This window comes from Anopheles marshallii, chromosome 2 (genome assembly GCF_943734725.1).
Source record: "Anopheles marshallii chromosome 2, idAnoMarsDA_429_01, whole genome shotgun sequence".
Classification (NCBI taxonomy): domain Eukaryota; kingdom Metazoa; phylum Arthropoda; class Insecta; order Diptera; family Culicidae; genus Anopheles; species Anopheles marshallii.
In genome coordinates this window covers 47,928,501-48,072,679 of record NC_071326.1, presented here as the reverse complement: position 1 = coordinate 48,072,679, position 144,179 = coordinate 47,928,501, and the positions used below count along the sequence as shown (strand labels likewise).

General features: G+C 43.4%; 9 protein-coding genes across 9 annotated transcripts; 2 read left to right on the top strand and 7 right to left on the bottom strand.

Moving 5' to 3' along the window:
* Positions 1–10,188: 10,188 nt before the first annotated feature.
* On the bottom strand, positions 10,189–14,717 carry LOC128719797 (sodium/hydrogen exchanger 9B2). Its single transcript, XM_053813434.1, has 7 exons — positions 14,690–14,717; positions 13,935–14,268; positions 12,855–13,328; positions 11,161–11,336; positions 10,965–11,071; positions 10,568–10,873; positions 10,189–10,488 (listed from the first exon to the last, which is right to left on the bottom strand). The coding sequence occupies exons 1-7, from the start codon at positions 14,715–14,717 to the stop codon at positions 10,189–10,191; spliced, it is 1,725 nt and encodes a 574-aa protein (XP_053669409.1).
* Positions 14,718–28,339: 13,622 nt separating this feature from the next.
* On the top strand, positions 28,340–30,212 carry LOC128718064 (uncharacterized). Its single transcript, XM_053811737.1, has 3 exons — positions 28,340–28,771; positions 28,861–29,110; positions 29,446–30,212. The coding sequence occupies exons 1-3, from the start codon at positions 28,340–28,342 to the stop codon at positions 30,210–30,212; spliced, it is 1,449 nt and encodes a 482-aa protein (XP_053667712.1).
* A 938-nt stretch (positions 30,213–31,150) lies between these two features.
* Positions 31,151–33,671, bottom strand: LOC128708313 (uncharacterized). The gene is made up of 6 exons (XM_053803287.1): positions 33,459–33,671; positions 32,879–32,947; positions 32,108–32,793; positions 31,801–32,039; positions 31,557–31,725; positions 31,151–31,433 (listed from the first exon to the last, which is right to left on the bottom strand). Exons 1-6 carry the CDS (start codon positions 33,669–33,671, stop codon positions 31,151–31,153), a joined length of 1,659 nt encoding a protein of 552 aa, XP_053659262.1.
* Positions 33,672–40,443: 6,772 nt separating this feature from the next.
* LOC128718063 (platelet binding protein GspB-like) lies at positions 40,444–60,081 on the bottom strand. The gene is made up of 7 exons (XM_053811736.1): positions 60,069–60,081; positions 53,396–53,556; positions 53,033–53,266; positions 52,553–52,927; positions 44,601–52,390; positions 44,203–44,440; positions 40,444–44,130 (listed from the first exon to the last, which is right to left on the bottom strand). The coding sequence occupies exons 1-7, from the start codon at positions 60,079–60,081 to the stop codon at positions 40,444–40,446; spliced, it is 12,498 nt and encodes a 4,165-aa protein (XP_053667711.1).
* A 19,655-nt stretch (positions 60,082–79,736) lies between these two features.
* Positions 79,737–80,408, top strand: LOC128719308 (isochorismatase domain-containing protein 1). The gene is made up of 2 exons (XM_053812932.1): positions 79,737–79,868; positions 79,935–80,408. The coding sequence occupies exons 1-2, from the start codon at positions 79,737–79,739 to the stop codon at positions 80,406–80,408; spliced, it is 606 nt and encodes a 201-aa protein (XP_053668907.1).
* Positions 80,409–80,961: 553 nt separating this feature from the next.
* LOC128718061 (autophagy-related protein 16-like) lies at positions 80,962–98,312 on the bottom strand. The gene is made up of 6 exons (XM_053811735.1): positions 98,194–98,312; positions 98,016–98,124; positions 81,945–82,101; positions 81,604–81,865; positions 81,380–81,523; positions 80,962–81,064 (listed from the first exon to the last, which is right to left on the bottom strand). The coding sequence occupies exons 1-6, from the start codon at positions 98,310–98,312 to the stop codon at positions 80,962–80,964; spliced, it is 894 nt and encodes a 297-aa protein (XP_053667710.1).
* Positions 98,313–109,103: 10,791 nt separating this feature from the next.
* On the bottom strand, positions 109,104–110,594 carry LOC128719563 (alpha-amylase 1-like). Its single transcript, XM_053813188.1, has one exon. It carries the CDS (start codon positions 110,592–110,594, stop codon positions 109,104–109,106), a length of 1,491 nt encoding a protein of 496 aa, XP_053669163.1.
* Positions 110,595–111,942: 1,348 nt separating this feature from the next.
* Positions 111,943–113,436, bottom strand: LOC128718060 (alpha-amylase 1-like). Its single transcript, XM_053811734.1, has one exon. It carries the CDS (start codon positions 113,434–113,436, stop codon positions 111,943–111,945), a length of 1,494 nt encoding a protein of 497 aa, XP_053667709.1.
* Positions 113,437–116,528: 3,092 nt separating this feature from the next.
* LOC128718059 (alpha-amylase B-like) lies at positions 116,529–118,031 on the bottom strand. The gene has a single exon (XM_053811733.1). The coding sequence runs from the start codon at positions 118,029–118,031 to the stop codon at positions 116,529–116,531; it is 1,503 nt and encodes a 500-aa protein (XP_053667708.1).
* Between the last annotated feature and the right edge of the window lie 26,148 nt (positions 118,032–144,179).

Below are 144,179 nucleotides of genomic sequence, written 5' to 3'. Positions count from 1 at the left end.
ACAAGCGCTTCGCGGTCTTGGCCTGCTGCAAGAGTCCTCTAAACTTCTCACGGTCGAGCGCCTTCGTCAGCCAATCCATTATCCCGGCCTTTCTGGACGCATCAATGCCATCGCTCCATCTCAATTTAGGCCTACCACGCCTCCTCTGTCCATGTGGACGATCTAAAAGGACTTTATGGTCTGAGTCGTCAGGTGTCATTTTCATGACGTGATAACCGATATACGTAGGCCATCAGAATCTTTCAGATTCAAACAGTCGAAGTAATACTTCGATAATTATTGCTGATCGTGTAACTTTGAGTATAAATTAACTATAAAATATGGCAATTTTCAAACCCATTGATTAATTACCATTATTCCACCCACGTCAGAGGGTAAAATGATTGTGGAAGATGGTGAAAGTGCACCGTGCATTGTGGCATACACAATCCATTGTATTACAAAACAAAACGACAAAAGTTTCACAACAAATCATCTTCGAAGCGAATCGTTCGAGGATCCCAGGTGTGGCTTTGCTTGCAACATTTCCGGATTAACATATCCCACTTTTCCCTCCTCAGTGTCGATAAAAAAAGGGACAAACCATCAGGTTTTTCCCCTATCGCTCAGAAAGCATCCTTCGGCGCAACCCTCTGGCCCGCTTTCACTTTTATTTCGGGAATCTTGGAAACCCCAGAAAACTCAGCAACCAAACGAACCAGCTACCAAGAAAAGAAATAAAATTCTGAAGAAATAATTTTGCTGAAATGTTACAAATAGCTTTTACCATTTATTCTCCTCCTAGTCCTCTTTGATTCTGGCTCATCCCATGAGAGCTTCGGTTGTCGGTTATGATAACGCGTGTACCGACGGGCGACTATGTATGTCACACCTTTGCGGACGCTTCCTTCCTTTCTGCTGATATCGGAAGGTGATCTCGGAAGCAGTGCGTTCAACTAGATACGATCCCTTGGATGACACTTCCGATCGATCCATCGGTGGGTTCCATCCTTCTTCGGATTTTTTTTTATCCTTCGCTTCGTGTGGAGGAATGGGATTGAAAGTCGCCCGACCATGGTTTGGGTCGGGCTGCTGCGATTCAGAACGACTTCGCAGTGGTAACTGCTTCGAACCGTTTGCACCAAACACATACAACAGAATTGTGTGTTCCAGGTGAAAGATTTATTGAATTTCTTTCTAGTATACTTTTTTCTCATCGCCTTGAAACCGTTAGATTGTGACGACTGTGACGCTTCTGCCCGTGGGTTCGTATGTGTGAGTGTGTGCGTTTTTTTTTATTCTCCCACGACTTCCATTCGTTGTGCAGTGTAATGTTGGTGGATTCCCGCTAGTCTAACCAGCTAGCTGAATACAAGTGCGATGAAAAATGTCCTCCCTATCCGTTCTCGAAGGAATCCTTTCCCGCTTCCGAAAGCTTCCGACTGGTACCGGCACAGTAATTTGAAACGTCGGAGCATCCAATCTGTTAGTGGCCTCCGCGCGACAATAGCTTTGTGAGTCACACGTTGTTCCGTAAGGGCAGCTTACCCTACCCTATGTATCATTGTCAGTCGCGACCGGATGTGAAGGTATCTGGGCGAATGGAATCCGTACAGGAAGCTTCCACTACTCAATGGTGTGATATAATTTTCTGGAATGTAATCGAAACGAGTGAAATAACATTTCACCTTCGCCGTCGAGGGTATCTGCTTCCTGTCGCACCGAAGCGATTGCATTCAAACAAAATTGCACTAAAGGGAATAGGAACTGGCCGAGGTAATAGTATATCACGTTACTTAAAAGGTAATTGTGTAAATTCTATAAAGTCTCAAAAATACACCTCAAATATTGCATGAACGTCTAAACTAAACAGTAAATTATTTATTTGAACGACTGACGATTGTTTCTATAGTAATTGCAAGAGTTACACACTTTTTGACCACTACAAACACCTCACATATCCTGTAGTGTTGCATTTGCTAACGTGTCAAAACCATCAACGCGGCAAAGCGTCCTCCGACATTGTCAATCGGCGACACATAAAAAGAGGCAACGCAACAACGCTGTCCTGCATTAGCCATGCAGATCCCTAACGCCAATCGTCACTCAATGGCGTGCGAAAGTGGTTTACACACCGCGGGAAAAAGGTTGCCACAGATTTATTGAATCCGGATGATAAAAACATCCCGGCACGCTACAGCTCAATGCATATTCTCTTTCTGTGCGACTAAATTATGTTTGCACGCGACATCCTTCCAGCAGCGTTGAGCCTCGTGCCTCATTGCCTTGCTTGCCAGGCGCGTGATTCACGGTTCTCCATTAGCGGGGTTCTTATCGGTACGACAATAAATTCCCATCGCTAAATTATACACCCAAAGCATCATCAACTAATCCCCAGGTGGGCGGCACCAAACAGGAATACCGCATCCGGCCCCGGCAGGCCAAACTGACTCTGGTTTCCGCTGTCTTGCCGGATGCTGCACAGGAACAAATTTGCCTTCTTTGCCTCGCCGAACTAAACGGAACTGCCTGCTTAAACCGTTGAAAAGGGTTTGATTGATCGAGCGTTATCTTTGATTTATCGCCCTGAGCACCGAGCCAAATCCCATCTGCCCATGGATGAGAGCTTATACGTTTCGGTTTCATTTCGATAAGGAAGCATTGCTACCACTTACCAGAGAAAAGTCATTTTTAATCGCATAAGAAATGGGCCGGTAAACTCGAGAACGTTTGGAGATTTAAAACAAAACTACCCAAACAGACATGTCCTGTTCCAGCTTTCATACACATTACAGTGCGATACTATTGTGGAGCAAACATTTGCCAAAGCGTCATAAAAAAGCACTCCGGATTCCGTGCCTAACTGTGACAAAAAATGACCATTTTACTGGGCCTTCCTCGACGTATCCCGTACCGCCATAATCACCATTATCATACGCAATATTACTCATTGGAATGACAAAAGTTTCCTAAGTGAAAAACATTGCCCCAGACATATTTCAACTAGCCCGCACCATAATGCTGCCTGCACCGGAAGATTTCGCCGAAACACCCGTAAGAAGAAGATGTCCGCGAACCCAAAAGGCAACATTCATCGCGAACACGGCCGCACCGCCGCGGGAATGTGGAGCGAATTTATTTTCATTACTGACGCCGAACGCAACTACTGCCAAATTTCAGCCCCCGAAAACAGCTGCTGAGAAGGTGAAAAGATTTCCACCAGCCGTGTATGCCCCCACTGGCACACCAGGGACCCGCTCGTATCGTTCGTGTTTCGTTTTGCGTAGGCGTTTTCTATACCCGAGGGTGTTCCATTCTGCCCACTCTGCCCTTCATGGTTGGTCAGTCGAGTGACGGTACAGTGATAGATATTCCCATTCCCGAGGGTGCCATAGCGGCCAAAACTTTTTTTTGTGCTGCGCCCTGCTCCAATGCGTGTGTGGGTGAGGGGTGCTGGGGGTGAGAGGGGGAGGAGAGAGAGGGAGTGAGGGGGAAAGTTAGTCGTCGAAACCCCCTGGAAGAAGTTACGCCTACGGGGTCGTCGGGCGACAGAGGCTAATGGCAAAACATTCGTTATTATCAATAAAAGTAACGCTCGCACGTGCTGCAGAACCATGTTCGAAATGGACACACGCGACGATTCATAGCCTCCAATTAAATCATACTTTTAGCATGGAATCGAAACTTTACCGCTATCCCTGGAAATTTTACCGCGTCTCCACCCGACGGACTTCAATCCGGAAAATGCACGAAACACATTTGGTCCAAACTTTGGGTGATGGGATTGGATCGGGATTTCACGGATTACATGTCCAATTTGCTGGCGGCCCATGATACCTGCTGACGAACGTCGTAATGCCATTATCGATGTCATGCCCTGCGGAAAATCACTTTCGCTCATCTTAAGACCAGCTCTGCACAGCTATCCCCTCCTCCCGTTCACTTTACGTAGACTAGGTGTCATGCGATAAACTTTCCCTCTAGTGAAAATCTCCTTCCGTTTCCACATTACATCTTCTCCCGGTGGAAATGGTGGGTGCTACAGGAAAACTTTGCTGATAGAGTCGGCAGAGCGCCACTATTTGTTGGCAAACAGGGGCCGGTTGGGTCGGCGTACCCGTACCGTGTATGTTATCGCCCGGAGATGTTCGAATCACGGACTTCCGGGAGTGCTGATGCCGCAAATGCAATTACCTGCACCTACTGTATGTGAGGTTAAGTGAAGATTTCTCGATATACCTTGACCATCGAAGACCTGCGGACTTCAGATACTAACAAATGAATTGATGTTCAACTTTATGAATTCAAACAATATGTTTCATATTGTTATCTTTTCGACAATTATTTCTCATACAAGAAGATGATGAATATTGCAAAATATGTGTACATATTTCACTAAATCATATCCCATAACCCCAACTATGAAACAAATTCCAATACAGTGCGCTGAAGTTTGAGGTAAAAATGAAAACATGATATTGAATCATTCTCCCGGAATATCAGTACGGGATATTACGGTGCCCCCTATAGGCCTATTAAATTGTTGGCTTGAAATGTTATTTCTATTCCCGAAAAAATCGGAAGCTAATTTGAGCAGTCTTGTTAAAACATAGAACATCATCTCAATTACTAAACAATTAAATGTGCCCCAACTAAACACCTCGCAATGAGCTAATAGACTACGCACAAGTTTATTTTATTATTACTGCAATGATTTGTTCTTGCCTGAAACCTTCCATGCGTAAACCGCTATTTTAACTGCAATCCACTCCAAGTAACCAGTTTGCGTCTTTGAGGGGGAGGCCCCTAGTGAGCTAGTGAGTGATGGAGTTATTTATATTTGAGCTCATAGCTCAAATCTCTCCCATTTTCCCTGCCGTCGAATGTCGAACCGTCTTACTCTAACAACGGACTAAAGTTTACCGGACTCCCCTACACAAACCAATAATGGTGCGACCGTTTGCTTACGTGGTCGAGACGGAAGGAGAGCGAATGTGCCGGAATCTTTAGGAACTGGTGCAAAACTTTTCCCATCATCATTATTCCCCTATCTGCCGTTTGCTGGTTAGCTGGCGCAAACTCTCAACGATACTCACCGTCTCAAGCTTTGAGCCGAGCCATGGTCCCTTGGTCCTAAAATGTTCAGTTTTATTTTGATGAGATGAACCGGTTCCTGTCACTATAACTGGCCGGATGTCTGTCTCCAGTGACGAGTCCTGATTTCGAACTAAGCAACAATCAATTCTTTGGAGCAATATTTCCTTCCGAACCCTCTGCCTGCCATTTCTGGCGTTCTCTCACTTGCCCGTGTACCCGTAGCTGGCCATGTCGTGTGGAACCGGGTCGCCATTAGATAAACTATTGAGTATTTTTAAATATCCTGAGTGAAAGCGAAGCATCTACAGGAAAGAGTGTGGCACTGGCGTTATCTTCCTCGCTAAGTTGTTGAAGCAAATGAGGCAAACAGAGATATAATTTTAATGTGTGCACAAATTCTATTCCATAGTTTATATCTGCTTTCTACATCTATCTCTCTCTTACTTCTTGGCGTAACGACCTACTAAATCATGCCTGCCATTTATGGTTTACTAGACCTATTTTAAACACGTAGCCGGATAGTCAGTCCTTACTACGGGGGTTTGGTCCGGTCGGTTCGTCTGAAGACCGGCGCCATGTCACCATGCATAATTTACGTTTAATTTTCTTCAGACTGCAACTTCTTTAAATCCCTTCTTTAAGGAACTTCTAGGCTTTCTCTTATTCTCAATTAGGGCTCGAGAACAAGTGGATCTTGTTGTATTAAGGTGAATATTTTCTATGCGTTTTGCAACACTTCTATACCCCTATAATTACTTATTAGTTTAATATCATGCTGTTATCTCAGCAGTCTTTTCTTTTTTGATCTTTAAATTATTTACTACTTGGCTCTTAGGTGAAACTCTTACAGTCTATGACCGGTTGGCAACCAGCACGCTAGCGCGTATTTCAACATCAATTTTATTGTCGGTGCTGACTTTTGACCCAAGAGAGGTGAAATTTTGGACGACTTCGAAAGAGCGTTCACCTATTGGTACGTCACTCCTGCGTAAGTTAGGATGTGTTAGCAGGGCCACCGGTGGTGCCACCATCAACTTGGGTTTTGCCTCGTTAATCTCCAACCCGAGGTGTTCTGCCGCTTGCTCAATCTTTTTGTAAGCATCTGGCTCTCCTACGTAGAGCCGTAAACCAATGACCAATGACGCCTATGTCTTCAGGATCTGGAGTGACTTCTAGAAGATGATCCCCGAAGTTTCCATCTCCGAGTCGCGGATGACCCTCTTTAGCTAGGCTAGGTAGTTAGGTTGAAGAGTAGACAAACTAGCTCATCTTTTTGGCACAGACCCTTGGTGGTAGCAAAGGGCCCTAAGAGTTTTCCATCCACCATGACCTAACATGTGACGTTGACTATTGTCATTCGTTTTAGTTTAGCAACTATGATAGGCTTAGAAATTTAATTAATCGTAATAAGACATGCAATAGAGACTACTAGACAAATAAAAGATTTTAAATCAATTTATTTGAATGTGAATTCTAATTTAGCAATCTTAATCAACGATCAGATCTATTTTTCTATTTTTTCTATTCTATTTTTTATATAGATCTATTTTTTAAGGCACCTAATTTTAAGCACTTATAAATTATATCCAATACAGCACTAAATGATCACAATTCAATTTTTGATTACATAATTCTGGCAATTTCAAATCGGGGTGGGGAAAGTTGGCGATGATTCTTCAATTTTCAATTTGTGCGCATAGTTTTCGATTGAAGATAACCTTAGCTACGTTTACAGATAGACGTTTACGGTTGGACTCACCTTCACACGGAACCACAGTACCATTGTCCAGTTAGGGTTGAAGTTCGGTTTGAGCGGATTCCGTGATCAAAATCACGTCCCTTTGGTGGATACCCCACACGTTTGTCCAAGGCATAGTCCAACATTGTATCAGGGTCGGACTGCGGTTGGTCCGTTCACACGTCCCAGTGCAGGTGGTTTCCGGTGTGTTCAAAATGACCGTTTCTGTTCTATGCACGTGCGTTCCCAGAAACAGTCCAAATTCTTCTTCTCTCCCTCTCTCAGATCCGCTGCACCATCTGAAACCCTGTTTCGTATCGTACTCAACATTCAACATTCCCTTAGCTTATGCCGCGCGTCTTGTCCCTCAGGCACCCATCTACCCGTTAGTGCCCCTTTTGGGAAGGATATGAGATGCGAAGGTACAACACGACACGGGCGTGTTTCTTTTGCCACTTTAAGAACCTGCTGACATCGTTATGCATATTCACCAACGGCGAATACCACCAGTGACCGTAGAAATCCTAAATGATGACCATCGTCCCCACCGTGGTGGCCACCACACGAAACCCACAAACTGAATCCCGTATGTCGGATCAGTTCTAACCCGTACGGAGAAGTCCCATATGCTGCAAGACACAACATTACCATCCGCCGGTGTCGTCTGACCACCACAAGCGATGCGCCCGCCCTCGGTGCCAGGTTATGAGTCCCGATCATTGGCCGAGGAAACACGGGGCTGCGCTGCGAGAATGGGAAAACTTGTTCTCGCATATCCGCAAATTGGATTTGGTTCAAAAGTTTATGTGTCTGGGATTTGTTTCTCTCATTGTACACTCGGTGGTCGGGTTGCAGGCACCATTTGCGTGCCTTCACTGAGTTATGTCCAGCATGGCGTAGAACGGCAAAGACGGTGATGGACCTGGTGAGAATGCCTGGAACGGACCGAGTGCTGGTGGTGGGAAACTGACACAAACGCTCGGAGAATTTCTTTTTATCTATGGTTTTTTTTTCACCCTTTTCACTCCCTCAGGTGCTGGGGTTTCGGTTTCGGTGGTACCAAATAAACTGTTGTTATTTATCATCCCTTGACCGTGTCTAGAGTACTTTAAGCAGTACCATTCTCTTTTCGGATCGCTTTTAACCATCTGCTTGGGACGATTTGTATGCTTATCTCCTTACCCGATAAAATGAAACTAAGCGGTTCGCACTCTGTAACATTAGGTGCATGCTTATCAGATCATATATAGCAATAAACTTTATCTCGTCTACTCTATTGGCACGTGTGCTTTACCACAATCAAATGCATGCTTTAAACCATGTCGCTCACCATAGTTTAACACACAGCTTTTTTTGTTGCTAGCACACCCAATAATACGCCTTTTGCTTTGTAACAATGAATAAAAGATTCACTGTTTAAAAACACACACTACTTCTAATATGCGTATTCAAAAACATGCATTAAACATTTAACATTATGGATCTCATTATGATGTAGGCTTAGTGATCCAATTCAATCTACCCACTTACAACTATTCCATTAAATATGTTGCAACAGAACACTGTATGCGCAAGAGGAGTTAAAAAAACCGAAAATGTTTTTCTGCAATATTCATTGAAGTAGAGTTTCATTGAGCTTGAAATAGTGCGCTTTACAATAAAATGCTTTTGCTTTGTATACTAATATGGATGATGAAAACAAATTAATATTCATCCCCATTGCACAGAATCGTTGAGTGGATGCATGCATGCAGCTGAGTTCCTACAATCACGATCCAAAGCAAACAATTCATTTACATTCGATCACGAAGCACAAACATCAACATTACAATATAATAATTATTTATGCAACTAGATTCAATCAGATCGATACACATCATGCTACCAATAGGAACTTTAAAAAATCTCTCTAAAAACCAGCTTTCGTGAATTAAAGGTCATCAGCTAAATAAATGCTGATAAAACTCTACTACTGGTAAACTGGTCCTGTCATGTGGAACTGACACCTAAAGACAACCTACACTACCTAATGACCTCTAAACTTTAATGTTACTTAGAAGGAACATACATAGCCAACCTTTTTTGCTGTAGTCAAAATCCACATGCCATTACATCCATGATCCATCGAACAGAAGATACTTTTAAGGTATTGTATTTCTTTTACTCCAACCCTATTTCTATTTACTGGAAAAAGCTTTTTATGTTGTCAACAGAGCTTAAGGCATGACTTTGAAACATGTGTACAATCACTGGCGTTTTTAATAAGTTTTCAAAAAAACACCATTACCAGTTTGGCGAATTGTGCATTTTCTAAACTTTTTTAAACATCACAAGCAACAATCAAGCAAGAAAATATGGAACCAAACACGGAACGGTTTAACGATTTGCCATGTTTCGAAAAGTTTGCAATGCTCAAAGAACACTTTTTTCTTGGCTCTGCTAGTTTTCAGCGTGGAGTTAAGAGCATAGCATAAAATGAATCCCGTCCAAACGGTTCAACAATTTTATAACCGTTGGCGAAAAACCGACGAAATGTGAGTGTCTGCGTCGTGAGTTTGTTGGCGCAATCTTAAAGCAGGCCGATTGAACAAGTTGTCCCCGGGGTTAGATGGAAACCCATGCGACCACCGAAAAAAGTCTCTCCCCACAAAAAAAAAACCAAACCGAACGCGAGAAGATGATGGAAGCAGGGGAAACTTTGCTTCAAAACTTTTCCAAAGGTCCATAACGGCGTGGCGCAAACGCAAGCCGATTGTGGTAAGTTAAGCTCTGATTTGCCTGCGGAAACCCAACGGCTATCATCCGCATGAGTGCAACCGTCGCCAGTGACGGTGTGACGGTTGGAAAACTTACCACAGCTAAGCGGTTCCGCTCATTCAAAAACTTACCTACTCGGCTCCCAACTCACAGTCGCAGGAATTTTCACATTGATTTATAGTTTTATAGTTTGCAGCAAGAAAAATTCAAATCATTTTCGCTGCGGTAAGAAATTATACATTCCACTTGGCTGTGAGCGTTTTATTGCTTTCCTATAGATCTTGGCAAGAAGGATACACACTGCAGACCGAACTATACCAACCGTATTATCCGTATTATGTCAACAATACCATTTTTATTTAAATATTATTTTAAATCGTTTTATTGGTTCGTGGGTTTCAGTGACAGAATTGATATATAACGTGAGGATTCGATTTATATAAGTTACATCCATTAAGAAGAAAATGTGACGTACAACTAAACATGTTGCCCAGTTCTAACGATCCGTATCTGATACGATTGTAAGTCTCCTTTACATTAATTAAAGTACCAAGTTTCAAGTAAGTATACACACATTAAGTACTTTCTCCGTGCTTCCTTGTTGCTTATTTTCAAGATCAACTGTATTGATCCGTCCGCTCATCCGTTGATCGTTTCAACCAGCGCGGAGCCAATTTGATCATCAGCAACGCACCAAGCGGGGCAGTCAGAATAATTGCTAACACCGTTACGATCAGTACGGTTTGTGCCCGCGCGTACTCATCCGTTGCATTTAGACTACGAGCAAGATCCATAGCGGCCGGTCCCAACGCAGCTTGCACGGTAGCCTTGGGAAGACCAGACAGCGTGACGTACGCCTTTTCCTTCCAATTTAGCTCGCTGCCCATCGTAGAAAGATAGGAAAAAACCAATCGCAGCTGTAACGTAACATAAAAATGTCAGTAATGATCGAATGCAGATTCAGTGAAAGCATAATATCGCCGCAATTATAGTTACCAACACCGCCGCCAGCAGCGTAATCACTCCGTACAGGACCGTTTCGCCCTCTAGTACCGAAAAATTCACCTCTTTCCCGATCAACGAAAAGGACACCGGCTTCAGAAATTTCCACAGTAGATCCAAATACATGCTCACCTCGTTGCACTCAGTCGGGGGCCGTTTGCGCCAACCCGTACCTGCAACAAACGCCGTCACGATGCAACCGAGCGCACCTGCCGAAGGGTAACCCACCTTTTTGCTTCCCACCACCGACAACGTGCCAGCCAGGGCAGCCATTGTGAACCGCAACCCGTTAGTATATTTCTGCGGAAGCGAAATGGAGCGGATGTGCGAGTGAGTGTAATTAAAATTTTAACATCAAGCGATGTGTCATGACAGACCGCTGACTGCTTACCGCGTGATAAGAGGGCACGTACAGCAGCGCAAGACCGCACAGACTCCCGTAGACGAGCCCAATTACGATGCCGATCGGTCCCTGCAGGATCTGACTGGTGAGATCACCTGGGAAGAAGTGTGCGAACAAGGCGCACCCACACCTACGGTTAGTGAACGGGGACCTCCGATTCAACTGCAAACGGGTAACCGCTTACCGGTGGAAAATATCACACCCAGAATGACGCCGAACAGGAAAATTGCCAGAACATCATTACAGCTTGTCATGGCGATGATTAATGTGTGAATTCCTTTATTCAGGCCGAGTCGTTCTTCCTTCAGTCGGAGCAGCACGGTAACGACGACGTTCGGCGAGATGGCTGTTTCGACCAAGCTGCAACGTGCATAGGATGGTAGGGAAAATTTTAAATTTCAGCACAGTTTTATCACTACGCGCTCCCTTTTTTATGTTTTCTCCGTCTGTTGTCGTCCCATCCACGCTGGGAGGTTATCATCTTGCGCTCTAGAATGCACTTCCCTACCGGATGAATCGTTTTTCACTCAATTCTCGAGAGGATTTGCAACCATAGCATGCAACAGCCGTACCGCTGGGAAGGTCACACACAAAATTGCACTAACCTCTGGATGGGTGGGGTTCACTAGTGTAAACCCATTAAAAAACACGATGATGATTCGGTGGCCTAAGATGGTTGGCCCTAGCACCAAAGGAAACCACTCTATCAAAGGACTCGAATAGAAGGGATTTATTCCGCCACTCAAATCGTCGTACCAACCAAAAAAAAAAACACGCCACAAAGTGGGAAGAAAAAGTGACGAAAAGACAATGCTTCGAGGGTGGCAAGAAGAAAGAAGAAAATTCTGCAATACTGCATCGGGATGCTGCAAATGACGGCTTCCATTCAGGCCGCTGGGGTTTATTCTTCCTTTCTGCTCTTTCATCGAGTGGAATGAAATTGATTTTCATCAACCACGCGGACGCACCTACTAACACACACACACGGACACCCATCCGTGCACAGATTTATGCCCGGGAATTGGGCTTGGCGTTGATCCAACGCTTGAGGGACGAGCAGGGGAAACGATAACGCAGGGGAAGCAATTGCAGCAATCCATTTAGGGCCCGCTCGCAATGGCGTAATAATGAACCGTAACCATGGGTTGGTTTTTTTTTCGTTCGTTCATTTTCCCGTTAAAGATTTTCTATTTTGCCCGCCCCTCGTCCTTTTATCCCCTAAACCGCTGTATCCGAACCGATCCATTTCGTCCGTTTACCCTTCAAAAACGCGTTATGTTCTTGAGTGATTTTTTGTTGTTGTGTGTTGTAATGCATTACTTTCACCTCGGCCTTCCTGGACCTGGGATGCGGGGGGAATGAAAATGTTTCACGAATCCTTTAGCACACCGAGAACCATTTCCATGGGTTAGAAAATTCTTTTCTTGCCATCGCTACCCTGTGCAGTGGGCGCTCAGTTTGTTCCTGCACCATTTTCTTCTTCTCCGCTGGACGGGTGTGAGCCTCATGGTAGCGGACCTTCAATGATGCCGGGTCGCTTCCGGCGGAATGGATGAAATGGAACACTAAAGCTTGGCGTGACGTAATCTGAGCGTGGGACCAAGCGCCCCCAGCGGAACCAGGATAAGAGGTACCGTACACTTTCGAAGAAGGACCATTGTGGGAAGTTCTTTTATGTGGCTTTTAGTGCATTGCAACTTCCATTAGCCGGTGGCATTGTACATCCGCACCTAACTCCGCCACATTGCGTTGCCCATTCGTCCTCCGGGATAGGTGGCACGTTTAAAACCAAATTAAAGGATTTAATTCCCACCTCCCGGTCGCTGACACGTTTGTAACAACAAGCAAAACAACAACACCGGCCGGCTAACAACTTACCCGAGCAAAACACCCCAAAACCACGGTAAATCGAGGAGGTAATGTGAAAGCACCGCGACGGCCACAACCTCTGCCACGGTCGGCACCAGTGTAAGCTGCATGATGAAGCGAAACAGACTCCGTAAGGCGGTGTAGTCCAGCCCCAAACCGGCCAGCAGCATTATGTTGACGAGCGCCATCTCGCGCAGAAACACCTCGACCCGCTCGTACCCGGTAAAGTCGGCCCAGCCCACGTTGGCGTACAGTACGCCCCAAAACAGCATACCGAGCATGTCCGGTAGTCCGGTTAGCGAAACGAGAATGCCGCAGGCCTCCGCACCGACGAACAGAAACACGAGTCGCATCAGGCCGCCGGCAGGATGGGACAGTTCGGTCGGCAGGATGGCGTACGCTACGGCCCACAGAAGCCCAAATACGATCAACAATGCCAACGGTTGCGACGTGATGGGCCAGTTACGCTCCAACGCTGGGTACCTGAGGAAAGATGGATGGAAGAAAACCGACGGTAAGTGTGCAATACAACACGCTCGATTTCATCTAAACAATTTCATTTGCTGGCGGGAACACGCGTTTCCAACTTTAGCCAAGCATTAACCAAAAATTGCGCTCCGTCGAAATGTCTTACACTGTGCTGTTATTACATTCACTATTCTTTGCATTTCGTATACTAAGCAAGGGCTACTAAATAAAATTCATAATTTTGTCTTGGTGCATAAAACTACTACGCAGTTTATCGTTTGTTAATTCCATTAAATCAGCAACCAGCCTGCACCAGCCTGCAACAGCCCATGCCCACCAAATGCCGAGTTTTGTAGGTCGCAAATAATAAGCGATATTCAATACCATCAAATGTTCTAATAGATATGTTAAACACTCCTGCCCCTACTTTAGTACTATTTACAGTACACATTAGATATTTAGAACATGTTTAGTCCACCTAATTGGCACGGTTACCTGTCCGTTTGCGTCACATCTAAATCAAACCCTATCATATGTTCGCAGTTCTTTCTCCGGGCTCTCTTGCCAATATCGCTACAAATAGACACGATCGTTTATCACAACAAAATTATCATGATATACTTGCGAACTATCGTTGGAATCGTTGTCGCTTCATGGTCATTCGGACTGACAGGGCGCGTGTACAGCTGCGGCATTCCATTCCCTCCACCATCTCCGGATACTGCTCTCACCGGATGCCATTCGCTTTCGCTAGCGCTGGTTAGAGGTAGTGCACCGTCGTTGCTCGCTGTGTTCAAGATCTGTTGTTTACTTAATGCCATGGCCAAGTCAATCGAAGGAATCACTACCGATGATGCACTATTATTCAGACCTACGGCTGCCGCCACCGATCCACCGTCCTTGCGCGGTGCGCGCGTATCTTCCACGGTGCCTTCCTCCACGGATGTAATGTAAACTGAATGTGTATGGAGAACAAAGATGCAATGAGCGATTAGAGCGGTAGCCATTCGTCACGTTCGCGTTCGGATGCACGTTCACAGTTTGACCCAAAACGGTGCTTCAATTAAAACTACACATTACATTTTCCCTCCATTGTGTCAAAGATACACCGCGGATTGCTGCCACACACTGCACGCGCCTGTCTGGCACTGGTATTACCGTGGACAGAGCGAACCCATAGGGCGAATGCTTGTCGGGCTACTGATCATCATTGCCAGACGCTCGTGTGCGCGCGTCGTGACCGTCTCCCAAACCACACGGTTGGCGTTATCAATTATGACTGATTAATTGTGAGACGACAGACAGCTCTATCGCCATCGCAGCCGGGGTTTGTTTTGTAGCATCTTGCTCAAACTAGTCTCCAAAGCCGTACTTACTTCTCGGTGGAGTCAATGGATGCGGCATCGAATAATCTTCAAGTTGACGCTCCACAATCTTGTGCTCCCGTTGACAACCGATCTAGAGGCACAATCGCATGAAGACAAACTGTGTTTGGGAGTCACTACGCACACGCACACCGAGTTTGCTCGCATAATCCTCTGAAACCGAGCCGAGGACGGCCATGCAGAAAGAAGCGGTCACATATCGGGTGACTTCCTTTTATACGAACTGGTCTCATCGGGGTGTTATGGGACCATTTAATTACTTTTATCTTTTTATCTACTGTTTACTACACGATGCATTGCGCCGACAGTAGTATCCAAAACCTCACATTCTCTGGATGGTACCGATTCGTAAAAATGTCCTATAGATGCTCTGGTTTGGCTAGCAGCATAGATATCGTCTCGTTTACAACCTTCGGCTTTGTTGTCTGCAAACATTTGGATTATCTTAAAGCAATGGAACGAAACAGACAATATTTAAGTACAGCCGTGTACGGAACCAATTGCTATACGATGAATGTAAATGATACTTCTTGTTAGTCTCTTCCAGTGAATTAGGCAATGTTTGATTGAAAAATGGTGAAAAGTCTGAGAATTGTATCATTCCTTTGCAGCACCCAATCTAATCGGATCAGGCAGATGAATGTATGTAGTGTTACTGGAGAAAGTAATACAGCACCGATCAATAAGCGTAGAATGCGAATGCACTACATCATTCTCCCGCCAGACATGGTACCCAATTACACAAATGCAGTGGGTAATTTGCTTGCAACTTGCAGTAAAACTGAACGCCTTCGGAAAACCTACTACCCATCGATGGTTTGCATACTTATTTACCGGAGCATAAGGGAAGAGCTATGTCGAGAACAGTGAAAAGAACCGAAGCCCAACGGCAGCTGATGAATGAACCTGCCCAATCTTTGGGACGAATTATTGCTAGCGCTGTCCGCATGCGTTGGATCCATTCTAATCGTCTTATAGAATTTGGTGATGTTACACATAACAAAACAACCTGTCCGAACTTAAAAGCTACACATCCCGGAGATGCTTTTCAGTGGAGCGCAGCAGGGTGCGAGACGTGTGCCAGGACAGTTTTGAAGTGCTTTCACTCCTCACCCACACGATGGTGGTCAACCGAACCAAAAGGTGTGTGGTCAGCGTAGAGATAGGTGAACTAACCGAGGACAAGTTTTACCTGGGCCCACAACGCCAGCTTTAATGCATGTATGCAGGACGAATGCATACACGTATGAATCGAAGCAAAATGAATGGAAACGGCTGGGAAAATAATGACGGAATGAAAGAGACACAGGTTCACGTGTTCCACCTTGCAAACACCTACCGAGCTGCAGTATTCTATGGCCAGAGCCTACATATATGCAAACGTGATACCGGAACCAACCTCAGGGAAACCCGGAAATTTGCGCTCCTTCCGGTAGCCCTCGTACGGATGTATGTGTTTGTATGCCTGTCGATCCTCAATGATGATGATGATGATGCCGATGATAATGGTGGCATGGTGGAAGGAAAATGGGAAGGTCTGCTCCGTGCAGTCGTTAGAAGTATAGGGTGCGGTTGGACAAACTGGAGATAGTTTTACCATAGAGTTTGTGTTTTTGGAATATTTTGGGTACTTTTATTCCTTCTGCTAAGTTCCTGCCATTGCCGTCCGGAGCTGCTGTCTGGTTGTTTCTGCTGCATCAATTTCCAGCTTTTGCATTTCCGTTTTCGTACACATACATGTCCCCTCGCTCCAATCTGGCCACCGCCACCTGCGCGCCGCCTGTTCCGGTTGCCCGTCCTTTCGATTTGAATGATGCATAAAATTGCTGTGCAGGAACTTCCTCCACAGTTCTGCTCCGAACCGGACGTGTGTACAATTTCAACACAAAATATGAGGAGCTTTGATCCGGTTCTTATTAAGTTTGTATGAATGGAAATACTTATGTTCGACCAAACCGTTCCGATGCTTTTCACCGGTGCGGAAATCAGTCCGCAGGCATGAATCGATAGAGATTGCACACCACCGTACATACAAAAACACAAACACACGCACACAACGGCTTCAGGTTTGGTTTTTGGGAGGGATTTTGGAAAACTTTTCGTCCACCGGGTTTCTTCCCCCTTCCGCACCTGCGTCACCAACATCACAAATCCGGCCCGGAATAGAGGGGTTCCGCACGCAAACGTTTTCAAAACTTGCCGCTGCACAGTACAAGCAACAACTGTGCAACTGGCACGGTCCACACACCATTCTATCTTTGCTCTTCTCGCTACATGACGTACTGAGATACTTCTAGCCGCTAGCAAACGTTGGGGGTATTGAAGAACGTGGATAGTTTGGTTTTATCATATTTATGACGGGAAATTCATACAGTCAATTTGATTCTCGAGAAGAATTCCAAGTGTGTTTCATGCGATTACGACGATTATCTTCACCGGACATCCCCGGGTATGCCGCCAAACACCCGAATACATCCGAATGTTCCGAGAGAGATGGCCATCGAATTTGTCGGATTGATTGGATTTCAATTATAGTTCCGGTTATGCCGAGCAAGAACATCCCACTTTCCACGGTACATGTTCATTCGTATCCGTCTCCCTTCTTAAGAAACTACGGATGACTTCTTGTTTTGATAATATTATCGAATGGCTCACGGAACCTCTCTTTTAGCCAGCGGGTGTTACACATGCACCGTAAGTCCATCAATTTCCGTCCAATGGAAGTGAGCGCAAAACTTTCACAATTTGCACCGAAACTTTTGCCCACAGCGCCACACACGTGGGTACTCTGGCTTCTCTAGAGGAATGCTGGTTCGCTGGGGATCGACTCATCGACAAAATTGATATCGAGCATCAGAGGTTTTGAAATTACACCGATATTGATTTTATATGGTTAACACTCGGTTTACAGGACCCGTTTGTGGAATTCGTAGGGAAAAACGTAACATTTTCCTTAGCGTTTTTAGGTCGTAAGTTTATCATTGCATGTAGAGGGTTTTTTACAAACAATTTTTAATTTATTTTGTTGTAGAAAATTTTAACTTTACTTATGGTATACCTAACTCTACGGAAACCGTCAACTTGTCCCATGAAATGGGTCGTGGTTACATAAGCAATAATTGAAATTTACCTTGTGCATTAAATTACTTCTACACTCTATGGCAATGAAAAAATCTCAAATATAACCCACGATGCTCCTTGAGAATCTTGATAAGCGACGGAAATGGTACAAACAAATAGAAATGGGATTCAATGATGCAAACGCACAAGGAAACAACATCAACCAACACGGAGTAATATATCGCAGAAGAGGCAACGAATTTTATTACTGCACCTTTGCACCGAGCTGGATTTTGACCACCCGAAACGAACTTTGTCAGCTTCGTCGAACGGTGAGGTGAACGCTTCCCGTCATGAGTAAAGCAGGCAACCGTAACACCGGCGAGCGAAAGCTAATGAATTGAACATGTGGCACCATGTACCACAGGCACCTACTACCAAGCCGGCCGCAGAATGTACAGCGTAGAACGGTGCGGAGGTCAACCATTAGGCGAAAAGTTTTGAAATGTAGGCAACTGCACTACCCATGTAAACTTCCACCCGAGAACTGTCCTCCCAACAGCTCTGTTCTTCGACCCGAAACTCCACCAACACCTCTGGTCTTCAAACCCTTTTCCCCTCACCCAGACACTCCACACTTACGCTAGCGCAGCAAAGATTGGACTTTCAACAGTTCGTACCGTTTTGAGATCGGCATGAGCCAAAAAAATCAAACACACACACACACATAGGAATTCTGCGTGTGTCTGTGCAACCCCTTCGAGCTAGAACCGTACCGAAGGAGGTAACAGAACATTCCATAAAATTAATTTTAATTATCACAACGAGTGTCGTCGTTTTGGCGAAACATTTTTATGCTTTTCCGACACCGGCCATGGTTGTGCCCACACAGCCATTTCACCTTTACTCTTTTCGGCGGTACGTTTTGCCTTTCCGCTCTGCCACCATTTTTTACAGCAAATTTTCCTACTACAATCCCGTGCCTAGGGACACGATCACCGACAGTGCAGCGCCGCGGACGTGGGCCACAATCAGTTTGCCGGTATTAGAATGGTACACCCACTGTGCTGGTGATACCGATAGTGGCCAACGCAAGTTAGCGACACATCGTTTCTCGGTTTCTTCCGGTTGCACGGGATGGCCCAGGCAACCAACGGCAACGGCAACCGGGGCTGGTAAGAAACCGTCGAATGGAAGACGGTGTCACATTAAAAGTGATAAATTTACACGGAAAACTTCATGTGCCCCGGCATACCATATCGGTCCGTGGTCTGCCATCCCCCGAAACAGGAAAGGCATGCACTGAAAATGGATGTGTAAAGCGCGAGCGACGAAGTTTTCCCTTTAAATTTGCCAAATTTTCTCCATTACCTTCATTTCGGGGCTGTGTAGTTTCTCACTGCTTCGTGCAAGGCACCGGAGGAAGCTATAAATTTCCTGGCTTGCACGTGCATGCCATGGCGACGGTGTCGCTCTCCGGCTGGCAATTCGGTTGCAGCGGTATTAATTACCGGCTAGTGAAAGGCCATCGGGCAATTCTTGCGCTGCCACTTGACCTACCGTCTTATCGATCAGCCAGTCAAGACGATCGACTGACAATTCTGTACATTTCGTCCCCTTTTTACCAGGCACCAGTGATTGAGCTCAGTAAAAGGTGCTAATGATTGCCATCCCGTGCTTTCTACATTTTTTTTTCTTTATCACGATCCTTCAATCATAACAATTTATAACGTTAATTTTGTCTCAGGGATCGTAACGCACCGCACGAAACATGGTACCAGTGATGCTGCTACGGGCAAATAAATTGGATTACGAAAGGGACGGTGCGGTTACTACTGTAATGGAGCCAATATGTACTCCCGATCGAATCTCGCTCTGTCCCTTCGTTAGACCATCCGTAACGCAAAACGTGACACGCTTCGCACGCAAGCATAGAAATCGTTTAGAGTTGTCGTTTCACTGCGTCGATTTTAGGCATGATTTCATCTCCGTTTTTCCACCTAGTGTGTGCGAATGACCTAGAGAGAGAGCGAGAGAGCAACAGTGAGTTACCGGAAAAAGGTACTAAAAATCAACACTACATACATCATAAATGGGTTAATAGACCCTTTACGCCCGGGATAGCGTAAAACAACCCTCTATCAATCGATCAATGGACGAGACCGTAGCTGACCGAACTGTATGAAAATGAAAAAAAAAAAAAGAAACGAATAGCACTACAACCCGTCCGGCTCGTGAAGTTTAACGTCGAAATCGTAAAATGGAACGGAAATTATGTTTTACCCGGTTTTTCCCCTAGCATGCGAAAGGGTGTATAGAAAATAAATAATGCACTTGAAGCGTACGTCCGGTTAGGAAACGACACACAAACAAACAAACGAAGTAAAAAAAAAAGGATGATCACGTACTTCTAATGCGTCACTATGATGTCCATGGCTGAAAATCCGCGTGGCTGAGCCACAACAACAAGAGCATGGTGAAAGAAATTCACTGCCGTCGGCTACCTATTTTATGAGTGCTTTTCTTCGTACGGTCAATATTCATTTTTCAATTCCGTATCGCGCAGCGCAAATTGTGCGCTTTTTTCTCGAGCCATCGCACGTCTAATGGGCACCTCGGTTTAATTAAAAACCTGCCACGCTGCTCCACGGCCATTGCTGTTTCGTAGGCGGCCCCGCTACCGCTGACGAATACGGATCGTTTCCGTCGAACTAAACCCATTTCAAGTGGTCATTTTTCTGCCTTCGCGAACAAAATTATGACAAACCACAGATTAAAATAGATCGACGGTGACAGTGCGACCCCAAAACCGGGCCCGCCATCATCCAAAAGTACTGTGTGCCGGTCATTTCACGCCACGGAGATAAACGATGAGATATCATTTACGGGTATCATCCATCACTGGCACAGTCGGAACTGGAATCATTTTCCTTTTCGGTTCTGCTCGGTGGCCAAATCGTACAGTGCCAACACAGGCGACACCAATAAACTTTCCTTAAAATTCCCCGGAGATGATCCGTTTTGAGCGAAACATTTCCCTCGAGCACCACATCTTTCCTGTAAGGGGAGAGAGGGAGAGGGCAGGGGGAGGGTTTGCGCAATCGGTGAACACATTCATCAGTTTTGGTACCACCCATCCGTTCCGTTCCGTCCCGTCTTTCGTGTGCTGGTACTCCAAACCATTGCGGGGCATGCGATAGCGCCTTGTTGTGAGGGCCCAACAAGATTCGACCTGCCAGATAAAAATAGCCAACATTAACTTTTTATCCACCTACCGAAAAGAAGCTCGGGACACTGTTCTCAGTACCACAAACTTTGACTGACAATCGTAAGAAAGTCCGCAGGAGAAATTTGAAGCGCGGACGAAAGGTTCACCCGGAAGAACCAACCAAAAAGGAGACCTTCTCACTAATGCTCCGTCGTGTGTCCGTTCGGTCCGACCCAACATGCACTGATAACTTTGAATTCATCTGACATCTTAATGTCCCCGGTGGCCTTTCCACCGGTGACAACGGGTCGCTACCGGCCAACCCGATACTCTACCGGCCAGAATGGGTGACAGAATTCACGTTTCACTTCACGTACTGCCTACACCAATCCCGCACCACTTGCAATGAAACCGTTTCCCTATATCCGGTGCCGGTTTCTTTAATTACCGCAGAAGATGACAATCATTATTAATTAAGTGAGGGAATAAAAGTAAAATATAATCCAACGAACGTGTCCCGGCCGCCGCACGCACATGCAGGCAGACATGTTGGGACGGGCTGAAAGACGGTACCATTTTGCCACATCGCTTTCACTTTTACTTGCTGGCCGCAAGTGAAAAAAGTTTGCGTTGTGCAACCATAACCTTAACACTGAGTCACATTTTCTTGAAGCAGCGTAGGTACAAACGAGCAACGTGGAAAAAAAGGGTCAAACCACATTAGCTTGGCGGTGGAAAGTTGACCAACTTGATAATCCGTCCGACCGATCGAGTGTACCTCAAACCTAGCAAAGGATACATTTAATGGTCGAACACTGAGAGAGGCGATTAGAAGTTACGATTTATGCACTCCGGAATGGCGAATCAAGCAAAGGTACAAAAAAATGCATGCACCAAATAATACAATTGGCCATTAAGTTTTACATGCTCAGTAGCGAGGAACATTATTTACTAATGATGAAATAACATTTTTTAATCCTTCCTGATCTTTTCAGTCGATACACTGAATATACCTGCTTTTGGATGCTATTATAACTTTTTGCGCTAGGCACAATTCGTTTAAAGTTATCCCTTTTCCCATTATTTCTTCCGACCGTTGCTGCTGTAGCTGGATAAAAATGCCAGCAAAAACCATTCTTAAACATTCATCCGTGATCTAAATTGTGGACTTTTGGTTAACCCTCTTACAAATCGTAATTCTTGCTTGTTGAAAACCCTCTATATCTGGTGGACTATATTTTCCGGTATATAGGAGACGAGTTTTTGCCCAAAGCTGGGCCATCAAGCCTCTTAATGGTCACAGTACAGAAGTCATCACTAAATTCGTCAAGTAGCATAGCATCTCCAAGCATAGCACAATTCCATTTTTGAACTCTGATGGTGTTAAAGAACTGGGGTATTTATGAACAGAGTAATGCGCAATTTCATGTTTTCTACTATTAATAAAAATATTTATAACTGAAAAACGTTTTTCCAAAAATTTCAAGGCGTGTCTTATACACGGAAAAATACGGTATATAATGTCATAAAACTATAGTACGTTTAAAACAATAACTAAAAGCGAAGAAGAGTCTAACAACAGTAAGGTTCGCTTCAATGGTGGTCACTGCCAGGTCTTTGCGTGACATGCATCTCCCTTGACATCGGCCATAAATCGGATGTCACAGTGTCTGTGGCAACCCACGGTAACATTAGTGTCAGCTTCACGCGTCAGCTTCCCGGGGATCCGGGATTTCCTTTCAGGTGCTTTTCTGCCTAAATTTGCTTTCGCGGTGAAAAGTGCCCCGTGCCGCGTATGTGTGTTTTTGCTCTAAGAATCCCAATCTCCCAATGGTAAAATGAGGACACCTTTAGCGAGTGTCTTAAATTTCGCCATTTTTCACCTGCCACCAAATCCTGCCGAAAAAAGACAATATGCGCTACGGACCGAACTAAGATGGTAACGCTAAACCCAAATTTATGGCTCCCGGTCTCAGGGTGTCACACGCGCGAAATGCTAAGTTCGTGTCAGATGCTTACAAAAGCATAATAGTAAGATTTTCGAAAAGGTTTCCGCATCCCCTTGCATGGCACGGTGCTCGTCTATCGATAAGTATTGCGGAGGTGGTATGCACCAGCTGCAACTTTTGCTGCATGGTTGCGTACTTTGACAGTGATACACCATCGCTCCCCGCTCCGATTGTACAACGCGCTTCCACAAGTGCAAATCTTCTACCGCCTAATAAACGAAGGAAAGTAAAATCCTTCTGTTTACTGTTGTGCTTCTGGTGTATGGTACAGCGAGCGCATGTCAGTGCCAACACGGCGCCGATAGCAGCTGGCATTCGCAAAAATGCATTCATACTCCAACCGTAAATTTATCACTTCCACTGATGCTCCGACCACTTGCAATAATTTCTCGGTTTTATGAGTTAGTTGGACACCAGGCTACCAGAAACCGTTCCTTATCCGGACCCGTCAAGCATATTTAAGACACCGAAAGGAGGTTATGCTTGGTGCTTTGCTTTGATCAGTCTTGTTATCTTCTCTGTCACCCTTCCGAGTCCGTCCGTTGTTCCGTAATGCATTCCGTTTGATGAATCTTTTATTCGCGTGAGATTCATTCGACCGGTTATCAGCTTTCGGTTGGGGGTTACAATTATGTGATTATCGTGATTATCTTAGCCTGGTAAAACGCTAGGTATGTTGCCGCTTAAACCCACTTCGTGCGTCCACCAGTATAACCAACAACGCAATGATACGAACTGTTTAATCGTTATCTTGTTGGGTCAATAATAACTACTTAATAAACCCGTTAGGCGGTTGGATGAAAGGCAGAAGATTATTGTCTTTTTTCACCCGCCGGTGGGAATGTGGACTGAGCGGATAGCACACGCTATTCAAACATTCACACATGTGTGCTGCTACTTATTTTTAATAGAAAAGGGGAACGGTAAACATTATTTGCTAAATAAATGTTTTTTTAGTGACAACACTGCGGTACTGTAAACTGGTTGTTCGTAAAACTATGCTTAAAACTGCATCCAGTTCCAGTATCCAGGAGGAGTTGAACAGTAGTTTTATCTAATTTAGAACAGGGTCAATGCCGCCGATGATCTGCTTTACTTCCTATTATTGGTTAGTGTTGATTCACTTGTGGATAAATCCGTGATAGTTCGCTTCATGAACAACGATCTCGCTTCGATCGATCCTCATAAACTCCAAGGAAATCATATACAAGATCGGTAGAGGATCAGACAAATCTAAAATTAAAACCAAAGACTTGAAAAATACTACAAACAAATACATAGAAAACGACACATAAACGGAATATTGTGAGCAGTTTTGCACAAAATCATTATCTTGAGAAAGAGTCCAAACATGGTATCAGTTTACGGCAAAACATTTCAACTGATTCAGATGTTTTACATACCTTAACCTCCACACGATCTGAAGTTACGCTTCTTTGGTTGTTGCATCTAAATACCTTTTGAATAATCTTTTAACTAAACTAAACTAAAAGCAATTAATATCGGAATTTAGGCACAATTTAAGCTGCAACACCGTCGGCTGCAATCAATTGATATGTTTTTATTGCTAATCGAATTAAGCAAAGTCAACAAACACCGGCTGTCAAAGACGTTTCCTGCACCGATCACTAGAGGGCGCTGTGTAATTTAATCTTCACAATGGGTCTTCCTCATGCATTCTGGTGGTAGTTTTATTATGGGTCACTAAATTAATGTTTCCGTTTCTTTTACAATAACATTTTCTTGGCTGCATAAATGCCACATAATCGAACTATAAATCTGTGTTTTTGTGCCTTGAATTACCAACAGTTGAATAATGCAATCTTGCAGGATGGAGCTCTGGAATGGAGACGGGAATTCTAACTGCCAATAATTGACCTCGCCGTTAGTGTTATTTAGTGCCAGTATTGCACATCGACTTTCTTTTTTAAATCACGTAGGTAATAATATGTTATCAGATTATACGATAGGACAATAAATCTATTTGTTCAGTTGCTCCACGGTGTACGGTAAATTGCTACATTGATAGGCAGGAAAATAGAGATACTGTTCAAGTTCCGCTGTATAAAAGTTGGTAAACATTCTTGAGTTGTACAATTGACTAGCATTGCGATCTTTTTTTAGTGCTCAATAAAGTAAAGCTGAAACACATTTCCTCACACATCAAATGGAAATTATTTAGTAACAATGTAACGAATAGAGGTCAGCAAATTAAGTGCAGTTTAGCTAATTGAAGGCAAGCGGAACTATCTATCGCTAAAAACAACGGAAGCTAAATCAACCTAATTAGTCCGAAATTATACATAGTACACCTTAGATCGCAGAGTTAGTAGTTCGAACGGTGATGATTCAAAAAGCAGCGATAAAGAAGCTTTTTTTTAAATCCCCAATAAAATACCCGAAACCCTACAGGTTCGTTCAACATTCAACACTTTGTCCAACTTGGTGCCGTAATATCTATGTACAGCGCTTTTTCCCGCTTCAACAACTCGACCAGCTGCAAGAATATTGGAAACACCTCTAAACACCCGCGATCACCTCCAAAGCATCTCTTCAAGAGTCGAACAACCGATCGCGGTACGTTACCGATTGTTACACTGGATTCCCCTTCTTAAATTGTCATCTGGGATGTCAGAGAAAGGAAGTGGGAATATCGAAAATGTTACTAAACCCGATTACGTATTAGGGTAAACCGGTTTTGGGGCGCCGGCTCGATTCCACCCACTTTCGATGCATTACGACCGGTTGAGTCCATTTTTCGCCGTTGTTGTTGTGGGGAGTTCCGCATCGCGACGTGTCTCCATCGTCGGATTTATCATCGCAAGTGGCAACAAGCGCGGTGGAGAGTGTGCCAAGCCACGCATCTCAATTGGTGCTAGTGGCGCACGCCAGCTGTTAGTTGGTGCGCGATCGTGAAGCACTACGGACGGTGTCGATCAGTCGGTCAGTTGGTTGGTGGAGTTGTGTTAGTTGCAGTGTACGGCCGGTGTGCGTGAGAAGCGTTCATTAGCGAGTTGGTGCCGTTAGTGCCGGCCGAACGTATACAGGTGTGTTCCGTGTGCTTTTTGATAAATGGTTAAGATCGCCCGTTAGTGGAGCAGCGCGCCATCGTGTTGGATCGTGATGTAGTGCACTCGCGAGGAGAATGGGCCAGTGTGTTGCATCATTGGCATCGGTCGTGCATCCACTTTCTCTCCATGCCCTATGACATAAAACCGACCGCTAGAGATTTCTCGCTTCGTTGACCACGTGGGAATCCGTTCCTGTACGGCGTGCGGCAAAATCAATCCCGTTGCTTTCACCCACCCACCCTCTCGCGCTGCGAGCGAAGATGAATTAATGAATCCCAGCGAAATGCAGCGTGCAGGTCGGATGATTCGGGCAGATCTAGCCGCCGAACCACGCGGCCCAAAGGCTAACGGAGAAGGAGAGTCACCGATACAGTTGGTTGCCACATAGCAGCGGACAAATGATACAATATGGCTGTGGCATCGGCGTAATGAGCACTTGTAACGCTACTAATGGGCGGTTAGATAATTATTTTTCGCCCAGTTGTTTATGTGTGTGTGTGTGTGTTTTTTGTTTCTGTGCAATCGCGATGCTCTCCGAAAGCATCATAACTCTTGTTACTGACTGACGCGTCGATCCGTGAATATGTGTCGATGGTTGTATGTGGTCTATGTTTCTATACCTGGTTGGTACGTTGCGGTCGGTGTTGTACGATTGTGCACAACTAACAAACGCTGGCCACCTTCTAATTGCAATGGATCGTCGTCCTTTTTTGCGCGAAAAAATTGGATATTCACTATGCCGTACACCTTTCGGCTGTGTATAGTTTGTGTTTAATTACTGGCGTCAAATGTCTGGAAATGCAGGATCATTGCATCTCGCGCTCATTAAAAGGTCCTATAATAACGCTGGAAGCGTTGCTTCGTTTTCGAGGGTGGCCAGTTGCTGCACTGTCTATTGCACCATGTGTGCACTGGCCCAGTGTCCTCTGGTTCAAGTTCAGCAGAAAGTGTCATTCATTTTGCTTTCTTCGCTAACCACCGCTAAGGTTTTGTGCGGTACGAGTGGTGTTATTGTATTGTAGCTGTTTTGAAGTGATTTGGTTTCTTTTTTTTTCATCACACACTCAAACCGGAGACCCTTCGTGGTCATACATGTTTCTTTCTTCTGTTTTTATTATGCTTTCGACTTTGTTTACACCTGCTCCGGTGCTAAAATGACCTTGGTAACAGCAGTGAGACAGTGAGGTGATGTAGCAATCAGGCAGGGTCTAAAAGAATCTTTAATTGTTTAAAATGTAAACTTAACACAAAAATTTTATACTTTTTTTGTAGAAAGTACTGGCAATTTCCTTAGTAGAGTTGTATACAATTATTTTAAATTGAAACCAAATATAAATTCTTCAAAAATAATAAGTGTATGTGTGGATGTCATGATTGTAAAAGAATATTAAATTATTCAGGTTCTTCTTATTCTTCTTCTCCTTTCGTATACTCAATGGAGACAGCTTGCAATTGTTTACTTACATCCTAACGATTTTTATTTATAATAAAACAATATTATACCGTTCAATAGTGTGTAGTGCCACTATTAAGGTGAATCACAACAGCTCTATGATAAACAAGAGACATCCATGTATGTAGAATTTGCAGATGCAATTAAACTTCCGCAATATATTTATTTCACAGCAATTGAATGATTGATTGATCCCTTTTGATTCTTCCACCAAAATGATAAGAGACAAGGTGTTAAAGTTACGCATCGATAAGAGTTTTCACCACCGCATCGACTTGGCGCCGAGATGATGCAATTAAGTCTGAATTGGACTAGAAAATGTGTCCCCATTTCTGCTACCATTTCAGGCGGGTGCGAGTGAGGACGGGAAAGATATTCTACACGCGACCCACCCTTAGGGACAACATTCTAGCTTGGGTTCTTTTCTTCTGCTAGCTTTATGCATAAATCATGCATCGTACCGTTCACCGAGCCACAACGGATTTTCCTGCATTTTATTTACGCTCATTACACGCAAACTTTCATTCACTTTTCCCATCGTTAACTTCCCTCGCTTATTGTTCGGTCGGCTTTTTTTTTCACTCCCACCCGCTTTAGACGCTTTGAGCTCGGTTCCGTTCGTGCCGACAGCAGCCGCACACAACGGCACTACAGCACACTTTTGTGGCCATCAGCATTACCAGAGGCCGGGCGAGAAAGGAGAAAGCGAACCTAGCGCATCTAGCTCTTTTTCGGTGTGGGATCGGAAAAAGAGATCTTAAAACCTTTTGGGACGCACTAATTGGACGGATATAGGTCGATGTCGGAGTTACCTTCCCTGGCCGAACAATCAGATCCAACATGTCCACCGTCAAATCTTCCACCCAGCGACTGTTGAACGAGAAGACGGAAGAGGGTTTGCAGCTGCCATCGCGAATAGTCAAACCGCCGCCCTTGCCGTCGATTCCTGAGGTTCAGCAGTTGGCTGGACTGCGTGATAATCGTGACCAACTCCGCCATTGCTTCGTACCAGCCGATAAGAACGGTTGTCTCGGGTTGCATCTTAGCCGCACGCCCTGGGATCCGTATCCGTGGGTGAGCGGTGTCGTCGAAGGGTCCTGTGCGGATACGGCCGGCGTACGGATCGGGGACTGTGTGCTTGAAGCGAACGGAGAGGATCTGCTCGGTCTGAAAGTGATCGATATCGCCAAACGAGTCCGTGGTCGAAAAATTTCCCACTCGAATCCCGCCGGCGTTGGATTGTTGCTGTGGAATTCGGGCTTTGAGAAAAATGTAGGTACAAGGGTTGCAAGAAACACCCTTAGTGATTGCATCCGCACGTGTAGCAACTCATCTCATGTAGGTTTCTTTCCCTTTGACAGAACCTTAACCCACAGTCATTGTCACGGTTTGCCAATTGTCTGCAAGGCATTACCGGGCTACTCGAGTGTCCTATCTGTTTGGAGATCATAAGACCACCTTCGTGGCAATGTAACCATGGGCATCTGATCTGCTCCGGATGTCGCTCCAGAACCACGAAGTGTCCGATATGCCGGGAAGTGCTGGGTCGTGGTCGATGCATCGTAGCAGACAAACTGTTCCATTATCTGGTGCAAACTTTGGGACGTGAAGGTGAGCTAACGTAAATCAATACTTCAGGATCTGCTTCAGGATAGCTCAATTAAATTAAATCAAGAAGCAATATATCTCAAATTAACTAAGCTTAACATATTACGTACAAAGCAAAGATCAGTTATTCAACCACATCCATACTTCTTATAGCGGTTAAGGCTCATATCACAAGACCTAAAGTCATTATATACAGTTCCACCATCAAGATTTGATGATGGATTCGACTTGTCAAAGTTTCTAGAGCTATTGCTTTGTTTTTTATACTAAACTTGTACATTACACTAATCACTTATTAAATCTTTTTTCCAAAAATACACATCCACGCCTACCAGGAGCAGATCAGCATCAGTACACTGCGTTGGATCCGAAATCACAGGATGCAACACACAACCAGCAGCATCCTAATGGTCAAGCAAACATCTCTGGACGGCTTCCGCTGGTGCGCCGAGAGCACCAACATCGTCCATCGCAGCACCGACCACAGCCAGCGCATCCGTTCACGCACAAGCACGCATTCAAATTGAAAGCAAACATCGGCCCTAATGGCACGCCGGCATCCGTACTACCATCCCAGGTGACGACACCAGCGTCCAACGTACCGGTCACGTACCACTGCCCTTCCGGTCAGCCTTGTGCGCGGATGAAAAATCAACATGACATCCTGATTCACCTACAAAAAGCACACCAAACCAGCGTCGTGCAGTACTACGTCACGGCGGACGACACGGTGGACGTCACGCTGTGCGATGGCAGCAATTCGTTGACCTGCGTGGTCTTACTGCCGACCCAATCGTTCAAGGGCAATCACATGTTCTTCGTGACAAAGTTTCGCAGCCTGGAGGAACCGAACGATACGCTATGCTGGATGTGGCACTTGGGCGAAGCACACGAGAGTGGCCAGTTGCAGGTGCAGCTGTTTCCCATCGCAACAGATGATCGGCCACCAGTAACGGGCGGATCCTGGCAGGGACACCCGGTCCCGCTCGAGTGGAGTTGTCAGGAGATTCTCCGAAGCAGGCAGTACATCCGAATAAATCAAAACATTCGTCGAATGCGCGTTTGCGTCCGTGTGTGCGAGGCCAGCGCTACCATCAATGCATAAAGCGATGGGAGCACCCAAAACGCTAGAGACCACTTCACCGCTGAAAAGACTGACCATATCTGACTGACGGTGTAGCAAAAGAAGGACAATACCGCATCGACAGTGCAATACAATCCGGTTACAAGTACAAACGTAGTATCCTGATCAGGTCGTACAAGATGGTGTCTTTGTGAACGTTACATGACAACGGAAGGGGAAACTGTTAAACTAAACGATATGAAAGTGTTTCGAGGTGTGAACTTTATAATAAAGATAACTCTCTGATCTTAGTGAGAACGCTCTGTGTTAAAACGATAAGTTTTCCATTTACAATGTATGAAGATTGGAATGGAGTCTATTTTTAAGCATTTAAAAAAACTGTCAGCAGCAATTCGTTAACAATTATTCGTTTGTATTTAAATATTATTCTCCTATTCTGTCATTCAATTTTACCTTCAATCAAACAGCCAGTCGAGATTTTGTTTCAAACCTGGTGTTTTACCAGCTCTCCCATTTAACCGACCGTTTGATAACTTTCCACGACTTCAACATTCAAACCGATTTACATCGATTTGAGTGAAATATTTCATCATGGTGAAATGTTTCACATTTAACTTTATCGTCGCCAACTCCGTTACGTGTACTGTTTGATTTGGTTCGCTTCACGAATTTGATAAAATGATCGGTTGTTTTTTTTTTTATAATTTATATTATAAAGTTTTATTCTTTTTTAATTTTAATGTTTAATTGTAATAAATAAGAATTAATCAATAGGAATAACGGGTTGAAAACAAAAAAAAACTGAACGAAGGACACACGATTAATTTGCATCAATTATAAATACTCCAAGTACAATATAACGAGCTGCAATCATTTACATTTATTGCTGGTTTATCATACTTCAAACAAGCTATATTCGTGGAAGGAAATAAGATGTTCCATCGAAGAAACACATGGCCTCAAAGATCTGCAATCCGTTTGATGGACGCTTTGAGCAAGATCTCCGTATCAGGGCTAAAGGTAGCCCGAATGCAAACGCCCGTATAGAAGACGCCCGACTTCGTATTTACCAGATCGTTCCACGATTTATCTGCCATCGAGTACACCTCGGAACGGGAGATGAGCTCCTTGCCAAGGATATGGTCGAACCCTTCCTTACGGATAATAACCTCCAGCGCATAGTTTTTGCTTTGTTCCGAACTGCCCTCCAGCAAAGCGGACAGAAAGATGTCACCAACGGTGCTGTGGAGTGGTAAGCGAGAGTAATTTATAATAAATGTACAACCTCGAAGCGACCTTCAAACGGCCCATCAACTCGGGCGCGAGATGCCTCCGAAGATTGGGAAAACCGTATGCACACCGTACCTTGTGTCGGAGATTAGCTTTAACCAAAATTTATGTCCATCCAGCAACAACAGCAGACAAGCATTATCGACGGGTGTTCTCGGTGGGAGAGATATTTCGGCCGAGGCCGTACCGAACGATATGACTGGCGTCCGATGATGCACGGTCACATGTTCTTGTAGTTCTGGCGCTGAAAAAAAAAACACACACACACATTTAAGCTCGGCGAATCGGAAAGGAACTTTGATCCAAACGGATGACTTACCGGCAATTAAGTCACTACAGTATTCGCCACAAGGGCAATGATATGACATCTGTGCCGGACGCACCGGAACGGTCAGATGGATACCATTCTCCGGAATGCTGCTCAAACTTTCCACCGAAACATTGCACGACATCGACGAGGTCGGTCGACGGATGGTAAGACTGTTGTACGAACCGGACAGCTCCGGTGCCAAACGGTTCGCCGACGGACAACGTAACACCGACACAGAGTTATCGCGCCTGCAACGAGTAGGAGCACTGTTTAGCGGAGAAGCTTGGGCGAAGACCCCGGGAAAGCGTTCACTTACTTGAATATTTCGCTCGATGACAGCGACAACGACTTGGCCTTCGAACCTTGCAGATCGCCCACCACATCCGGTGGCTGGCTGTTTTGGCTGTGGTGCTTGCTGAGGTTATCTACCGAGCTGGCCTTGCCCATGATGCGTGCGAGGAACTTGTGCGTGTGCGAGTGTATTGGCCGTCCCGTGGCCACCAGATGGCTGTCACTACCGTACGGGCTTTTCTTTCTGTCGCACGATGTGGCCCGCTTCGGTTGACGGGTACACCGTGCACCGAACAGCCGTTCGCGCAGCTTGCCATCCGTGCCTTCGCGCAGATTAAACGCCTCCGTGATGGATTGGTAGACCTGCTCCGCCAGCAAGGAACGACCGATCGTGTAACGTTCGCGACAGATGGCACAGCGTTCCGCACGCACTCGGCACCGAGAGCACACCAGATGTCCGTTCTGGCACTGAAACACGGGCGGTGGGATTGTGTCGAAGCAGACGGGACACTCGAGTGCGGCCACGATCGTCTGCATGCTCGCCGTGAGACGTTCGAGATTGATCGGCATCGGGCCGCAGCACAACGATTCCGGATTGCAGGCCGGTTCCATCCCGGTGCTCCACAGCAGCAGTGTCACAATGTCCGCCTTGGAGCGGACCATACCGGCCACCTCGGCGATGCGCATTCCAAGGACATCTTCGTTGTTAACCTACGGTGTAGAAGGTTAACGCTTCCGTTTATTAATCCCGCAACAAAGCCACCGTCACACTTCCCGTCCAGATCGAACCCTTTACCTCCAAAACGCAGTCGCCAACCTTCAACCCGGTCACCTCGGCCGGTGAGTCTGCATCCACACCGCTCACCTAATGGTGATACAGAAAAACCAGAGAGATCGAGAGAGAGAGAGAGAGAGAGAGAGAGAGAGAGAGAGAGATGATCATAACGTAAACAATCATCACTGTAAAATGTGTATGGTGAGCAGTTCCTATTGCTGCGGATCCAAAGAAGATCGCCTTGAAACAATGCGGCTGCCTGGTTGGCGGAATAACCAGACAGATCCGCAGACTGTGGCGGATAGTCTCGTGCCAACCAACCAGCATCGCGTTCGAGAGAAGGTGAAGGTCGTCGGAGGCTTGAATGAATGATCATCAAGCGCGTCGCGCAATCACCAGGGTCACCTTCACAAGCGCACGGAAGAGACCGAAGAGACATTCTGGGAGTGTGTGTGTGTGTGTAGACATCAGATATGAATAAATGGATGCAATTAATTGTGATCTTCGTCACCATTGCAATCACGCAGACTTTCACTCCGCACGTCTCCAGTCATCTTTATCCCAGGCCCCCCTTTTTGGTTCTTGCTGGACCAAAACCTACCCAAGGATACGGATCCCATTTGCTGCGGGTTAGATGAAATCCGCAGGACCCGTCCGTCTGTTTCGGTATGTGCAATATCCGGACGGATGGGTCGTAATGATCTTCGGTCGACGTAGCAATTGGTTCCGCTTCGCCCACCGCCGTAATGGTGGTGGTCTCCGTTGTCGTCGGTTTGGGGTTTAAAGCTGGTGGAGCGACTTGTGTTTCCACCATGTTCACTGGAGTAAAAACGGCACTGAACGCACGTAACTATCGACTCGTTATAAAACACACCCGAAATTCACTAATTTCTCACGTTAGCCAAACATTGCACCGGGCGCGATCACCACCGACTATTGCACACCGAACGGATGGCTGTTTCGAAGGAGACTGTGCGCTCAGGTTACGCTGTAGCTCTACACCCGAACGTCACGCGAACGGTTCGTGTCCCCTACTCCGTAGTTCCCAGCGTGGAACAATGTACGACTGCCGTTGCTGTTGTTTGTTGTTGACGGACGGTCGGAAACCACGCTCAATACGAACCGGTTTTGGGTACGATCTGCGTTTGTCACCTTCGCCAACCTCCGGCAGATCTTGACGGCAAACACCAACGTAATGGCACCGTACCGGTGGAAGCTGCAACCACCACCATGACCCTGAATCCATCGACTAATAACACACCTTGGTCGTGGCGCACTTCCGCTTAAGCAATTCGCCGAAACCACGCGTGTTGTGAGCTCGTCTCCCTCTACTTCGCACCAGCACCGTTGTGGGTCAGTGTGCGATCGCCGAAACCTTCGAATTTCGGAGCCGGTTTTCAAACCGTCCACGTATCGGAGCATCGTGACACATGCACACCGTAGTCCGTTTCACAAGTTGCACATACCTTGCAGCAATTAGTGCACTGGTGAGCTGAATCAAATTCCATCCGTTCTGCCGTTCTTCGCGTAGCAACGTGCAGCACTATCGTTTCTCCCTACCGGCTTAGCTGGCACTTGAAATATTTACTACGGAAGTGCATGGAGCATGCCGACGTATGGTTGAGCGTGCGCTCGAACGTTACATAAAAACGGCAGGTTGTCTTGTTACTTTACCGGCGGGAGTTATACATCGGGTGGGGTTTTTGGAAAACGAAGCTTAAAGTGACGGTGAGTTCGGTGTCTAAGCAGCTACGTTAGCAAGCGTACACGGTTAATACAAGATTTTAAAAAAAACTACGCGAAATAGCCAGAATTTGCCTTGCTTACATGGGAATTTCGTCCGAGATTTGGAGAAGTACCGTCTAGAACTGGAGCAAATTACCATGCATTCGTCGAGAGTGGACGTCGTGTAGGACTAAGGGATAGGATTCAAATTCAGGGTACTGCGAGTCCCCAAAGTTTTGTCCAGGAAGTCCAAGTTAATCCGTTCCGAAGCCACGTTTGGACCAATTTGCCGTCAGAGCTTGTGTCAATGTCGTCTCGATGGAACACGTAGTGATCATCTCCGTAAAGACTTTGGAGACTGGAATCAATATTCTTCTGCAGGATTTCAGGAGATTTGCAGAAGATGAGGTTTTCCAAAGGCCATCAAGAGGTGATACGGCCCCACAAAACCTTCACAGACGATACATTTTGGAGATGTTAAAATTGGATCCTGATCCTGAACTATTTTTCGTCCACGTTAAACTGAATGACTTTCCAACGAGACAACTCGGAATAAATAGCTCCTAGTTGATCTCAACATGAGTGTAGCATCAATTTCTCCTACCGGATGAACCTACTTAGAGTGCAGAGTTGGCATACTACAGAAATCCTTTAACGCATTCCTTCCTTTAAGATAATGGTGACGACTTTCTGGCCGAAGCCCATGAGCCGAAGACCTCATGGAAGTTGATCATTATAGTGGCGGTAGTGACCAAAATCAGTAGTTTTTGTTTTGCAATTTTTTCCAAATTCGTATATATGGTTTTCATCGTACATAGAGTTTTTGATTAAGAACCAGGGCCAGGGCCATATTACTAATAGCTGTTGGTAGCTTACACTGTGGTACAATTCACATTAGTTTGGAGTAGTGATGATTCAGAATGAATGAATGATTGAAATATTTCTAGACAGCATGTTAATTCAAATTTCCAAATAACGACTCTTTGTATTTGTAATTCTTTTGCAATATTTTCTTATGCAATAATTAAATCATTGAAAGCAATTTTGATTTATCTCTTCACGGCGACCATTAACTCATGATGTTTCATGAACTCGCAAATCAGTTAATTCATGTTAAATGAGTTAAAGTTAAGGAGAAGCCGTTAACAGCTAATGAGTTAAATTACTGTTGACATATGTAATTCGCTGTTAATGAGCTGCTAGCCTAGAAAATTGAAATATAAAGGGTTTTGGAAAATAGTAAAATAATCTATAGTAAGTGATCTGTGGAGAAATGAAAAATAATATATTTGTATTGGTCTTCCCCCTCCTCTCAACTTTAAATTGCTGAATTATTTATGAGCGAGTTAAAAGGTTAAAGCTTTATTGTAACTACTTCAAATGTACTTCCCATCTCTAATTTGCAGACATTTCCTTATCCGAATTGTGAAAGGCACCGTATTGCGGGTGTGTTCCGGAGACAAAAAAAAATGATCGACTTTATTCGAAACGGTTGGCGAAAAACACTCCAAAAAAGTTGTATCTATCTCTTCAAGTGTGCGGTTTATCATCAAAAAGCAAGTGCTTCGCTTAGTTACTTATTTTTTCCGTTTCCGAATTGTCGAATTGGATAAGTTTGTTGAATTGTGCTTACGCTATTAAAAACCAGATGACGCTGCAAACTGTACAATTCTTCGAAAGGTGCTAGCGACATCTACACATAATTAGTAGAGCTAACTGAGAGCCACCAACGGGTGGTGCTAATAAAATTTTGGATATTTTTCTTCGCTTTTGCGTCACCTTTATGAAATTTACCTGTAAGCTTAGTGGTTGCTAGTGCCGTTTATTGAGTGATAACGAAACAAATCGTACCAATTTGTTTCTCACTCTCAAGAGACGAAATGGCTGTTTTTCGGTAAATGTTTCGATCACTATCTGACACAGGAAAATAGATTGCAAAATACAGTCGTTACCCGTGGTACACGAATAATGCGTTCTAGAGAAATCCGCGTATCTCGAGTTTCCGCTAAAACATCGTTTTAATGTCGTATTAAGGGATCGAATACTTATTCTCACGTTACGAAGCACATTTAAAATTGATATTTATACGTTTATTTCATGGAGGACAATAAAATGTTATGAAAATTAAGTGTTATAATGATGAGATGTCACGTATTTTTGAAATTTGCAATGTAAAAATTGAATTCTGCATGTAAAACTCCATGAAGTATCAAATTTTTAAAATCCGCGCAAGTCAAGTACCGCGTAACTCCACCGCGACTGTACTTCCAGCACTTTACATTTTACGTTGTTCTCTCAGCATCAGAAATGATAAAATCGCCAGTTTTGAAGGTGCTACCGGGGAATTTCAACGATTGGAAAGAAACGAAATTCAGACTCTATTCACAAAAAGGACGGAATAAACAACACATTAAATTGTTCAATTTAACTGACTGACTTATAGCTTTCGAGCTAAGCTAAAAATGAAACCGAAAATATTTTCTTTCGTAGGACAGTAGTAATAATCCTTCCTAGAGGGTATATAAAAAAATAATAAAACAAACAACACAATACCCGTTACTGTATTCAATAAAAATCATCTGCTTTTTATTGTATTTTGATAGATTATTTTTTCATCAATTTCTTTTTAAACATGTCCTGTGTCTTGTGTCGTTTATCTGCCTGTTGGCGCTTTATCTCGTTATGCGCTGATGGTGTGCCTCTCTGTACAATGCATCTACAGCGCCAATGCATACTGATATTACTGTGTTTACTGATTTGTTAATTCACTTAACCTTTTCGCTTTATGCTTATATGGAGAGATCTGTTTACGTGCAACCACCTCCCCCAATGGGTGGGCCAATCTCTCCGCAATAATCGTTTTGTTTGATCTTATCCCATTTTACACCGTAATCCAATCGAAGTTACACTATGAGCAATGTGGGGAGTCAACGAAACGAATTCTCCTATGAGCAAACGGGAAGGGATAGGGATAGATAATTGCTGGGCCGTTATTGACCTCTTATTACAACAGTCCGATTGGTAGCGATAGAGAGAAAGAGGGATAGGGAGAAGGGCCTTAACAAAATGTCTACATTGTCGTAATTTTATTATTTCCATTTTTTATACAAATCATTAGTACCTTATCTCGTAGTATTGAAAAAACGTATTATGGTACGGTAAGTGGTTCTTTTACCTTTTTTGAAAACGTAGAATACACCACCATTTTATGTCGGACAATAAAGAAAGGTTCATTTCTACAGTACAAATAAAACAATTATAGAAAACGAACCGTATTTGTAGCAGTTGCCAAAATGCCGACAATTCCGATGTCTACTAAATATGGTTCATAACGCTCAACTAACCTCAAGCGACGACATGTGGCGTGCAACACATCGCAGGAAACCTTCGCCCACTGTACATCACTGGACACACCCAACAAAACCTACCTTGGCATTTGGGTTGTACGCTCACTGTTGCTACTGTAGTGTTCGAAATTGATCCTCGTTGCTTTATTATTATTGATATTCACGTTCATGTTCTGCCACGTGTTGCTCCTGAGCAGCCGCTTTTCACTCGTTTGCTTTGTCTTTCGTTACGCCTTGTTTATAAATATTAATTTAAGTTAAGCTTCAAACTAACATACGAGGAGCAAACAATACCTAAACAAAAGAGGCGAAAAACCGAATTACCTACTTAGAAATTAATGCTTGGCTGTGTGTGTGTGTATGTTTGTGTCCGTTGAATCTTCGCTCGGCACGCTTTCCTTCAACATTCGAATACACAACACCACGTTACCTTTACTAGTTTTACGTTTTCATTCGTTTGTTTTTACAATTGTTAGCCTTACCACATTTCACTACCAAGCTAAATCCTTCCTACACTTCAAACAAATCGCGCAACTTATTCAAAATAATACGCCGGTTCGTTTCTTCTCTTCAAATACAAACTCTCTGAAACATTCCTGGTTTTGCGTACGCTCATCATACGTGGGTAATAAGAACTTCGCGATGCGTAACATAAGTTAATGTTAACGTCACAAGTTTGAGCACAACTTCTAACAAAGGGCGCACATATCCCAATCGGCACGAATAACATTTATGGTTCGTAATGGGCGTTTCTTTTTCCGCAATAGCTGAACGCTGCCAAGTGCAATCTGTGTCAGTGTTATTGTTGTCTATTTCTTTTGGCTTACAATTCTTCGGAAGCATTGCCCCCGGTAACCTAGCTTTGTCCGTAAGCACCCAGTAATCAAGACTTTTCGAGAATGAAAAGCACCCATTTAAAGGATATTCTCTCTATATACATAGATATATAGTTTTACAACTAGCTTTCCTTTTTCTCCTCATCCCACGGGTACTTTCTATCGTCTGTCGCTTTTTATCTCATGTTTATGGTTTGTAAATTCTTTCCTACTCCGGAACTTTCTGATTTGCAAGCATGGATCGAGAGAGGCGCTGGTCCGTTATATTATTGATTTTGATTATTGTGTCCAGTGTGTGTGGCCACTACCGTTTGTAGTATTAAAAAGAAATCTATCTTAAAAACAAACCAATAGCAATAGCAATTTCCGTGTCTCCAAGGTTTGTTAAAAATTGTGACATATTTCATCTCGTTTAAAAAGTAGTTCCCCCAAATATGTCTAGAGATAAAAACATTCCAGTTTCTCAGTTCAAGCCCGACAGTTAACGGTGTCACATTGCTTTGGGATAGTGTTTATGGTTATATGGTTGGCCAGTATAAACATACATTGTTTTCCGTGGCCTTTCAAAAATTAAAACTCGGCTGCCAATTCAAAGTTTGGGTCTCACTCACAGAACGCTCCTGGTTTTGTTCTTGTTTTACCATCTTCGCAATTCATTCAATCAATATCCAATAATGTTCAAGCTACTTAAACATCGCACTACAAGAATAAGGTGTTCTATATCCGGCATTCTGTGCTCCTGTCGCTCGATCTGGCGGGAACTTATGTACATATGTGTTTTTTTTAATGTATGCTAAGAAGTACTAGTTTATATGATCAATAATTTCACCTTAGCTAAATTACATTTTAAGTCAATATTATCGATAACGCCACTCAAGTGACTTTTCGTACTAACGCTGCTTTGCTCGCTTTAATGATCAACTGATGAACGCAGTTGTATGCAAATAACCAACCGTTCGTGTACAGTATATCATTTCTACTTCCCCCACCAGCTTCTGCATACGCACAGGTTTCCGATCGATTTTCTATTTGTTTGTCACATCTGCTTCTGATCGGTTGTATGGTGAAAGTGCAAGCCATGTTTTAAGCCTTTTTACTTCCCATTTTTCTAATTGCTAGTGTACCGTTTTGGTTGCTCCTTGGCAGTTGTTATCCGGTTCATCGCAACACTCTTTTTCATTTTGAGATCTTACTGGTCGGTTTAGGCCGGAGCTTGATTCCCTCAGAAGAAATCAGGTACGGGTTCAAAAAATACGGGATACAAGTGAACATTCTCAGTAAAAAAAAGAAATATTCTTAATAATCGAACTAAAAAAATATTACACAATTCTTCCACGAAGCAAATTAAAATTCTTTACAATATAATCGCGTACTGTACACATAGGTTCTATAGATTTGTTGATTAAATTTCGACGGAACACTACGAAACAAAACAAATGTAGATTGCTGTTTATAGTTCTGTAAACCACGATTGCCATTCTACAAGTGTTGTGTTTTCGCTTCAAAAAACATGTTTTGTTTTGGAATAGCAACAAATAGAAGAGAAAATAGGAGGCGTCAAATTTACAAAATTAATTATTTGTTATGCAAAATCTAATATCCGGTACACGTCACAACTGACAAATGGGAATATCAACTGTCACACTTCCTCAACCATTTAGCTTGCGATGGAAAGTTGTCAAGATTTTATGATCGTCTTCAACGGATCTCCATCGGTTGCGGTCACACCAAAGTGGTGGTTCGTCACACCGAGCAAACTAGCACCACTGGTGCCGCTTCCGGTGCTCCCGGTGGTGTTGCTACTCAGGCTACTGATGGTACTATTATTACTGTTACTACTACCACTGCTGCCGGGTCCCATCGGACTACCATCATCGGGCGATACACCAACCATGGGCGATGGGCAGTCAGTGGGATACTTTCGTTTCATGCCAACGTGCTGCTGGACAGCCGGCATTGATGACGATTGTTGACGAGGAGCATGTTGCTGAGCATGGGACTGTAGGTGCGTCACCGGATGATGGTTCGAGAGTGGCGCATCCGTGTGCGGATGGTGAATCACACCTAAGAGTGATGGATTGACGGAGTTTCCTAGTCCACTCGATAGTGGACTATCGGGAAGGAAGGAATTATCGAGCGAGTAGTTCAAGGAACCGTCCGTCTCGTTGCTTTGTAGATTCAAGATACTATCGATCGCATTCTGCACCTGCCGGTTGATATCTTCCTCAAAATTCGGCATTCCCATCGTATCGAATGAGATATGATTGAACTGATGGAGATCATGGATTGTTTGCTGATGGTGCTGATGATGATGGTGATGATGATGGTGATGTTGCTGCTGCTGTTGTTGCTGTTGCTGCTCTTGGTGATGCTCATGGAACGATGGTTCTTCGTCTCCCATCATGCCCGGTGGCATATGGATTGAATCTTTACCTCCTATCGTTATCGGTTCATTCATTATAGCTCCCGATCCAGGATTATGCTGATGGTGATGGGCATGCACGGAATTGATCACTGGCGTTCTACTGCTTTCATCAATACCGTGATGATGATGAGATGCGTGATGTTCAGAAGGGTCCAAGCCTAGAAGATCACGATCGAGATAGTTGATTTTATTGTGATCATTGTTACTACTAAGACGGGTGCTACTACTACCACCAACACCATCACCACCACAGAGAATAAGATTATTAGTTGCATCATCTCCTGGAATGGGGCCTGTGTTCGACCCACCAGCATGCATCATGTCATTAGCTTCGTTGAAACAACTCTTATTTCCTTTCCGTCCAACACCAACCACGGCATCTTCTGGACCAGATGATGCTCCGTCCACTACTGGATGCATATGACGGTGCGGGTGTGGGTGATGGTTGTGGTTGTGATGGTGATGCAAACTATGGGAAGTGTGATTGTGCGATATGTGATTAGGATGCAAAAGATGTGATTGTTGCTGCTGCTGGTGATGATGAAGTTGTTCCTCTGGCTGTTGTCCATGGTGGGAATGGTGATGAGAAAGTGGTTCCGTTTCACTAGGATCGCCACCGTTGTCCAGCAAGCCCGAGCTACATATGCTGTTAAGATTATTTAGGCTTAGGCTAAGATTAGTTTCGAGCATATCTAGCACGCTTCCATGATGATGATCTACATCTTCTGCTGTAGCCGATGCTAGCAAGATGTCACCGTTCCACGAGGTTCGTTTGGACACTCCGTGATGATGATGATGATCATGATGATGATTGATGTTATTATTGTTATTATTGTGGTTGTTATTGTTGCCCATCCTACCCAGCATAATATTAGTTGCTGTCGACAGCCCGTCATCTTCACCATTCATCTGATCGACTAGCGGATTGCCGTTGGAACCATTTCGACAGTTACCAATTATAACCCCATCAGGACTAATTACTCTACAATCACCACCACCACCACCTCCAACACTAGTTACTATTGAGCCACATCCAATATTAATGTCGGTGCTACCAATGCTGTTGTTACTACCATTGTTTACAAGAATGTGATCGTTACCTTGAGCGGGCTTCTGTATCGAACCATTCGAGCTGACCGTTCCCATTGGCTGCATTTGAGAGCTTGCTTGACTGGAGCGTTCGCTGTTTCCGGTACACTCCATCAACCAACGGTGGTCATCACTTTTCACATTAGCTCTGCTGTTATCGTCGAGCTGTTTTTCGTTGCGACCAAGCGACATACACTGCCGCTTATTAGGGCTTATCGATTCATTTTCCGATGATTCATTAGAATACAAAATATTGGCAGTAGAGCCAATTCCCGCTGTGCTATTACCACTCGTTACCACACCCGTCCAGTGTCGTTTTTGTGTTCCGCCGACTGATGAATGCTGCTGTTGAAGAACTTCGAAGCTGTTGGCCGATGATTTGTGCAAAAATGAATCGGAAGTCGATTCCTCTTCTTCCTGTGATGATTGAAATACGGAAGTGGACCAGTGACGAGATACCATCATATCATCCGTTTTCTCGTTAATCCCAGACGCTCTCGGATCAGAAGCAGAGGAAACGGTACCTCCATGGCGAGATATGGTCTCACAACCGCCAAACAACGCATCTAAACGTGTTTCGACACTTTTCGTCGCCTGACCTCCACACACTTCTGCATTGCTAGTTACTCCTGTGTTTCGCTGATGGTTGTTGAGAAATTCGGTCAGTGGCGAATCGACCCGAGATGCTGTAGATGATGGTTTATCGTCAGCAGTTGCGTTGAACAGCTGCTCCAACTGTTTATCGACACTCTTAGAATCGTTCGAATGAAACATTTCGTGAATCTCTTCTTCTGTTGTTTTTCTTCTTCCTGTGGGATCGATGCTTAGATTAGGAATAGCATTGTTACTTCCTATCCGCATGCTTGCACTTTCTACTTCATTCGTACCATTCCCATCGCTACTTCCAGTGAAGTAGGCAAGATCTTTTGGGAAACACATCCACTCATCATATGCCGAATCGTTGTGATCTACCGATTGCTTTGTGGATGTGAGTTGAGATGTTACAATGGATGAACCAGTTTCACATGACGATTGAAGCTGACTATTATCAGGCTTCTCTGCTATGCAATTCTTTTGTTCTGATGGTACCTGTACCTGATTGAAATAGCGTAATGTTGGTGGGGCTATTGATGTTACCATGCCTGATGATGAACCGTGAGGCGGGATGTTCGAACTGTCCCGCTTTTTCTCTTCACTCATAACGCCGCCGTCAGCCTTCTTCATGATGAAACTTGGTGTAATTTCACTTTCAATATCATCGTAACTATTCGTCGCTGTCTGTACATTCTTTTTAATCGCATCACTCCATGGGGTGCTATTTCGACTGGTGTTATTTCGATTGAAATTAACTATTTCTTGTTTTGCAACTGCAGACTGTATCTGCCCCGTAGAATGCATGGCTGCCGTAGTACTATTGATCTTTTGGAATGCGCTCTGAAGAGATAATTCACTATTCGCTAAAGATTTACACGTCAATGAGCTTGATCGTGCAGTTTCCGTTAGACTGGCGTTCACATTTGATGGTCCGTTCAGAGAAGTAGAATCCGATATATAATTGCACGAATCGGGTCTGCGCAAACCGCCTGGACTTGCATCGTTACCGGGAACTTCTGGTAGCGTTAACGGCAGAATCGGAGATTCGCTTTGGTGTGGCGCAGAGGAAAGCTCTTTACATTTAGGTTTCTCTTCATCGGACGATGATACACATATTACGTCCTCTGCACCCTCCTTCGAGGGCAAAGCGAGAATTTCGGCTTCTCGAAGATGCTCTTGCATTTCTTCGATCTCTTGAGTTATGTCTGCCTTAAAAAGTTTGTTCACCAACATCAGTTCCGAAGTGCGTACTTCACGCTGTTGAATTGAAAAGAAGCAATATATAATAAAAAAAAATCGTACACAACAAACTCTTGTGATCGTGCTTACCATCGATTCATTGATCATCAACCGTTGATAGCGACTGAGCATCGTCCGGAACGCTTCCGGGAACCATTCGGCTGTCGTCTCGAACTGTAATTCTTCCTCTTCATTCTCTTCGCACTTCTCTTCGTACATGCAGTGGTAGCGTATCAGTCGCTTAATAGCATCCTGTTTGCTACCAAACGGTGTGTTAGTGTCCGGTTTCGTGCAAGCATCCTGGTCTTTCTGTATCTGGATTTCAAACCTACGTTACGGTGAAGTACATTGAAACACAATGAATAAGAAAAAAAAACGAAAACATTAAACATATTAGAATTTTTTTAGAAACATTACTAATTTCAACAATCCTTCTTAATGACCGTTGATATTAACAATAGAAAAGTGAAAAGCAATATCACACTCACAAACTTGCACGGGGTACTTTTACAGCTGGACTATTTGGTACGTTTGTAGTGATGTACGTCATCGGGGTGGATGGAGAAGTACCCGCAGGAGCGGCGATAATAACGGCCGGTGTGCTTGAATTGTTATTCATAGCCGAAGCAGCCACAACGGCCGATGAGAGAGCATTTGCGGTTGTTGTTGTCGTTGGAAAGGATGCCAATGTTGCCATTGTTGCGATTGCAGTTGAGTTGTTAGCACTAGTCACTGTCGCACTACTGGTACTGTTAATAACCGGCAAAGGGAAGCTCCCGCTATTACCACCAGCACTGAATGGAATCGTGCTGCTACTGCTGACACTGGACGGAACCAACGGAGGTGGTAACGCAGACGTTGCCAGTGATGATGTCGATGATACCGATGTACGCAATGGGGCAATTGCAGCCATCACGGGAGATGAAGTGGATGTCGAAGTTGCTGGTACCGAAGTTGGATTAGTTAGAAGAACATTACCAGCTTGAGCGTGCATCTGTTGTTGCTGCTGTTGATGTTGCTGTTGTTGCAGCTGCTGCTGCTGAATTCTAGCAGCTGTTTGTGCGATCATTTGCGGTGAACCACTCAAAATGGCATGTGATCCACCAACGATCACAATAGAAGAGTTGCCATGACCAGCAGCACCAGCCAACGTTTTCAACTGACCACCACCGGGAAGTGTTGCGACAAGTGGTGGAGGAACGGGAGTGTTGGAACGATTCGTACTGTTTAACGCAACCGAAGCAGTCATCTGATTTGTAGCCATCGATTGTTGATGGTTTATGTTTACACTAGAAGCATTACTGCCACTGCTATTGCTTTCAAGCTTGTTAACCAAAGGCCCTGGTACATTCACCTGTTGCTGCGTCGTTGGCACAAGTGTATGCAAAGGAGGCATTACAGAAGAGTTCCCCTGCGTAGTACCACCAGTGGACAGCATAATGTGTTTCGGAACGATCGTTCCTGCTGGAACTGTGATGCTTTTTGCAGCACTAGCATTGTTCGTAGCCGATGCAACTGTCGTCGTCGAGTTGACCGATTTAAGAACCTGTGGACTGGATCCTGAAGTAGACGGTGGCTGCAGTGTAGAGGTTATTGGAATGATCGTTGTGGTCTGCTTAGCACTTGTTCCAAATTTCTGTACACTACCAACACTTTGCATCGGTAAGGTACTGCTTGTGATCGTAATGGACATAGATGAGTGAGCCACAGATGGCGCAACGCTTGTAATCGCACCAGATGTAAGTACACTCATGTTAGCACCTGCAGCCGATGAAAGAGGGACAAGCAGTTCATGTTTGCCAATTATCTGAGAAGAAGTAACAGAAGCTCCACTACTAACAGCACCACCGTGAAAGATGGACGTGCCACTGCTAGGAGTAACTGTGATCGGTGTTATTATTGCCTGTTGAGATTTCTGTTCCGCACTAGCGTTAGGAACAGAACCAGTTATTGTTTCACTAAGGCTTTGGCTGTTACTAATCGGTGTCGGTGGTGGCGGGATTGCCTGTTGTGTGGATGAACTGGCAAAAGTATGCCCCGTGGGGATGGTTGGAATAATCTTTCCAGTCGACAAGATCTTTTGCTGTTCCACAAACAATCGTTGCAGTACGTTGCAAATTTCCTTGTCCGACATTGTCTGTATATTCTTTATCGATGGCAAAGGTTTGTTATGAATTGGATTTGAAGCATCACACTCCGCCGGAATCAAAAGGGATGACAAAAGATTCTTATTTTGTAGTTTGGTCGATAGTTGCTGAATCTGTTGTTGCACGTTCTTCAAATGTTGCTGCTTCTGAGGAGTCAACTGAATTGTTTGTACACGTGGTACTACCGTTGGAGTTCCAACAGCCATCGAAGAACTGCTGCTAAGCGATGCCGGGGCTGGGACCATTGAATTGACACTAACCAAAGGAGGCATTTGCTGTTGTGGTGCTTGATTTAGAAGTTGCTGTTGTTGTGTAGCATTAGTTCTGCCCTTTTTGACTGCTGTCGCAGTAACGGTTACATTATTGATGGCAGAATTTGTTGCAGTTACTGTAGTGGATCCAATGGTACCTTTCACAACCATCGCCATTGTGGTAGGTGTTTTCAGCGCTTGATGTTGTTGCGGATGCACTTGTGCAACCAGTGGCGGCTGGACAGGTTGTTGGACCTGTTGCATTTGTTGTTGTTGCTGTTGGTGCTGCTGCTGCTGATGATGATGCTGCTGTTGCTGTTGCTGCTGTTGCTGCTGTTGCTGTTGTTGCTGTTGCTGCTGCTGTTGTTGCTGCGGCTGCGGTTGTTGTTGGTGCTGCAGTTGCTGTTGTTGTAAACTGTTGGTTACAAAGTTGTTTGGGTTCACTGTGCCAACTATTTTGGTGCCTATCTTGGTACCATTTTCTCCAAGTATTGGTTGTGCATGTTGACCAGGTTGCAGAACAACACTCGATGGATAACCGCTAGACATGGTGTTAACTTTAATTACCGTTGATTTCGAGGGGCTGGCCGATGGTTGTACTTTATCCTGTTTTTTCGATCGATTGCGTTTCGGTTTCTCCTTCACGATCGTTCCGGTATTTGTGGCAGTGGCATTGTTCGAATTCGTTACATTGCTGCTGTTGCTTATTATTTTTGAGTTAATAGTATTGCCTCCGGGGTTAGTAACGATTTGTGGCCCTTTCGTTGCTTGATTAGTTGTTTGTTGCTGCTCTACAGCCGTTTGAGAACTTGCCATACCCTTTTGGACCGTTGTCGTAGATGACGTAGAAGATTGTGAAAGTTGTTGCGATTGCGTTAGCGTCGATGTTGGTCTCGTTTCGCTGGACTGAGTCACTTGTCCGATGTTGTTGAAATGAATTTGTCCTTGCATCAGGCATTGTGCTAACTGTTGCGCGTTGATTCCTGTTGGCACGATCAACACGCGCTCCATTGGTCCAAGAGCGGCCGTTGTTTGTCCTGGACTTAACTGTGTAATCTGATTAGTCAATGTGTTGAGGGAGAACAGCTGCTGATTAGGCCCAACCTTCGGTAGCTCTACAAGTTTTGGCGCATTCGGGTTGACCAAAACCGTTTGTTGTTGCTGTTGGGGCTGAGCCGGTAAAGGTTGTTGGTGATTCAATACTGGTTCGATGCTCGTTTCTGGCTTACGAACATGCTTCAGATTTTGTGTCTGCGACTGATGCGTGTTGACCAAATGAGTCTGATTATTCCCACCAGCAGTCTGTATGTGTTGTTGCATGGTTGGCGTTGTGGTAGATGGCTGCGACGTAAAGGCTGGCGAGACCGTCTGCTGTTGTAAAAATTGCTGTTGTTGGATCTGTTGTTGCTGGTGTTGCATTTGTTGTTGTTGCTGATGTAGCTGATGTTGTTGTTGCAGCTGGTGTTGTTGATGTTGTTGCAGCTGTTGTTGTTGTTGAAGTTGAAGCTGTTGATGACCAGTTTGAATAGTCACAGTTGTGGTGCCCTGCGTTTTCTGCTGCACCTGTCCACTAACAGCAGCAATATTTTTGTTTTGTTGTGGCAAAGACTGTGCCGACACCACGATCTGATGATGTCCTGGTGCTTGCTGCTGTGTAATGGGTGCTGTAGTGTGCTGTTGTTGTATGGGGGCAATATTGGCCGGTATGGCGCTGTTTGCTAATGTAGCTTGCGGTTTGGATGGCTCGTTTACCAAAGTTATATTACCCAAGGCACCAGACAGAATAGCCTGCAGGATAGTTTGCGATTCCGGAGTTTGCGGTTGGTTTATGTCGTGCTTTAAAATGAGCTGACCATTTTCTGCCAACGATAAACTTAAACTACCAGTCAGTTGAGCAAGTATTCCTTGTGCCGTTGTAACTGGCGGCGGTGGAACTGGTGGTTGCTGTATTATTGATGTTGGCGTGATGGATGTTTGATTCAACTGGACAGTAGGTGTTGCTACGACTGATGGCTGTTGCTGCTGTGTAGTGAACACTACACCACCACCTCCTGCTACCACGCTCGATTGTATCGAAGTTGGTACAGATTGAATCGCATGCGACTGTTGCGACTGTTGTTGATGCTGGGATACAGAGCCTCCACACATTGATGAATGAATAGTATGGCTCTGTTGTTGCTGCGGTGTTTGTATTTGGCTCTGAATTGTGACAGTCGATTGTGGTTGACTAACCGAGGACTGCATTTGAGTAAGGTTTGGATATTGAGCACCCACTGCGTTCACCACTTTGCTGTCAATGATCGGAGTAATCTGTATTTGGTTGTTGATGGTGCCACCCTTAACCGCCTTGTTCTGATTGGCTGTTGTACCGTCAACTTGTGAAATTTGAATATTTCCTATTTGCGTTGGCACCGCACTGGTCGTACCAATCGTGTCGAAAGATTTTTCCAACTTTTTCCCATTTTTCTTGTTCATTGCTCCACTTCCGACATTGTTATTGGCGATTGCGACCGATTTCTTCTTCGGAGAGGGCGAGGGAACGGATAATATTTTACTACTGTTCGTGGATATCACAATGGATGTAGTCGTCGTTGTTCCGACAGAGGATGCCGATGCAGTTGTCCCACTGTGCGGTGCCATTGTCGTTAACATTTGTTGATGTTGCGATGTGGGAACTATAGACGCAGATACAATGTTTGATGATTTCGACGACGGAACAACAAGATGCGGCTGTGCTTCGGCGATCAGTTGATTCTGTATTTCGTTGATTTGGCTCTGCAGGGTTGGCGTTACTTGCGTATTGTTTAAAACGTTATTCATCAAGCTGTTCACACATATCGTATTGTTCTGTTGCATGCCGCTAGCATTTGAAGTGGCCATCGAGGCCGTCGTTGTAGTATTAATAGCTTGTACGCTAGCTGTTGGAGCAACGGTGGCAATGTTGACAACTTTCGAATCATCATTTGCTCCGCTACCAAATCTTGGCAACGAGACTGTATATGAAGCTTGTCCGGAACTGGAATCACTTGTTGGATCGATCGTGATCATGAACGAAGGCGCATCTTGTTGTTGTTGGCTTGTCATAGCACTAGGAGTGCCACCTGTAATCGTCTGAACGGGAGGGGTACAATTGACGTCAGGTGACACTTTTTTCTCCTGTGACCTTTCTATACCGGATGTAGGTATCGATATTGTGTAAGGAAATTCCACATTCTCCGAGCCAACGGTGGAAGGTATTGTAATCATGATATCACTGCCAGCACCTCCACCAACGGATTGGTTTGCCATTAGACCAGGTTGCTGGTGTTGTTGTTGCTGAGATTGTACGAGTACCTGACCAGTAACCGGCTGCACTCCAGAACTAACCAACGAGACGGACGACATAGCATCCTTTAAAGGATGTTGCTGTCCTGTAGTCCCTCCGGCAGAATTACTGGTAGTATTTAACGACTCATTATGTTGTATCACAATATTTGAAGGATACTCTACTCCAACTGTTGGATGATTGCTAGTGGTGGCCAGTAAGGGCGGTGGTTCATCTGTATCCATCAAATCATCGTCATCGATGCCGATACCAGAAATTTTCATCAGATTTGCCAAGTCTAATTTCCCCGTAGGTGTGTGCGTATTGCTGTACGACGAAGGAGAATTGGATGATCGTTCGGTAGCGATCGTTGTCGCTGTTGGAGTGCTGGAAGGAATTGGCACTTGGCTTACAGTTGGCGTACTTGGTTGAAGAATCATCGGTGCTGCCGTAGCCACCGGTGGCGGTATTGGTTTTACTTTTTTCTTATTTCGACGTTCCTTTTTCGGTTTTTCCACCTCAATTCGTGTTGCTGGCAAGGATAATGCTGCAGGTGGTGCAGGAAGCTGATTCGATTGCTGCATAGACACAGATGCGCTTGGTTGCTGTTGTAGGTTTGCGTTTTGATGATTGAACATTTGTTGCTGCTGCGCTGAAATAGCTTGTGCATGAATCTGTGCCTTAATACCGTCAGTAACGATCACTTGCTGACCGGAGGCGGTCGTTAGGATTGGATTCCCGGCATGATGATTATGGTTTCTCAGTGCGTCGGTCGAAACAGTAGGAATAATTTGAGCTGTTTGAATCTGCCCATCTATCGATGAAGCAGTTAAAATTTGCTGACCACCTGTCGGGTGCTGCTGCTGTTGCTGTTGTGAAACTTGAGTTTGTTGCGTTTGTGGTGTGCCCTGAGCGTTAACAGTAATTGCGTTGGGTGTAGTTCCGGGATTCGCGGTAAATTGAATGTTTTGAGCGTTTACAACGATTTCCCCAGTCGGTGCTGATCCTGGGGTAGCTCCTGGCGTAGAAGAAGGAGACACAAACGTTGCACCTCCGGGTCCCGTGGCAAGCTGCAAATTCACACTGCCCAGCTGATTTAAGTTAATGTTTTGATTTTGAATGCCAAAACTACCGACGCTAGCCTGTTGGAATTGTGCTGGGAGAGACGTGGTGAGCAGTTGCCCATTGAGGCCGTTTGGCATCTGTATCTGGGCTAAATTCCCGTTCAGCTGAAGATTCTGTATCTGCGCGACACCTTGGCTTAAAAGATGTTGATTAATGGCGGCTGTTATTTGCTGTGGTTGCCTCTGTCCCTGTAACCCCTGAATCTGCGTTAATGGTACACCCTGGTTTGTCTTCAGTCCGGATATGTTCTGCTGAACCAGATTGCCCTGGGACGAAACAATAAACGTTGGTGTGGTCGCCAACTGCATCGTCCCATTTGCGTTAAGTATTCGAAGCACTTGCTGCGGTTGAGGCTGTTGCAACTGCGGTCTCGTATTGTGAATAACCAAACTCGGCGCAGCTAGCTGTGGTGTTGGCGGACGCAGTATTAGCTGTACCCCTTGGGGTGTATTCTGTTGTACCAACACCGGCATTTGGTTAAGCAACAATGGCTGAGCGTTAATGTTTCCCGTGGGTAGAATGATGGAACCATTTTGTGCTGCTGCTGTGGCGTTTTGTTGTGATGGGGCCCCTGGCTGTTGTGAACCCGCCGGCTGTGTTGTCGTGGTAACCATTTGTCCGTGTACTTGCGCTGTGTTCAGCGTGGAACCCTGTGATTGGGGAGTCCCTGTTGTCGTAAAATGCACTTGGGTAGCGCCACCGGCACTTACGACAGTACCCGCTTGGGAAACCTGTATCTGAGCCGGCAGTTGCGATACTACGGTCGGCAGCGACACAGAAGTGACCGTCTTCGGCTGCGCTACAATCGTTTTAGAGCCGTGTACTATCGGGGTGGAGCCGTAACTTGAAACAAATGCGGTCGCTTGATGGGGACTTTGCTGATGATGCACAGCCATCGGTGTAGAAGAAGCAGATGATGACGATGATGTAGAAGACGTCGGCGAAACTGAAGGAGTCGCAGTTGCAGGCTTTGGAAGTATTTGTTGTGGTCCTTTGTTGTGATGTTTCACATTTGTAACATTGCCACCGCTTCCAGTACCGGCTGACGGGGAGCTCTGGAGTCCAGTTCCAGTTAAAACTAAACCACCGGTAGACGTAACACAGGCAGTAGAAGCAGTCGATGGTATCGCGCTCGATGCAACGGAAGTAGCGGCTATGATGTGTTGCTGTACGAACTGTTGCTGATGCGATGGTGATTGCTGAATGCTATGAAGCTGCTGCGCTTGTATCGCCTGTAACGGTATATGCTGTTGCACGTTTGTTTGGTTTAGCTGATGCTGCTGCTGTGGACTGGGCTGGGAAACTATTGTTGTATGGCGCCCGCTCTGCTGCTGGAGCTGGTGATGCTGCTGAGTTATTGCTGTCGCCGTGGCAGGTTGCGACTGGGTTATTGCAAACTGGGAACCTTGGAAAATTTGCACTATTTGATTTCCGGTGCCCACAACAGGATACTGTAAAGAGAAGTAAACCAGATATTTATTAACAACTGGTCGCTATCGATAACCGTACAAATACATTTACTTCTGCGGAGCTTGCTTTGTTTTTTTTTTATATAATCTGTTAAACAATATCCCTTTATGTACAATCACAGTACATCTAATTATAAAGCTTACCTGTTGAATGATAGGTTGTGGTGTCGGTGGTCTTAGTTGTGTCGAGCCAGCCAGGCTAGACGTGCTGGATGTTCCAGCAGCCACATTCGCTCCTGTTCCGTTACCGGTAGTGAGCAGTATCGAACCACCGTTCGGGCTTGCGATCGGACTGGGGCTTGCGATGGGACTTCCAACGAAAGATACCGCGGCGTGGTGATGTTGGTATGGATTCTGTTGTTGCTGGTTCTGTTGCATTGCTTTTTTCGCCGCTTTCGGGCTACTGGCGGGGGGCAATGTTCCATGTCCATGGCCTGCATGTGACTGTGGGAGGAGGTGGTGGTGTTGTTGCTGATGTTGTTGTTGAATAGCACTAACCGAGGACGATTTGCGACCCTTCTATAGAATGAACGTGTGAACAGAGCATAAAGAAAATAATTCAAATTAGTTACACATGCTTGGGTGACGTGTTATAAACTACTAACTGACTATTTTAATACCAACCTTATTGAGTGAAATATTGTTCGACCCGACTAGAGTCGTATTGAACTCATTTCCAGGTGTCGTCGAGATGCTGTAGGTCGTAGCCCCCGCAGGAGACTGCGTAGGACTAGGACGGTACACAACTGTTCCGGCATTTGGGCTGGTACTGTGGTTCAGCAGTTGCTGTTGCTGAACGAGAGCGGATTGTTGTTGACTAAATGATTGACGTCGCCCTGCTACTCCTGTTTTGCGATCCTAAAAACAAACAAACAAACAAACATGTTGTTTACTTCAGCACACAAGAAGGAGTGTCATTTGTTGGCGTAAGCATATATCATCGAATGCCGTAGCCACAGTGCAGTGCCGTAGAATTCTAATACTTACTTGCTCCTGAGTCACATTACCAATGGTGCTGTTGGTCACCAGCAGAATATCCTGTTGCTGAGAAAACGGTGACTGCGAAGGTGACGGTTGCAACCGAGGACTTGCTGGTATCGATGGCGACGGGCTCGGTGTTAGAAATGGACCCGGAGGAGACAAAATACCTTAATTGTGAATACAAGTTATAGAGATTATTCCAATGGTAATAAGAAATATATTAGGTAATTTAAGGAAAGGAAATTAATAAGGAATCCGGGGAGTTTAGAGCAAAACCATATGCAAACAGAACTTGATAAACGTGGACGTCAAGATTTATGTCGCTTTTTACCGAATATCATCTTTTCATCGCAGCCGGAAGACGTCTTCCGCCAGGAAAGAGATGGATGGAGGACACTTCACTTGCATATCACTAGCACTATTTGATTTTCTTGTAAATATATGTACACGAATAATACGATTGCATTTGCATTCTATAGCCACATTTCTTTACTTGCACTTACTTCACATTTTGTGCTGAGATAAACATTTAGCAATTTAGTAACATTTCTTTGAGGACTATATACCAGTAATCTCGTCGAAGGATACCACCGTTCACAGTTCTTTATGGTCTAATGTACACTTGTAGCAATTTCTTTATAATTTTAAACACTTCGATCATTTCCATTCACACTCCTATTACTAAAGACACAACTCACACTGAAAGTAAAAAGTTGACATTACTACCATCGTATGGGAGGAACAACTTTTATCGATTGATGTTGGTTTCTTTTTGGTCGTTCCACGCTGTGTGACTGTGGAAGTTCCTTCTTCAAAACAACAACAAACACTGTATCACACGGGAGAAGATAAAAAAAGACGCGCAAAGGTTGTGCAATAATACTCGCGAACAAACAATCTCCAATACTTGTTTCATCACAGAATTTGGCGCATAAATAAAATCAATGTGTAACACAAAGATCCGTACAATAATTTCGAACAGCTAAACGATAATCAAAATCAAATAATATCCTTTTTTCTGGGCTCCATTCTTTGGCGGAGAAAGCTCCACCGGAGAGCATTAAAAACGCGAAACAAAACCACGAATTGTTCGTTACACATCAACTACGTTCGGAAGAGATTGGAACACTTTGTTGAATTTCTCTCATTCGTGAGTGCGCGCGCCATCGAGCAGGACGACGACGAACAGCAGCGCGGTGAGCTTGTACACAAAACAGTAATAAAATATGTCGTTCCTGGTCGATGCTTTCTCTGCAAAGGCACAAAACACTCGGGGCACATCCTTTCTGTTCTACTGCACCTTTTTTCCGGATATGCTAAGTATGTGTATCGCGTGACACCCTTCTAAATCCACCGTTAATGTCGTTGTCTTTGCCGAGCAATGAGAGAGGAAGAAAGAGAGAGAGAGAGCATTTTCCCATTTTCCCGGTAGGTTGGGATCGAGATACGAGAGCAACAGGGAGAGAGCACCACAGGCAGTATGGTATGAAGAGCTTGCAGAGAAAAATCTCATCCGAGCAACTCATTTCCCGAGGGTTGATGGGACAAAAAATTCCTTTGTTTGTCACGCAAAGAGTTTCGCTGAACCTCCACCTCAGCCCGGGGTGTGATAATTGCTGCTGCGTTAAACCCACCCAGCAAAGTTTCACTGTTGCAAATCGCACAAAATTCACTTCACTGCTTCAACACAAACAAAAGCCAGTGGCGCTTGTGTTTCCTTCATTATCGCTGAGTGTACAGCCGCCACTTGAACACAACCAACGAAGTAATCACGTGAAAATTTAGTAACACAACAGAAACACGCACTTTTTCCACACCCACCGGCTGAGCAAAAGTAACTTGACAAGATTTGTTCCTTCTCACAGGTGGAGCATACCAGCAACACAGCTGCTTTACGACTTTTAAACTTTTGCCATCCCTGCACAGCTGGCTTGACGACACCACTGCCGCGAAAAAAAAACCACTGCTCTCGGGAGGTGTGTTATATTTTTTCTCATAGTCACCAACGATGTGCTTCATATTTCACGTTTTATTTTTGGTTGTTTCGTTTCACATCGTTCTTAGTAAGCTGTGCATCAACGGGTCTACCCAGCCACTGTTGAATGCACCGAAAAAAAAAATGAACACAACCTGCGAAGGATTTAAATAAAGAAATCCCACAGAACTCGCTTTGCAAAACCGCTTAAAAATAGTTATATCTATCTGCACGAACTTTTTTCCTGATAACGTGCGCGTTGTGCTGTTCACTCGTTCAGCAACGAGAACATAATCACGATCCAATTCTAGGCGCCTATCCTGACTACACAAAACGCTACAGCGAGATGCGATTGATTACTATCCATCACCCACAGCTCCTATGGTATCCTAGCGTACTGTCGCGAGAGTCCTTTACAGACACTGAGAATAAAGTTACAGGATAATAGTTCCGGAATAGAATCGTTTGCGGCACACATTCTTGGGATGTAGGAGGATGATTGGGAAAGTTTCTCTTCATCCGCGAACGCGTCCTGCGTTCCGTTCGATCTCTCGTTTACACTCGGCGCTCTCTTCGTGGTTTCCTCTTCCGGGCGTGAAGAATCATTCCCCCGGTTCCGCCATAGATCACATGTCTCATCCACTGCAACCCGCTGCTCTGTGTGTGTGTATCAGTTGGCCTTCCGGCAGCCCCGTCGAGCAACGAGAGGATTTACAGAAGAGGAAGAAGTTCGACACATACGAGCGTGTCGGTGACGTTTGCGTGTTTTTGTTGTTCCACAACAGGAATCGGAAAGGACACGACACAACGGAGAATTGCAACCGCAAGAGCGGACTGGTCACTCTCTTGAAATATTTACATCAACAAGCGCGTTGCGTCCGCTTTTTTTCCACACACCACGGTATGGCTAAAACGAGGATTCTCCCACCTGTGATATCCTGTGTTTTTTATGAGATTGCGTGAGAGAAAGCATGGTCGGTTGTAGTAAGCAAACTGCTACTACGTCATAGAGAAGAGGAATTACGAAATTACGTCGACCCCGACCGAACAATGAATTGTGGGGAGTATTTTTTTTTTGGTTGATTTTTAATCCAGTTGCACCACATCATTTACATTATACTAATGCCTGGGCACCAATGAAAACATGTACCGGGCGTCATGTTCAAGGTAGATCATTTTTCTATACATCCAACTTGTCGATAATACTCTATGGTTATACAGACGAGAACATTGGACCCAAGTGCATTTTGCATGGTGTGGCCAACAATATACTCCAAACACATACTCTCCTCCGATGGCCAACAATAAATCCAATTGTTTGTTTTGATTAGTGAACGCCAATACATTCGATGAATCATTTAGCCACCACGTTAACACTTTTTACGCAATCTTTAACGCACCGAGGAAGTCTTGCTCCTTGCGCATATTACATTAACGACGCTATGATCAATAGCAGCGTTTTTTTTTGCCAATGCCCCACCAATGTTGATAATTATTCAGAAGTCAAGCAAACTAAAGCGCACAAAAAACACACTAAGAGTAAGATGTTTTCAACCGAGAAAAAAAAAGAAGAAAAACAAAAACCACACACACGCACACACACACACACACCACACAATTGGTTGCCAACTGAAAAAAACAGGACGAGATCATTGCACATTACACGCTTTGTTTAATCACATTAGTAAATGTGCATTACAAAATAATCCCATTCTGCGTACAATCAAATCCCACACGCCGTGCCGTCCGTTTGCAGAGCAAATTTTAATTTCACTACACCACAAGTTCGAACGCTGCATACACCCACTTCATCAATGCTCAACACACGTTTATTCCTTTAATTAATTCCATCCTGCTCCTTCGTCCGGTAACGGAACCGCATGCAGAAGCAGCAAACACCTTGTGAATGCTCACAGGACGCGAAAAATACCCACACATCAAGCGCTACGGCCAGCAGAGGATACGCGAGATACAGTGTCCTTTTTTACTCATCTTACGCTCGCATTTCTTTCTCGTCCTTTGCCAACAACACCAAGAACACAGCCTTTGCCTCCCTGGTGCGCTGCATCGCTTTCTCACTACCTCACCACTACCAACGCCTTGCTTGAACGGCACAGCACGCAGCAGCTTCCCGGTGCGCATTACGAACTGCGAACCCATACATTGGCACGCGAGTGTCCTTAGCTTACACCCACACATCAGCAGCGCGCAATTTGTGCGCTACGTGACTACCGTGGAGGAACAATGCGTTACCACCACCACCACCACCACCACAACACAACTGCTACAACCACTACCAAAAGCGATCATCATCGTCATCAACACCATCATTGCCGGCAACGATTACAATAGCAAATACACAACATCCTGTTGTAACATGTGCGCGCTGCCGCTGTTCCGCAGGGCTGACATTATTCCATCCCTTTTGTGATGTCCTTTATTCCCGGCCTACATCATCCAAGTAACGCAGATGCACACTTGTACGATTTAGCCACGTTTTTACAACAGGTTTGAATATCCTTTTTTTCAAATTTGCAAACAAGGTGCGATGATTTCTTTGTGCGTCCGCTGACGAATCCGACGGCAAAATACGTCACTTGAACAATTCTCACAGTGGGTTAAAATATATTACCAAAATCCCTTGCACCCACCCCTTACCACATAGCGCAAATGCGAACGAAGCGTGCGCACACGCGTCCCCCTAGTGGTGATAAGCAGCATCATCATCATCATCATCATCATCGTCACCATAGCTTGGACGACATGGGTTTCCTTGTCGAGTTTTCGGTAGGAATCGATTTCCGCCACTGGCATACGCGCGCCAGTTGGAAGTTGTGGTATGCTTTTGATAGGTTTGTCTGTAAATCATTCAGCAGTATCAAGGACCACTTTCTCTTGCCGCGTTTCTCACACTTTTTCTCGCTCCTGTTCTCAAAAACCTTCGTCTCAACTGCTCAATTATTCTCTCGTTTTCGCGCCCTCGTTCCGTTGCGGGTATTGCTGGGACCATTCTTAAGGACCGACCGAGAGAAATCGCCGAGTCCGGCGTAAAAAGGATGCTGAAAATCGAATGCATCACCACAAACAAACACGCGATACAACTGCCAAACGCGTATCAGAGAGGAATGCTAATAGTTCATTCACCACAAGCAAATATCATGCAGTAGAGAATTTCAGTTCAGCTCCTGTTACATGTTCTTGGAGAACTTATAAGAGAAGAATTGGAGTGTGATTTAGAGGCAATAAAAGCTACAGTGCACATTGTCTGATACAGCTTTTCTATTATACATCTCATCTAAGTAAACTCCTTAATCAAACAGATTAATCTATTTTAATTCGATTCGCACTGCAATGCAAATTAGTTGCATACTAAACCGTTCATAATTTTCGATGGTTTTTAGTTTTCATTATGCGGACTTAAGGGATATATGAAATTGCAAACATCACAAGAAACAAATTGACCCAAGTTAACGAATAATTAGAGTTTTCAGCATGCATACAGAGCACAAAATGTGACAGTTGCTTCTAAACCAGGCTGTCGACAGATGTCACAACCGAACGGTGAAGAGTTCAACAGCATTCGCGCAATCCGCGGTCAGAGAAGACAGCCGCTTCCTGGTCGCTGCATTCATTATTAGTGCGATGGTTTGATGCACGAAGTGCATGAAATTGACAAAATCGATAAGCTATCGCGATAGCCAGCACCGCCACCATCCTATCCGGAGTTATCCGATTGCCGTTGCAACCGTTGTTATGCAGCATGATTTGTTGCCACAGTCTCTGGATAGACGCGCATGCATGTTGCGGGTGGTCCCGAACCGCGTTGCATGCCGCGTCGTAATGTTTTGAAATATTTTAATTACGTTTCCTTGCTTATGCTCTCTTCGCATTTCCCTATTTTTGTACGACACGGTGTTTTGTTGCAGAGGCATTGCAACAACAAAAAGCAATAACGTGCATTTTCGCTTCGGAATGATCAATTAATGATAAACTGAAAAAAAATAATTGAAACAGAAAAGGATACTGTATAAATCACACATCGAAATACGAAGCGCTAATGTACACATCAACTGGAATAGTACAATAGTAGTACAAGGCGGAATAAAGTTTCACTATTGCATGGTGTAAAAAAAATGACTTTTTTCCCGTCATTTCAATTAAATTTGTACCATCACCCGATACATGAAGGAACTCGCACGATGCCCTAACACAAAACAGGAAATATAGAATGCACAGCTCTTTTGCTTCGTTGTATGACAAATCTGGGACAGGATTATGTTAAATAGAAATCAGGACACGGCAAAGACAAAAAAAACTCGTTTGCCACCGAAGTGTGACGGATGACGAGTGCCGTTCAATAGAAAGCGTTGTATTTTCCGTTGTAGGGAAAAAAACCCAATGACTGAAAGCAATTAGTTGTGAGCAAATAATTTCACCATTTCCTCTTTGCGTCTAAAACCAAAACTACATTCAATTACAGAGATAATCATAACCTTACTCGCAGCGTAAAATTGCATAGAAACTAGTTTCTATAGCGACAGTTAGTTAATTAACATTAGGGCAAAAAAAAAGATATTACACTAATTGTGATGTTCTAATTTTAGAGACACAAGCTCGATAAGAAAATGGGATTTAATCTATGATGTACTTCTAGTACTGCAAATATGATTGATTTAGTTCAAATTGATAAATATACTTAATTACTTTCCTTGTCCATTGTAACCCTCAGTAGTTATCCATTAAAACAAAAGCCATATGGGAAAAATAAGTCTAGCAAGGCAGATATGTCCGATTAGATCGTTACGCCAAGAAGAAGCAAATAATTATTATAAAGTGTCAAAAACAGGAAGCAACAACATGCGAATGCACAAGAAATCATAATTGAATCGTTCCTATCGATAACAAATCGAAAACGGAACAGGTGTTGTATTCATGATTGTCTCTTGATTCGCTCACTACAGCTTTAGCACACCTTCCAATGAACGCATCCCGAAACACCACGAGCCAAGAGCAGAATGTTTTTGGAACATTTGTGCAATCAATTATACGATTTAGATGAGGAAATACTGGTAACTGGGAAAGGCAACTTCCCAACACTACCAGCAAGGAAGGGAAATGGGCCACCAGAACCAAGCGAAAGTAAACGAAATTAACTCTCCATAAACAATGGTCCGGTTGATCTGCTAGCCAATCACCAGGTGAAATGTCTGTTTTGCCAACACTGCGATGAGCAGAAGCTAATACCAGTACGTTGTGACAAGATCATAGCATTTCCCTCGTCCTGCGCACCACTGGTGGTCAGACTAGAGTAATTGTTATTTTAAACCGCGCTCAACAGCACAATTAATTCACCATGTCGGTCTTTGCACGTGGAGTTTCAAACTAAGTACGATTCGGCGGTTGCAATGTGGTTAAGATTGCAAGTTTGAACGGTAGTTATGATTGCAATTGCAACCGAGTATGCCCGGGATAAGGCGCATTTCGCAAGGAGGAAATGCCTTGTGAAATTTGAAATATTAGTAAAAACTCAACACTATGTTGACAATACGGCAAATGCCGTCATTATGCAGTAAATAAATAATAAATAAACATGATTGCAATTGATTCGTTCTATAATTTGAAACATTCAGTATAAAATAAGAAAACTTTTCTACGTCTTAAGTAGTTAAACAAACATCTGAATAACTTTACTAAACGAATGTATAAATATTTTTTTACAATGAAATGAAAGCCGAAAGATCATTATAACGTACTTTACAAAAAACTAAAAAAAAACATAAACATTTACCAACCATATCGTGCCACAAACATGGCGTATGGACGAATGCGGTTCGATCCCAGTGCAATAACAGTTCATAAGTTTGACAGCGTCGGATAATTGTGATCCGTATGCAAACACTCATAAATAGCGTTTCAAACCAGCGAAACACACAATATTTCGCTCGGTAGCATTACTGCTGACATTTAATAATGATGATGAGGTTAAATCCGACGCTGTAACTCCGGACACGCCTGGTGGAACATGCTACCGTTTTGCTCTTCCCTGCCGTTTTTTTCGTAACCGTAGTTTTAGTACACCGGCGTCAAGTGTAACGACGGCCACGTTGAATTTATGCGCCGTTCGACGACATTGTGGCACTGACCAACGGACATATGTCTGCACGTAACAGTAGCGCACCGCGTTCACCTGACGCTACTACTGGTGACCCATGCAGTGGGGCCAGATTTTATTTCGGCTTCGGTAATTCGCTTTGCTTATCGCTACTGCTTCCTAATTACCGTTTAATAGTCCGATAGCTGGTTGATTCGGTTCGCATATCACGGTGCCATGGTTCGAACATGTTTACGGTGAACACCGGCACACACTAGCCGGTGGGACTCTAGACGGTGCAAGCTCATACATTTAGTTCGCTGCACAAATCTGTTTTGCCAACGCTCAATGAACGCATGATGTTAATATATGTATATCACTATTGAATTCCGACTCAACAAACTTCAAGGTCCATGGTGCATATGCATGTGCACAAGCTATATATGCTAGAGCGATGGGTTTTACTTCGATCGATTGCAATTCGAAAACGGGTTGGCACGTATTGGCGGGATATAGAATTTGTGTCAAATACTTGTGTATCGTGTTTTCGTTGTATTGTTGCTTTAGAACTGAATAGTTAATAATAATAATAATGAGAGACAAATTATTTTCACCGAAAGGGAAAAGTGAAAGTAAATTATAACGAACGAAATGCACAACAACCAGCGGGTCGAGACTAGATGAGCACTTCACACAGACTAGATGGTCACAACGTCACTCATTAACTGCGCATAGTGCACCTGTCACCGAGCATTAGGATGCACTATTTAAACCCTGGTTTAATTTCCGAACATACTAGTTTAATGCAACGACCATTCGAACGTTGTAAAACGAAATAGTTTTGTGGTTTTCAACGATGAATGATGCTCAAATGCGCTAGTAGAGCTAACATTTTTTACGAAATTTTTAAACAATTTTGCTTTCATTGCCAACCGCAAAGAGAACCTCATAAATCGATCAAATATATTTGCCAAAATTTATTAAAATTATAGGTACGTATCTAAAACCAAAAGGCATTTTGCCGTAAAAAGAATCAATCAAAGTTTTATTCCACAACACGTTCACCTTCCATTACGATTTATTGCTTTGTGCAAACGTTTGAGGATCGCTCTACTGCATTGTGCAACATTGAATCGCGGGTTTTTGTAAAAAAAAAACATGCTTTTTTAGCCAACGCACTGGAGCTGTTATGTGGTTTGTACTGGCCGTTATCGGTGTTTGCTGTACAGTGCACCACCCTAGGTTTGTGTTGGATATTGATTTAAAAAAAAAACATTTGGAACATACATCGCCAACCAAAGAGTACGTACGTAGCAGCACAACGAATCTATCACGACGGTGATATACAAAAGCGAGGAAATATATCCGATTGACGGGTATCATCAGTCCATTACTATCAAAACCAACCTTTTACCTTTTTAAACAAACTTTCATAAGCTACGTTAGCGAAACATACGAATGCGACTCGGATATAGGTAACAACGAACGAATTGGTCCGAAGGTTCGAGTGCCGAATTTCTTGCCGAATGTTTGAAAAACTGTCACTCGTGCGTTGTCACCTACTTTTCCATCTGATTGCATGCCGTCTCAAGAGGACATTGAAAAGCAAAATCACATTTTCTAGTGCTAGACATACACATCGTGGTATCTGACTCTAAGCCCGTTTATCGCTTGGCATCCACTCGACTCCAGGTGTGACGTGGACTATTCCGTACCGAAAGGATATTGGCATCCTAAAGCTTGTGTGTTGTGGACAAAAAGATTTAAAGATTTAATATATTGGATAATGTTGTAGCGGACATTTGATTGGTGGAAGAAACTCACGACCAGATAAAATCTGCAATTCTAAAACATTTACACCGATTTCGTAGAGGTTTTTGTTCGATAAACGGAGATGAAAAGTTCTCTTCTAATAGACGCTTCCGTACATGTACGTACCGCCCTTGATGCAACTAAAACAAAAAAAAAAAACACTCTCACCTTTTCGATGATCATTGGAACAACACATCAACCGACGAGAAGGGTATCCAAAAACGCACTCCTGCAAACATTAACGGTCGGAAGTTGATCCTTCAGTGATGTGATGTGGTTAGGTGTTGGCTAAAGCCAATGACTCGTCTGCTCACAAACATAAGGTGCAGCAAACCTGCGCCCCCACAATTGCAATGTCTGCCGGTGCTTCTACCGAAAGTAAACTCAAACAACAACCAAAAAAGCACCTGTAAGTTGAAAAGCTTCACGCTTGTATTTAGGGATGGTGCATGCACGAGAAACCACCAAAATCTTCCAAACTGAACGATGCACCGGGATGTGCCGGGAAAGCAACGAGAGCAACTTAAACAACGCCATCGGCCACTCCAACAACCTTTCGAAACTCCGACCGACCTTTGGCAGGTCTTTTCCGATTCATCTACTGTGTCATTTTGGAAAGAAATCGTTATACGAAGAAAAAAGCAAATCAACCAAAGTATCAACAAAAATACCTTTCCTGCCATGGTACCGTATAACCTTTACAGAGCGTGGACGAGCTGCCGGTGGCAATATCAATATGCCCATCTTGGCTCTCTGTTCTCGCATGTCCTTTTTGAACACCTATGAGACCTATGATGCCATTATTCGTAAGGTTGCTTTTTTCATTTCACCCCTACCGGGAATCCCTCCGACCAGGCTGTCACTGCTGACCGATGACCGAACTGTGGGATGATGTACGGATGTTTTCCCAACACGGCAGATCGCTTTTCTGCCCTTTCGAAACCCATTTCATATGATGCAGAAAAGGGAAGACAAAAAAACATTGTTCCGAAAAATTCCGATACACCACCACGAAACTAGCCGTAAATTGTTCTTTCCTGATGCGTAAGTGAAGAATCTAACCAGACGAAAGATTTCATCCCTTCCTTTGCTCCAAAACCCGTTCCGGTTTTGCCAAACTATGCCAGTTACTCTGCTCCAAAACACTGGTGGAGACGCCTAGTCGTGCGTAACATTGGGGAGACGGTGCGTTGCCAGCTTGGGTAGGAAAAAAGGGACGAACAAGGACGACAATATTTGAAAGACTCAAAAATTCTATCAACACAAAAAAGTGCTCTTAGCACTACGTATGTAGCTCTAGCAACAACCATTCGTTTGGGATTGTCGTATGTACTCACTGCCGGAACGCAGACACATAAACAAATGTTGATTTTTTTCATTTGTGGGACTTTTTTTTATGTCCCCGGAGTTGCAAATCCTATTGCCCATTTTCACATACACATCTTTCGGTTTTTTTTTGTTTTTGCTGGAAAATGTCTACGTTCGTTTAATTTCCCTGTCAGCGGTGTAAATTGCTGTCGGATTCGGACCACCACTAGCCGCATTTTCCCCACGGTTTTGGGTTTTTCCTCGGTTTGTTTGCGAGTAGTTGTGATGGTGGTAATAGGATTTGCACCATAACCCCATCAGTTATTTCCCCATCAGCAGCACTATTATTCCCGATGGTTCTGCCAAGATATGCGTGACACTCTCCCAACACTAAAACACCATAACAGTGCGAATGCGAAAGAAACAAAAATTTTGCGCCCGAGCGGGAGCGATCGGTACTGTGCGATATGCAAAACAGCAACAAGCGGACAAGGTAGAGGGGTTGTTTTTTCGGCTGGTGCCGCTTACATACCATCGTTTCTTAGAGCCTTTCGAAGCACAAATCTGTCTCCGGTTTTTGTTGAACCGGTGCACCGCACTATACCGGCAAGGATGGTCGACATCGGTCAGTAATAACAAAGCACGAAACGGCGCGATTGGTGTGTGTTTGCATTTGATAGACTGTCTGCCTGCCTGACCCGATCCAAGCAGATGTGCAAAGGGATGGGGAAAAATGGGCAGAAAAGACGATGGGCAAGCTGATGAAAGATAGATGGAGCCACCAGGGATTTATTATGTGTTTGGAGGCGACACAGGTCGCTTGACTGTTTTAGCGACCGTAAATCATTGAAGCAGTGAGTATTTGAGTTTGCACATTGCTAGGTGTTCGTCATCATTTTTTCGAGGACGTATCTGGTGTAAAATCATTCCAAAGCGCATTCCGACACGGATGGAACTTCATGAAAGATCCATAGTATAATTGCTGTGTTTCTCGTTTTGTAATGTCAACAATGCAATACGCTTTTCAGTGTAGCATAAAACATATATAAGTAAGCTTTAGTAACAATCACGAAAGCAGATTAAACGCACAAAATTATGATGGAATACAAATTTTAAAAACATAATAAAATTTAAGGATAAGATCATCATTGGACTTGAGAATAAATAATAAAAAAGCACAATTTGATGGGCCATTGCAAATTGCATTGATGACATTCAGCTGTCATCATCAGACTTTTCGAAAATATGTTCCTCCCGCGTTACGTTTGATTCGTGTACTATTTTGTCGGACAGTTTATTGTCACCGTTCCACTCTGTTCGCTTATTTGCCACAATACCGAAAGGATCACAAATCCTTTGCGTGACGATGACGAATAGCGACGGGTTAGAAGAACACTGATCGTGCTCTGTTTTATGAGAGTAGAGCTTTGCGTTTCTGCTACTTCTCGTTTCGCTACTGATGGCTACGACTAATCCTTTTGTTGCACACACTGTGGTAGTTTGGTCACAAATACGTTTCTCGCACTTGAATATAAACAAAGAAAGGGGAAACAATTTAGCACCACTCAGCGGCAGGGCAGAAGAAAATTATATAATCGATGTACGCTTCAAATGTTTATCAATTTCCACAAGTATTGTTCTACGATTCTTAGCAATTTTTGTACTATATTTCTACCGTGTTGCTTGTTGTCTATGTTCATCATTTGTATTGATTGATTGGTGCATGTAAAATACAGGGTTTTACAATGGTTTTGACTGGTTGCCCACATTTTTGACACGCAGCACACGAATTCTTGCTAGCGGCGTTTATTTCTAAATGCAAGCAATGAACTTTTGATCGAGGATGATTAAATACTATTTCATCAAATAGAAATTTAAACTCCTTTGTCTACGCAGTACGTATCCCAAAGGTTAGATGTTATAGAGGCTGATGCAAAGCCGTCTAGAGTCGAAGTATCATTTAGGTTTATTAAACATAGGAATTTATCATACTTCATCTTTTTTTTTTTGTTTCAATTAAATAGTTGGCGTTCAGCTCCGTGGTTTTACTATTACATACAAATATTAACAAATTCATCACATACTTTCGATGTGGAGAATTTAATTTATGAATTATATTCTGCAAAAAAGGTATTCAACAATGATCATAATATTAAATAACGCAAACAGCCAGCAAACAGTAATTCAAATCGATCTTTCGACTCGGGGGTAATAAACTAAGTGCTTACAAGCTGCCAGAATCTGGGCTGATGAAATTAAATGCTCTCTTCAGGGGTCGGAAATTCAATGTTCTGTTATTCATGTGGTCTGTTTTATCCGTGTTTTATTCATCCATGACGGAAGATATAACCAACATTCCGTAAAAACTTTTTCATTGCTTCTTCATCATTATAAAATCGTAACAAAAAGTTCCCATGGGAATTATTAATGAAATAAATAGATAAATCGAAAGAACGACGATCGACAGGCGAACTTGGTACTCCACTTGGTTCAACAATGTAAATAATCATTTACAAAAAACACAACCACCTCAACGATCACTTTAACTTTATGCGATGTCTCGTTATCGTACCCTTAGGACAGAGTAGACAGTTTGAATTTGAAGTCATTTTTTCCTATCCCACGTTCACATCAGCAAGTTCGTTGATGTCCTTGATTAATTTCTTGCGTACTTTCTACAACTAAATGGTTGTGACGTTTCACGCTAGGGGTCATCCTTTGTTATTATTTAATTATTAAGGTGTCCATTAATTTGATCGTCATATCACACAAGAAGGCTAACAAAAAAGTCTCATCAATAAATATTCTCCACTGGTAACTGCACATTATGCATTTATCGATCACGACCGATCCAACCCAAATCCTCCCTACGATGAGACACGTTTTATTTTTATTCTGAATCTTTGCTCTTTGTCTACCATAGCCGTGGGGTACCACTTCATTTCCTGGGTGACATTTTGGCACGCAAAATGTTCGTTAATAAATTGCATAAAGCATACTTTTTAACCTTCTGGCGTCGGGCAAGTCGATGAAAGCGTATACGCGGTGAAGGGTGTGTTCGATTTGAGGTTGGAGGGTCGTAATGATAAATCATGTTTAACCGAACCGTAATTTATATACATATTCATTCAATCCGCTCCTACTCAACGCACTATAATTGATAATTACTGCGAATTATGCATGCAGAGTCATTTGCTATGTGTCAACAGGGTACACGGAAGGAGAGAATTCAAAAAAGAATGCTACATCCTACAGTAAAAGTGCCAAATTGTGCAGAATATCAGTTCCAATGCATATTGAAATTGTTCGAAAAATTGTATGAAAAACGCTAAATAGCGAAAGGACATCTAATTCTTGACCGACCCGATATTATTTATATCAATACAATATTAATTAAAATTGAACAATAACTTTTGTCCACATGGGTCAGAAAAGATAACTTTTCAGTGTGCATCGAAAATCTTTTAGCGGATATATCTTAACCCATAAATGTTTAGACATTTCTCCGATAAGTATGCAATGTTTGGATACATGGCATATATGCGCAATTAAAACTCTTCATTTTCTCGTATCGCTCTATCTTTATCATATGGTTCCGTATGTTATGAACACGGAATGACAATCCTTTGCCTCCGTTGCCTGATTAATTACGAAAGTAGTGCAAGCAGTCTTGCTACCCATAAGATCTGCAAACATGCCAAGCGCCATCGTTGTTGTGAATAGGATTAATAGACCATCGAACCGACCCAGCACGCAAAGATGCACTTCTTGCTTTCGATTTATCTCATTCGCACGAAGGATACTGATTGACTCGTCATTCAAGCAGACGATATTGGACGAGTGCCGGCGGAAAGGATAACATGCTTACAGTCTGATGTCCCTCTACTTTTACTTAGTTTACATACGAATAACACAATACTCAACGTTACTGAGCGTTCAAATACACATGAATTCACTGCAAGACTAAAGACTTCAAAAGTATCTATATCCAAGAAAATTGAGATTATAAAACAACAATATAGGTTTCAGTCGAAAGTAGCACTAAATAAGAGCCCCTAAAAATAACATTAGTTAATAGTTAATACATTGACCACAATTGGCAACTTCAGTCCACAATTAATTTCACGTAATGTTAGAACTGTTGTGATGGTATATTAGTTCCGACTTATTGGCTACCCCATAAGCGCTACTAAAGCTGGCACCTTCTTCAATATGGCACTAGCAAGAACGATATCGTCGATGGTGCGATGGCAGCAATCAATTTAAATCTAATTTTCCAGCACTCTGTATCCAACACGCTGCGAATTTCCGTTCGTATCTACCAAGTCATCTCCAAGTCATGTGCTGTCTTCTCCAGAGGTCCCATGTTCTGGCAAGGCTGTTCTGATCATCGGTCACGCATAAATTTATGCACACCAATGTACAAGAAGAGGTGCATCGCAATAGCCCTGCGGTAGTGACGGACATGACTATCTCGCTCTGTCGTTTGAATTCACACGTTTGGTTGCACTTGTATTGGCCACACGGCTTGAAATCTCTACACAGATTACACTTTCCCAGCGTTTCCGCTGGTGGATAAATAATAATACAGCGCACTTCCCAATGCGTACGTCACGCGAAAGCATCGCACAATCACGTACTATTTACATTAAAGACGATCGAAGATATATTCTTCCATTCACACCGTAATCCGTCTGTCGCCACAACATGACGAGTACTAGGTAAAAGTAGATGACGCACTTTCCGTATCTACACTGTGTATCAGTTGGAGTTGAGGAGCTGCATGTCTTGCATGTTTCTTATCGATTATGCCACATATTACGCACGTCTTGGCAATTTAAAGGTTCACACTTTGATCAGGTCGTCTTTGATTAGAACGACCCTGGACATAATCCGCATCCGAACGAACGAACTTTACGAAACGTATTTCAGTTTATTACACTATCTATATGCTGGTTGACTAAATATTACGCATACATTATGGCATACGATGCTTCCAACCGTGGAATGCAACAGGTTTCTGTCGTGGCAAAGTTTCGTAAGATAGAAAGTGTTTAGTGGCAAAGTAAATACCCGTTGACGATATCTGACTGCGTGTGTCAATGTGCTAATAAAAGAAGGAAGCAATTAAGATACCTCTATTAAGATGTTATTACAATGTTGAAAAAAACATATTTTTTCCTGTTAAAAGACAGATTAGGATGAAATAACAAACAACAAAAAAAGAAAAAGAAATAAAACATTCAGATAATTTTGTAATTCACGGCCGTAGCGATACTACAAGTTTTATAATTTTTGTTTTATAAAATAAAACATATTTAATTAAATTGCTAATATATAAAAAATGACCTAATACTTTTAACGTGCAGCTGGAATTGAAATATTTATTTTTTACATAAATCATTTGTATGGATCAAATATTTATTTGCCATTGTTTTGGAATATTCATCTTCTTCGCCATGCTAGCAGATGTTCACCATAGTTCACTTTCTTTTTCACCGTGTTCCGAAAACTGGTACTGCTTCTGTCCAAATCCGGGGTGAGGTGGCCGAAAGCCACCGTATGATAAAAATTATGTCTCTTGGTTCCAAGTGAAAGTAACTATCGAAACAGATGCGAATAGCGCACATATGTGTTGGTTATGTGTGTTTGCGTGACGCAGCAACGGATGCTAGTGGTTCCGGATTTATGAAATGAGGAAGAGCATAAAAAACAAACAAACAAACCCAGGAGCATACAAACATTCGCACAAAGCCACAAGCCGAGACGAACAACAAATACAAAAAAACCGGACGCACAACAAGTGGTGGTTCCTGCATCAAATGAAACTTTGCTTCATATACAGTTTGGAACAATATTACACAACATACAGGTAACCATAACGAGATAAATTGACATGTGTTTATTTAAGCAACGAATTGCGTAGCTTAAACAAAGAAAACAATGATACAAACAATGATCCATTTGATCGTTATTTACCATGTAATATAAAAATAATAGAAAGAACGAGCAAATGAAGTTAAACTTTATCCTCTAACTTTTCCCTAAATGTCATGCGAACGCAGGTAGAGAACTGAGCGCTAAGCAAGTTTCCACTAGCCAGCGAGGAGAGGCAATAACAAGATAAAGTAAGCCCACAACACGTTCCACGCAAACACAGCAGGCAAAACGCGCCATCGACTCAGCAGCAAACCGAGCGTCTCTCGTGACTTGATTTTCTTTTTCGCCCTTGAGGCAGCGTGCCACATGCCCAGCGAGGAAAGTGACGGTGGAGACGCACGGCACACGGAACAGAGGCGCGCAGTGGAAGCGAAAACGAAACCATGAATGAACCAACCTCCAATATTGCTACCGTGCCCCTTCGTCACACACACACATCGGCACACACACACAGCTCAGCTGCTGCATGCCGCCGTCAATGTAACATGGGGAAAAAAAAGGTAGTACTCTACTCACGCGGTCGGCTCTGCCTCGCCCGCCTGCCAATGCCAATGTCTTCTGAGAACCTTCTGGGGCAGAACGACGCTCCAAGAGATCCCGGAAGCGATTCAACCGCCCGGGTTAATGGAAGGTATATGGGTCAGAGATTTTTATCACTTTTGCAACTTTTCTTCATCCTGCGGCGAAACCACCTTGCCAGTTGCACGTTGGGTTGGATAAAGGACGATCGGGGAGAACTCACCGCCGGTACCGAGCGTTCGAGGTTACATTTCATTATCACGGCTACACGCAGTTACGTTTTCTGCTTGCGAGCTGCGATATTCTGTGACTCGCACCTCGTTCCATACACGCTTTGAGCAATATTTGGTTTCGCAACAAATACTGTTGCAGCAGTCCATTGCCTGGGTTGAGTTCGCTATTCGGTATATCTGTAAAACTTTTCGATGCAGCTGATTTGCTGTCTCCTTTTTAGGATATATTCTACCAACAAAATCGCTACAGCTGACATACAAAATTTGAAGAGGATTGATCGAGCAATAAAGCCACGATTTCAACAGTTAATAATCCCGAGTAATGCTTCTGTGTCAGGGGTTTTCAATTTACCGCGCTATGGCAACAGACACAAACATTCGGTTGGGATAGGTCAACCGGAAGGAAAAGACTCGTAAACGGTGTCCCAACGATTGCTTTTGCACCGGCCAAGGGTGAATGTGCTTCCCCACTCCGCCAGCCGGTAGTACGTTGGAATCCAAGCACATGGCTTCTAACAACACGCACGTTCCCTACTCACACAATACCGTGCGCTGGAGACGCGCTACTAGCACGCGAATAGCGTACTATATGGAGTCGGCTGTTATGCTTCCTCGGTGGCCCATGCAAACGACGAAACACGGCATATAGCGATGGAGTGGCAATGTTGTAAAACAGCAACCAAAACAAAGACCAAACACACATTTTTTTTTTCGGTGCATTGTTTACGAATGCAATCGGAGTTCGGCGGCCACCTGACCAGTGTAAGTGTGTATTGCAAACGCTGTTTTTGTGACCAAACATGCGCGTGTATTTGCAAGTAATATTTACATAAAACGTTATGCACTCAAAGCGATATGTTTAAGTTGTCCTGTGTGTGTTGTGAGAGGTTTGCTAACAGCGCTGTATGCATCAAATCGGTTTGAGGTACACTTCATTTGTTGTTAGAAATTAGGTTTCAACATACAGTGGAGTGTAGATTATCTGGGGGACGGATTATCCGTGCAGCCCGGAAATGACAGTTCCTTACGATATTTGACATATTCCGTGCAACATCATTGACAGGAGAAATGAAAGACCCAATTTTGATAGACAAAAAGAGCTCAAATAAAAAAAAAACAACTGCAGTGTCTTTTGCAACAATAAAACACGCAGCAAAAATAGATAATATACCAAAAAAGCCTTACCGTTGATACATACACCATTTGTTATCAAAAAAAGGAGATGTGCCTGTTATCCGTGTTATCCGATTATCCGGTAACCGACGAGTACCGATGAGCACAGATAATCGGAGCTCCACTGTACATGTGTCTGCCAAAAATAAAGTAACTTTGTTATCTACCATATGCCATCGTGCGAATCACGTTCAAAATATTGAGCATTCGGGGCATTGACTGGTTTCGTTTTTTATTTGATGCAAAAAAAAACGGTCGAGGTTTATGGTGAACATATGACAGCTGTTCCCGGCAATGCAAAAGTGGTAATTTAGACACAAAGGATAATTGTCATTGAAGGCGAAAAATTGAACGATTTGTTGGATTCCAACGCAACATAAATGTATCAAACATTGACGAAGAAGCAATAAATGCATCTCAAGCGACAATTTGTGTTCGTTAAAACCCCCTGTGAATGATCCAGTGAGCTCGCAAATGAGTGACACACGGTTTGAGCGAAGGCCAAATCCATTTTTGCAATGATTCTGCAACGATTTCAAAGCAAGTCGGTTTCGCATCGGATTGTCACTGGAGACCAGAACTGAAGATTATTCAAAAATTCTAAACGGTATAGAATTATGACTTTTTCTTTTCTTTTATGAATTTCTACCAGTCCACCAGTCAACTGATGACTCATTAGAATCGGTTGTCTCGCGTAGACAGATAAATTAGATCTTACATCGGGGGCTGATATAGATGAGATTTCATAACCGACCTTGGACGTATTAGACCAGACACCGATGCATGCATTCGTTCATCGTGAACTCTACGAACCGGAAAGATACCCGGATAATGTTTTACATTTTTAAACTTAAGTATGTTTTATTGGTAAATCGACGCTACAGAGCTGTTTTTCACCTAATTTTAATTTTTTTTTTTCTTCTAGAATGCATTCTAGAACTGAAAATATAATTTTCTTCTCATACCCGTACTATCTCTACGATCGGAATACACGGGGAAAACACTTTTTTATTTGAAAACTTTAGTAAACATTAATAGTTTAAAATATGGCCGAGTACACCCGGGATAAGGTGACCTTTCACGGTTTGGAGAAGGAAATGTCTTCAAACGTTTGTGAATTGTATCTTAGATTAAGCTTCCCCATTAGTTGTAAGCAATACGGCCTGGCCGTTCTTATTGAATAAAAAAAAAAAAAAATAGTTTAAAATACTTAAAATTTATTCCTCTCTCTCCCTTCTTGGCATAACGACCTTCTAGATCATGAATGCCATTTCTGGCTTACCAATCTTTATGTTACCAAGTAGCCGGATAGTCAATCCTTGCTACGGGGGTTGGTCCGGGTGGGATTTTGGACCGGTTCGGTCGTGTGAAGATCGGCGCCACTATTAATATACCACCGAGCCTCTCCTTAAAATTGATTTAGTATTTTTAAAACATTTTTTTGGGCATGAAATTTCTACATATGATATTGATGTTGATCATGGATCTTCTTGGCGTCGAAGCTAAGCTTGTTCATTGGCATTACGGTTCAGCCATCTCATGATTATGTGCTTAATAAGATCGTTTTATGTATTTTCTTATTGTCTTTAATCTGAAGTTGATCTGGAGAACTCCCTGGAGTTGGTAAACTAATGTTCTTCTCTATTTATTGTAAATTGTTACTCGAATTCAAAATGAAAAGCAACCGTTTACGTTGAATTCATCAAATAATTGATATTATAAACATAATTTGCAATACAGAAAAGATCTTGAGTAATGCAAGGTTTTCCCTTTCGAAAGGTGTTGTTTGTGTGTGTGTGCTTGTTTTTAACTGTCCCACCGAGCCATTGAACTTGAGCGAATGTAATGTGTATGTGCGTGTGCCTAGAACCACTTTGCATGATGAAGATTTTTGTTTTATTTTCGCACGCGTCCGAACACTGCACAACACGCGGTCACGCGGCGATCGAGAGACGGTTGACCAGAACACGCTAGGAACTTCCCCGACCGGGTCACAGTGTATAGAGTCCGCCCCATCGTACACTCCTGCACACGCGTGTGTGTGATCGCATCACGAAGGTGGTCACGGGCAAGAAGCATATTTTTAGCATTTTCAAAAATATCATATCACCCCTCAACGGAATAGGAAAGAGCTTCGAATCGATAAATGTGTGCAGTTTTGGGTGTCAATTTCCGAAATTCGAGACCTGCCTGCAACGAATCTTGCTTTGATCAATGCGCAGCTTTACCATCGTCACCAAAGTACATTGTTACACATATGAGCGACCGTTTGCTAAACACGCGACTTTTCGCATCTTAAAGATCGACGAGCCACTCTAGCCACCAAGCGAACATTTGCCAACCGGAGGTGAAAAGAGACAAATTCTAATTTTATGCGTGTTTATTTGGCCACCGCGAGACTTCAGCTTCGTTGCTTCGTTTTCTTCTGTCTTCGGCGATTCGGCGGTCGTTTATAGCGATTTTTATTTTCCGCCGTGTACGCTTCTTTCGCGTTATTTGCTGAACCAATTCGCATCGCGCACCATCGACACCGGGAGAGAGTCGAGGTTCGGGTTGGCAGTTGCATTCCGTGCGTGGGACACTACAGGGAAAAACCACCGACCAGGGATTAAGCGTCAAGCTTGACGTCATCAGAACTGTGCCCAGGGCGCTCTTCTTCGCCGCTCAATGGTACGGAATGTCACGCATCGGCAGAGACACCCAAAACGATTTGGCGACACTTGGCTGGTCGGTAGAGCAAGATGCTACGGGGTCCTATCGTGAAGGGTGCGATGCAGTGTGTGTTTGTGTGAATCTTTTCCGCACAAAGTGTACGCAAAATAGTATCACAACATTTGGGTCAATTTTATTATGGCTCCGGCATTTTACACCCGTCTGGTGGAAGAGCGAACCACGCGTGCAACAGTGAAAGCTGTTGCTCGCTCACTCGCTCCCTTTCACTCGATCGTTTGCTTTAATTCACCCCACGGCGATAATCGATAGTTCTTTCGTTGATGAGAAAGGTTTTACTCACGTTGGACTACTATCGAACGCGCGAAACGATACTGAAACGAGTGCAGGTGAAACCGTCCAGGCGCTGACAGTGAATATCCTTTTGCCCGTGCGCGCTCCGACCAGTGCCTTCTGCATACGTGTGCGTGCGTATATGCTTCCACGCGCGTGCATACCATTAATCTACCGACTGCGAGTTATAAAATGTGATAGCACCAATACATCTAATGCATGCCCGACGGTGGCCATTCATTCGATTAAAGCGCAGCAACGCGCGCTCGAGATGACGATGACCCGCGGACCGATCGTTCGCGTTGTGATGGCGTTTTTGAGATTTTCGTTTCGTTTTACTGCTACGTCCTGCTAACCCTGTTGTTGTGCTGGCTCGGAAGAAGACACACGCCACCGGGCGCCTTCAACAAACACGGGAAGCAGACAGTTTTTTGCACTGCGCGAAGAGAAACCAAAGCCCGCGAACGGGTAAAGCTCGCATGCAAGCTGGAACACATTTTCCCACGACCCTCCGGGACGGCGAGAATGAGCAGAGAGAATGGATTGGGTTTCCTTCCTTCCCATGCAACACGACAAACTTTCAGCTGAACGCAAACATTAAGCATACAATCTTATTTATTATTATTATTGCTTGATGTTGTGAAACAATCGAGACGCAGATTAATTAACTAAATTATTTAGTTTCTACTTTGCATACAACACACATTTTAAACTATCTCATTACATTCATTTTTAACAGCTTTCTAACTATCTTATAAGATGACATAAATTATACCTTTCTGACGGGCCAAATGAGCCTTTTGAGAAAAGTCACGTTTATAAATCTTCATTCAAAATTCATTCAAATCACTGGTCAACTCGCAAAGTATGTAATTCAAGGGTTCACAAAAATACGCATGGAATGAGTGTAATAGAGCCAAAAAAAGGAAAAAAAAATAAATCATTAATGGCGAGAGTGCGACTTAAGTACAATGCAATTAGGCGAAGATGAATTAGCAACAGAGACAACGCAACGGATGCAGAAAGATTCCAAGTTTTAGTTGTGCTCAAGGAAAATGTCAATGTCAATGTCAGGAATTTATTCCGATATTGTCAAGAATCAGCAATAACGGTTGACAGTTACAATTTCTGAGCGAGTTTTTGGGTGATGGATCATTTTCGGCAAAGAGCCTCAAGGAAAGTTCAAAAGAACCAAAGTGCTGCTTGCCAACGGTACCTGACCGATCAGTGGCGTAGACCAATGGAGCAGAATTTTTGTATTAACTGGTTGGATAATTATTTCTGTAGAGTAATGTAGATAAGCATTCAGAAATCTTTGTGAATTAATGAATCTTTGCGGAACCTTCAATCTTCAGAATAGAAAATCAGATCATTCTTTCAATTCAAAAATTCATGAATGAGATTATCCCCCCCCCCCACACTATTTTTTAATAACTTAGGATTTATGGTAATATTATGATTTGTTACTGCTAAACAAATATACAGATAATCAGTAGATGGAATTTTGCAATGTAAAAATAAAGCCTTATTAAAAGAAATATATTTTAATCGTAATAGCTTGAATCAATTTAATATGAACCTTATTTTATTGCTTAACAAACGATGTTTTCATCCTAATCACGAAAGTGCAAAATATAATAACACCAAAACTTCAAATTTGTCAGCAGTTCGATAATGTTCGACTTCGACTACATAAAAAAAAGTTTTTAAATCGTTCGAACAGGAAAATAACAACAAAACAAAACCATTATAAAAACGGCAGAAAATAAATATTTAACAATTTCTGCTTTGATGTTTTAGAAAAATAGAATACCTTTGCGAATACTTACGATCAAGTTGCTTAATAAAGCTGTCGATCGATATTCCTTTACTATTCCTTCAAACTATTGTTTTGAGAATTTTTTATTCAGTGATGACAAACATACAGATGGGAACAGAAATGGCAGAATAAATTTATATGACTTTGTGTTACACTTCAATATTTTCAAACGTTAAAACGTTCTATAAAAGTAAACAACTGCTGAATTGATAACTGAAAAGTGAGTGAAAGAATCATCCCACAGACACAGTGACAGTGAAATTTTAGAGAAATCAGATGCCCCTAGATGACTTTCAGCTCGAACACGTATTGAAAATAATGTAGCAACATGTAGCCCCAAAAAAATATTATTTGCAATATTTAATGAAATTATTTTTATTACTTCAAGTTATTTTGTTACAAAGTTTAGCGTGACAAAGACGGAATAATGAATGAGAAAACAGAATGGTGAGACGAAAGTGAGAGAGTTTCTTCTGTGTCGCTTCTCACTGTAATTCTCAACAATGCACGCACACTGGTTCACAAGCAACACAAAGAGCTCACCAACACACACGCACGCACATCACTGATTTGTTGGGACGAATTTGGGCGCACACGCACAGATTTTAATCGAGTCCATCCTTAATGAAAACGCACTAGACTCACCCGGCTGATTTAAGGGTTGGGAATGGGGACATTTTGGGGACAAATGGGAGTAAAAACAATAATAACAAAAACTCATTTTCACCTTGTTGCTCACCTGGCTTGTCCAATGACTGCCGACGATTCATTGGCAAACGGAAGTCGGAGCGTGGACGCGAAAGGCGCAGTGACCGCGGTTCTGCCCTACAATCCGGGACAAAACACGGCCACGAACGTAATCACTGCACACGTACACAGATACTCACAACCATTTCGGCACACGCACCACACACACGGGAACCGAAACTTTGGTCTCCGCTGCTCCTGCACTTACGCCAATGCACTTTTACTCAAGCGGAATTGTTTTGCCGCCGTTTGCAGGGTGCACGGGGCGTTCCACGGTGACACACGGCACGGAACAGAATCAATTGCGCTTTTCACGATCCCGCTGTGAAATTCGCGGTCGTTGTTGCCAGTGACGACTACGAAAAAAAACCTGTGCCAGGTAGCACCACTACCCTTGCCTCCTCATCTACACGATGCTGCACGTCGCGCTTCTAGGGCACACATTTTCCGCACATTTCCACGCCATTTTTTACGCACTTTGCTCGCACGGAATCGGCCAACTCCACTCACACGGCATGCCCGGTACCGGTGGCCACTGATGGGGCACAATTTTTTTACGCGAGATCGCACAAAACGTTGTAATTTTCGTATTTATTTATTGCTCGCGACGGACGAGGTAAATAAATGGCTGCCTTCGTCGCAAGATTTCACCAATACCAACGCATCACTTGCTGTTTCACGAAGTTCGCCGAAGGTAGGATGCGGTTTCGAAAAAGCTGTTCGAAAACGAAAAAAGCCGTTTCGAAATCGAAATTCCGTTTTGACATTTCTTAGTTGTTCGAATAGCAAGCAAAACCCAAATCTGTACAGGCAGTCCCCGAAATACGCGGTTCCTCTTATACGCGGAATCGGAGATACGCGGTTTTTGGAAATTTGACAGCTGTGTTAGTTTATAGAACGAAAAATTTGCAAAAAGATGTTAAATTGATTTCAAATAGCTTCCTTTATCATTTAAAACATTTGAGTTTAGTTTAGCTTTTAGTTTATTATTAAAGAATTCTATCAAAAAATAGCCTGTTTTGCTGAATAAAGTAAAATAAATGCAGTAAATGCAGTAAGTAAATAAAATAGTGCATAAATGCTGAATAAATACAGAGAAGAAAGTCAACTATCTAATATTGAAGTGTAAACGATTTTACTTTTACTCCCGGATTCTACTTACTCGGAAATTCGAGATAAGCCAATATTTTGGTATACTTTATTCACCAATACACTAGGAGCCATAAACGTAAATTACTATTCCTGGAAAATCATCCTAAGTGAAAACAGCTCCATTCACAGCTTTAAATCCTAGATATTTTAGTGTGTCATTAAAATCAAATACTTTTCGATTTTTTATTCTCACACCGTACACAATAAAAGAAAACTCCAGTCTAAAGATACTTTTCTTAAACGATAACTAGCTTTTAGAGCGTCACTTTTAACAGTCTATGAAAAATATAGTTGAACCTGGTTGAGTTCCAGGATACTCGTAGAGATAAAATGCTGAAAATGTAATTCTCATTTACATGTTTGGAGATAAATTACATCCCAAAAACTTTTTTAAATGGCTTTGCCGTTGCCATTTCGCCGTTTTCGAAGATCCGTATTTATTGCATAGACTGCTGCCTCATGTGTCAAGTTTTTAGAACATTGAAGTGTTTCCAAAGCGTATGCTGTCAAATAGAGCAAATAAATAAAACGATTCTGTTTGTGTGCTGTTTACGTCCGGCGATTGTTTCATAATTATGGCGCGACAATTGACTAGACTTGGTTATTTGGATGTAAAGAAAACATTGTTCATGTTATGTGATCTGCAAGATAAATTCCGCCCCGGAATGAAGATGTTTGATCCAGTGATCCAAAACACCGGCAAATTGGTAAGGTCACCTTGCCATAACAGCAACTGCACATACATATTGAACACTTTCTTACGTTTTTTTTAGCTGCAAGCCGGCAAGATTCTCGACGTACCGCTAATTGTTACGGAGCACTATCCCGAAAAGCTAGGACGCATCGTGGAGGAGTTGGACATTTCACACGCCAAGGGTGTGTACCCCAAAACGCTGTTCAGCATGATGATACCGGAGGTGCAGCGTAAAATAGAAGAGCTGTATGGACCGCAAGGCCCGGAGACCGTGGTACTGTTCGGTTTGGAATCACACATCTGTCTCGAGCAGACGGCAATGGATTTACTCAACAAGGGTTACACGGTGCACGTTGCCGCTGATTGTTCGGTATCGCGCACTCAGGAGGATCGCAAATTTGCTCTTGAACGCCTCAAGCAGTACGGGTGCTTTGTGTCGACGAGTGAAAACATTATCTTCAAGTTGATGCGTGATAAGCAACATCCCGCGTTCGATAAAGTTCGTCATTTAGTCCGTGAACCGTCTGTTGATACGGAACTCGCTAAATTGTAAAATGAATTTCGGATCATGGTAAAGGACAACAGGGAAGAATGTTATGTTTGAAAGTGAATATAGAATTATAAATTCAATATCTTTTGTTTGGGATGAACGGATGCATTTAAAAATGGTACCTATTGTACATGTGTACCTGTAATCTATAAGTAAAGGGTATTAAAAAGCAGAGTATCGTCTTTGATTGGTTTTTAATTCTTTTTATTAATGCAAAAAATCCTGCACGTTGGAACGAAATGGTAGCTGACTGTCATCCGTCCGGCAAAAAGGCCCTTGTGCTTACGTTGTATTTTAATGAGTAAGAAACAGAAAGAAAACCGTAAAGAAATAGTAGCAACCACGCTCTGTCACAATCACTGCATGAAATTGAAGCATCCCGCGCAATCTGCAACGAAGATGTCGATCGAACACGTGGCTGCGATTGCGAAGAACGACAATAGTAAACATTAACAGCAACAGTGCGCGAACAGTGTTGGAGAAACATGCCGCGGGACGGCTCGTATCTCAGATCCTGCTGTTGACATGGCAAGCCGTTGCATACCATCCGACCGGATTAAGCATTCGACCAGATGGTACACTTTTTGGCCCGATCGACTGATGCCAGGGTGGAGCTGAACGGATGCCAGCTGACGGCCGTGACAGCCGCACCGCTTCCACTGTGAAAAAACCAATTCCGGTCAGTAGTCCTCGTGGCAGGATGAAGAATATGGCGCGTAGTTTATAGTGAATGTGTGGTGGGTTCATTGGACGTATTTTTTGTGAATGTTTGATGGTGGATGGGTTCATAAATGTGCATAAGCAACAGAAGAAAAAAGGACAAAAGCCGAATGGGTATAATGAGATTAAAGCTTTTTTTGGACGTAAAAAATAAACATAACACAATATGGACATGCATAAGCAACAACAATTATTTGGCATTAGAATACACCACCCCTTTGATTCAAACACCACAGTATCAAAATTTTACTCACTTGGGATCCTTCAGCACCGTCTCTAGAGGTCCATTAATGTTCCAAATGAAAACTGATCCATCAGCCGATCCGGCTGCTATTCGGGAGCTTGATGGACTGAATGCTACTCTCGACCAGTCGCAACCAACCTTAAAATTATCGTTCCTGCAAAAAAAAAAAAATCAAACAATAGCGAATCATTCACGAAAGGTCCAGCGACAGTTCTGTACAGTGTGCATCCTCACCGAAATGTGCGTACGATGCGATTCTGACGTAAATCCAGCAGGTTGATTGTATCATCCCGTACACAACATAGCAAAAATTTACCATCCTTGGAAAGATCGAGCGAGGTGATTTTGCCCTGCAGTGGTATATCATTCGCGGTACAGTCAGCGGTCCGCACATCCCAGAACCGTATCTTCTTATCCACGTGTCCACTAATAAAGGAGAAACTATCCGTCGTGACTAGATCGTTGCAACTTGAACCGGCAAACTTTGTTTCAGTACCTATGGAACACGGAACGGTTGGAAGAAATAATTGCATTGTATAATAATTAAAACGCAGCAAACATGCGGTTGTACGTACATGAACGATTTTTGAGGTCCCATATTTTGAGCGTTCGATCGTGGCTTCCGGTAACGAGGAAAGCGGAACCAAGAAACTTCGCCGCCAGGACCTTTCCACTGTGTCCAGTCAAGGTGTGCTGCAAGGGAAAATTTACAAGGGAAGAAATACATTTATACTTTAATTAAAATACATATTTTGAGAAAAATAATTGATTGTGCTAATTTTAAAATCGTTCACAACCCATTTAAAAACAGCAGTACAAATCACCCCTAAGGCGTATAATAGACTAAAACTATACATGAAAAAACGCTTAAAAGATTCATAGAAAGAATTTCCATAAACATTGGACGCACAGTTAGCTTATTAAACAAATCTAACCGTCTAACGCACGCTTGACATCGCAGTGCTATGGTTTGCACTACTCAATTTGTACTATTATCAATGCAATTTCATTAAGAAACTCTGAAAGTGATGATCGTACGTAATCGTTAGATGTGCAATTATTCGTCCATGAAAGATCTATACTTTAGATGCATTCATTCTTTCCTCGCTGGGTGGTGTGTTTAGTGCGCTAGTTACCAGAAGCATCAATATCCAAAATGCATTAGCTTCTCACATGTGATGTGATGCTGATTGCATATATTGTGGGGTTTAGCAGTCTTTGGTATAGAGGTGCGAGGAGTACTGAGACAAATAATTTGAGCTTTTCTTCAATGCTGTCCTTTCTCGAGGTACGGGAATAATGCGTGCCAGAGGAATTCGCGTAACTCGAATTACCTTTATAATATCGTTTATATGTAGTATTCAGTGATTGATTTCTCCTTTTCACGTAACGAAGCACATTAATAACTGATAATTTTACGTTTATCTCGACAATTAGAGTAAATTTTTACCAAAATCATTGTTTATAATATTATAAAAAGCAATATATTATGGGAAAGATTTGAAATTTGACATACAAAAAATTCAATTTCACGTATAAAATTACTCGAACTGTCTAAATTTTAATTCGCTAATTTTAATTTTAAGTCTTGAATTCGCGCAATTCAAGTGCCGCGTAACTCGGGAAATGACTGTACTTAAATGATTCAATGTAAAAATTGAAGTGATAGTGTTTGCGACACTATGGACTGTTGCCAATTTGCAGTACAATATGTAGGCGTATGGCGTATTCTCGTGTATAAGTGACTATTATATATAAGATATCTCTTATATTTTTAAGAACAAAAACCTTGAGATTGCTCTTTGTTCTCATCAGAAATACGAAACAACTCTTAATCATCGTAAGGGGAATCAATTTGTTCAAAAACGACATTGTCCTCAATGACGAGGCATTGAAGCTATCACACTTCTTGGCGGATGTAATGGATTTTCCTCATACCAAACATGCTTCATCGATGATGCTTCGCACTTCCACGAAGATCTATCTAACATCCTTTCAGATCAATTAATGTCTGAAGGGAGGTTTATGACCGATACCGTATACTGATTATTCCCGATTTGGTTCATATGATTAGAGCAAGTCTTACCGCCTAGCATAAAAGACCCCTTATTTTTACTTAAAAAACATAAGCCGCTCATATCGTGTGGTACTCTTAAGATTGTTTCTTGTCTGGTTTGTAGACCTACCAATCAATTCACACGCAAAGCATATAAACGCACGTCAAAAAAAGAATGAATTTGAATCCACCTCTACACACACCTAAGCGAATTCTTCTTGTTCGGGGACATATGTGCGTTTCATATGCAAGTTGACACGATCCCGGCAACATGCCGTAATCTGGTTGCAAAAGCTTATGCTGACACGTTTTCTCACCCACTACATTACCCGTCGTCGATTCACAGCTATATCGTCGCTATATCAAGGCCGGTTGCCTCGACAGGTTCCATTCCTCCGGTGTGTTCCAGTTGCGGTGCATAATTACCACACTTGATGCGCACCAATGTATCATACACGCGCGATGTACAACCTGTACCCTCCGTTGCCGCAAAATGAGGATGGGAGCAAGATTTTTGTAGAGCATATGTTTTCCTACCCAGCTTTTTGCTACCCTTTAGCACGGTCTCAAACACGGCCAGATAGTGTGATGTCATAAATTTCAGCAACACTTTCCTGTTCGTCCCCAAACCATCCGCCCCTGCTCTGCAGTGCGTAGCGATGGTGTGCGTTGTGGTAATGCCCTAGATATATGCGTTATCGGTGAACTCCTATCATGCGGATGGCAAACGGCACCTTCCTGATCTTAGTGGGCGTCCTTAAAACAAACGGTTTATCCATTTGGCGAGAGATGCTGTGCTTTGGTTCCGTGATGCAAATTGATTGTTTCGATAGTGCATTTGCGTGTATGTATAACGCATTCTAGGAACGTTTGGACTGCACGTGTACGCTGTAATGGCGGGCAATTAAGTTGAAAAATTGGCACAATTTATGTGTTAATATAAACCGAGGTATCGCATAAACTGTACATTGAAGGTTTATCTATTTGGAAAGGGAATAACAAATGTATGTGCACCGATTCACAGCAGTGGTGTGAATTACATGCGCTAGATAAATATGTCATATTTAAACAAAACAAAAACAAAACAATTGAATGTGGAACATTTTAAATAGTATTTCATTTCATTTGGGGGATATGTACTGTCATCCTGTAGGAACAAAATTTAAAAAAAATTAAATTAATGCATTTTCTAAAAGCAAAAGTTTTGAGAAATATCTATATCGAAATTTCAGCAAAAATCAAATTTATAGTCAAGACAGTTAATGTATCACCATGTTCGGAAACGCAAACATTCTAAATGTTCCAATGCGTTTTATTCTAAGCAACTTTTTAAAAATCGGTACCCACAATTTTTCGAACACCTATCAACCAATTGACTCGAAATTGTTAGCAGATATTGTTTACACAATTTACTAGCACTTTTTTTTTAATTTGTTTCTTTAACGTTTTATGGACAAAATAGGGGCAACATTTCGGTCGAAAATTACATTTCCAATTTTAAATGTCCGCCACTTTGTCATATGTTAAAAAAATCAAGTCACTTCAATAAGTAGTAGCCTTAAGTATTTCCTTAAAAACATTCTTTCAAAAATCCTTGTTTTAGGTTTTGAGTGTATATCATCCCTTAAGGTATTTGCAATATACCAATCTTTTGAAAATTACATAATATTTAAAGCACCTTCTCCAAAGCTTATTCTAATTTGCCTTATTTATTTCTATCTAAACCTGGAAAAGCGAAGCGTCAGAGAGTATCCTCCAATTGAGGCCAAGTTGTATCATCAATAAGTGAAATTATTTGCTTGGATTGACTCCCAGACTTGCTTTTTTCGCTGGAAAAGAAGTCAGCTAACGATCTCTATCGGTTGAGGAGATCGGGTAAATAAAAACGGTAAGAAATCACGATTGCATTCACCATCCACCCTCACCCGGTTTATTAAGCGGCGCTTGTGCTCACAAGTGTATTTATTTGCTTGCTTTTCTCTCTCTCTCTGTATCGGGCACTGAGGTGCCCATTCAGCCCAACTATACCGACACAAATTCCGATGCAAACTCCTTGCGCCGAACCTGCACGACGCATGTTTTGCATGATGCGCTTTTCCCTGCCGACGAGGAATTGTTTCACTAAAAATAACATCCGAATGTAGTACACTAGCCCGCAATCGAAAGCAATTCCCAGCCATAGCGAGGGATTCGCAGATGCACAGCACACAATCGCAATGCCCTGTCCTTGAAACGTCCACCTTCTTCTGCGGTGGTTCAAAAATCAGTTCCTCTCTAAAGCGGATCCCTACCCCATTCAATAGGACCAGAAATTGAACGGTCCGAACGCGGCATCCGCAGGCTAAATGTAAAAGATTCACGCACATGCAAGCATTAGCAAGCAAAACAAGCCAACACATTACACCGGCAGCTCCACTCACTTGACAGTCTACACCACCGTTCGCCGCGTAGGTGCCACGGATGGGGTGGATGCTCTTACTGCCGGTGCGCCGTTTATTAAATGCACCCGCAAGAAAGAAGCGGAAAAACACGCACGCTCCGCATCGTGCGGCCCATCGCCCAACACTGCGGGGACGAGCGCTTTTATGAATGTTAAAAGTGGATTTTACCGTTCCGAAAACTTGATGGCCAACATTCGGTGCAAGCCGTTTTTCCTCGAAGCGCACACATTTTCCGCCGACCCTTAGTTGCAGTAGTTTGCAGGAAGTCGCGCGATGCTGTTTGCTTTATATGTTGTTGATGTGGCCCCTTCGGCCGGGTGCAACAACTACGAACGGTGAGGTCACACAGCCGGGAACACCAGCTTCGATGGAAAATGCGCCCACAACATGGGAATGCGGCAGGATCACTTTCTTTTTATTATGGCCGAGCTTAGTAGGTGGTGTTTTAGAAGGTTTTTATCGACCTGAATGAAGACGTCCCGGTTTAAATGGCAGTTATTGAGGGGTTCCAATATGCAGTCTTGTTTCAGGAACTGCTGAAATGTTCGACAGCAAACTTTACTAAAGCATGTTTTACGATCATGATACCAACATTACCATCGGGCACTTTTTTTGGATGTCCTACGATGAATCGTCTGCATTTTATCAATCTTTTATATAATTTGTCCTTGTAGATAAGTAAGTATGATTGTTGATGTTTTTTTTCATTACTAAATCAAGTTAATTAATTATTTATTTATTTATTTATATTATATTGACTGCGGAGAGTTTCCTTAAGGCATTTCCTCCTTGTCTATTGCCTTATCCCGAGCATGTACGGTTGATAAATCAAGTTATAAACGATACATATCTTACTTACGTACTTACTATTATACGCTAATACCTAAAAAATATTTACCTCAAACAGTTAAGTAAACGATTTTCGTGAAGATCATGAAACCAGAAGTCCAATTTCATCCATAAATCATTCCTTCATTGACGGTGGCCTGTTCCTGTTTAGCAGTAAATGTCATTGAAGGTGGCATCCATCGTAGAATTGTGCCACCGATGGCATGATGAATTCTTGGGGCAAAATAACACACCCCTTGGTTTGATTTATATTTCATCACCAGTTAGTGACGAACGAGTGTCAGTTAACAAGGGCAACGGTTGTGAAATTAGTTGGAAGCAGCCATTAACACTCCCAAGCCCATGTTTCTCCTGGGTTTGGATGGAAAGTTCATCCCGGACTGGTGCATAAAAGATTAACCAATTGTGGCCAGATGCTGCATCGCTTTAGGACAATACCATTACGTTAGTGGTGAAACGCGATGGAGCAGCTACTTAAAACAGCATAATCGAACGAGTAAGAGCGTTTCTGTTTAGGGAACAAGGGAGTGGCGTTATGCACGTGTGTAGTGTGTCCTGTAGATGATCATGAATTCAATTTTAAAAGACTCATGTTGCTCTAACCTCTTCTATACGACTGCATATTTCTATTCCATTAGGACTATTGCATTCCGGTAGGAGCGTTCTGCATCGATCGAAACAATTGGAGTCAAATCTGGAATGTTCAGCGATCGAAGGGAAATTTCCCATCCAATGTTCTTAGAATAATTTTTGACTGGAGCAGCAAATGTGGCTCAGCATTGATTTGACGGAACATATTGCGAGCTTATGTTCCACATTCTGACTATTTAACCGTTACATGTGTGAGAATCACCTCACTCATGTCTTAAATCACTAATCACTATCCATAAATATGATTACAAATAGGATAAGATAATAAATTACAAATTGTTTATAACTTGATACGCAAAAAGCTTCCTCTACATGTATGTATTAAAAAATAATTTCCGCCAAAATAATGGGAATAGAAGAAGATTACAAAGATGAATTATGAGTCCAAAGTCGATTATGATATGCAGAAAGATGAGAACCATAGTAGAAAAGATTGACAAACCCGTTGAAAAAACGAATACATGTAAGTAGAGGATCAATCAGCGGAGACGACGACATGGAACATATAAATCCATGCATATAAGTATAAATATCACCAGGAATATCAACTTCGTGAAGAACAATTGTAGAAACGTAGCTCAAAAAACCGACTATGGGGCAGAAACTTAACGCCAAAGATTCGACGGACGCCAAAGCCCGTAAGCGCTTTTTGCACTCTGTCAAATCTGAGGATGGATAAAGGAAAGGAAGAATATGCTGACGAATTTGAGTATTGGTCTGACAAGACACTCAGAGTTTTCAGCTATACAGGATCGCAAAAATCTGATCCTTTGCGGCGAAGTGGCCCAAAATGAGCCTTTTGCGGTTATTAATTACTTTGTCGAAATCACGCACCCAGATCTATCACGGATGATGACCGATACAGTAAATTGCCTTTTTTAATTAGATAGAGAGAGAGAGTTTAAGTGAAAATTAAGCGACATGCAGTTAATGGAAAAGGACAATCATGAAATCGATCAATTCATGAAAGGGTTGCATGTTCATGAGCAATTGGATCATTGGAGCCTTACGACATATCATGAGGACATAGGAAAAGTATAGCAGAATAAAGCTGCAACGCATCATGAACGCTCGGAAAGGAAAAATTTAAGCTAGGTAAGGAGTGGACCGCTAATTACAACCGTAATTACAAATTTACGTATTATTATTAGCAAATTTCCAGTCAATACATATGAAACATGAGATGTGGTATTGCTATCTGTAATGTACCGGTTACGCTTACTTTTGTAAATCGCTAAAAACCTGCTGGTAGATCCAAAATGTAGCAACGGATATCGTTAAAGTTTGATTTGATACTTGTTTGAAGAATACCATAAATAGCAGAGCCATTCATAACATCTAAAGCATACGTTTATTTACCGTCTTTGTAAGAGAATATTTACACACAAGCATAACACAGACTGACTAGTTAGCACGTTATAGCTAACTCGCTTGTTCTTTGCGGTAGACCCTCAACAAACATCACACGTGCATGCGGCACAACACGAGCTAATGTGCATATAAATATAGTAATAACCATTTGCAATAAATACAACCACAATAATTATCATTCTGTTTGTGTGTTTTCTTTCCTTTCACATGCCATCTGGTTTCATCACCGTGCAAGGAAATCCGTTCGTTGCGCCAGTGAGTCGCGAATTCTATCACAAGGGCGGCTTGTGTTTTTTTTCTCCTTTTCAATGTGTACCGAACGCATAGAACATTAAAGTGTGCGCACAGGTTTAATGCAAATTATGATCTACAGTAGCGTAAACTATACTCAAATAGCCTTTTACTGGTAGGATAAGACGGTAGTGCTTCTACTCTATTCCGTCTAACCTTGTACGGATGGTGCAACTGTTGTTGGAACAACGTAGCCAGGCGATCCATGCACCCAACTCTGAATCATTTTATAAAACGCGAGCAAACTATAAGAAGAAAAAATAAAATGCTAACCACACCGTACACCAAAGGCACCTGTAATACGAGCGTAATTTATTTGCCGCTGGTAGTGCAGTAAAAATTCTAACTAAAATCGTACCAATTTTGCCGCATGCATTGTATCTTGTGTTTGCTGGACTTTTGCTGTATAGTGTAAATGATATTTTTTCCTCATGAGCGGTATCATCAGTATACGGAAAGAAGGCGTCGTGAATGTGATCATGCATTTGCTTATTTCGCCGTGATGGTCTCCCTGTCGTAATGCGCAACCGTGCATTACAACATCTTTTGTTTTAGGTGGTCAACCGATCCACAGGCCGAGAAGAAGTATCATTATGCTAAAACGATGATGCGCCCGTTACGATGGCGTTGTCCGTCGGCGAGAAACAGATACCATACGACAGTTTGCGATTATTACGGTTAATAACAATCGTAATCATATTATAATTATAGCACACAGGTTAATGTTGCGCGAAGGATGCACGTACACATTTTTGCTAAAATTAAATCAAGCAACGCCAGAAATGTGAAAATTAAATAAAAAAAAGCCACACGCACGTCACACTGCTATAAACAACAAAGCAAAACTACTGGAAATTCCATTCGCTTTCAGTGCTACCGCTGTGCGGCTTATCGCATCAATCCGTCAATTATCTCACGTTGACGCCGGGACGTCGTAATCGATCTGGGTTCTGGTTCTACCAGAGTAACGCCCCGCTAATTCACACCTGAGTTGCACTGTGTGAAAAGCAACAAGAAGAGTTTACATCCGTTGGCCAGGTGTCAACAGGACATGTTCAACAACTGTCCAACGGCAGCAACACAACACAAAATAGACTCAACGGAAGATTTGATCGCTTAAATCGATCGGCCGGATAAAAGGATCTAATTAAATAGTCCACAGCTCTTTCTTCGAGAAGAAACTAAGCGAGAAAACCAATGCCGTTGGGTACATTCTGCGCACGACTTCACCAAAACGAAGAACCCACTCGATCGGTCGGCTATGATCATGTTCTAAATGCTTATCCGGCCCAATAGTTGTTCAACGCGGTGATATGACTGTTATGCTTTCCAGCACCATCGCCTGTCAGCAATCGGTTAGTCGATCGAGGTTTTATTGACACTAATTATAGAGTTCTTCCAGCGGCACTAGGCAACATCCCGGAAAAATAGCGCCAGAACAAAACGAAATCAGACCAGGTACGATTAATGCCCTTGATGTTTGTGTGGGTCTGTGCGCGCAAATACACATGTATCTGATGGTGGATTTTCTTCCCTAGATTTTCTTAACCTAGCAGCGTGTATGGTGCGAATCGGTGGTGACATTTATGTGACATAATTGCATCAAGACAAACACCTTCTTGCGATACACTCATTAGCGGTGAGTTTGTGCGCTCGCATGCAAGAAAGTGCACGTCACAGGGCCGCGCGTATGACGAATATTTCTCCCCATTCATAGGTACGATACGATGGGCATCGCAACCACAACACGCATTCCTTTCGACAACTTTGCTCTGGAAAGGTGGAAAAGCCAGGTACAATAACATTACCGAGCGAAGCGGAACGTCGCCAAAGGCGAAATTAAATTGAAAACTATTTATTGAGCACAATTAATTGTGCACTTACATTTGAAGCATTTTATTTGCAGACAATTTTTTGCCCCTTTTAATTTCAATCTATTTTTATTAGTACCACGTTCGCGTGGTTGATATTTGCGGTCCTTCCTTTTGCGTTTAAATCTGGCGGCTGCCGTGGTGGTTCGTCCCATGCATCACCCGTTTCATTCAGGCCCCCTTAACTTTGCCCTTTCGCGGTGCCCTTTATCGGGTGACGCTTGGAAGCAAGCTAGAGGGTGTTTGACACCCCGGCAAGGGGGTTGTTTGGGTGGGTAAAGGTTTATGCGCAACAACGGCGGGTAGGACAGAACAAGCGGGTAGATAATTAATTAATTAAAACGAAATATAATTCCAAACCACAGCCCGTAGTGCGTTTTCTGTGTGATGGGGATGATGATGCCTTGTAGCATGTACCATAGTCAACGGCAAATATTGCGCTTCCAAGCAAACGTTCTTGGGCAGTAACGCCTGGAAAAAGGTTGCATTCTTGGCGGGCAGCTGCTTATTGCTAGTACCCACCCCCCCGGGGGAGAGATAATTTTTATGCTGCCCAAGCGAATTTTGTCTTGTGTTTTATAGCTGCGGGACATTCTCAGGAGGCTGTTGCTCGGTGCGGTTGCACGGCACGGCATGAACGATGATCACACCGTTTCGAGGGTGTTGGTGAGTAACCGATGGCAGGCAGAAAGGAGCATAATCGTTCTACAGTTGCTGCGGTGTAAGTGCATCTAATAAATTTTGACGTACCGCTGTGGCTATATCACATCATTTGCAGCCCATTGCATCCGCAATGCAATGCACCAATCGATTGCGCACTTGGGCACTGGGTGAACGCGATCATCGCTAGAACCCGTGCGGCACACGTAAGGGGCGTTAATGGTGAATTATTTTATTGCCTATTGAGTTAACCTGCGCACACTGTTGGGGCGTACGCATTATTTAAAACACAATCATAAAGACTACACCGCCATATCGGTGGTACGTTGCTAACTCCCTTTCCCTGCTGCATGTGCATGTATAAATAACAAATGATAACAAGAACGCTAGTCTACCGGCGGTACCATCGGGCACGTATACGAGAGGTTATGGTGTAATTGAAAAATTACTTCACCATCATAAATTGATCGGCCAAACAAGTTGGCGCTACCAAGGGTTCAACTAACTGTCGGTCGGGTAGTTAGGTCTACGCAGTGGTTGATCCTTCCCGAGTGGCGGGTTTCCTTCGCTTCGAGGTTTAGTATCGATCGTCCCATTGGTGTTCCTCTTGGTCAGAGTAATTGATGATCTACATAGCCTAGAACATGATGCAGTTCTGAAAATTTTTGAGTTGGTCTTGTAATTCTTATGAACGTTAGTTAAACACGCTACAAATATTTGTTTTTTTTTGCATAAAGTTGAAAAGCACACGAAAATTGTCGTTAAAGTTGTAACCAAATAACCAACTTTGGATTGAATGTTAAAAAGCTTGCGTTAGTGTGCGCGTTAGTGTTCATTTCAATAACATCATTTTCTGTTCTTATGCATTCCGCAAAATCTTTGCATCAAAACCACCCGAAGCGGACAAATACATCCTTACAATACCGCTATAAAGTCCCGTAAACCTAAGCCTTTTCAACTGCAACGTACGTACGCGGAAAACTAATTCCCTTAATCCGCTGCACTACTTCCGGACGACTGCACACGATTCGTACACAAGCTAATGTGTCAGAACTGGAGCTGGCGTTTACCATTTCCAATCACGTTCCTTGCAGGCAGATGCCGCAAAGGAAGCCAAGCGCTAGCAAAGGTCCATGATAATTTCCATCATTCATATTTTCCTCGTCTCGTGCGCTTCCTTGCAACGGAGCTCTGGACAGCAATAGGATATGCACGGATGTTTGGCGGTTTTATTCAATTCCCCTTGACGGGTTCATGATCTCGGGCACGTGTGTGTGCGCACGCGAATCCACTTTTCTACGCTTGTCTCGTTTGTTTGGTGGCGCAGTTTGCATTATTAATACTCCCGCCAACTCATTCGCATTACGGAAGCTTGCACGTTTAGCGCTGGCAAGCACTGGATTCGTGTACAGAATGCTTCGGTACCGTTCCGTAATGTGAACGTGTCATTTTTGCTACATGACGCGTTATGAAAGTAAAGAGTTAGAATCTCGGGAAGCAAGAGATCATTCCAGTAGTAATGGAAATCTAACTGCATCAAACCTCGGGAACGTTGAATCAGTACACACATGATAAGTGATGGACTAAAGCTCATTTGCCACCCGCTAGGATGGCTGCTGAGGAGACGCGTCAAGCGCATGCATTGTTCATGGGCCAACCTGTGAGCTACCATAGAAAAGAAACATGCGACGGAAAAGATGATCATACGTGTCAGCAGCAGTTTCAAGAGGAGTCCTAGCATAGAAAATCACTAGGAACCTAGTCACTAGTCTTGTCTTGATGACCAAAGAAATCATATTTGTTTTCTACAAATTTCAATTAAAATCAATACCATCCGGTCTAGAAATAGCAATAATTTGTCAATTTCATCAAGAATGGCCAAATCGTAATGCTAGAAAGAGCGAATATGTTAAGAATATTTCATGAATTTCATTATTTATTTATTTAATTTTTTTATTGACAATGATGATTCTTAGCCGAAGTGAAAATTCGGAAGAATTCAGCCGAATATGGACTGAAGAGTTTGTAATATAAACAAAGCATTTCCGCTTTGTCATTTGTCTTATACCGGGCATAGTCGGTTTCGTGAATTTTAAGATTATCGAGAAATTTAGTCATGAAGCATTACAAACTAAACAGTGTAATTTTAATTAATTTAATTACCAAAAGCCACCAAACTTTTTAAACACAATATGACTATTGCGTCATATTAACTTTGGAAGCTTCGGCTAAGAGAAATTTACGGCAGGATTTCTAAAATTGAAGCCATAAAAGCGCTCCTCAAACTGTTTCATTGAAAGATTTGTCTTTTTAAAGCTGGACTACCCAACACCATACAACAATATCTTGATTTGTATGACATGAATGTATGTTTAAACGCAATATACATGACCATAAAGTAAGGAGCGATGCAACTGATTTCCTCGGCATAACAATCGCCGTCTCTCGCTCCTTTGACGAGATTACTATATTTGCACTTCAGAAGCGATATTTATGTACGCTAATGGTAGGGCTTAATGAAAGCAAATGGTTCGCTACCAAAGGCAGACTATCGAGAACTAGATAGTTTTACGCGAGCGAGCTCCCGCAACCAGTAGCGCACAAGCAAATTATCTTTAAAATGGGTGTTCACAAATCGACCACCGAATGACAAATGAAGCGACCGTATGTGACTTGCTGCGATCGTAACCATGGTCACCGTAGAAATCACTGTAAACCGACCGCCGCTACCCCGACACAAAATCGGCTTAGATACGGCCGTTTTGTCGCGGTTGTTTGTCGCAAAAATTATGGACACACAGTGAAAGCGGCTTACGGGATGTAGCAGGACCTTCGGCAGACAACGATAGCCACCCACGACAAATCGGAGACAACACAGCGCATAGGGCCCCGTAAGGCGAATGGTGGTCGGTGGTCGGTGAAGCAAATCGTACAACCGCCCGCAAGATGCGATAAAACTGTTGAATGCTTTTAACTTATCGACACTTTGCTCGTTTCTGCGTGCGCTTCTGGGGTAGCGAACGGTGCCAGGCGCAAGAACAAGCATCGCAGATCCTTTTGTGGTAATTTGAATTTTTATTGCATCTTACTTAATTGCAGCCGTACGTTGGCGTTGGCGTGTGCAGTGCACCGAGTTCAATTCCGGTTGTGATCGCACCAAATCGAACAACAATCTTCCATTAGACCATCGATTAGGTTTGACCAATGCGAACTAAATGGTACGCCGGATTGGACTGCGGTCAATCGATTGCGTTTTGTTGAATTAGTGGGGCAACAGCAAGAAAAAGGTGGAGAAAAGACACAAAGCCTAAGCCCTTCTGTTTGATAGCATCGTAGTGCGTGCCGCTGTACAGTTAAGACGCCACGAGCTGCGCGCAGCAGACTCCGATACTGCAGCTGCTTGACGAAGATCGCATTTGGTCGCATCCTCTTATATAGGGTACAAACATCTGGGGAATAATCTTCCCCACATGGGAAGTGGGCTATCGACAGGGCAAAGATCTGTGAAATTTGCATAGAAAATAATTATACGTCACATTTCGTTACCGCTACCAAACAGTGACGAACAACTAACTGTGCCGCAACTAGCTAATATAGGGTCGACACATTCTTTATTGTACATCATAGACAATTATTTTTGAAGGAGCAAAGCACATTGCACAACATACATTGTGATACAAAAACAGTAAAGTCCCCTTATTTTCTTATTGTAGATATTCAATTTGCTAGAGTTATATACTATCTGAATAGAATATTTTCCGCCCCATACTGTTTGTTCCGGGGCAACTACTAGAACAACCTCATAAGTGAAGCTATCGTTCAGAACCTTCTTCCATAAATAAATAACCCAAACAGCGGAAGAGACTAGAGCGGGAACAAGCAATGCTTACGAGTTTGTTCGCCTACCGTAGACGATTATTCAATGGACCCACCACTGAAACGACGATTGAACGTTTCGTGCTCCAAGTTCGCAGCTAACTGCTTTTGCATGGTTCAACCCTTTATCCATCGCTACAATGTTGCAACTACCGGGAGGTTTGTGAACCACAAGGCACTGCATCTGCATGACAACCTGCCACCATGGTGACACCGGGATCAAAGCTGTCATCTCTGGCGCACAACACAGTCGTACTTTACGGCGGCAAATGGAGTTAGCCCGATTCAAACAAACCGATACACACTATTCGTCGCGATGTCTGCCAATTTCAGTTGTGCGGCTTAGTGTTCAACCGTTCGCTTCTAACGTTTTTCCGATCGCGAACATGTTCTAAGCAAGCTACTGGTATGGGGTACACATACCCCCCGGACGTCCGTGGCCCAGCGGCACCCGCCGAATGGGCAAAAAGGGGAAGCTCATTAAAATAGTTTTTCATTTTAATAAACTTAAACCCCACACCAGATGCGAATGCGACAAAGCGGTTGGCCGAAAGAAAGCGACACATTTTCGCGGTTGTTTCGACGGTCGCATATGGAAAAAGCGACGAATCCGCTGGTTTGGAGTGTGCCGGCGAGCGATATCGAATCGTTCGAATGGGTCGATCAATTCTATTGAATTGGAGCACCTGTCTGGGTGAGCCGTCAGGCGGCTTTTCCATTCCCATTTCCCTGCGGCAACAACGCTGGGCGGAATGGACGATTTGGGCAACGGTTTGGGAAATATCGCCGAGCATCGTTTGCTTACAGGAACTGTCACGTTGATGTCAACCCGTTTGATCGATGGTGGTGTACCATTCGTTTAGAGCTAAAACTATTCATCACATTCCACGATGAAATTAATTCGCCTACTAGGCCACATACATCAATCCAGTGTAGACCGATCGAGTTCGTATGTGTGTGTTTTTGCGCCGGTATTATTGCAGATAGAACAGAGTGCACTTGTGCCGAATACTCCACTACCTAGTGGAATCAGAAATGTTGGAGTAATGCTAATCGATCGATGTACAGTGCCGGTGGAAACTATTTCAGCATTTACCACTCACCGGTTCTGAATGTTTGGCGCACGACAAACACAAAGATGGACATAGGACAACCTTCCCATCGTCGATCGATCGCTTCGCTTGTTCTACACACTACTGTAAAAGGAAACACTAGCATCACTTCTGTTCCGTACATTCCAAGCTCCAAGAAAGTGCTTCTAACATCCTGACAGCTATCCATCGTTCGGCTTACCCATTCGGTCGCTGGCATTAAGTCATCAGTGTAGCAACAGTTTCCTGCACATCTCCGACATTCAGCTACGTTCGCTTGTCAGTCGAAACTTGCTCCTCTACACACCACCGCACTCGGGACGGAAAACGACATAGCCCGACTTTGTTACTAAAGCTAAAGCTCAGCTATTCACCCACGCTGCCTTTACTGTCTACCGCGGGGACACTTTTTGCGTACGTGAAGGTACGGGTTCACCACTGCAAACTCATACGACGGTGGCTGCTTTTGCCGGTTGGCTAATTGGCTCTAGAAACGCTTTCTTTTCGGTATCCTTTCCGGGAGGGCTTCCATGTTATTGAATGCCAGGAGGACAAAACAGTGCATCCATTGCTCCAAAAGTTATTGGACGTGCTCGCCAGACATATGCCACCGAGACAGATGATTACGATGCCCGGAAGGGTCGTTTGTTGGCAAGATGCTGTGCAATGGGGTTTCTACCGAACTACCCGTGGCAGTCGGAGCTGTACCGTAGTTTTGATGGGACAATTATATTTAATTTTTGTTGGTCTTTTTTCGCACACCGTGTGGGTGGACAAATTTGCACTCCTTCCGGTGATACAAGCAAGTCGAGCGCGACGTTTACTTTAGTTTAACTTTAGTTCCAGATAACGAGGTAAACGAGCTAAATCTATTTTTTATAGCCAGGTGTGCCCTCTGGTGGACATTTTACTACTGACATGTGACTTTTTGAATGGCTGTTCTGTTTTTCTTTTCAGAGTATAATTTTTTTACCATTTTACTTCCTTGAGCAATCTAAGCATGACGCTCAGCATGACGCATGGAGTAATGTTACGCGTAATGGTGACATCATTCGAGCATTACACCGAGTTTAAAAAGAAAATAAAAACCTCTAATTAGATGTAGAAGCAGACATGTATCATAAACAATAACAAACACACAGTAGAAAAAAAAAATCTAACTCCGGTAACGCTCTCCGTACGAGTTCATAACGTACATACCAGCATGGAAAACCTGCTTGCTTTCAATCTCGAAATGACAATGCGTCCTCCCGCACTGGTACCGTATGGGCATCTAGCGCGGTAAGCCTCTCCACACTTCCCATTGCGCAGATCGCACACAAACTCATCGGTTCCCGGTCTCCCACCATTGATGCATATCTGCTGCTGACCCATTTTTCCTGATGCAAGTAAATTCCATCCAACCGACATGTGAACGATTGCTCTAATTTGGTCGATGTGTGGTATCCGAGCGGGAGTACTGTTGGGCATTTTTATAGACTCTTCCTACAATTTTCGCCTTTCCCAGTCCCGATCCCTGATGGTTGCATGGGGAACTGGACTTTGGAATCAACCCCCGATGAACACTGGAGACTGCAAGACCATCGCTACCATTTTTGCTGGTAGTTGGGATTGCAAACGTAAGAAAGCAACATAGAAGGGCAACAACAAAAAAAGTACAGACTCACTTCCGATTGGCCTGACTGAACTTATTGAACTCAATCGGTTGTTTGGTGTGCTGCGGGTCCGCCTGCCCGAGGGACAGGAGATGATCTCGATGATCGACAATGATTTTACGATTACCCATATTGGTCACAAAACTGCAATTCACCAAGATCGTAGCTACTGTCGCTTTGCGCGTAACAAAAAGTAAGGGGAAAAAAGCTTCGCCACTGAACTCGTCCGTTGTTAGAGATGTGTTCGTCGCAATGGCGCTAGAGTTAGTTGCGAATAGCCAACAAATGGTGATGATGGCAAAACCTTCTGACCAAGATTCGCATCGAAGTAAGTCAATAATATCAAATTGAATATTTATTCACCATTTCAAGGCAGCACATTCCCGCATGCACTTAGCAGAGTTGATGGCTGGTTGGCGAGAGTTGATGATAACGGAGTTGCATTGATCGCTGCTACTGGGATGGCTTTCGACCAAATCTTGGCGCACATTGACAATGTGGAATGTTACGGTGCTTGCCCCACCATTCCAGGTTTTCGTCGTTGAACGGATGATCGGCGTCACTTTTCCAGCTACCTGCACAACGCAACGATACCACATTAAATGTCACCGCAGCTAGGTGAATCAATTGGAACCGTTTGACTTTCAAAGTGTACCTCCTATCCCGACCTTCATTTCCATTTCGGGTCGTAACAGGAAAATTTGCCACTTGTTCTTCCTCGCGGTGATACCTAGTTCCCAGATTTTCGTGGTCACCAAGCAAGTTGTTAGTGAGCGGTTTGTTAAGCGAATTAATGTGCGAACCCGGCTGCAAGAGATAGGGCATCTCTTTTTCGTCGTCCCAGCACGGCCTAGTTCAAAAATCCTCTAAAAGGGAAAAAGGACTGGTGGCTCCATCGGTGCACCTTGCACACGTTTTTCCATTTTGTTTTCGGGTTACCATTGCTCAACAGAATCCAGACGAAAGCGATCTCGAAAAGTTTTGAAAAGCGAGTAAGAAAGAGAGAGAGAGGGAGAGAGAGAGAGAGGGAGAGAGGGAGAGAGAGAGAGGGAGAGAGAGACACACACACAAACATACAGGGAGAAACAGGAGGAAGAAAATATTCCTGAGGAGGTCAAAATTAACATAAAGTCACCTGTCAACTGCATGCATGTGTGGTTTGTTGTTGGTTCCTGAGTCAGCTGAGGCGCTGGTTTGTATAGAAGTTTTGGACTTCTTTCTCTACCGTACTTGTCTTCATTTACTTGGTTTTCTCTTTCATTTTTCATCTCTGTTTGCATTTGAAATCTTCGGAAAAATCGTAAAGTATGTGTGTGTGCAAAGCGAATAAAACATTCAGCCCAATGAAGATGCGCTCAGCTGGGGGAAAAAAAAACAGGAAGGCTTTCTTTGGGTTTTTATCGTTTCTTCACTGAACGGTTCGTTCACAGTCATTGCAAAAAAGGGTCAGACATTGCGAACTTTTTCACAAAACATCCCTCAGGTTGTGCCTGAGTCGTTGATGGTGGTGAAGGTGCGGGTGCTCTGTGTCACTGCGGAAAATGGCGACATTTCTCATGGAATAATCGTCTGTCGAGTGGAGGAATATGAGCAATTGATTATGTCCCCCGCGGGAAGTGCGTGTGGAACAGTGGGACGAATCTTTCGACTCAAGGTTTCGGGGGGGAATACGCTGATCGATGACGATTCGGCACCGACGGGAAGTATCGAGCCAGGCTCAATAGGGCACGATCGATGGGAGCTGCTGTTGGGCAGATGCCGGGATGAAGATAGCACTGATTGGAATGTGGTCATTCCAAAGCGACAGGCGACAGGCATCTGCAGTGTGTTGACGATGCACGAACAAGTTCGCTTTCCGCTCTTCGGTTGGCCCGTTGCGGGGCTGCATTCTCTCTGGGGACACCTGGGAAAAGCCAATCGATACATCAAACTAACCAAACGCGAAGAAAGTACACGATGGCACACGTAGAAAGTACTGTTGCAGCCTGGATCACTCTGATTATGTACTTGAAGTGGACATTAAACGGTTACTTTCTTAACACGTTGCTTTGAGCTTTCAGGGACCGATTTTTGTCAGTTTTTCAACGTCAGATTAACATCGTTTCTCGTTTTCTCATTGAAGACATTTCGCCAACCAAAGCGGATGTTATTAGATCGCATTCGAAACACCTACACATTTGCAATCCACAGTATTTGTGCTCATCGCACAGTTTAAAGGCTATTATTGTTGGTTTCACTTCCAATTGGAGTATTTCAGAACGCACCGTTAAGGGCAAATAATTCATCAAGTGCGTTGAATCTCTATGCATTTCGTTCAAACTATAGAAAACTAGCTGCCGCTTGTCGAGGGTTAGGACTGCACCATGCGTTTGACTGCCGCCAACCTTCAACATAACTAATTGAAACATACGCAGACAACCTTTCCGCCGCTCTAACAAACACTCTAAATGAGCACATTCTGCTTGTTGAAGGTAGCGCGATGTAATGCATGCTCATAATCGCGTGTGAATTGGAACTTTAATGGTATATCGAGCAACGCCTCCGCACCATTGACTTACTGGCAACGGGCTTCAGGGATTGTTATTAGCATTGGCCCTAGAGCGACGTTGCCGGATACAGTTGCTTTGAGAGTCAGCGTCCCAATTGTGGCTCTCTGTGGCTTCCTTGGAATGAGTTAGAAAATAGACGCTTCGGAACACCCAGCAACATGCATAAGTTACACAACGTCAATTAGATATTCACTCCCCGTATGTTTTACCCATGTAGTGGCACTGAAAGGGTTTCCGGCTTGTTGAGGGTTTGTAGAGCACGAACGAACCCGAACCTTACACTTTACACTGGTGGAATATGTTTTAGTCATAATTTGCAAACCAACAACACAACGCCACGATCGCTACCGGCACCCGAAGAAGGTGTGGCGATTGGGGCAATACATTTTCTCGCCGACCTTCAACTCTGAGCACATGATGTTGTGTCTTTTTTGCATTGCTCTATTTTTAGTAATTATCACAAAACATACCACTCACTGGCTCAGCTATTCAGCAGGGGATCATTTTATTTCGTGCATCTGTCTGTTATTAGATCACATTGCTAGTGCAATGTGCGTCGATTTACCTAATGGTCCTGCAGGATGTATCAGCGAAGTTTGTTCAATGAATCTTTTGACCTAAAACGCCCTCTACGAAAAAGTCCCGTAACAACGTACGAAGCACCCCGCAGGCAGTCTCGTGGTTGAAGCTTAATTTCACTGCCAATACAACATCTCCTCACAGCTGCCGTATACCGGTCTGTCAATTTGTGTCGAGATTTGGAACGCTTGCTCGTCTACACGTTACGACTGTACTGGAATCTGAAAAATGAGACACGGATCTGCAATACATATGCTGCTTGAATACTCGATGGAGAGGTCAGGTAGATATGCGGATCGAGTTGAACTTAAGGGTAACAATCAATGTGTAATAGAGCTTTACGATTATATTTTATCAAGCCGGCAAAACTGGCATAAACCACGACGAACAGTGGTGTTACCTTCCAACCCACGGTTCTCGCGGGTCACACGCAGTCAAGCAAGCAAACTACGTAGTGTTGCAGTTGATCGGTTTTCTCTCTCTATATTGACGAAACCAATGTCGGTCACCCGTCGAGTGGGTGACCTGGAAAAAGATTCTCCATTGCACCTGGCACAACCCAGTACCCGCGACCCGTCAATAAAACAGTCGTGCTGTACCGTTTGATCATTCCAGAGCGAAGATCAAAGGCGAAAGATGTGGTCCACCGAGATGTTTTACTTGGTGGTCGCAAATGAAGGTGCCCGGTATTGGCAGTTCTAGGCGTGGACTTGCCGGAAAGAAACAAAAAGGGAAAGCTTGCTTTTACGGAAAGATTTCCCGTTATCGTCCTGAAGATGAGCTCCTCAATTAGGACGGACTGGTGGTGGGTCGACTCGACCAATCAAGATCACCCGTAAATCATTCCGTTTATATTTTGTGCGGTTTTCGTCGAAGATAACCAAACAACCGAAGGGTACGATTTTGTTCAAGTTTTCACTGCCCCGACTGTCACACGGGTGGCGGCACACTGAACGTCAATCAAGATTTGCGGAAAACGATAGGACAACTTGCGAGAGAGCTCGTCAAAGCGGACACCCTTTGGCCATGTGCCGTGCAAGCGTCCTTCACCGAGATTGCCGAGACATTAATCATCGTCACTATCATTTTCCATCGGGTAAGTTGTTGTATTTCTACCAAACCCTACAGAGTTGAGAGGTAAACTATTATTCTGTTTCAGGCAGGTGACAAGTGCATTTTCGTTCATCGCATTAAAACACGAAACAGACCGTTTTGAAGAGGCAAGCGCATTTGGGTTACTTTGTAAGCTTTCGGTTTTACGGATTATCTACATAGTCTGTCGATCGTGTGTTGAGTGGGACGACCACGGGTACAAGCTTCATCTGCATCGATACATTGGGGATGCTCATGTTTGCTGCGAGTGCATGCGGTATCTTCTCTGCGTGGGCACGATGGAATCGTTTGCACCATGTCGCACCGGGACCTTCGATGACCCGACAATGAGCGATTGGTTGTGTGTGTTTGCTAATGCGACGACCTGGAAGCGACTCCAACAGTACCTACCGAATCAGATGCTCCACTTACGAACCCATGACGTTTGGTCGTCATTCCGGGAGCCTTTCGCGACTTCGCGACTGCGACCCCCAACGTAGCAACTACAGGCAACCTAGGTAAGGCAGAGCATGGGATATGCATGTACTCGATTCTATTTCCCTCCTTTCTATAGACACCGTTTTGGGGGAGCAAGACGTCTTCTTCGCACACAATGCGGATCGGGTGGATTTAACCTTTTTTTTTTTTAGGTACGTATAATTTGTGATATTTTTTCGGACAATTACAACCTACAATAATATCTCACACAGAGCTCGCCTTCGGTTTCAGTCGAGAGTTAATACCTCCGAGGTTACGTCCTACGATTCAGTTACTGCGATGCGCCCGCCAGTGCGCCTAAATGGGCCAACCTCTCTCGGATGTCTATGATTAAGCGATAGCGATCTTCGGCCTCGATCTGTCGTTTGGGGAATTCGTTCGCGTGAAGACTCACACTTGATCGCTTGGTCGATAGAAGCACCAGCCTCTGGTAAATGCTTCACTGCAGGTAAGGAAACGGGAAGGGCGGCGATTAGTGTGTTTCGTGTTTCAAACACCTTCTATTTTCCTGCTCCTTCACGTGGGTCATGCTTCGTCCTTCGTTTTGCTCGTGTCCCGTATTCTTCGAATGGATAAATCTGGAAAAAGCAGCCAAATGAAGCTACGACCTGTTGCAAAATTCCTGCCTTTACACGGTAGAATAGGCCGTGTGGGTGTGTGTGTGTGTGTGTCTGGCACAGTCCCACTGAGTGTTGAAGATGAATTCGTGTACGACCGAACGGTTTTGCATACCAGTGGAAACGGTTTTGCGATTCGAAGCCGGCAAGGCGAAAGAGCGTAATTAGTGGTAGAAGAATTTTTCCGATGCTGATGAATTTACTGCGATAAGAATAGCGCCAGTCGGAAATGAGGGCCTCGAGTGTTGGGTACAGTAAGTAAGACACGCTGCCGTCTGTGATTGTTTGAACGTTTCGTGGATCGATGGTGGTGGGTGCCCTTGATGCTAGGCGCCTTAATTCAGGCACGATCAACTGATGATGATGATGATGATGATCATGACGAGGAGGGGAATGATGAAGATGACGATGATACTGGCGATGCTGACTATCCAATTATAAGCCCTTTTCATACGGACCCTAATCAAGACAGCAATCGTTCGTTCTCGGGAACTCGGAATGTTTGTTCCGAAATCGTGGCGTATAGGTGGAAAGGAAATCAACGAAAGGAAGATGACATAGGGAAGAAAGAATGATCGCAGGCTGAAGATGCAATGGGAAAAAATCAGCTCAGAACGAAATAAAACAACGGAAATCATGTGATCGATAATTGGTCAACAATTTTATGTCGCTCAGAATTGCGCGACCTGACTATTTATGGACGCACACATAACTGTGCTTGGAAAAGGTTGTACGACGGAAGGGCGGAAGGAAAATAACGATAGGATGGCCCTACAGTGGTCGAAATAATGCACGGTGACACACTGCTTGCTTAATGTACCACTGGCAGCGTTCCTGACAGAAGCTGCCCTTTTGGCTCGGTTCCCAAGTCGCAACCAATTTGAATGTGAATTTGAAAGGCAACGCGGAACAAATCGGACTGCAGATAACTAGCGGATGGTGAATTAAAGCTGCAACAAGCACACCGTACGAAAGGATTGCAAAAGCGTCGCATCCGCAGCAATCTATAAGCAATTAATTAAATAAAATTATCCTATCCAGACAGGACGTATATGGTAAAAAATAGTTCGCGAACTTGCGATGGTACGGAGGAACGTAAGTTAAGCAGCGTGAGAGCGTGGTCAATACCATTTTGCCAGCGACCGCGATCGGACAATGTTTGGCGCACACATCGAAAGGTTAGCTTTTGCGGCTGAATAGAAGACATCAACCCACCCACGAAACGACGATCGGAGAGACGGGGGCCCCGTAGCGTTTTGGTTTCGTGCAATGCAATTAGGGAAACAATGGCTAATAAACGTATATAATTAGTGCACTTTCGCGCAACACTATCGGACGCAGCTGCTGAGAAGATAAATGGATAAAATAACATACACTCACAAACAAGCTTGATTAGAAAGAGGAGAAAGAAGCTGGTTTATATTCCAACATCCTTAAAAGGGAGCGATTGTTACAGCGCGACTGTTAGCGTATCCGTGGCTAACTGATTGGAAAATAGAACCCGGGATAAAGTCCGCACAACGCATTCCAGACCGTTCTTATGTCATTCAGGCTTATACACTGTGTCATCCGTTCCAAAAGAAAAAAGGCTTTTAATTAACAGCTAATCTGATACCATCACGCGGATACAGATCATTGAATAGGGCGCATAGTGTTTGAAATATAGTTACTCCTCATGTTTCGGAGACAGCATCACAGGGTCATTTTATTTACCAAGAGCTTCTGAGGGTGCTTGCTACTAGAAATGAGCATGAAGATTACTTTTTTTTTAATTTTGTTTAATTTATGATTCTCATTTTCGTGATGTATCACCTGCTTGCCGGAATGTTAAAACGGGTGCTTACGATCTCGGTAAAACATCAAACAGAAGAGAACTGGCGGGAATGGTGTATGGAACAGTGTCCCATGTCATTTACGTGACACTCAAACCTGATTTTAAGAAGATAAAAAGACAAAAAAATGCCGCACCACCACTACCGGTCTCTTCCACAGATGTGCTGCGGTGTAGAGTGATTACCTTTTCATAAGCCCGGTGCAACTACGCGAAACTTAACCCGGATGGGGAGATAAATAATCTGCCAATGGAAAGCAACGGTTTGGAGATATTCCAACGCTAATGGAGTGGCGTCCAGTTCGGATGAGAAGCAGTTCAATAGCATGCCGCAGTGTTTTTCTTCCCTTCGCGTGTATCCGCATTCTACTCCCCCCAAGTGTCAGCCATATTGTTCGTCTGGATTGCACGATCCACGTTTTGGATCCTTCATCGGAGGGGGGGAAAAACTTTCCGCTGGTACAGCGGTCCCTTGACGCGGCAGTGCGCCATAAGAAAATCATCAAACCACTTAATAAACCTACTAATTTACAAACCACTTCACTCGCAGTGAATGTTCGAAACGTGCATCCACCTTGAGGCGGCGTTGTAAAAAGGCGGACGAAACAGCAACGTCATAAATCGCACGATTGAACGAGCGCGTATGGGGAGGCCACCCTCGGCTCTAAGTAGGTGCCGGTTCGGAAATGGGGTCCTTCCCGATCGACGAGACGCTGCTTTTGTTGGCAGTGGGTGTCCGAAACTGCGAAACAAAACCAGCCCCAACCAATAGCCACGACACGAAAGCATCTTCTGCTAACGTTTGCCAACCACTACCGCTGCTAGTAAAAATGCGTTGCTACAAACGATCTACAAATAGCACAATCAAACCGGAAAAATGTTCCACTCACCTCGAGCCGTTCGCGATAGTCCGAAGAATTAGGCTCGTTATGGAGAGCGGGCGGTAGCAAATCGTGAAGGTGCGAAGTAATCCAACACACACCGAAAAAAAAAACCTGCTTTCCGAATGTGCAGAAAAAGCATCGTTTCTTTGGTCGTAGGACAACGTTCGCATACGGCACACGGCGTCGATCGAACGATTAAAACCAGGGTACTGTTAAGTAGCATAAATTCCAATCAGATCCACATCGGGCCGGGGAAGCGCATGGTACGGTGCCCGAGCGGTACCCGTTTTGCCAATAAACCGAACTCCAACATTCGCATTCCGGGTTGGGTGGCCAGCTGTGGTCCTCTGGTAAGGTGCTCCAATTACACACAGCACGCTGGGCAGATTTAACATTTCCGGGAGCGGTACTACATTCAAATTTGTGGGGCGTATCGAATTGTTCTTGTCAGAGTATTTGGTGGGAGGGCGCTCACGAGCTGAAGCCGTTGGAAAATTAACAGTAGTGTTGGGTTTTGTCGTAAATTGTTGCTCAACATTCCAGCGACAACCGGCGAGGTGGCTTGTAATTTAATACGCCAACACTTTTCGATCATTTGCGAGTTAGTTTCTACCGTACAAGATTTAACAAATAAACTAAAGGTACGGTGTGGAGAGAATATATGTAATGTTTACCATCTTTGCCCTCCTCATCATCTCAATGTGGTCTGTTTGTTCGCTAAACTATCCGAAAGCGAAAGTCGGGTCTATTGCATTGTTAGGATGGTAGATAATTGGAGGTAGCGAAGAGTGTGGTGTTTTTTTTTCTTCAGATTGAAGTTCTGCTTTTTTACCAAGGCTAGCATATAATTGTGACGGGATAGAGAAATAAAACTAAAAAAAATAGCGCATCAATCAACAAGTGTACGCATGCACAATGGGCCACAATTACCATCAAACAACGACGCGCTTTGTTGTGGAGTGAGAAGGGAGTGGGCATGTGTAAGGTAGGCAAAAACTATCCAACGCTCTTCCGGACCATTTAACTCGCTGTTGCAAACCTCCCTCACAGCCCTAGCAGCATCCGATCGTGTGTCAGGGGCGGAAACAATGAATGAAATTTCATGTGCGGGAGCCTTTTTGGATGGGTTTGGATTTTTTTGTAAGTTGTTGGAAGATAGTTTTGAGTTTTTTTTTTCTGGGAGGTGGCGTTAGTCCGCCGGCTGCGAAGTCTGCTTATTGTTTGTTGTTTTTCGGTGGTGCACGCATTTCACTTTTCACCGTTGATTGGCAGTATGAATGATGATCGTGATGATGGCCGAATGTGGCGGTTCTCGCGCCTTGAAGATGACCGCGAAAGATCCATTTTATCGCGCACCAATCGAGTGCTGCGCGCGAAAGATCGCACGCCCTTTTCCGCCGCGCCGCGAATGCACCACCGGCAAAGAATGGGACGCCATTGAAAAGCGATCGTTCGCGGATGGAAATGTTGGGGGTGGTGGTGGTGGTGGTTCATCGTTACGATCCGAAAATGATTTTATTTAATTCGATAATGATATTTATCAAGTGCCCGATCATGGTGAAACTGTGTCGGTACCGGAACCGAAATCAAATGCGGGAGAAAACCATCCGCTGGCCGATGGCTTCTTGTTTCGGTTCAAGTTCTTTTCCGACCCTTGTACTTTGGCCACCTTGCTGGATTTGACCGTGCGAGCATAAACTCGCCAGGGCAGCAGCACGCTGCCGGTGAACACAATAGCGGAAGTGGTTGCAATCGTGACTGTTTAGAGTAGGCAAAATAAAGCAGACACAAATAGTGTATCGTGCCACCCCGATGCTTGAACTCCGGGATGATTGGGTCATCGGGGGATGGAAGCAGATTAAATCAACACCGTGTTAGAGCGCGGCTGCGGGTGAAAGTGTTGCCCAGTTCGCGTGTTGCGGTTTAACTTAGCTTATGGAATTCCTTCGACTTCATGCGATCTGCACCGTGTAATCAACTCGTAGAAGAGGATTGATATGGAATTTAGAGCCGAATTGTGATCCGATAAACTCATATCTTTACTGTCACTCATCCACCGACACGCGGGCGCACACAATCACTGTTCTCGTAGATTACAACCTATCGGTAGCGTGCTGATGATAAGCTGTCCGAAATTGAGCTGCAACAAACGGTGTGCGTGACTTTCCTTTCCTGCCCAACTGACCAGATGTCGGCAAACTTCGCGCGGAAAGGAGCACAACAAACGCATCGAAACGCACGATGCACTATCCTCACGCAGGCATGGGTTCTCGTAAAGATGGGTTTGTTTCCGGCAATGCCCTATGCCATTTGTAAGAAAGTGTTACTAGCCATCATCGCGTATACCTGCGGGGGATTGATGGCTTGATTTTCGTCCAACTTGAAGGGGTCTTATTTTGGATGGTGTCTTTGTTATTAAAGCGTAGATCTAACAGGACTTGACAATTTCAACCACTTTAGAATAGGTGTAAAAACAACTCAACATAAACCCTTCACACAACGATTTAGGGCGATAAAGAAGGTGTCACGATCACGACACTAATTTTTTGATTTGAGAAAGTGACAATATACATGGACACAGCGTTTAAGTAATCATGGATCAAAAGGGTAGCAAGCAAAACCTTTTTCAATGAAGTGAATTTTATTCCTACAGATGTTTGATTTGTTGGAAGATTTTTCTGTATTATTATATTGCGCCAATATAAATTTATATATATTGATAAGATTTATAATAAATAAATGTAACTTTTTCCATCCCGTTCATTGGCATCGACAGTAATATACGTAAGAACGTTTTGCAGTATGTAAGTAATTGTATTGTTTTCATAATAAAACACATTTCTCCGTTCGATCCGAAGCTATTAGATGATCTTTAAATGCGCGAGTTGATATGAATGGCCAAAACACCGTCGTACGCATTGGATGGTAGGACAATCTGGGCGCGTCCATCACCACCGACTGTGATCGAGTTGCCGGTACATGCTCCATTTAAAAGATCACCAGAAATCACATCGCAGTACGTTCCTGCCGGCAGACATGTCTGCAGGTTCTGATTTAAGTCAAACGGTTCCAGATTGAAGGCGATGAAGCCACGGGAGCCTCGGCAGAACGCCATCTGGTAGTTACCATTGTCCCACCAGTCGTTAATCTGCGTGCCAGCGACAGCATTGCGAAAACCTATCATATTGTAAATCTGACGCCATCGGTGTTCGCATACCCATCCCGAACCGCACGAGTTGTCCGGATTGAACGTCGGAGATAGCAAGTTACCGTTGGCATCTTGTGGGGGGCCTTGCTCTGAATCGCTGAACGAGAACGAACTCATAACGCGTACAATTCCGAATGGATGTGCCAACATGAAGGCCGTGGCCATTTTGTAATTTCTCGGAACCTTGTAGGTAAGCACGTTCGAACCACCACCGCCATGGCCGCGCTGATTGTCGTGGTTGTCAATGAAGACGAGTGCGAGATGCGATGGCAGAAATCCCCAACCGGTGCCCCAGTTCGTCAGGTGCCGAAAAGGATTGCTTCCACGGAAAACACGTCCAATCTCAGCCGAATGGCGAAACTCGGTGATCGTTCCCAGGTGCGTGTACTCTTCACGCGTAACTGCCTCACCGCCCAGATCGATCACCTCCTGCGTGATGAAGGGACGAGCGTTCGGTGGGAAGCCGTGCGACGTGGGCAGATTGTTCATACGACTGTAGATGGCCTGTAGATCTCCGGGCCACATGTGCTTGACGGCGTCTACACGGAAGCCGGCAACGCCAAGACCGATCAGATGATTCATTAGTTCCACAATCTTATCGCGTACCCATGGGACACCCTGGTTCAAATCGGGCAAACTGACCAATTGACAGTTACGAACCATGATGGGATCGTTATAGTTGGTAATTAGACAGGGCGGGTTGAAGTCCGTCACACTGAATGGTACGCCGGGGAACGCGAAATTTGGCCGGTTAGCTGTACTGCCAGCAGTACCACCTTCTCCGACCAGATCAGCCATGTGGTTAATAACCAAATCCACATAGATGCGTACACCGACATCGTTACAGCGACGGACCATACTAGCAAACTGAGCTTCCGTTCCAGAACGTGTCTCCAGGCGGTAGGACATCGGTTGATACCGTTCCCACCATGGCCTTTGAAAGCTTCCCCCAATGACAGCGTTCTCCGTCGGTGGCGACACTTGCACACCGGCGTATCCGCGCGGCGCTAGAAAGTTCTCGCATTCAGCAGCAATGTCGTCCCATTTCCACTCGAAAAGATGCACAATACCACTCCGGTCAGCCCATTGATGGGTGTTGAACTGGGCTGTGGCTAGTGTGGCACACAGGGCTAGCAGCACTACGGCAACACGCATTGCCACTACGTTTTACTACACTTTGATGATTTTATTACACTGTGTGACTGGTTGAGGCGTTTTTAAATACTTCCAACTCCGTGTAGCAGTTGACTCTGGATTAATATATCGTTAATGATAAGATAAAGAAATGGATTACATTCCGATTAGCCGGTCAGTTTCCATGTTCAGATTTTTCTAGCAAATTTCGTCAAATCAGTGGCAAAAAAACCCACAACCATAATATTGCGATAAAAATGAGCGAATCGGCTTTGTAGATACACAACTTCTTCATCAATGAAAGATAACATAGATAAGATAAGAAATGTTACACGTTTTCTTTCACAGATGGATCTATTCGAATAGGCACTAAGAGCAAAACGCCAAAACGTGATATGAAAAAAGGTGTAACATTTTAAATTTATCTTAATCACGCATTCGAAGTGTGTGTAACAAGTAACAAGGAAACCCGTGTTACGCACACTAAATTATTGCTTAAAATTATTTAACATTTATCATTACAACAAGTCTAACTTCCCAGAACGATCGACAAAATAAAAGTTTAACAACTCAATCAGACCGTTCTCACAAAAAAAAACAGCTGTCGTCAGAAAGTTGCGAAGATGAAATACAAAATTTGTAAAAAGTGAAAAATAAAAGAAAAATATAACAGATACAAATTATTTCCCATATTAGACGAGAGCATTTTCTGCCCTCTGACGCTAGTCATATTGTAACAATCTGAGTATGAAATAAAAATGATCAATCAAATCAATTAAATTAATTACTCTAAACACACAAACCGCATTTAAATGAAAATAACTTCTACTTTATCGGCCAATAAACCTCAAGTGGCCTGCCGGTTCTTACTTTCTGTGACTTTATTTACACGCAGCTGGTTAGTCAGTGCTGCGTACGGAGTATTGGTCTGGATGGAATTCTGGACCGAGCGAAGACCGGTGATGCTACCAATACACCACCGGGCCTTCATTGATTCATTCAGGATGTTAACGTCAGGGATTACCGTACTATAACCAAAACCGATGACAGAAACAACCCTCGTTGCGTAAACCAAACAGAACATAAAACCTCGTACCACACTGAGCACAACTGTGGTGTGTTAAAAAAATACCTTATTGATGTGTCGATCGGATTTGAAACGGTTCGAAATGCGTGTATCATGTTATAATAATTGCAGATCATATGGGCATATGTTTTATTGAAATTTGTACTTTTATTCCGTCCAGTTCATTAGTGGAGTGCAAATAATACACTTAAGTGGTCAGGGATCCTTACAATCGGGACTGGAAAATAAATAACGAGAAAGAATTATTACCAACTGTGCTGGTAAAATGTGTTGCACAAGAGTTCATATACTCTCGAGGATACTCACATTGGCGTGAATGGCCAGGACACCATCGTCGGCGTTGGCGCTAATGAAGATATTGGCACGACCATCTCCACCAACAGTGACGCTAGCACCAGTGCAGCTGCTTCCAGACTTGCTACCCGAGATCACGTCGCAGTACGTGCCCGCCGGTAGGCAGGTCTGCAGATTTTGATTCAAATCATGGCCCTCCAGATTGAACGCGACGAAACCACGTCCACCGCGGCAAAAAGCGATCTGGTTACCACCATTGTCCCACCAGTCGTTCAACGAGGTACCGGATACAGCATTGCGGAAGCCAACCATGTTATAGATTTGGCGCCACCGATGCTCACAAGCCCAGCCACCACCGCATGAGTCGTCGGCGTTAATGATCGGGGAGCTTAGGTTGCCATCACCGTCAGATGGCGGTCCTTGGTCACCGTCATTGAAGAAGAACGAGCTCATGACACGAGGAATACCGTAGGGATGGGCCAACATGAAAGCGGTTGCCATCTTGTAGTTCTTGGGCACCTTGTGCGTCAGGACTTCTTCGCCACCCGCACCATGGCCGCGCTGATTATCGTGGTTATCAACAAAAACGAGACCCAAATGAGAAGGCAAGAAGCCCCACTCGGGACCCCAGTTATAAAGCCACCGGAGCTGGTTGTGGCCTCGGAACGCACGTCCAATCTCAGCCGAGAATCGGAACTCAGTAACCGTACCCAGATGGGTGTATTCGTTCTTACCGATAGCCTCACCGCCCAGATCGATCACCTCCTGCGTGATGAAGGGACGAGCGTTCGGTGGGAAGCCGTGCGACGTTGGCAGATTGTTCATACGGCTGTAGATGGCCTGTAGATCTCCGGGCCACATGTGCTTGACGGCGTCCATCCTGAATCCAGCCACACCAAGACCGATCAAATGATTCATTAGATCCACAACTTTATCGCGTACCCATGGGACACCCTGGTTCAAATCAGGCAAACTGCCCAATTGACAGTTACGAACCATTATGGGATCATTATAGTTTGTAATAACACAGGGCGGATTGAAGTCCGTCACACTGAATGGTACGCCGGGAAACGAGAAGTTTGGCCGGTCGGCCGTGCTACCAGCAGTACCGCCCCATCCGGCTAGATCAGCCATGTGGTTGATAACCAAATCCACATAGATGCGTACACCGACTTCGTTACAGCGACGGACCATACTAGCAAACTGAGCTTCCGTTCCAGAACGCGTCTCCAGGCGGTAGGACATCGGTTGATACCGTTCCCACCAAGGTCGTCCACCAATGACAGCGTTCTCCGTCGGTGGCGACACTTGCACACCGGCGTATCCGTGCGGCGCTAGAAAGTTCTCGCATTCAGCAGCAATGTCGTCCCATTTCCACTCGAAAAGATGCACAATACCACTCCGGTCAGCCCATTGATGGGTGTTGAACTGGGCTGTGGCTAGTGTGGCACACAGGGCTAGCAGCACTACGGCAGCACGCATTGCACAACGTCTTGACTACACAAGCTTGTGATGTATTGTTGCCACTGTGTGATTGGTTGCATCGATATAAACTCTTGTCACTTCTTGTAGCAAATGGTCCTGAGCGGATGTGAAATTTGTGATAAGATAAAATACTGAATTAAATTTCGATTAGCGGAACAGATTAATGTTGAAATGCTTCTAGAAAAATTACCCAAATTCAGCAGCAAAAATTCCCCCTATTGTCATAATGCAATAAAAATTGGCTTTGTAGATAGCCTTTTTAATCACAAAGAAAGGGTAGGCCGTATTGATTATAATTAAAAGATACCTAAAGACTACCTAAGAAATATTTCACATTGGTTGCGAGACATTTGCTGTTCCGAACCGTGAAAGAGCACCTTATCTCCGGCGTACTTGGCCGTGTTGCCTCGTGCCACTAATCCGTCATCCAACAGATAATTTATTTATTTGGCGTGGTTGCTGTCGCAGTTTAGGTCCAAACCATCAGGGACTATATTTCATGTTACTTCCTCTATATTTGCAGTGAATGTCATCTTATATGCTAGTCTAGCAAATCTGCAGCGGCTGACCTTCTGTTATTTGTCATTATTTCTAGATTATAGTATATATCGTACCTTCAATTTTAACAACGCAAATTCATTCATTCTACGGATGGGATTATGTCCCGGTCCTGTCGTGTGCGGACTGGCGCCGATATTAATACTCATCTGAAAATCATCTAAGTATAATATAGACGTTAGGAAGGGACATTCATTGTTGAATAACCGAACAGTTAATACGTTGAAGATACGCACCCAGTGCGAAATAAATACCTTAAATGAACTAGACTAAAAAAAAAATATTAAAATTAAATTAAATTATTAAAACTAGGTGAGTAAGCATTCCATCAGAATTCGGTTAACGTTCAGCAAAAATTGATTCTTATTTTGCTTTTTTTTAGTTCAAGTGTCGATATGTAAACTGCACACTTATGTGTTGTCGAACCGAACGCTAATTTATTGGAAAGATATGCTTATTAATTTTTATCTTTTAAGTGTAAAGAATGTCAAACTTAGAGATTTTGAATGTGAGATATAATAATGCATGCACTTTTACCATGTATAACGATAACAAAAAAAGCTGTTAAGTGCAAACATAAAAAACACTGAGGTGACAATGGAAAAATCCTCTTTTTCAGAAAATTTACTTAAAAAAAACAAACCAGTTTTTATGTTCGAAGAGCACACAAAATAAGAACCATATTATCACAAAATATTGCAAAAAAATTGCATTATTCCTTATTTCTCCTTTTCATATCGTCAGGATCGGACAGTTCGTTTTACTAAGCTTTATGTTGTGGAATTGAAACAATATCATGCATAACATTTAGCTACGTTCAGCATGGAGATTGCTTTCCCGTTTTATATGCAACATACATTTACACCAACACCAGTAACGATATAAGTGGTCGCTGTTTATCAACAATTGAAGGAGCAATAATTACATATCTCATCCATCTCGTAGTTTGCATCGCGAAAGATTGGCATAGCAGGGGCATTTTTCGATGATTGACACTTGTCAAAAAAGAAAAAAAAAACAAAGGTTCGGCATGGTCCGGTGTCAGGAGGCAAAACTTTCTCCACCAATTATGGCATTGTTGTTGCATTTTCCGAAACGCTTTCGAACCTACGCTAGCATTGTGCTAAAGCATTCAGAGAGGATCAATTTTTTAAGGTTCGAGTCACACCATCCACCCTCGAACTTTTATTTGAAGGCATCCTATGTCCGGAAGGTGGGAACGCTTGATGAACAATTAAAGTACGATCTTCATGCGATACGTTGAACGTAGCCTCGGACGAGGGTAAACCATGTCTCCCGTTAATGGTTGATGTGCGCCTGCATCGTGTACTGTCCAGCTCAGTTCGGTGCCAGTTAAGAGGTAAGGTCAGTTTTAACCCAATTCACACGATTAATAGCGCGCGGTTGATTAAATCTCTGGAACCCTTCGAAAAGGAACGTACAAGTGAGCCGTTCCTCCTGTTTCCCGCTCCATGAAAACGCACCAGACGATCAATTGGCTGTTCAATTTTCGCATCCCTGAGCACGCTCCCACTGGAGGTAAGTAATGTGGCCGGATCCATCGATGTCGAACTGACTCAAGATCGCACAGTAGCAATCTTACTACTGACGCATGCCCAGAATCTGAGCCTGACGACTACTGTCGAGACAATGAGCCAACAACTTTTCATTCATTTACTGATGCTTTGTGTCTTGCTCTTTATTGATACCGATCTGTTTTTTTTTCATTCGATATCCACCACAGTACGGTATGCGCTGTCGAGGCAAAGAGGTGGGAATAAAAAACACAAACTTTAGTAGGACGTCCTTTCTTTTTGCTTTGGGCTAAGATATCGTTTCACAAGAGCAGCTGCAGGTAGCAGGTCTGCAAAGGATGGTAGACTTCACAGAAGCGCTGTGATTTGCATTTGACATTTAAATTATACACAGAATCCAAAACCTCGCGCTGCTCGGTTAACAATTCCCGACCCGTTCCAGAGCGAACCTAATGACTATTAGTCTATTTTTTTTATTGATCCTTGATCGGTTGCCCTTTAGAGCGTCGTAATAGAATTGGATATTGGATTTTTTTGTTTTTCTCACTGGGTTAAAGATCCTAAACACAATGTATAGCCAATGATAGTCGGTGAATGGAATAAGAATTGTTGGCATTAACTGTAAAACGCTATCACTTGCAAAAGTAAGGCGAATTACTTTCGGTTTTGAAGGCCACGGGTGGTCGTTCGTGAATCTTAAAACTGAGAATCAAACCGCCATACACAACAATTAGGCCATTAGAATTAGTGACCGTGTTAAGCAGATGTTGCGATATGATTTGAGACATAGTAATAAATTAGAATAAAAATAAAACAGATCTGGAAATCATGTGCGCGTGGGGTTACTTAAAATTTGTACTTTTATTTCGTCCAGTTCATTAGTGGAGTGCAAATATTACACTTAAGTTGTCAGGGATCTTTACAATCGGGACTGGAAAATAAATAACGAGAAAGAATTATTACCAACTGTGCTGGTAAAATGTGTTGCACAAGAGTTCATATACTCTCGAGGATACTCACATTGGCGTGAATGGCCAGGACACCATCGTCGGCGTTGGCGCTAATGAAGATATTGGCACGACCATCTCCACCAACAGTGACGCTAGCACCAGTGCAGCTGCTTCCAGACTTGCTACCCGAGATCACGTCGCAGTACGTGCCCGCCGGTAGGCAGGTCTGCAGATTTTGATTCAAATCATGGCCCTCCAGATTGAACGCGACGAAACCACGTCCACCGCGGCAAAAAGCGATCTGGTTACCACCATTGTCCCACCAGTCGTTCAACGAGGTACCGGATACAGCATTGCGGAAGCCAACCATGTTATAGATTTGGCGCCACCGATGCTCACAAGCCCAGCCACCACCGCATGAGTCGTCGGCGTTAATGATCGGGGAGCTTAAGTTGCCATCACCGTCAGATGGCGGTCCTTGGTCACCATCATTGAAGAAGAACGAGCTCATGACACGAGGAATACCGTAGGGATGGGCCAACATGAAAGCGTTTGCCATCTTGTAGTTCTTGGGCACCTTGTGCGTCAGGACTTCTTCGCCACCCGCACCATGGCCGCGCTGATTATCGTGGTTATCAACAAAAACGAGACCCAGATGAGAAGGCAAGAAGCCCCACTCGGGACCCCAGTTAACTAGCCAACGAAGCTGGTTGTGGCCTCGGAACGCACGTCCAATCTCAGCCGAGAATCGGAACTCAGTAACCGTACCCAGATGGGTGTATTCGGTCTTACTGATAGCCTCACCGCCCAGATCGATCACCTCCTGCGTGATGAAGGGACGAGCGTTCGGTGGGAAGCCGTGCGACGTTGGCAGATTGTTCATACGACTGTAGATGGCCTGTAGATCTCCGGGCCACATGTGCTTGACGGCGTCTACACGGAAGCCGGCAACACCGTAGTTGATCATTTTGTTCATCAGGTCAACAATCTTGTCACGCACCCAACTGTTGCCCTGGTTCAAATCCGGTAGTCCCACTAGCTGGCAGTTACGAACCATGATGGGATCGTTGTAGTTGGTAATCGAACACACTGGGTTGAAGTCGTTCGCGCCGTACGGCACAGCCGGGAACTCCATGGCCCCAGCGTTTGCAGTCGATCCACCAGTGCCCCCGTTCGTACTAATAGCGGCCATGTGATTAATGACCAGATCGACGTAGATGCGTACACCTACCGCGTTACAGCGGCTAACCATGTTCGCGAACTCCGCCTCACTGCCTGACCGGGTGTTTAGGTTATATGAGATGGGTTGGTAACGTTCCCACCATGGGCGGGGAGGGCTCCATACGACAGCGTTCTCAGTCGGTGGTGACACTTGCACACCGGCATAACCTTTCGGTGCGAGGAAAGTTTCGCACTCCCTGGCAATATCGTTCCACTTCCACTCGAACAGATGTACGATGCCGCTACGATCGCCCCACTGGTGCGTATCGAACTGGCCACTCACTGCCACGGCCAAAACCGTCAATAGCATGCACACAAAGGCGCGCATTTCGGTAGTGTCGTTGTCACTGTTTGTTTTGCAAAAGGTTTAAGCCGGTTGGAACAGAAGTCCAAACTGTAACGTATGCTAGCAACTTTGACAGCTTTTATACAATCGCTGGTACCAGCACACTGATAGCGATACCTTCTCCATTGAACCCAAGACCAGCACGATTGTATTCCGCTGGTTTCTTATCACCGCAAACCATAATATCAATCAACTCATTTACGCGATGTTCAAGTGTGTTCGTTTGCGTATTGGAACAGTTCCGACATATGTGTCGCTGTGACCTTGCCTTTCCTCACATTGGCGTCGATTCTCATGTTACACACAATTCATCCAGTAATATTTACAGCCATATCAATGTATGCGTCTTATCAGCTTCTCTGTCAGTCAGCAAAGAATTGAAGATCTTCGAGGAAGTGGCTGGCATGCTGTCGTTGGAATCTCGACCCTTAACTGATCGTGATTGGATTTAACGATTGTTTTAGGAAGATGCGTCCGACGTGCAGTCTGACAAATAACCTTTGCACGATTACGGATAGTCTAGAGAGGTGGGTAATACAAATTGTAATACCCTTCCCGTCCATTCCAATTTGATACCGATATTATGCTTCGATAAGATAAAAAACAGGCGCTGTTAATTGCTACCGTACCACACTGGAATCACTGGTTTTGGTCATAAAGTTAGTAGTCTTACTACCAAACCTAGTTATCTAGGTTTGTTTTATAGTAATCTTGATAAGCAGATCGATAAAAAATAGAATAATACTATCGAAGGGAATGCATCGTGTTGGTCCCACGACGTTCAAATCCCAATAGGGGGTAACAGTTGGGGGTAACCTATAGTACTACGAATGCCCTACTCTCTCTATCGGAGATGACGACATTTTCGGGAGCATTTAGCACGCCATTTAAGAATGATTGATCACGCTCCACAGAGGTGATTACGTTATCATTACTGGATCGGTGGTAAATATCATAAAATTGTGATTCGCGTAAAGAATGTTCGCTAGTCGTTGAGTGCATTGTGATACCCGCGATCCTAGGGCACGCGGGTTTCTAGAACATTTTCCAAACTTCGAATCTGTTAATAATAACGAAATAATACACGTAATGAAAAAAAAAAATTATAATTAATCTGCAAATGACATTAGATGCAATTCCGTGAAATAATTGTTGATAAATAGAAAAAATATCTTCAAAGCTTTATTTTTGCTCTTTTAGTTTAAAGCTTACCTTGATAAATCTAAAAATCAAGGTGAATACGCTTCAAAACAGTACCGCAGCCAGGAAATTAATAAAAAAACGGCATTTTCCGGTTACTGTAAAAATTGACTTACATAAAAAATACAATAATAACATTTTAGTCTAACATTACGACAACAAAGACAAAACTTCTTTTTTAGATAAACTAGTCAAAACCTCATTTGTATAAAGACTGTTATAAGAATGCTGGAGTTATAATAATATAAAACAATATTGCGCTACTCCTTTAACATGAAGGATTTTTGGTCCCGTGGAATTTTTTGGTGTGTGGAAGGGCAATTGAGGACTCACTTTAATGACAAACTCTACGAGCTGGAAGAATTACTCACTACCTTACAGTGAATTAGTATAGCCAGGTTTCGTCTTGTCGGTCATGAGAATGACTCCGAACGACCCAGTCCGTAAAGTCCTTTTAGGACGTCCATATGCACAGAGGAGGTGTGGTAGATCCAAATTGTGAAGGGATGGTGACGTTGATCCGTCATCAGAAAGACTGGGAAATTGATTGACGGACTACGGCGCTCGACCTTGAACGATTTAGACAATTCCTGCAGTAAGCTTAGGCCACGAAGCGGTTGTGGCACCTGATAAGTAAGTAAGTATGTACCATTCCTTACGCTAATATTATGCAGAAGCCTCATTTAATTTAATATAGAAAATGTTATTGCTTGCGGTCATTTTTTTTTGAACGCCAAAAACCATTTATAAAACGCAATACAATTTGGAATTATTGGTTCTTCTTGGCGAAACGACAATTTCATGCCATTGATGGTTTAATAGACTTATTTTACCACGCAGCAGAAAAGTCAGTCCTTGCTACGGTGGATTGGTCCGGATGGGATTTTAGACCGGTCCTGTCGTGTGAAGACCAACGCTGCTACCACCGCTGCAGTTAATTCTTCGTAATAATGAATAGATCGTTATAAAAATTGTATCAAATGAAGTGGATTACAAAATTATCTAAATAATAAACTAATACACCACCGTGAATGAGTAAATCTAATCAATTAACCTCATCCCCGGTGCATTTTTCTCATAACCCTCTCGAAAGGCAGACTTCAAAGCCGATGACCCTTGGTGATGACATAGTCTGCTCCGAGGTGAGAGTACAGGAAACATAATTGATCTCATTCGAAATACAACGATGGCACGAATCGTGAATATGTGTACGCAAGTTTTTTTTCCGTTTTGTGGGAAAATAAGGGGTTATCATCCATAAAGATGGATCGCACATTCGCTCGGTAAGTGATAAGCAATTCTTACCGAAGCAGAAATGCGAGTGGTGGAGGAGTGCGAAACGCAAACAACGGTAATCGTCGATGGCGGCACACGTCGGGGGAAATCGAAATCGAACGATACCCATATCGGGTATTGGACGGATGAGTCGCCGATAAACTTTCGATAATCGTTTCAATTAGCGACGAAAAAGGAAGAAATTAAAGAGTGCACTCCGCGTCACACAAGGTCCGCGTGAACACTCGGCATGTCGCCGGGGGTTTCCGTGCACCAACAACGATTCCGTGTTCTGCTTGCCAGAGCGCAAAACAAACAAAAACTGTTGCTGCATACTGGTCATGTTTGGGTCGGCTTGGTAATGTTTTCGGTGAGTGGTTCCCGCGTGATTTCCCAGACCAACTAACGGGAAGATGTACAGTCTTTTTTCCTCTTTCGTAGGCGGAGACGCGTATTGTGACACACAGATCGTGACGACTGGAATCACATATTCAGTCCCCTTTACTCTTGTGCAGCATTCACGACAGACAGGCGGAATCGAGGACGTCCAATCGTTCGCGGGGCACCTCAACGCGATGTTGCCTGCTGATGACCGTTTGGTGCAGCGACTAATGGTGGACGCATGCGTCGATGGGCATCAGTATTGTATCACAAAGGTAAGGTGGTTTCTTATTTACCGCCATGCAAAATGCAATTAATTGTGCTTTGCTTTTTCCTACACTCCCAGGCTCAATCGTCAGAATGCGATTCCACCCGTTCAAGCATGGAAATGGGCAGGAGGATTCTTAATTTCCGATTATGCTACAAATTGACCTCTGTGTTCAGCAAACTAATCGATCATTTGAAGTGTGCGTGTGGCAGATCTGTGACCACCTGTGGCCATCTGTGGTTGTAAAAAGCCACCAACGCGTACACGATGCAGATGATGAACAAACGTGCAGTTCCTTTACCGATCATTCTGCAGTACAGTCTGCAAATAATCCATAGAGCTCCGCACGCTTGAACAAGTAAATGGATCTTTCTCCATTAGCGTACGGTTCGTTCGGGTTGAAGATGCACCGATACCGATCGAGATTATTGTATAGCAAATAATAATTAAATTAATTAGTTATTAAATTATAGACTTCGCGTGCGCCTACTGCAGAGTGCGTAGAATGGCGGTTTAGCGCGTCTGGACGAAGCGCAAGCGAGGCTCCACGGCTCATCGTTTGTTGCACTAGCATAGCATCTTGTCTGAAGTTGGAAACCAAGTAACTCTCTGAGTAACAGGACCAGCAAGTTACTCGCTAGCAAAATCAATGCAATGAGAAAGCTCCGTTCGACGTCAACTCTGTTCGATTGATCGTAACAACACCAGTAAACACATAGACCATGAAAACGTTCCACACCCACGAATGGATGGACACACGGAAATGAAATGAATTTTCCATTCGTTATTAGTTTAGTGGAAGATCTAGAGCCGTACTGTTTCAATTCTACATGACGCAACATCAGACAGCAGAGAATAAGTTTAAGCAAACCCATTTACGAATGCACAACAGCAACATGCAGCTTCAACGATAGTTAAACAGACAGAAGTGTAGCATCATCGTCGTAATCGTCATCAGCCATCGATAAGCTAATGTAGGAGTTGCAATGCTTCGAGCAAAGAAGAATATTCAGTTATTCAGTCAGCCAGTCGGTCTGTCAGTCAGTCAGTCAGTCAGTCATTCAGTCAGCCAGCCAATCCAGTTAAGGTTCTTCCCCGGGCTCGTCCCCTAATTGGATTAATAATAGAGGCCTGGGGGCGTGTGCCGATGCCTGCCCAGTGTTCTAATTATTTTAATTTTCAATTGTCTGACTCTTTTTATTTTGCTACCGCACAAACCATGCAGTTTCAGCTCTATTGATTAGGCTTTGGATCGAGAAATGTGGGATACACATCTATTGCTTCATGTGCGTGCGATTATGGGCACTGTTCGATGTGATTAATTCGGAATAGCAGTAGTATCGGTTTGGCACTTACAAGTTACATGCATGCAACGAAAAACCACTACTGTTACTACTACTGTGAAAAGGGTCGATGAAGCTGTTGTGATGCGATGTGATTGTTAGGGATTGAAAGTGTGTCATCGAAGCTTCTGTTACTTACCGAACGATCGCATATGATCTTCTGAATGGTTCGGAGGTTATACAAATGAAGCAATAAAATGATTATTAATTTCCTTCGGCACAAAAGCTACCGTCCGATGAATACAAAAATCAGAAACCGATTTCTAGCATTGATCATAAAGCGCAGAAACTATTGTGCCGTAAATATCTACAAGATCTCGTGACGCTACCAACAGTGAAAGTCGCTTCTGTACAGGAATGTCTTTCATTTTCCGATTCCCACAACGAGAAGACGTACGTGCGAGGTTGGGATTTTCGCACAAAGGAATATTTATTTCTTGCTTGGACAAAATTTGTACCTTAACTAATTCGGCCTGGCCGTTCTTTTTTAATTAAAAAAACCATAACCAACGGAACTGGTAAATATTGACAACGATTTTTTAAACGTGTTCTTTTGCATTCCGCGTTTCGCGTTATAAATGCGAACAACAGTTAAACATTTCTTCTAAGCATTTACAAATTCTTATTCTCATCGCTAAACAAGCGATTAGTGGTGGACGTATTTTTTTTCCCAAACTGCAGCTCTGCTACAGTGCGCCAACCTGTGTCCGCTAATATAATTGCAATTAAGAAAACGTTTCGATAGTTGTACTCCTCTTCCAACTGTTACACCGCGCTTCTGACGTATGGTTCCAATTGAAAGCGTATAATTTATTTCTTCTTTCAATTTTACCGATTGTTCCCAAGACTCCACTACGAATATTTCCATCCAGTGCGGATCGCGGACGATGGCAGATTCCAGCCACGATCTTTTCGCGATGAGTCATACTAGTATGTTTCTGGGCGATTCTCGGCTAGCTTGGTATAGGAGGAATAGAAGTAAAAAAGGCATGTCTGTGATTTATCGTTTCCACTCGAACGGCAAACGTTCCTGAAGACGTCACCATCATTGGTGGCTGTAGCGAGTTTAGCAGCATCTGCGCATTGCAGCGCAAACGTGATTTTTTTATTAACTAACTTTTACTACCATTGCACCAGACGAGCTTGCACTTGGAATGAACGATTTGATCGAACGAAGTGCAAGTGATTTAGTGGACCATGGGCTGCGATTGCATTTTCTACTATCGTAAAGTTGAACTTGAGGGCAAAAACAGTGCCCGCTGGAAAATTGCACACAATAAAGAACAAGAAATCGCACAGCTTTTCTAATTTGGATCAGTGAAACAAGGATTAGAGAAATTGTGCCAGTGTCAATTAAGTTCCTTAGCGACGCTGTACAGAAACGTCAGATACCTGCTGGTTTAATCAAGGAGGAATAGCTTTCGCTGACTGCGGGATCATCACCCACTGGGAATGATCGTATTTTCTGCAATCGATCCGTTGACATTGCTTTGAAGTTTTTTCATCGTATATTTTTTCTTACTGCTGCTAGCACCCAACTAATGAGAGGGTAACACAGCTTTATTGCTACAGTGAATTGGTGAGCTATGGAAAACGACAGTACCGACACCGATGTAGGTTTGTAGCTTGTAGCTTATAGATGTAGGTTCAAGTTTGATTTAAGATAATACATGTTTACGACTAGCTGGACAACGTCGTAAATAATATGAAATGTATGCTAACTATATAATAACTAAAAACATATTCAATTAAATATACAACTAATCACTACCCTCAAACCATCAAAATCAGATCCATATTCACAATGCGATATAGTTATTGATAAAGTGCCAATATAAAGAAAATGACACCAACGAACTTCGCATCGATAAATTCTTGATTATTATTGACGAAAGATTGAGCCATACTATGTTCGTTTAGTCCAAGAATTCCATTAGGCTGTTTTTGAAAAATTACAATGTAAAAATGTTCAAGATCATGACTGAAGCCGCTATATGATCAAAATGTTCTGACTATCTGATATGGATACAAAACCCAGGTCAAACTAGAATTTTGAATTGTAACTAATATCGTCGATTCCAATTTGTCTCGTGAATGTTGTTTTCCTGTTAATGATTTGCTCTATCCACTTTTGTGATTCTGAGTTCTCTTAACCATGTGTCATGTTAAGCAATCGAACAAATCCAAACGTTCGACAGCATCGTAAAATTGCTTGCATACGGCAGACCTGTGCGGTTGGCAATCAAGATTGTATTACAAACTTGAAGACAGCCATTTCCCGATGCTTCCTTTCGTATCGAAACTTGTGCTCGGGTGCTAAAAGCTTGACTTATCTTATCAAACTATACGCGCCATGGGGCGGTGACAAGGCAGCTTTAGGCTAGACATGCTGACCAAGGGATGATGAAGACACGGATCGAAGTTTCACAAAGGCGATCGAAACGTATCAAATGTGGATCGAAGTACGGCGCTAAAGCAATGCTTGACATTGGAAACCTATTTGCGCCTTGTGCAATAGATCTGCGTTTCATCGCTCGTAGCAAAAGGCATGCACACAGACTCGTTTTGTCACCAGCACCGATGGCGCCTAGGCACCGATCCTGCTAGAAAATTGGTTTGATAGGAAAACTGTAGGAAGGAAAGGAAATGGCAAGTGTTAATTTCAATTTATTCTCTAGCAATCGTTAAACATGCTGTTTTCATCGGTTGCTTTTTTCCCGACAAAGACATGATTTTACGCTTGTGCCAAGGTGATCGTGTTGCTGATTCGTTCGGATCTAGTGAATGAAGTAGAAGTGATCGCCTCACTCGCACGTCCGCAGCTTTTCGAGTTGTAGCAAAATGAAAGGAAACACGAAGGCGGCTATTAAGCTCGTTGTATTGCGATGCTAATAATATTAATAACAAGAGTAATTTATAAATGTTTCGATATAAACAACGACAGACGATAGGAATTGCTTTCCAGTGGATGGCAACGAGCTAGATCATATCATTTGTCCTCGTTCATCCTTATACTTGTTTGGAATCATTGGTAACATGATACCAAATACGGGAGAGGGGTGTGTTTTACATCAAAATAATTGATGAAATACTTGATGTCACAAAGAGTCAACAATAACAACAGCAACTAAATATTCACTATTGTTGTTATTATTATTTTACTATACTAGCGCAGTTGCGCAGACTTTTTGGCGAATTGCTAAATTGGGGTTAGAAACTATGAACTGTAGCTAAATTTGCCATATAATTAGTTTCCCTTGGGCTTATTTTTATAGAAATCAGAAAATCAATGTTGAATTTGAAGCAGAAAGATGAAAAAATTGTGTATATCTTCCACACGTGTGTTCTGATAATAGCCAGACCATACCACAAGTAAAGCTTTAGTTTAACTTAAGTTTTAAGCTGAAGCTTTTACTCTCTTTTACTTCTTTTTCGGTCAAATAATTCCGGTTCAGACCAGCTAGCAATATTGTCAAGTTTCGGTTTTCAGCTGCTTTAGTTAGGAAATTAATCTAATGCTTTTTTATAGGCTTAACTTGGCTTACCATTTGTATGGCAAGCTGTAAGCGGAAAAGCCTGAATGGGATAAAAAAAAATGTATCATTTTAGGAATATATTTGTAAAGATATAAAAGTTTAGATGTCAAAAATGTCAAAACGGTTTTATTCTGAAGATTTTCTATCACAAATTGTTCCATTTTTGCATCGTTTGTTAATTCGCATATGCCAGACTAATTATCCTTTTTTGAACCCATTTCGAAAAGAAGTTGCGTCTAAAAACTAATTTTGTCAAACTGGTAAGAGCGATCTGCATCGAACGCAACATGTAAAATATTGTCCTAAAAAGTTCAATTCTAGTCATCGTGCTGCAACTTGTATTGTATTAATAATCTGCCGTGTATCAAAATCACTTGCAACCGGTATTCGGTACAGATCGGCTCAGAAATGCTCCTCCGATTTCTCCCACTGACTAAAAGCAATCAATCGGTACCAGGGTACAAACGAGTCTCGGGAGATGTTAAATTTCCTTGCTTACCTTCCACTGGGAAAGCAACGTTTAGCGAGACAAGAAGCGGTGCAGCTAAAATCCCATAATTCTTCCGATAAATCGTTTCTTATCATAAATGCCGCGCATTTAATCTCAGTTTACACCCTTGCGCCGCATGTGCATGCGTTTGTATGTTTAAGGGTGTTGCAAATGCCTCATTGCTCATGGGTACGCTAGCGCCCTGGCAACTTTTTTCACTTACTAAGCTACCAGCTTGAGTAACCTGTTACCAGCACCAGATATTCATAGTGGTCATAGAACGAGTAAGCGAGAGGAAAAGATAAATAAAAAGCGATAGAGGGCTGGAAAAAACGCAAAAAACCACCAGGGGGAATATAAAGCATTCTTAATTTCATCTTCCGGGGGGAAGTGATGATCTCATGCAAACGAAGGCAAAAAGAGTTCACATCTATGTTAGGACCAGTTCAGGCCAAATAAATCTAGCCGTGTGCTCCAGCTGCGAGTTTTATTAGGTTATCAATGAGAGCATATGCGAAAGGGTGGGCCGGTTTTATGCGATGGAAGCCGGAAGGTTTGCGCTGGTTCGTTTTCTTTTGTTTGTTCTTATAAACGTATACCCATGGAATTTTGCCAGTACAAACCACCTGAGTTGCGCCATAAAACATTGCCTCATCGTAGAGCAGCACATATCTGGAAATCCTCATAAAAGAAAAGAAGTTGTTTTAAGGCACACTTTTGCACTGAAATATATTTTCCTTTCTAATGCTGCAACCGCCATGGATAAGGATCAGCCGGTACCCGTTGTAGTTATTTGTTGTTGTTTTTTTTTAAAGCACGAATGTGTTTTCCAACTTCTTGTTTCCTCTGCATTTTACCATTGACTATCAACTTTCGCCATTCGGAAGGGCCGCCCACAATGATGCAGTTGGGGGGATGCGAAACGATCGCGGAATATCCTCCTTCCCCGGATATGGCGGTCAGGATGGACAAACGAGCGAAAATAAAACTCCAACGGTAAAAGAAGTAATTAATCTTCCTCAAATCATCCCACAGGTATCAGCAACTAGTCACGATTACAGTTGGGAAGAAATGCGGAGCGTACCATGTCCTACAAGATGTGCTGAATTGAGGTTGATAAGCGCATGGGGTGTTTGTGGGAGAACAGTAAAAACGCCGTCTTTCTATTCTTTCACCGTACGGAAGTGTGCCAACATTTGCATAAGCTTATCGTTAATTTAATGCGTAAGCACTTTGTTTTTTCATAGTCGTAGTAACGCCTCGGAAATCTTGTTTAGGCTTAGAACTTATGCATAAAATAATCGAGCGCTTCGGCAAAAGGATGAACAAAATGTTACGCTAAGTGATGATGTTTTGTTGCTCCTAATGACTTTCTTCCATGTTCATAAAGTTTACTTCACGTTTTACTTCTTCACTTCACTTCATTTCAACACTTTCTATACGTATGTTATGTTCTAGTAATATTTTTAAAAAATCTCTGCATATCGTATGCAGCAGAAAGTAATCGCGTTAAAGCTAAATAATATACCAAAAAGCTACTATCGATGGGGAATTGAATTTACCACGCTACAAGGGTAGATTGTGCGCAGAGAGCTATAAACAACCGTCGACGATACCTATCATTTAGCGGCTGAGATTACATTCCGACTAGCGTTCCATTAATTCCGTTCCAATTTATCACTCCCGCTTCTACCGACTAGGCTGATTAGCATGAGTCGATGACATGCAAACATTCGTGAAATAAGAGCAACTGCCGTTCGAATTTTTAAACCACCCCGCAAGAATGGTTACACGAACAGTAAGAGAAACTTCGGAACCCACCAGTCCGGTGGCATGAAACTTTGTAACCATCGCCACAACAATCCGATGGACACGCGCTACACCGCGAATATAGACAAACCGCGGGACACCGTACGCCACTAGCGATGCAGTATTTATGCTGATGTTTGTTTATTTACACTTTTAATTTTCGGTTCGCAATGTTTTCACTGCCAATTACTTTCATGGTGCAAGAAGCACCGTGCCAGCCTAGCTGCCAGCCAGTGCAACCGTTTTACGAGCGGGGATGGATGCAAAAAAGATGCAATTTGCAAGAATTTTCCTACACTGTCATTCACATTAGCCGCCAACATGGCGAGCAAAGCGCACGATCATTCCCGCGTACTCGTGTGCACATTTCTTGTACTGCGTCGAGAGAATGGTCATGAGGCAGAAATTAGAGCACAGACCCTACCGCTACAGCAGCCAACCGTTGCAATTGCTTGAGATCACCCACAGAAGAATAGGGGCAGTTCCAGTCCTTGGTGGTATGTTTGGTGAAGTGGGTACAAATCTGGAGCAACGAGTAATAATAAAATACAAATAAGCACCAAATAAGGTAAACAAATTAAGTTTGCATATTTTGCACCTTGTTAGACGGAGTCTATCGTGAAGGCAAAAAAAAGCTACTATTTACATTCCGTCGAGCTGCGTACGAGTGTCGAGTAGCATGTGGTGAAGTTTATGGATCACCGATTTTCCACAACTATTGCACCGCTACGGTACCTTAGGTGTAGTTCTTTTCAATTTCCTTTTATTCCCAACTTCCCAAACTCTTCAACAGCATCAGCTCCAATACAGCTAGCACATTAAAATAGACGTCGATCAGCAGCGGGTGGTACGTGAGAAAGCGCAAAATGTTCATCTTGATTGCATAATAATTGCGGGCTAATAGTACATCAACACCCTTCGATCAGCTTCGACCACCACGGATGGTGAGGAAAACGCAAACAATAGATCAAAATTTAGAATTGGATCTAGACTACATCTAGGCAAAGCGGTAAGAAAGCATTCCAACGTTATGGCCGCGTTCCTGCGAGGCATTTTTCAGCGTTATCGCATCGCTAGGTATACACATTTTAAACACAGCGTGTGCGTTTTGCCAATTTTGCTGACTTTGACCTACATCGCGTGCTATCAATCGAGATCGAGCGTAAATCGGATTGGTTGTTTAGATCGGAAAAGTGTGTTTCTGTGTTTAGAAGCATTGCTACTGGTCTGCACGTGGAAGGTATTTACAGGAATTATGCTTAATGCAGATCGAACTGTTTCTACGTCATTGCGATTTCCATATCAAAAGAGAAATGCCGCACAGCTTGAACATTTTATTTAGAAAATATTTAGAGAAACTATGGCTTTACAGATGCTGCGCCAATGTAAACTTCGTTACAGATGCACCCTTTGTATCAAAAATTTAAACTAAAGTTTATTATTTTGCAATAGTTTGCAAAGTTAAACTATATCTTTTTACTCCACAAAAAAGAGCACTGAACCTATCATCATAAAGACAGTTCCTTTACTATTTTTCTTTATGGAAATTTATTAGTTTTTGTTTCTTTTGGTAATTCCTTATAATTAATACTTGATTCATGTTGACCTGCGCCAACCTTCATCGTTGGGTAAAAGCTGTTAATTTCATAATAAATACGACGGTAAAAAGGGTAACAGAAGCTACTGTTCAGCGATGATTACTTCATTAATCATCATTTAACGTCGCATCAGAACGTCACACAACAATCACAACAATGGCTGAATGCTTGCCACTCGGTAACCGTATCATTCGGAGCATCATGATTGTGGGTTTCTGGTCTATTCTTGCGCTCAAATCACCATCATCGGTCTGGTTGCATCCGGGGAACAGGTCCAGTCGCTTTACAGTAATCGGGCCAACGGTCAACAATGGCCCTGCTGTCGATGACGAATGTGGGCGCATTAACAGCGCACGGTTGGCAATGTTCCAATGTAAGTCACTTACCTTTACCAGATCGGGTCAACCTCGCCCTTGCACTTGACATTCGAGGAACCTGTCCCAGATGGCAGCTAACCGTTGCTACTGCGGATGTGAATAAAATTTGACATTCAATTCACCGAGTGATTATGTGTCTGCATCTTCTTCCAAGAGACCAAGCGGCAAGGTCCGATATCCGGAAGCGCTCTTCGATGGCTATTATTACCGGTAATAATATGCCTATTTTTGACACCGTATGTGCACTTCGGCCTACGCATCGCGCAGAATACCACACACGGAACGAGACGAATCCTCTCTAGCTTTATTCGTGTGCGTGTGTGTGTATTCTTGATTCATGCGGTTTTGCGGGGCGTTCGATCAACGCGCATAACAACGACGACGTTGGCCCAACTTCGGATAGCGGATACTGTTAAAGGTGTGAGACGACACGGCGAACCGGAACGTCGTGGACCAGGAACGGGATAGGCAAAATAATACACCGGTATCGCGGAGGAGGCGTGCTTCGATGTATCGTTCGCTCTACCGGTGGTGTTGCAGATGCCATTCCAATGCTGCATATTGGTGGTAATTTATACCGTAGATAAATGAAAATAAATGGCAATCAGCAGCCAACACTTGCTCGGGATGTACTGCGCTGCACTGGATCGGCATCGTAAGAAAGAAAGAAAGACTTCTTGTCCATGCGTTGAGAATAGGGGATGGTTATAGCGGGGTTGCGGGTTGGTTTGATGCTTCCGATAAAACGGCAGCACGGAGTTTATAAAGCGTGTATTACGGCAAATGTGTGCCTGCCAGCTAGTGGGTCCAGATAATAGCAATGATAAACGGTGTTTAAACTGTGCCCCCTTCGAATACAGACACACGCAGGAAACATAATGGAAGGAAACGGGAGGACTAAATCGCGCACATATCACGTGCAAAAGTGCCAGTAAGCTATTTCCGTGAGTATTTGCACGGGCAAGTGCATCATGCCGTCCCCCATTTCGTGTCCGTGTGAGAGTACCGTTTGTTGCCAAATGCATCATGCGCCATAGCAATGTTTCGAGCAATAGGACCCGCTATGGTTCTAGTATTCGGCGGGTGTTGAGTTGAAGCTGAACACTAAATTATGGTTCAGCAATTGCACTGGGGAAGGTTGCCCCAGTGCACATTTGTGGGCGGCATTATATAGCAACCTGTTACCTTGCTCATAATGAACGAAACACATCGAAATGAGAAAGCTCAGTGAAAAAAAATTTGTTTGAAGGCTAATATTAGCGACACGATGGTGTGGTTCGATGGTGTATAGGTAGAGACGCCGGTCTTCATACGACAGGACCGAGAAAAAATCCCATCCTAACCAAACCCCCGTAGCAAGGACTGAAATTCCGGCTACGTATTAGTAATAAGTCGATATGGCCTGGCCTTTCTAGTAAAATAAAGAAAAAAATAGCGAAACGATACTGATTCCATTGCTGCTAATTTGAAGCAAATGATATTGTATAACTAATGTCGATTGCATGGGATAACTCACATTATGCAGTTTCTCTTTTGAAATGTCCATATTATTGTCCATACTGTACATGATCGTTTTTAAAAAGACGGAAAAGACGCAGGTTTTCCCTTTCCCAAGTCCACATTATGCGGAATGAACCGCTGCACGTATTATTCTTTGGGACACAAATATTGCATTCAATTTGCATAGCTTTGCATACGGGAAAACAAATGGTTATGGATTACGAGGAATGATCGAAAGCTTTGGTTGGCCTGCCTTAATTACATACCTGGAGTATCGGGTATATATTGGGAATTCATGAAGCGATGACTTGAAATGTTCAAACAAAGATAAAAAAACACAAATAATTAAATGATAAATACTAATTTGTGTTTCAAATTGGAGTTATTGTATTACCGATCCAAATCCGTCCAATCAATTTCATCTATACTAGCCCGCATAGTATGGATTGGCAAGGTTGATTTTTAGGCTAATTTAATGGAACTATGCCTATCTCGGTCAATGTAAAAATCATTCATACGATGAAATTAAAGCAAGAATTAGAAAAAAATATGCAGTTCATAAAACTTCCTACGATCGAACTATAACTTACTTTTATTGTATTTGTTGTATTTGTATTGTATTGTTACTTGTACGAAATCTTATGAAACGTGTAAAATTAACGTTGAAAAATATAAATAACTGAAATTAAAATTAAATTTTAAGCGTCACACGATTTATCGAATATTAATTATTGAGTACCTTCATTTCATTTAATCATTTTCTTATTTTACGTTCGTGTTGAAAAGTAGTCGGTACTAAAGACTGTTACCGTCAGTCCTGAAGATGTATAGCGTATCTCGGAAGTTCATTAAAAATTCTTCTGTGTATCCTAAATTGTACCATCCACGGGAGAATTATATTTCCCGAATTGTTGTTAGGAAATCCACACCAACCTAAGGTTCGTCACTTACGAAAGATTTAAAGGCACTCGAAACCAATTTGTACGCTGAATGTTTGACACCCTGTGTTGGTCTGCGTCAGGTATATTGATTAAAATAATATCTTCTAATTATATAGGCCAAATGACTACGAAACGTATTTGTCTGTCGCTATGCAAAAAAGGGAAAGTCTTGGTCAGTGTCTGTGCTAAAAGTGGGACCGTCAAGCAATGAACAGACCGCACGTGTCCGAATCTCACGGAGCTCTTCTATTACTTCGTTTGCATGTGTTCGGAACTATCCGAGCGTCAGACTGGAAATTGTTTGCACCATTAATCAAATGCTACACAGCACCCAATCAACGATGGTGGTCAACACTTAAAGACGCCTTGTAAAACCGTCTGTGGGAACACTCATTTGTAGCTATTTTTGCCGCATCTGTCTAGCACGGGCACAAGGGAAGTAATAAGGGCGCAGTGTAACATTTGCTGCCAGCTGAGCTTTCGTGCCATTTCCGCTAAACTCGGGAAGCGAGAAAGCTCTCGTTAACTCATCAAAAACAGTACGAAGATGGACCACATTGGTGGGCTGGACACAAGAGTGACACACGCAACTAGGGACATGCGGTAAAGATTTGCTTGAAGTGCAGTTTGCAGTTTGTGCAGTGAAGCTGTGTATTGGTGCCGTCTGCCTTTGGCGCTGTGGTAATATTTTCCTGTACTTCCTGATTTTTTTCTCTCGCTGAACGTACAATGTTGAAAAATGAGAGGTTTTTCCTGTGTGCAATTAAGATCAAGCAGAAACACACCAGAAACAGGACGTGGCGTTTGCGTTCGGAATTCGATTCCCAGTGGAACAAGTTATTACGCACTGAAGGCAAAACCTCAATCACACGTTTGCGGCACGTTGCGAAGGCAAATCCTTTTTCGTATGCAGTTGAAGGGCCGAACCATCGTCTGTGTTATTAACACTTTAATAAATTTGTTGATTGATGCGCTTTGCGCTTGCACTCCTGTTACCGGTACTAAACACATACGCCTAGGTGCTACAAATGGGAGCGAAAGTTAACTGTAACGAATGCCACAAACTAGGCCACTACCATGCCATCCACCATCCAGATGAGCGATCCCTGAAAATATATAATTTTGTGGTCCAATCGAACTCGCTGATGTTTGTACTAGCCCGGTTGCTGCTCACACGCGGGAGGGTTTACCTTTTATTTCTTCCCATTTCTTCCCTTTCGCCGTAATAGTGGATCGCTACCGGATGCCTATCGGGAGGGATGGAATTTTGCTTCCATAGATGCACAACAACGGCGGGCAGACGATAAAACTTTAAATAAAGCGCAACCAGACACCGCTAAGTTTTTGGCTGAATGAATTTAGTTATTAAAAAAGTTGTGCATTTGGTTCGGCTTTGTGTTTAATACGTTGGGCGTAACTGACGGTTTTTCTTCATTGATGTAAAGGGATGAATGAAAATCGGAGCAAAGAAGGAAATCGGACAAACGTTAGTTTTTTGTTCGTGTGTCGGGAACACTCATACACTTTCGGTCTATGCTGCTTATGAATGGGGTCTGTGGCATAAGCATGGTAAAAACATCCAACATTTTTTTGTCTTTAAATTTATTGCTTAACCCCACGCGGCGAAATAAATTCATTCCGTTTTTATTGCTAACAATTCAATCAGGTAATTTAGTTGCCCACAGAGTACACCTGTTCATCTTACGTGCAAGCAAAAACAAACAATCACTACGATGCTGATATTCACACTTTTTCTAGCTCTTGCCGGTTGACCTTGCCGCCATACGCGTGATTCCCACCAAACGCCGTTGCAGCATAAAGGAAAGGTCACACTCTAATAAAACCACCCATTCGACGATAGGGTAAAAACAACCTATTTGTTTTGCTCTACTTTAGCGCGGCACGCGTTTCCGTCGAATGTACAATGACCCGACAGGCAGGCAGCAGAAAGAAACAGTGTAGAAAAGGGCCATGAGTGATTGGATTAAAAACAACAACATCATCACGATCATCATTCAACTGCAAATCGAGTTACAGCTATGCAAGCACGACGCGAACTATCTTCATTTATCAAACGACGAATTCCTGCCAGCTGTGTACGCATGCCCGAGTGTTTTAGTTACTCTTTCCATAGCGGAACTGGCATCAAAGAAGTATGGGATGTCGTCGAGAGTTGTTAAACAATAGGAAGCAAGAGTCAAGTGATGCCGTTGTTAGGAAACAGGTATGATAACGAATGTAAAAAAACAAACTCTTCGTTACCATCAGGCGTCCATTTGGCGCGGTAACGCGTTTTGTCAGCATGATACCTTTTGATCGTTAGAAACAATAGTACCCAACACCTTTTGTTTTGCTCAGCGTGTTGTTTTTATGTCAGGCGCTGGTGTGTACGTTATCTTCTTCATCCACATTACCGTTTTTTACCATACATACCTTGCTGAGCTGAAGAATTCATACTACTGACATATTTATCTCGCGAGCGATGCGTGAATTTCTCCTCAGAATCTGCCCAACTTTTCTGCCCAAAGAGATAGGACGGAACTGAAAAATACCGAGAACCCAGCAACAAGCATTTTCACCGACAGAGAACAATCAAAATGATGCAAAAAGCTCCACCCTGCTTACCAAACTCAACACCTAACACACGATCGTACATCATCGCTACATGGTCACGAGCGATAGTATTACGTTTTACGCACTCTTAGGTGCTATCTTTCGCACATCGCTTTTCCAGCGGGCAAAGCGTAGTCACATAGTTTTGTTTTTCTTCCCAACAACTACTTTGTTGCGCAAGCTACGTGCTTCTACCGAGCTGGCTCACATACCATGCCAGCCTCCACTATAAATGCTAATTCTTCTCCGTTGTTTCCTTCACCTCGACATCGTGTTTGTCTTTTGGTCTACACCCCAAGAAAAATCCAAAGGGTGGATCCAGCGAGATAGCAACGTGACGGGGCGAGGTGCTAAGGCATTTGAAAGGTGCGTGCTAGAAAAAAGTGCTGGTGTTGAGTTGTTCGCAAGGGGTAGTTACAAGAAAAACAAAGATTTTGGCCCACTTCTACGATCGCCTCCTCTTGGTTCTGGGTAATCTGCGTAGTAGCTATTTTCATGGAAAGTAGAGTAGCAAAATTAGATCACGAAAGAAATACATCCGTGTTTATCTTTCTTATATGCAAAAATATCTTAGAATTTCTACAGCGATGTAGTATCCTTTGAAATGGGTACTAATGACGGGTCTTACAAAGCAAATATGCATTTGATGCATTAGCTAATGTCGTCCAAATTGGGAATAAAATCAGTAACAAGTATTTTAAAAATATTGCAAATCTTTGGATATTTGTATATTCAAAGGACATAAAATGCATTACCATTTAAAAATTTTTAGACAGCTTTCAATTGTTATTCGACATGTTTCATTGTCATTGGACATCTATGGAGAATGCTAGTTTACATGTGAAGTGACATTTACTTTAAAATTGTTTTCAAGTTGCTAATTACTGATTCTAGAATGTGTGTTGTCCCAGGTTGTTTTGTTTGAGTAAGGAAAGTGTAAAATAAATCTAAAAGTTTATATTCAGTATTTTTAGCAATCAAAGAAATCCACAACTAGTTGATCCGGAACCTCTTGAGGTTGTTGTGCTGATAAAGAAGAAGTTGTATCTAAAGTCTACACTGCGTAAGCTTTGAATACAGTGAAATGAAAATATCAAAAGCTACAATAGAAAGAAGCTGCCGATTAAAAATGGGTTGCTTAACAATTTTTATCTTTTTTAGAACGATAAAGATATTATATATCTTCCAAACGGTGCTTACTGGTTAGTTCTCAAATGTTGGATACAATGAATACGAAAGTTTCCTTCCCGAAAACTATATGCAAATCAACAATCATCCTAGCACGGATTGAATAGAACTTACCCAGCCCAGTGAAATTGCCCATTTCACTCCACACTATTGCGAACCATCTTTATAAACCTACCTACCATACATGCCACCAGTGCGAAAAGGCACTTGCATGCAAATCAAACAAATCCCGTGCTACATGAGGTGCTGTTGAGGGTTGGTTATCGTCCTGGGGGCCCTTCGACACTCGGCCAATCCAACATTCATTAATTCGTTTGCCCGTTGGTCTCGTTCTGCCTGTTGTTCTGCTTGTTTGCTTGCCATACGATTTTGAACGCGGGTGTTGTTGGCACTCAATGATACCAACAGGCAAGGAAATGGTGTGGCAAATAGCAAAACGGAAACGTGTTGCACACCTTCGTTAAGGCAAGCAGCAAGCAGCTAGAGCGATGATCATCGCGACGATTAGGCCCATTTGCTGGCTGATAAATGGTTGCTAAGCAACAAGCACCGCACCGCTAATACTCGTAAACTCACTACCCTGCACAGGCCAACATACATCACTGGTTCCAATTAATCCGAAGTTAATCAAAACGCGGAAAAGCGCTTCCCAACCGGAGCGCACACATACGGAAATGCTCACCCAATTCGGGCTTACCTTCAGGGCACCGGTCTTAAAGGGCCGTTGTCCAGTGGTGTTCTGGAGTTCCAGCAGTCTGGGGGTCTCGATTTCCCATGTCCAGCGATGGACCGTGCTAACGAACCGAACGGCATGAGCGCATTGCCCAATAATTACCCATCCCGATCGCAGCTTCCGAACCGTTCCCGCTCGCATCCTGTCCATACAATGGCAATGCAATAGGCAAAAATCACCTGGACCTTTCAGGGCATTCGTATTCAAATAGGAAGTGATTTCACCGGTCAGTACCTTAGCCCTTAGCTTCTAGGACGGTACCCTAAGCAAAGGTACCATGTTTATGTGATCGTAATTTTACACTTCATTCCACCACAAATACCCTTCCTGTGCCATGCTCGCCAGTGCAAACACAACAGGCAGCTGTTATTTCCCGCTGGGTCTGCATTTGCCCGTATTTTGCTCCCATTTACCACGAGTGATTTTCTGGCATTCGAACTCTCGGTTTTCATTCGGCATGCCGTGTTGTGAGGCAATGTAGTTTTCCGATGAGCAATATTTCTACCGTTTACCAGGTACATCCGTTGCGGGTTGCAGTCACCCACATTCCCTGCCCGGGAAGAAAAGTATCCACGTCTGTGTGTATGGGTAAGCGTGTTTTGAAATGTGTATTCATTTGTTACGCGTCTTCGGGTCATTTAGCGCCCATTTTGAGGGTTTCAGTCTTTAAATGAAGCCCATAGATGTCGACCAGTCGCCTGGGCAATGAAAATCTTACGGTACACATAATTCTATTGGTGATTATAAATTGGCAAAAATCAGAACATTGATTGCAATTAATTATTTTTCACCACCCGATATCGCGGCAATCGACCGTACCTGGTTATGCTTCGAGACTTTGCGTATGCGCCGGAGGTTGGTAAGGAAGGTTCTGTTGCAGAGCGCTAGTTAATTAGCACAGTAATTAGATCAGTATACCTTTACATGACTAGCAACAGCAAGGGTAGAAACCTAGCTGGATTGTTTGTTATGGAGCTGTGCAACGTCCCGATATCACGTGAATGGGTCGGTAAGGAACGCGGTCGCGAAACTGTAGCTATGTGATGTTTGCTTTTGTTTTTTAATGTTTCCTCTGGAATGTAACGGTTCAAAGAGAAATGCACAAACATACACAAACATATGCATCACATCAGCAATACTGTAAACAAGGCACAAGCGTTGGGGCTTGTTCAGTATTGGCAAGAAATTAGCAGAAGAAAGCAATAATCAAGTATTAATAAAATGCCAAATACAACCAAATGCAACAGAACCAAACGATACTGACATGATGTCAAAATAGTCCTTTGAGCTTTAAGCCGCTACGTGCAAGTACACTTTAGTACCATGAAACTGTCGGCAGAAAGGAAAAGGAAAAGGAGGGAAACACACTGGAAAATCTACGCACGGCGGTACAATAAATGGCGAATAGAACTCAACAACAGCATTTCCTTTTTCCACGCTTCCAATCGGTAAGCATGTAGACTATACAGTCAAATGGAAAACAAAGCTGCTACATTACTTTTTTTCTTGTCCTAACTTCTCCCTTGACCGGCGATCATTTCACGTGCTTTTTATGGCATCTGAGACGTTTTCTCATAACGTAACCAATGGGTAGCATGTCAGATTGTGTACAACCTGTAACGACTTGTAATGCAGCACTTTCCAAGAATGATCATGTCGTTGTATGGGACAGGATCGCAACCCAAGCAGCAGACATGCACAGTTTGGCTAACGGCCCAGTCCTGTACGCCAGAGCAAAGCTCGGACGATGCTCCCGGTCCGTGACTTAACAATTTCAACGCGGCATGTACAATATGTGACCGGTATGATAAGATGAAGCAATATTAAATAGAATAAAAACTAGCATATTCTTGCCAAGCGCAAACCAAGTTGCTTGCGATGGTATCCTGTTCTTACGCTCGGGAAATAGCATAAAATGGAGGAGCTAAAACCGAACACCTTGTGACACAGCGCGCGGTACCGTATATTGTTTGTTCTCTGGCTACCGATGTGGTCCGTAACACGATATCAACAACCAGTAGGACACAAGCCTTGAGAATTGCCCGTTGCACGTGATGTTAATGGAATATAAATCATTCTTCCCTGTGGACCATTTTTGGTGGAGTGGACTTATGACCCAGCAACAGAAAGGGGTTGTTACTACTACTTTTTTTTTAAATTAAACCATTAAAAAAAAAACAAAATTATGATTACATTGTACAAGGATCTGTATAGGGTTGGCGAGGTTCTGCGGTTTGTTATTGGCGGTGCCGATTTTCTCACAACAAAATCGATACTAAATCCCATCCACCACGTTCTAGCGAACCAGACACTAACTATCGGACAACGGATGAATAAAAAAAAAAAGTCAGAAATAGCAGGTCCTCCTAGCTGTGTGTAACCATGTTAGGAGTCTTTTTCTGAGCGCTTAAACATTGAACGTCGCAGAACGTAACTATGAAGATCAAAGGTAAAGTGATGAGTGCGTTCTTCCTGGAAGTTTGACGCAGTCGTCCAAACAGTGAATAAGTAACTGGACAAAATGGACTTGGTAAAAGTGTTTGTCTCACAGAAGGAGCCACTTCTAAAAAAATACTTTTCAAATGGCAAATTGTAACGTTTTACCGAAGACCCTTACAGTTCTAAAAGCATTCGGAAGCGATAGGGAGATTGGGTGGACAGAGGCAAATCTCTAGCAGAGCTAAAATCTTATCATTTCGAGGCGAACATGGAGTGACAATTGATAAACAAGGTCACTAAAAATCTAAAAACATGTTCACATTTTTGTTTTGGATGCCACCTGATAGGACTTCGCAATATTTATCCTAAATGCTTATTAAACATATCATGCAGGAGAAGCTTTATTGCACAATATTATCTTTCAAGTTTTTTTCGTTCGTCTTCGTCGTTCAAGAGTTTCCACTTTTTATGAAGCATACGTTACTTTTAGTATCGAATAGTTTACGTTACAGGCATAATTTAACATCGCAACTACAAACTTGCGCAATTTGAGTATCATATCCTGTTTTGCATGAGGAAATAATTAAAAATATCTATTTAACAAATGATAATAAATATGATTTCAAACTCAAAAAGAGGAAGGCCGAACAGTTTTACAACCACCGTTAGCGTCAGCGATTAGTGTTACCTTAAGCACAATCACACCGGTTGTTATGTGGTGCAAATTCTCTCACATTATTCTCATGTGCAGCAGGCAGCAAGTTCCACGAAAAGGTCGTGTCGTTTTGCGCACCTGTGTACACGGGACCGCACGCCACGTGGAACCGTTGGTCTGAAATGGCGAGACATTCTTAGCAACTGTTTAAATCTTTTCACATAAAGCTTGCACCTTTAACAATCGTATACTTTCTATTATTTCACTTCCCGTTGCGTGATTGCTGTCCCTGCCCAGCTGTCCAACTTCATTAGCTACCGCTTTCGATGCTTGCCTGCGGTTGCATCCAATTTTATCTATCTGCTGAAAATCTGTCAGGGTTGTGCAGAAACATGCACCGGTTTTACAGTGGTGCTTGGTCAGCAAAGAGAACAATCGTGCCAAAGCCGCTGCGAGGGGATTGCATATCTCATCAAGATGTGCATATCTTCCAACGGGCAATCCTCATTTGTTTTAACCAGTAGAATCTATTTTTGCAAGTCATTATTTTGCAATGCGTGCAAGCAACCCCAAGTGACCCGTGTATAGTCGCTAGCGATACGAGACATAGTGTAATGTGTAACAGCTCTATACTGGATTATCCGTCTGACCCACACCTCGTCGTCAGGGAACGGCTGGTGTAACACAAGCTGAGGATTCCAGAACGGGCGGTTTGTGCATCCCGGGATGAATGGTGTTTTTACTTTACTTTTAATGAAACTAATTAAGCGATTTTAATGGGATGTTCGTGGGTATGCAACTCGATGTAAGGGCGGTAACACCGAACAGGTAGCGATTACGTGACTAGCGTGTTTTTTTTTTGTATTTGACGTTTCATGTCGATCGTGGCAGTCGAGTGTCATTGTTGCTTAGCACGCAATCTGAAGCCTTTTGTCCTCAAAACGCTCCATCGAGTGTACCGGGAATGCTGTGAGTGTAGTTACTGCACAACATGCATCCGTTACCATTACAGTCGTGTAGAACATATTCAAACGAATGGTTGCTTGAAGAAACATGTTGCGTATCGCACGAGTTGATTGCAATTTATAAACATATGATTGCTTGACGACGGAACAAAGTGAAAAACGTGAATATTCGCTCATTTGTTGTTGGCCTTATTGCTTCTCATCCCCTTTTCCCATCTCGTTCCATTTGTTATCAAACTATTCCATTTTTTTTGCTTGGCGAACTTGCTAACTGCGCCAGAAAACCCATCATTTGAATTGATCTCGTTATGCCACAAAACTCGTCAGTTACATTTACTCCAACCCTACCAACCAGCATTGCCGTATCCTGCTTCTACCGTGCCCGGAAAGTTCGCCAAAAAGATCACGATAAACTAAAACGGATCCTTATTAACGTGTAGCCGAGCAGCTGTACCGCTGGAATGCATGTGTTCCGCATTACGCAAACGCATGCAGTCGAAGGTAGCATAATTCAATAAACTCTTCATTATTATTGCACCGTTCTGCTGTGATGCCATTTTCTGTCGCAATGCTGGATACACCCTCCGATCTAACTCAGTGGGCAGTGGAAGTGGCCGGAATCGAGTAAATGAGCCTTTCTCTCTCACTCAGCGAAAACCCTTCCGGAAAACTTCGTAATCATTGATCTATTCCCTGCACGAGGGCGAGAGTTTGGATGGTCAAGGCAGAATGTTCTTCAAGATAGGCCTCCTTCAAGAGTGCTGCCGGAAAAGGGAAAGAATTTTTGCATCCTTACAAGTGCCCGATTTGGACTGGCGGGGAGCCACTGTCACAAGCACTCACACACACACACACACACACAAACCAAACGATCCCGTTCTGTGACCGTACCTCTTGGCGCATCATTCAGCCATTCAAACCGATGCAACGTAACCGTTCGATTGAACACACTAGCAACCCATACCATCCCCGTCCGTCCCAAGGTCCTAGTCATATTCTCTATGCACAGGAATTCCTGATTGCATGTGCATCGTGGTGCCGACCGTCGTCTCCGAATGGCACTATTCTGCTTTCATTAATTTGTTCTTGCTTCTGTTTTACATATCAAACTGTCAAAATATCGAATTTCAATGCACCGTGCATGTTCACTACCTTCATCTCTGCAGACCCAGTTGCACGGTGATGAATGATTTCGCCGATGAAGATCGTAGGAGTTCCACGACGGATGGGTTCGGAATGAGGACGCGTACAGCAACTGCACACCAAATACAGCATATTAAGCAAAAGGAATCGATCTGAAGCACCCGCGCAGCTTATTGTCATCACTCGTCTGGCCGTACTGCCTATGCCGACGAGCTGCTCTGCGTAAGTTGCGAATGTTCTCCGGCATTTCTGAGGCACACTGGCGCGCGTGCAGTCACAGGCAGGCTGCACCTTGTCAACTGCGCTCACGAAAAACCAATGGTCGACAGCATCGGCTCCCACCGGTCCTCGCGAACTGGTGGACTTAAGGGTAGCGCTTTCATCGATTGACTTTCAATTGCATTAGTGCGTCAGTAACGCCAAACATGTCTGCGGCAGTGTTTCTTTGCAGGAAGGTAAACAATCGTTTCAACAGAACGATGTCCACCTGTATATTAAGGCGGACGCGATTTACGCGCGTGTATGTGAGCCTGCGCGTATGAAAGCGTGTACGAAAGAGGGCGGCCAATCTTAAAAGGATGAATTGGCCGTGTTACTGGCAACTGCTACTGTCCGTTTGGCTAATTATGTAATTTGACTACGCGGCAAAGATGGTAAGTCGATTCGTCGTGACATGAGCACGGAACATAAGGATAACTTGTGACAGCTTTGTACAGCGGATGACACATTGTACGTGAGCTACACGCCGGCAACATGGTTTGCGAGAAAAAGGTCAAAATAAAGACAATTGTACTTTACTAACAAATAAACTGAAAAAGAATAAATTTTCGCAAAAAGCATAAGATTTGATGCGCGTGTGAGGTAAGTGACTGGAAAAAAGATAGTACGTGAAGTTAAGTGATGATAACAGATCTATGCACTAATAACAAAAATGAAGGTATTCTCTGCGAAAAGACGAACAACCGAATGGAACATCGAATATATCGGATGCAGCACACGATCAGCAAAAGCTGCTGAGCAGTGCAGCACTGGCACTAGAAGTCATTGACCACAACCATCTTTCAGACGGCAGCCTTTGGATGCTGGGCAACAGAGTTTATGAAAAAGAAGGAATAGCAGCCATAGCGCTAGACCGAACTATGGTGGGTGATGTTACTTCTGGTGCAATCGGCAAAATTCGATCTGTCCGCGGCCGGTCAGCGCACGGGAGAAAAGCTGACAGGCAAGGTTGTCGTATATTTTGTTTACCTTTTTTTTACAGAGCCCGCTTTTAAAGGGTTTTGTTTTTGCAACATTTCCCAGCGGATCTTCCCGCTTCACCGGAAAGAAACGATCCCGCTCGATCGCTCTTTTATTGATCGTTAGTTCAGCTTGGCATTATGGAGCACGGTGTTTGCTTAATTCGATAAAAAGCTAAAGAAGCGTGAGCGCAAAATTTACTCTCCATTACATATATGAATATTTCATGTTTCCATGTTCTACAGTAAACGCGAGTGAGAACGCGTCCACATAGGACGGGCATGAAGCACCCGGAGACGAGGCTGCCCCATGCCGGGTATATGTCCTAGGGTGGGCTAAAACTAGGGTGATATCACTAAGGGGCGGTAAACATATTTGCGGAACAAGGCGCGTTTACTCAATGCGAGGCTTTCGTATGTGCACTATGCTGGGATTTG

What these genes read in the sequence shown, in the direction of transcription:
- LOC128718064 (XM_053811737.1), top strand. Translation starts at nt 28,340, where the DNA reads ATGTCCACCGTCAAATCTTCCACCCAGCGACTGTTGAACGAGAAGACG. An exon ending in ATTCGGGCTTTGAGAAAAAT is followed by an intron (nt 28,772 to 28,860) that starts GTAGGTACAAGG and finishes TCCCTTTGACAG; the next exon opens with AACCTTAACCCACAGTCATT. An exon ending in GCAAACTTTGGGACGTGAAG is followed by an intron (nt 29,111 to 29,445) that starts GTGAGCTAACGT and finishes GCCTACCAGGAG; the next exon opens with CAGATCAGCATCAGTACACT.
- LOC128708313 (XM_053803287.1), bottom strand. Translation starts at nt 33,671, where the DNA reads ATGGTGGAAACACAAGTCGCTCCACCAGCTTTAAACCCCAAACCGACG. An exon ending in AATGGGATCCGTATCCTTGG is followed by an intron (nt 32,948 to 33,458) that starts GTAGGTTTTGGT and finishes TATCACCATTAG; the next exon opens with GTGAGCGGTGTGGATGCAGA. An exon ending in TTGGCGACTGCGTTTTGGAG is followed by an intron (nt 32,794 to 32,878) that starts GTAAAGGGTTCG and finishes TCTACACCGTAG; the next exon opens with GTTAACAACGAAGATGTCCT.
- LOC128718061 (XM_053811735.1), bottom strand. Translation starts at nt 98,312, where the DNA reads ATGGGTAATCGTAAAATCATTGTCGATCATCGAGATCATCTCCTGTCC. An exon ending in GACTGGGAAAGGCGAAAATT is followed by an intron (nt 82,102 to 98,015) that starts GTAGGAAGAGTC and finishes TTTTAATTAAAG; the next exon opens with TATAAATGTATTTCTTCCCT. An exon ending in ACGGTGCTGAAGGATCCCAA is followed by an intron (nt 81,065 to 81,379) that starts GTGAGTAAAATT and finishes GTTTTTTCACAG; the next exon opens with TGGAAGCGGTGCGGCTGTCA.
- LOC128719563 (XM_053813188.1), bottom strand. Translation starts at nt 110,594, where the DNA reads ATGCGTGTTGCCGTAGTGCTGCTAGCCCTGTGTGCCACACTAGCCACA.
- LOC128719797 (XM_053813434.1), bottom strand. Translation starts at nt 14,717, where the DNA reads ATGCCGCATCCATTGACTCCACCGAGAA. An exon ending in ACGTGCCCTCTTATCACGCG is followed by an intron (nt 10,874 to 10,964) that starts GTAAGCAGTCAG and finishes TCGCTTCCGCAG; the next exon opens with AAATATACTAACGGGTTGCG. An exon ending in CGCTGCTGGCGGCGGTGTTG is followed by an intron (nt 10,489 to 10,567) that starts GTAACTATAATT and finishes GTTACGTTACAG; the next exon opens with CTGCGATTGGTTTTTTCCTA.
- LOC128718063 (XM_053811736.1), bottom strand. An exon ending in ACAATATTTCACTCAATAAG is followed by an intron (nt 52,928 to 53,032) that starts GTTGGTATTAAA and finishes TTCATTCTATAG; the next exon opens with AAGGGTCGCAAATCGTCCTC. An exon ending in AAAGTACCCCGTGCAAGTTT is followed by an intron (nt 44,441 to 44,600) that starts GTGAGTGTGATA and finishes ACCGTAACGTAG; the next exon opens with GTTTGAAATCCAGATACAGA.
- LOC128718059 (XM_053811733.1), bottom strand. Translation starts at nt 118,031, where the DNA reads ATGCGCGCCTTTGTGTGCATGCTATTGACGGTTTTGGCCGTGGCAGTG.
- LOC128719308 (XM_053812932.1), top strand. Translation starts at nt 79,737, where the DNA reads ATGGCGCGACAATTGACTAGACTTGGTTATTTGGATGTAAAGAAAACA. An exon ending in TCCAAAACACCGGCAAATTG is followed by an intron (nt 79,869 to 79,934) that starts GTAAGGTCACCT and finishes CGTTTTTTTTAG; the next exon opens with CTGCAAGCCGGCAAGATTCT.
- LOC128718060 (XM_053811734.1), bottom strand. Translation starts at nt 113,436, where the DNA reads ATGCGTGCTGCCGTAGTGCTGCTAGCCCTGTGTGCCACACTAGCCACA.